Source organism: Microcebus murinus, chromosome 13 (genome assembly GCF_040939455.1).
Source record: "Microcebus murinus isolate Inina chromosome 13, M.murinus_Inina_mat1.0, whole genome shotgun sequence".
Classification (NCBI taxonomy): Eukaryota; Metazoa; Chordata; class Mammalia; order Primates; family Cheirogaleidae; genus Microcebus; species Microcebus murinus.
The window spans coordinates 65810080-65936276 of NC_134116.1; the positions used below are offsets into that span (position 1 = coordinate 65810080).

General features: G+C 38.9%; 1 protein-coding gene across 2 annotated transcripts; it reads left to right on the forward strand.

Annotated features, from left to right (window-relative positions):
• The first annotated feature begins 54353 nt into the window (after nucleotides 1-54353).
• On the forward strand, nucleotides 54354-112330 carry HTR2A (5-hydroxytryptamine receptor 2A). 2 transcript variants are annotated; one of them, XM_020290395.2, is made up of 4 exons: nucleotides 54950-55039; nucleotides 55485-56220; nucleotides 59065-59265; nucleotides 111206-112330. In XM_020290395.2, the coding sequence occupies exons 2-4, from the start codon at nucleotides 55809-55811 to the stop codon at nucleotides 112006-112008; spliced, it is 1416 nt and encodes a 471-aa protein (XP_020145984.2). In that variant the 5' UTR covers nucleotides 54950-55039; nucleotides 55485-55808; the 3' UTR covers nucleotides 112009-112330. The 2 variants fall into 2 exon arrangements, with proteins under 2 accessions (XP_020145985.1, XP_020145984.2); XM_020290396.2 differs by lacking the exon at nucleotides 55485-56220 and having other exon boundaries at nucleotides 54354-55039.
• Nucleotides 112331-126197: the final 13867 nt, after the last annotated feature.

Genomic DNA, 126197 nt, shown 5'->3' on the forward strand with positions numbered 1-126197 from the left:
GTGCACCATCTGGGGGATGGACACGCTTGAAGCTCTGACTTGCGTGGGACAAAGGCAGTATACGTAACCTAAACATTTGTACCCCTGTGGTATGCTGAAATAAAAAATAAATAATATTACAATGACAATAATCTCAGTGCACTTTCTGGAATAGGTGTGGGGTCAATAATATGCTCCTCACAGGACTGCTTTTCCATGGAAGGTGGGACTCACACTAGGAATTTCCCATTACTACACCCCAAAGGGCCCTCGCGGCCTGAAGGCCCTTCCAATGTACCTGCATGTCAAACCATCAAATAAAACTAAAAATACAGACAAGTTCCCCTCGGTGACTTAGACGTAGAAGTATTACAGGAGGGCAGAGGTATAGTGAGGAGGGGGCTGGACTCAGGATCTGGAAGATGGAAAGAAGGCATACAGGATCTGCCATAGGTCTGGACATTATCATAGAATGTTGGGCAAAACCTGGGAAAGAATTAATGACCAAAACAAGGGAGTAGGAAAGCATAGGAAAGCATCTTGCACGGTGCCTGTCTTAGAAGATGTGCTTGATAAGTGTTTGGTTTTTTAATGATGATTTTATAGTACATGGGGTCAGAGGTCCTATATTTTGGCACAATTCCATGCAGCATCCCTCTGCCCTGCTCATGGCTATAAGAAACATTCTGAAAGAAATCGGTATGATGACCTGCAGGGGGATCAATGAAAGGATACTAACAAATTATGCTTCAAACAAAACTCAGAAGACAGAAGTTCAAAATGGGAGAATCCTCTTTTACACGGACCCATTTGATCTTCCCCATAAAAGGCCACCCCTACTGCCTGCTGAATGGCATGCTGCAGCTCATCACAGCTCTGCTCTGTCCTTCTTCTGGCCGAACTTGCAATACAGGGATAACAACAAGGGGAAAGGGCTTCCTGGATTTTATAGAGATGACAAAAGACCAAAGACTCAGTCTGGGACAGACCTGAGAAGTCTGACTGCCAGATGTACAAAGCAAAAATCAGTGTGCTGTCTGAGAAGGGAACTGCAGACTTGGAATCAACAGACACTGTGGCAAAAAGTCCAGGAAATCAATCTAGACGTCAAATAAATTAATTTGCTCATTTTGCAGAAGAGGAAGCCAGGCTTAGGAATTGCTCCCATGTGGTTTAGCCAGCTGATCGAAGAGCACAGGACAGAATCCATGCTTCCCATGCCCCAGCGCTTACATCTGTTCTGCCACATGCTACTACTGGGACAAGGGTTGGTAAGCACTCCTGGTCAAGGATGCTAAGAGCCGAGGCAGGCTAGTGAAGCTCTTCCTGTACCTGCCCTTCCTGTCCCCAAACCAGTCACTTTTCCTCCATCTCCATCCAAGTAAAGGAGAAGGGCACCAACTTCTAATTGCAGACTCAGCTCTCTCTAGCTATTTTCCTTTGAGTTACCTTCTCCTGCTGCCCCAGGAAAACCTTGTATACTGCGTAGATGTAAAATGTAGTATGTGTGTATGTGTGTGTGTGTGTCCATATATGCACACACATATATAGTATATGGCATGCATTATACATCTATATATAATACTGCAATTAAAATTCTATGTATTTTAAAATGCAAAGATTGTTTGTCTCAAAAAGGCAAAACCATGGATACTAAAAATATCAGTGGTTACCAGAAGTTTAGGGGAAACTTCTGGTAGGGGAAATAAGCAAAGCACAAAGGATTTTTAGAGTTGTGAAAATACTCTATAGGATACTGTAACTGTGGATACATGACATTGTCCAAAGCCATAGAATGTACAACACCAAGAGTGAACCCTAATGTCAACTGAGGACTTTGGGTGATAATGATGTGTCAGTGTTATGACAAATGTACTACTCAGAGGGGGTGTTGCTAATGGGGGAGGCTAGGCATGTGTGGGGGCAGGCAGCATATGGCATATCTTTATACCTTCCTTTCAAATTTGCTGTAAATCTAAAACCTCTCTAAGAAACAAAGTCTTTAAAAAAAATTAATTACTAACATCATGAGCACTAATACCATGAGTCATTAAATTCATTACAGGTTTTCCTAAACCAGGGGCCACGATAAATCAGGTCAAGCCTAACATATCAATCTTCAGGCCCAAAAGTTAATATGTTTTTATTTTTATTTCCATTCGTTTTCTGATTTTCACAGGAATCTGGTATAGATAGGTGGGAGGGCCAAAAGAAGTATTGCTAAATTCGTGTACATTGTTAGACAGCAGATCTCTAGAACTTTCATCTTGCATGATCAAAACTCTGTATCCATTGATCAGCAATTCCTGATTGTCCCCACCCCCATCCCTGCAACCCACCTTTCTACTTTCTGCTCTATGAGCTTGACTAATTTAGAGACCTCCCCTAAGTAGAATTATGCAGTATTTGCCCTCTTGCGACTGGCTTACATCAATTAGCATAATGTCCTCAAGTTCATCCATGTTGTAACATATGACAGGATATCTTTTTTAAGGCTGAATAATATTTCATTGCATGTATATTCCACATTTTCTTAAGCCATTCATTCACTGATGGACATTTAGGTTGTTTCCACTTGTTGACTAATGTGAATAGTACTGCAATGAACGTGGGAGTGCAGATATCTCTTTGACATCCTGTTTTCAATTCTTCCGAATATACACCCAGCAGTGGGATTGCTGGATCATACAGTAGTCCTAATTTTTAATTTTTTTGAGGAACCTCCACATCATTTTCTATACAGGCTGCACCATTTTACATCCCTACCAACAGTGTACAAGGGTTTCACTTTCTCTATATCTTCACTGATCCTTATTTTCCATTTTTTCATAATGGCCATCTTAAGAAGTGTGAGGGATGGACACATGTGAAGCTCTGACTTTGGGGGGGAAGGGGGGTGAAGGCAATACACGTAACCTAAACATTTGTACCCCCATAATATGCTGAAATAAAAATAAATAAATAAAAAGAAGTGTGAGGTGATATCTCATTGTAGTTTTGATTTGAACTTCCCTGATGATTAGTGATGCTGAGCATTGAGTTAAAGAAATTCCTTTTATATTTTTGATATAAACCTCTTATCAGATATTTGGTTTGCAAATGTTTTCTTTCATTCCATAGGTTGCCTTTTTACTTGATTGTTTTCTTTGCTGTGCAAAAGCTTTTTAGTTTGATATAGTCTCATTTGTCTATTTTGGTGTTTTTTTTCTTGAGCTTTTGGTATCACATCCAAGAAATCCTTGCAAAGATTAATGTCATGAAATTTTTCTGCCTATGTTTTCTTCTAGGAGTTTTACAGTTTGGGGACTTATGTTTCAGTCTTTTTTTTTTTATTACTTATGTGAATCTATATATGTAAATTGGGTTTCTTACACTACATATAGTTGGGCCCTGGTTTTTCTTTATCCACACTGAAAATTTCTTTTTTTTAACTGGTGTATTTAGACCATTAATTATTTAAAGTGGCCATTTACATATTGGAATTCATATTAAATAACAATATTTATAATAGTTTAATATTTGGCACATTTGTTCTTTGTGTCTTACGTTTTTCCCTCTCTTTATACCCTCCATAGTTTTTTGGTTTCTTTTTCTTTCCAAATATTAAAGGGGTATGCGTTTTTGTTACATTGATACCTTTTACAATGTTTAAGTTGGGACTTTTAGTGTGCTCATTACTAGAATAGTGTTCATTGTACCTGATAGGTAGGTGTTTACCCCTCCCCTCTTCCCACAACCCCGCCCTTGGTTTCCAATGACTTTTACATCTCTTTGTGTCTGGGTGTGCCATTGATCAGCTGCCAATTATTAGAGATATATATAAGTGTTTGTTTTTCTGTTCCTGAAATATTTCACTTAGGATTATGGTCTCTAGTTCCACCCAAGTTGCTGCAAAAGACATTTTAAGTCTGAGTACATACATCCATTATACATACACGCCACATTTTCTTTATCCATTCATGAACTAATGGGCACTTAGGCTGATTCCATATCTTTGTGATTGTGTAACAATAGATGCCGGTGTAGATGCTGAGGAAAAGGAAAGCTTATACACCCTTGGTGGAACTGCAAATTTATGCAACCCCTGTGAAAAGCAGTGTGGAGATTTCTCAAAGAAACAAACGTAGACTTACCATTTGATCCAGCAATCCCACTACTGTATATCTACCCAAAGAAAGAGAAGTCATTTTATCAAAAAGACACCTGCACTTGAATGTTTATTGCAGCACAATTATGTTTCAGTGTTTAATTTATCTTGAGTTTATTTTCTTTTTGTGTATTGTACAAGGATCCAATTTCATTCATTCATTCTTTATGATTGACAATAGTCATGTATATTCTTTGTCAGTTAGTTCCTATACCTCCTTTAAGACTCCTTTATACCTCCTTTACCTTCCTTTAAGACTGGTTTCTGGAGATTTAATTTGGTCCCTTGATTGGACCATGTTTCCTTGTTTCTTTGTGTGGCTTGTAATTTTGTGTTGGGATACACATACTTGAAAAAACAGCAACCTCTTCCAGTCTTTATAAACTGGCTTCATACAGGGAAATACCTTCACCAATCAGCCTGGTTAGAGATTCTGAAGGCCTCTTAAAGATTTTCTGGAGATGTGCCTTCTAAGAACTTGTGCATATAAATTCCAAATTAGAGGGATTTGCCAGTTTCCTTTTTCAGGAAGTCATAATCTCTTACCTCCTCTTGTGTCTGTCTGTGGTACTGCAGATTTTTGGAAACTGCTGCAAGCTACCCAGCTGTCTTTTGTTGCCATAGTTCCCAGGCTTCTACAGTATGCCAGGTCCCATCAATACTCCAACTCAGATAAGACAGAAACCAGTCCCTAAGGCAGCCCCCTGAAAAGTCAGAACATTGTATGCATGTTCCAACTCTATCATTCCCCAGGGAGAAGCCAAGAGTTTGGGGGTTTCTCCTGCTTATTTATTCTGTACTAATCCAGAGGGAAGTACTATGGTGAATGAGTGTTTCAAACTATTGCCTTTGTTCTCAGTGGTCCCATCCTAATGCCCCTTTCTGTCAGCACTGAGAGTCAGGCAAGACAGAAACTAGTCCTTTGGGCAGCCTCCAGAAAACCTGAACATTGGATATATAATCAGTCTTCTCTTTTCTTCCCCAAGAAGCAGGGAGCTGAGAAGCAATTTCTCCCAATTGTGCCACACTGAGCCAGGGTAAAGGACTATGGCAAGTGAGTGCCATGAATTTTTCTACCAGCTTTGATGTGGCTGGTTGCATGCTCATCTGACGTACAGGAATCTCTTGTTTCTGGATTGCTCACATAGGGAATTGGTCTATGTATTATTATTCAGTTGGTGTCATCATACAGAAGGAAGATCTGGAGCTTCCTATTCCACAATCTTGCTGACATCACCTCTATGGTACATTCTCCTAATGGATATGTTGACATTACCCTACACCCTCCTCAAATTGCAATTTCTTCACCTCTGAAATGAGAGCCTACACTAGATGATCACAATGCCCTACAAAACTCCAGTAGCACACAAATTTAGAGATCAATGGTATGAGAAAAAATTAAAGAGCAGAGGCAAAAAGGTAATTGTTACAATGAAGAAGGTGTGAATGGGCTATTGCAAAATGCCATGCCAGATAGAATTTTATGGGTATGACAAACTCAAAAGATATCCCATAAGTCCACATCTTAGGATTGTACAAGCATTGGGGGGGGGAGGGAGGGAATACCTCTAACCCTCCATAGGAAAAGGCAAAGATATACAATGTAACCCAAAGGTCAAAACAAAAAAACCCCTTTTATCGGGTGGTGGGCAGATGGGAGGGGGAGGAGGGGAAGGATATACTTACAAAATAGGTGTGATGCACACCACCTGGGGGTAGGACACGCTTGATGTTTTGGTAAGGCGGGGGGGGGGCAGGGAGAGGAATGGCAAGGGTAATATATGTAACCCTAACAATATTTGTACCCCTATAATATGATAAAATAAAAGGAAAAATAAAAAATAAAAATAAACATTCTTTCCCTTTTTAAATGCCTTTTCAACCTTTATACACAAATTAAAATTTCTATTTTATACTTCAAAAATTTTTCTTAAAAAATCCCTTTCATGATAAAACAGAATTATTCTCACTTGAAGTGTAATAATTATATGACTAGTAATAATAATGGTAGTAACTGCTGCAATGTTGATTACAAAGGGACTGGCTCCGAATCTTACATAACATATGCCAAACTAAACTCTTTATTAGCAAATGCTACTGGATTCTGGATCAACTAGGACTACCTCCTAAAGAGCTAGGTTCCCAAAACAAGATCAATATAACAATGGCACAGATATTTAAGTTAAAAATATTCAACCAGAAATGATAATGTGAAAATATATCCATTATCTTTGGTCCAATTTCTATCATACTCACCAGTGTGACAGCTTCTTAGACAGGAGAGAACGTGTCTCAAATTCTTTCTGCTATAAGCTCATCAACCTGAAACTTCATTAGCTGCAGATACTTAATTTCTCTCTTCTTTACTATTATATACAGTCTGACCCCTTTTTGAACAGTTTAAACAAAGTCGAGTAGTAAATGAATGCTTGTGGACAAATACAACCACATTCTCAGAGACCAAATTATGTTTCTTACCCTCCAACTGTTCCTAAAATGAAAGGCCACAAAAGTAATTTATCAGAAAAAAATTGTATGAATACTTATCAAGCCAATGAGGAGAATGTTTTTTTTGCAATCTAACTTCTATATTTTTCCTGCTAAAATATATTTCATAACATTTGTCAGAATGTGAAGGGTCCTACATATAAAATGCCTACCAACCTTAACCAATGTAGAAATACCAACTAAATTTTAGCTGAAATCTGAAAAACAAGAAGGAGCCCATGAATGAAGGTGCTAAGGACCAAGCATTTCAGACAGGAGTGGTTTCGGATATACAACCAGAGGCAAGATAAGCTTAATATGCCTTCAGGAAGGAAAGCAGGGACAGCGGCTGAGGGGCCTTAGGTGCATGGGGAGAGTGGTGAAAGATGAGGTTATGGAGGAAGACAAGAGGCAGTTCAGACAGGCCACACAGACCCTGGCAAGGAGTTCAAATTTTACTCTGAGGAGAATAGAGAGCCACTGGTGAATTTTAAGCAGGAAAATGTTGGCTGTAGTAATGGCAACTATGTGTAGAATTGAGTGAGGTAATTAAATCCTAAACCCCAAGGATTTTTCTGATTGTTACTTGATCCCAGAAATATAAGAATCTAAAATATAGGAAATGTGCTTGTGATGGTTAGTTTTATGTGTCAACTTGGTGATGCTACAGAACCCAGTTAGTTCTTTAACCAAATACTAATCCAGGTGCTGCTGTGAAGGTATTTTGCAGATGTGGCTTATATCTACAATCACTTTACATTAAGTAAAAGAGATTACCTTTGTAATATAGGTGGGCCTCACCCATTCAGTTGAAGGACTTAAGAGCAAAAACTGAGGTTTCCAGGAGAAGAAGAAATTCTGACTCAAGAATACAGCATCAACCCATGCCTGAGTTTCCAGCATGCTGCTTTCAGATTTGCTAGCCTCCATGACCACCTGAGCCAATTTCTTAAAATAACTTTTTAAAAAATAGATATAGATAGAGCCTATTAGCTCTGCTTGTTGGAAGAATGCTGACTCCAAAAAGTACAGTGTTATTTTCAAGGTGGAGGGACAGTGCAACAATAATGTCATAACTACGATGAATAAATTAAGGAGCATGTACATTTGAAAGGAAAGAAGATGAGCTTATGTTTGGATTTGATTTTTTATTTTACTCTTTTTTCCATTTAAATTGCTTACTATTAAATTAGCATGACCACATTGAAAAAGTTGAAAAATTAAGGACACAGAGGTACTAAACATTGACAGAACTATTTCTACTTCAGTTTGTCTCCTTTAACATAATGTGTATTCAAATAAATATATACTGTATATATGGCGTTTAACTCAACAATGTATTATAAGCACCTATGTGTTATCACAAAGTCTTCATAACCACTATTTTAATAGCTGCATAATAGTTTATTGATTAAGTATAGAAAAACTTAAACATACCCTTACAGAATATATAGGTCATTCCCAGTTGTCTTATGATCTGTGAATTATCACAGTAACTATCACCATGCATATAGCCTTTTCAATATTTGGGCTCATTTCCTCTGAGAAAATCCTAGAGATAGAATTGTAGAACTAGAACTGATTACTATTCAGCCATAACACACTATTACTGTCATACTGGGTTATAATATATTGAGATATGCCTGTAACTTAGTAAATGACCACAGCCCATCGCCGTTAAGTATCCCCATTCCTCCTCCCTGAGAACAACCTTCACATCTCCAGCATCCCGCAACTAAAGGGTTAACAACACTTAACTGCATAAAGGAGCTTTGAGCCTGCTCCAGCACTATGACCAGGGCCCTGATTGGTCAGTGGCCAGACTTTACCTGTTGTTAAATATTTTGACACCCTAGGCTCAGAGGCATTTATACAAATTATGACATTTGTGTAAATTAACTCAGTTTTAACGGTTCATTTAATTTGTATTAATGTAATGGTGGTATGACATTTAAAGAGAGATAACTTGATTTCATCCAATTTATCCTTTTCTCATCTTTCCAGCCTCTTCTGAGGCTAGAAGTGTCACACGAAATTGCCCCCGACGCTCCCCGGGCCCTATCCTGTTTCTCCTTCACATTCTGCGTAGGCGCCCTTTCTTCCCTGGGATGTTGCAAACTGGCAGGGTCTCTCTCTTCCTTGCCGCTCCACTCCCGATCTCCTCTTCAGTAAATATTAGTCCTCACAAATAGCCATTCTTTCTTTTCTCCTGTGTAGGGAAAGAAGATTTATAAACATTTTTTGACTTGTTGATGGCACACAGTCTATATTTTTTACTGTTGTCATAGAGACATCAGGACACCAGAATATCATTTTTTTAAGAAGTACTGTCAGGCCTGCTGAGAGATCAGGCAACTCTGAACTCAGTGAAGAAGCTATTTTTCTCTCTCTGAAATAAATACTTTGAGGGTACCTAATCTTGACAAAAGAAAAAATAATCATTCTTTGCATTTGATGTGAAAATGCACATAGGCACTGTTTATACTGAACATATTGTTCCAAAACTATTGTTCAGCCAAAGCAATCAATCAGACAGTGTTACTGCGGAGTGGGATACCACTGCTTATGCAGTTATTACAACATACTCTCCAAATTCAGTGTGTATCCAAGTCAGTTTTGGAGTCCTTTCTACAGCTCTTCTCCTTTCCTTTCAGCCGTGCCAATTAGTTTCAGACTCACTCCTACAGCAACTATGATTTTTGCATAATTAATTAAATCATTAAAAGAATAAGTGAACCCAGTTCAGAATGACTGGAGATTTAACCCTCGCAGAAGATATGGGGAGAAAATTTAAGATGCTATGAGAAGGCTACCCTAAGAAGAACTCACATGCTATCAATAAAATCCACTAAATAAAAGGTCAAAAACTGTCTTGAGATACTCAAAGCAAATGAGATAGAATCTGTTTTTGTTTTTAAATGAAATTCAAATAAATAGGGTCATCTTATCTGAAACATTTCAAATATTATTGAAAGAAAAAAAGAAATCCACCCATTCATCAGTGAATGCATACTTCAGTAAGCCATGTGGTAAATAGCATGTGCAACTCACAGGAACTTTGCAACCGAGTTGCCCAAGCAGAGATGAGATGTCAAAACGTTATGTTAAGTGCCAGCTAGGAGGATAACTCAGCAAAGTGAGTTTTCATGATAGTTGGAGAAATATTCATGAAGTAACTGAGGCATGTGCTAGACCTGAGACAGTATTGAAAATCTGTGGACGTGAAAATAAGATGAGTGTGAAATTAAGTTCTAGATAATGTCATAATTAAATAAATTGAAGCAGAAATCTTTCAGGAATAATGAGAGGTTTCCCCTTGCTACCCTAAAGAGGAGCAGCCAGAAATGTGATTGCTTAATGGAGGACTCTGAATGTTCTGGTTTGGAGTTTGGAAACTTCCCTTAAAAACAATAGGAAATCAAGCATGCCCACTGACTTGGGCTGTGCAAAAGCGATATATATATAACCTAAACGTTTGTACCCCCGTAATATTCTGAAATAAAAAATAAATAAATAAACTGAAAAAAAATAAAAATTAAAAAAAAAATAAATCCCCCTCCGAAAAAAAATATAATAGGAAATCAACAAACAGAAGAGTGGCTGAAAGAGATGCTTGAGGAAGATGAAACCAGAGTTTGTGTGCAGCAAGTCTAGAAAAAAGTTAGCTGAGTGATACTGCAACAGTCCAAGAAAGCAATGACATGGCTATAACAATGCTTCTCGGGCCCCCAGAGTTCAAGAAAATCCAGATAATTTTTCTATATTTGTCATTAGGCAGGTGGGAAAGATAGTAAGACAACAGAAGTAAGGATAATAGTTTTCCTGGTAGAGAAAGTTTCTCTCACCTACTGTGACCTACCTGCTTGAGTTCTGCTCTTGGTACCTGGGCATCTAGCAACAATCATGTGCAGATTCACTCTCTACACTGATCATTACAAAAATCCTTATAAAATTTGATATTTTTTCAATTGCAAATAAAAAATTATAGAACTTATTTTAATGAACTTATAAGTGTTAAGAGAGGCAATCTGCTGTGGGCTTGCATACTTCTTCACACTCTTCCTGAGTGCCCTGAACTGCATGGCCTGACTATCCCCAGAGCATCTTCAATAGCTAGTCACACAGGCAATTAATAGGTGAAGGTGACCCCAGTGTGACTACTATGAGATCCTGAGCTCCCCATAGGAGGGAGACTGACTTGCTTGCTGCTTCTCACAAAAGGTGCTGAGATTTCAGCCGTGTTCCTCTTGCATCACAACCTACTTCATAGCCCTTGTCTGGACCCATCAATGTGGTTGTACCAGCTCCCTTGAATTAGAGACCAGAAAATTGGTTCAACCATGTTGATGCTCCTGCTGTTTACTGTACTGTGTGTGAGTAATAAGCTGTCTTGCTCTGATCCACAGTCTTGATTTGTACTTACAGAGTTATGGCATTACTATCCTCTATGAGGTTGGGACTCTTCTTAAACAGAAAGCTGGGTGCCAAGATACATAATGACATTCTGGAAAAGAAAAGCCAAGAGCCTTATAGGCCACATTCAGGAATATAAGAAAACTCCCAGGGAGCCAACAGCGAATGCTCTCATCCAAGTGATAGGCCAGAGTGTGGGGAGAAAAAATGATCCCTCACTTTTTTCTCTCTTAATGAACAGGAGTCAAGTCAATGAATAGAGGCTGAGTGCTAAGAGGTAGAATGGAGACAAGGTGCCCAATCAGTGCCGTGGGGTTCTCACTCTCCTGCAGAACAGAGGACCAGGAAAGCACCTTGGGCCCCTGCCAGGGAGGAAAGTTCAGCTGCAGTGTTTTAACCCACAACTAGAACCAGCCCTGGGATGTGGCATGCCCAAGCACAAAGTACCCAGGTATGCTGAGAAGAAGGGGAAGGAAATCCGGGGCCACCTTGGTTAATGGACTGAGGATCTGTAAGAGACACAGCTAGTGCATTTTTGCAGTGAGAGAATGATTATATTATAGGCCACTCGTGAAGACTTCCTCAAGACCAGTGAAATGGAAAGTCAATGAGATTCCTCCACGGAAGTCAATATCGCTATACTGGAGGAAGTAACAAGTGCAGCGGTTTCCTTGAACCAATTATTCCTTTTTAGGACCCCTGCTGCCTAACCCTGCACTCCTATATTCTGATTTGGCAGCCTTTAAAGAGAAGAGGGACTAAGAATAGGTCCAAGGTCTCTCTGTCCTGAAGGGACTCAGAAGTCTTATACCCTAGTAAGGGTACATAGTTCAAGACCCATGCCCACTCCTGGCAAATAGAATCATCAATCCTCTGCTGCTATCTCATTGCTACCACTGGTGTCTAATGGCCATTGACAATTATTCCATCTATGGCTGCACAATAGTAGCATTGGAGAATAAACTATACCATGATTTTGGATATCCAGCATATTCACAATAAGACAGTGGCACCCTACAGGCAGCAAAAGGTACGTAACGTAGGCAAATGGACATGGTATTCAATAGACATTTTAGACTCTTATCATCCTGAGGTTGTTGACATCATCTAGAGGTAGAATAGACATTTAAATACTTGAATAAAAAAATAGACTACTGGACAGAATATGTTGTCAACATTGTGAACTAACATCTTAGACAGTACGGGCATTAAATGCAGCTGTTCCCAACAAGGGAATATGCCCTTTGGAATTACTGGGTAGAGAAAATCAGGATAGAAGGGGAGGCAGGGAGTGGAATGGAAAGACTAGCTCTCTACATCTGTGATTCTTACAATCTGACAGTACCCTACCCCTTCCCTTTTATTTCCCCATTGACTCTAGTGTCTGGGAGGCCAACTAGGTTTATCTTAGGGTGGCAATTAGACAATAAGGCATGGGAACCTCCAACCTGTTGCTTGAATTACAACTAATTTCAGTTATTGGGTAGGACAGATCACAAACTATGACTATATTGAGCAGCCAATAGAGATTGTGAACCCTACAGAACCCCCACAGCGGCCCACTTGGGTCATTACAAGTCCTATCATTGTATCCCAGCCCCCATGACACCTGACCCACTGGGCTGAGCAAGGGGAGAAGTAGTAGCTATTAGATCCAGACAAGCTACATGACTGAGAAGGGAGAAAAACAACTCTGGCACCTAAGGAAGGAAGACCTTAGACACTGAGAAGTATTGGGATGGAGGAACAGTTATTGTGTCCCTTATCCCCCAGATCTGGCCCCACAGCTTGGCAAAACAATAACATGGTCTCCCTGAGTCAAGAAGCAGCTATGCTAGTAATCTGCCTCAGTGCTGGATTTATTGTCCTTGTCCACATGCTATGCGAATAGGAAAACTCATGTGGACATGTTTATCTATGAACTATTTTGCTGTGCTTGACGCTATTGTCAACAGCTCCCAACGTGGACCTCACTCACTCTATATGACAAACACATAGACTTCACAACTGCATTTCAATATGACTGATAAAAATTCATGTCTCTTGAGGCCCAAGCAACCTGGGGTTGTGCCATGTATGGCAATCAAGTCTGTGACTACCTGGTGACACTGCCACAAGTCTTAACCAAACCCACATAATGTGATTCAAGTAAGTTTAATGACAAATCCTGAACTGGAGTGACCTGTGCCATTTGAGTTATATGTTTGCATGTGAAGGAGAGTGGGCCACTGAATATATGCCACTGGGGACAGAGGTTTCTCTTTTGCCCATTTGTTTCCCTCTGTAACTATTGGGACTGACACTGCCCCTTGGTCTACAATCCCCTTGTGGGGACACAGGGTAAAGAGGGCTATTCTACCAGGAATACTCTGACTCCCAATTCCATACAGTGGTGTGACTACTGCTTCCTGGCTCGGAAGCCTAGAGAGACAATAATCAGAAACCCATCCTTCAACTTAGTTACTACAGCCCGTGAGACAGCACAAACCGGAGAAGATCAGCAGTTCAATCTAAACTCTCTTTCATGGATCACAGTGGATAACAGACTTGCCTTACACTGCATCCTGGCTGAATAGAGAAGGGTGTGTATAGTCACCTACGTCCCATGCTTGGATGAATGCTACCAGTCAGCTAGAACAATCCACCACATCATAGGAAAGAAACCTAAATGATTTTACCTGAAATAAGACCATCTAATGCCCTCTGGGACTTATTCAGGATGCAGGGATGCTGGGATACATAGCTAAGGCCAATACTGCAGAGTGGCATCATCTTGCTGATCAACATTCTGTTGGTAGTAGCTCTAATCAAGTGCTGCATGAGACAAATTGGATGAATTTGGTCCCAGCTCCTGTCAGTGCATCTTATTTGAGCTGCTGACGTCAATGAGTTTATATGACCAACAGGGTGCACAGTTCTGGTGCTTTATGTGACATTTGCCCACCTGTGAAAGGAGAAAATAGGGAGCTATAATTACAGTTCCCAAAGAAGCACATGGGTGAAACAGAGAAGAGAAAAGAGCTCTCCAAAAGAAGGGGCAAGAGGTGACAAAACAACAAATATCCATGATCACGATTTCAAAAGTATCATTTTATGCCCTTTTTTAATATGGATCATTATCTAAGATCCTATGGGCAAAGTACAGAACTGGAAGTTTGCAAATCTAATACTCAAAAAGATAATTCTGCTCCTGCACAACCAACTTATTTACTGTGCTTGATCTCCTCTGCTTCCATTTCAGCAATGACTGAAATATATTTAACCAAAGGATGGTGGTGAACACGATGATGAATCACAGTGCGGTGAGTCATAATGCTCGTTGACTGCTGCAGCTTCTTAAAGGCAGTGGGGAAAGAATTTGAAAGGCAAATTAAAGTTTTATATATGAGAGAACATTGGTTTCAAATTTAAAGTCTCCTTTTTAGAGAACCAATAACAATTATGACCAAGGAGTTTTTATTCAAGAGGAGGAATATACACTATCATGGTACCTAGCTTAATGCTCGATTTATTAAATTCATATATCCAAATAAAAACTTTAAAAATCAATTTTATTATAAATTTAATTAAATTCCTTCAAATAATTTTAACTGTAATTACAAATGTAGTATGGTTGCTGCTTTTGAATATATCAAGCATCTTAAACTGCAAACCATGTACAAATACAAGGATTACAGAACTTATAATACTTTTACATTAAAGCTAGCTATCAAAATTCTAAAATAGGTTTAACTGTTTCTTATTCTTACCCTTATTTTGACACATTGCCAGTGATCCCATTTTTAAATGTTCTTAGAATTTTTTTAATCTTACCAGACCCTCCATCCCCCCCCCCAAAAAAAATCACAGTATCATATAAGTCAAGGGTCTAGCTAGACTCTGAGTTGTTGGCTGCATGACCCGGGGTTTGCATCTTGGCTATGATTATAATGGCTATGGTGATTCAAACAGGTGATACTGAGCATCACAAGGTGAATCCCTCTAAATAATAAATGTTTAAAGTTTCAAGGTCTTAAAACTTGATGCCTTTTCTTAAAATTATGTATTTTTACAGTTTTGGATGTCCTGACCTAGTCCCTAGTCTATTGTCCTGTCATTGTGATATAAGGACCTAGTCTATTAATATTATTTGAAAAATATATTTCTTAGTAATTTCTTTAGCTTAAGTATGAGAGCTATCTAGGGCTTACTCTCTATGAATAGCTAACCATTTTAGAAAATTAGGCTAATTTATTTCATTGGAGAAAAATCTTTTGAAATATCCATTATTTTGACCAACAGGTCTAGCGAACTTTTGCACTCAATTTATTAGATTATTTTGTATGATCACTGATGTTAATCAGTACTTCCTGTTCTTGGTAGAGTTCCTGCTTTGTACAGGGTTTCTTTTCTGCTTACATGGATAGGAAATACACCTAATTAATAGAAGCAGCAAAATACCACATACAATAATACTTCCTACTGTAAAAGTAAAAATTTTCAAATATCCAAGTACATATTATCTTACTTTATATAATAGCTACACTTTGTATACTTAATAGTAACCTTTTTTACTTGATGTGTTATTATGAATTCATGGGTTTTTGAAGATGCAGATTTCTAAGTATTACTGTTAGTATCATTATTTGATGCTTATAGGAAGTCTCTTTAAGCAGATTAATTCACTTTTTTCTTACTACCCCTTACATCTTTGAAATCATTCTTGCCTTCTGATGACAACAGTATGTTTTAAACTGTAACTAAATATCCTGATTTGTTTTCCTGCCCTAAGGAGGGAAATCAATTACCTCCAATGAGGCCTGGTCCCTTTTATGTAGAAAACAAAGTTAGAGACCAAATAAAATCTGAATCCTAAGGGTACACTAAGATAAGGATGATGTATAAGCAAATTGGTATTAACTGATCAACACCTAAGTGGACATATAGGAATAACATTTGTCGGGTGTCAGGCAGAAGGGGCGGGGGAGGAGAGGATGGGTATATACATACATAATGGGTGCGATGCGCACCATCTGGGGGATGGACACGCTTGAAACTCTGACTTCGGTGGGGTGAAGGGAAGGAAAGGCAACACACATAAGCTAAACACTTGTACCCCCATAATATGCTGAAATAAAAAAAAACATAAAAAACTGGACTTTTTTTAGTAATGTGTGAGCTAGAAAAATAGATGTATATTTAAAGATATGGCTTTAAGCTAATTTTTCCAATTTACTATGTTTTTGCTCCTTTCTTATGTTTCACCAACCACTATGATTTTCTCCTACATTGACACTAAGATCTCGAAAGTTCAGCAAAGACACCTTCAAAGGGGAATAAAAATTTGTGATTCTATATTGTTTATACATGCAAAGAATATTTACTTATAGTAAACTAAAAGTAGTGTTGGAAAAGTTAAAAAAAAAAGAAAGAAAAGCAAAAATAGATCCTAGAAGTTAACAAAATTAGGAAATAGAGTATGGTTCATGATTTAGGAAAGGAGGATTACTATAATTGTAGGACATCCAGGTCTATGGTCCTAGACAGAGAATTGCTACACTTACCTCTCTGGAAAAAATGCAGGGCATCAGAAATTGAAAGACTGGAAAGAAAAACAAAAAAAATATTTCATGAAATAACTCAGTTTCATAAGAGTCTATAGATAATGGTGTTAGATAAAACAGTCTTACCTAAAGGAAATTTCTAAGTACTCACATATTATCAAAATATTTATTCCAAAACCATCTGTTTGTTGAAACTAGTTCCATGAATGACTCAACTATATGCTACTTTCATTACATATTCTTGAACATCATAAAATTTTATTTAGGGAATCTTAGTGGTAGTGGTAGCATAGTTTTCAAATCTCGTCAAATCCCACCATAATGAGCACACCCAGCGAATGGGTGTGGTGCGCACCGTGTGGGGATGGACACGCTTGAAGCTCTCACTCGGGTGGGGCAAAGGCAATATCTGTAACCTGAACATTTGTACCCCTGTAATATGCTGAAATAAAAAAAATAGTGTAATCCTAGCACTCTGGGAGGCTGAAGAGGGAGGATTGCTTGAGCTCGGGAGTTCAAAACCAGCCTGAGCAAGAGTGAGACCCCATTTCTCAAAAAAAAAAAAAAAATAGTGAAATAAAAACCTAGAAAAGCAAAGAAAAACAGATGATCATCTTCAACAAACTTAGATGACAAAATATCCTCATGTATCCCAAAATACAGGCAGATGTGGACAAACCTTGAATAGCTACAAGACATGTATAGCACCTGTAACAGAGAAAGCACTGGGTAGCAACTAGGTATCCTATATCCCTAAGAATCCTAAAATAGCCAACAGGAACTCATTGGAAATTTCAGGAGACCAATGTGATAGCAGCTGAAACTGCGGGGGGTTTTGCATAGTTCAGTAGTGGGTGAGTACAAGGACCCTGCAATAAGTTCTAAAGAGACTGGAGCATCTTTGCCTCCATGAACTCCCAAAACCAGTCTTCAAAGCTCCCTTCCAGGATGAAGCCCAACACTGAGGATAAAGTGCCAGGAATAAAATCCAAATTGAGAAGCACAAGGACAAAAAAGAAAAAGAAAAGGGGGTGTCCACATAAAGAAAATGGAGATTGGAACAGAGCAAGGAGATCCAAGAAAGTAAACTGCCATGTTTTTTAACACGATACAAAACAGTGGAAGAATTCGCTTTAGAGTGTAAAGTTAGGAAAGTTATCTTAACTCCTCCTTCTAAAAGTTTAAGAAAACAAACTTCATTAAAAAAATAACAGAAAAGGAGTGAGGTAAATGCCATTTTGAGCTAACATACAGAAAAGCAGAAAATGAGCAACATGTGTAATGTGTAGTGCTAGGGTCAACATGACTAGGTAGGAAGCAGGAGCTGAGGATTTGCCAGCTGAGCTGGAGAGAATGGTGATTACTTAGGAGACAGTCAATTGATAGACTTTTGAAATTCCATATTTAGAAATAATATCTCTGTAGGGTGCTTTGTACATCCACATAATTTTAAAATTTTGTTTGGAATTTGGAGTTGATCAGAAAAAGATTAGGAATTATTTTCCCCATTTTACAACTGGAAAAACTGAGGCTCATAGAGAGTGAGACTTTTTCAAGATCACAATGCTTGAATTGCTAAAATAAAGGCATGCCATAAAGGCATGCTGAAAAATATATGAAAATTAGAACCTAGTATTTCAAAATGAGCTAAATTCATTAGAAAAAAAAGATAAACAGCATGTAAGATCAACCTACGTCAGGGTAAAAAAAGCTCAGAAATGAGGTGATAGAATTCAGAGGAGAATTAGAAATAAAAGAATAATTTCAGAAAAGAACACTAAACTAGAAAGAATAAAAGAGTAAAAAGAAGTAGACATAAGTGATGGAGAAGGTGAAAGGGAGAGAAATTTTAAAGATCAATAAGATCTGAAGGGACGTGAGGGTGACATGGCTGAACATCTGTCAGCCCATTGATCATCCGGGTTGATGCGACTGATCTGGATGGCTGAGTGGGTGTGTCCCCTTCCTCCTTCACTTAATGTGACCTACCACCAATGCCATGCTATCAGCCAAAGAGGAAGACATCCCCCCTAGGAGAGGAACTTTCTGTGGTCAAGAGTAGTTGTGTTCCCCTGCTAGAACCTCCACACAAGCTCCAAATGCTGGCAAGGTTGTGGAATAACAAGGAATGCTGTTGGGAATGAAAAATGGTATAACCACTTTGGAAGAAAATTTGTTAGTTTCTTACAAAACTAAATATACTCGCCCTACAATCCAGCAATCATACTCCTTAGTATTTACCTGCATATGGTGTTTTTAGTAGCTTTATTCATCGTTGCCAAAACTTGGAAGCACCCAAGATGGTCCGAGGTGAATGAATAAACAAACTATGGTGCCCTGAGACAACAGAATATTATTCAGTCCTAAAAAGAAATGAGCTATTACACCATGAAAAGACATAGAGGAGACTTCCATGCATATCACTAAGGGAAAGAAGCCAATTTGAAAAGGCTACATATTGTATGATTCCAACAACATGGAAAAGGTAAAACTATGAAAACAGTAAAAAAAAAAAAAAATCAGAGGTTGCCAATGGATAGGGTGGGGAAGTCATGAATAGGCAGAGCACAGAGGATTTTTAGGGCAGTGAAACTACTCTGTATGATACTATAATGGTGGATACATGTCATTATACATTTGTTCAAATCCACCGAGTGTACAACACCAAGTGTAAACCCTAATGTAAACTATGATCTTTGAGTGAAAATGATATACCAATGTAAGTTCATCAGTTGTAGCAAATGCACCACCCTGGCAAGGGATATTGATAGTGGTGAGGTGGGAGGGGATGGATAGAGTGTACATAGGAACTCTATTTTTCACTCAATTTGCCATGAACCTAAACCTGCTCCAAGAAAGAAAATCTGTTTTTTAAAGAAAAGCATGAAGATAAAATTTAAAAGGATTTGAAAGAAAGGAACAAATATCAAAAGCAGATAGAGAAGACCCAACATACACAAATATGAATGCCCAAGTAAGAAAATCAAATTGAGAGGACAGGACAAAAATTAAAAATACGTGATTTAATACAATTTTTTCTTTAATTTAAAAAATTGAAACCGGACATTGAAACCAAACATTAAAAAGCACAGTATACCTAAAAAATTAGCACTAGAAACTATCAATACTAATAATTATTCTAGTAAAATTAGTAGAATTTAAGGGAAAACCCACTTTGGGTATCAAAGCAACAAAGCCACATCACTTACAAAGGAAAGAAATCAGATTTTTATCAGACTTTTCAAAAGCAATGTTTTATGTTGAAGGAAATAAAGTGTCATTTAAGATACCAAAGAAAGCAAATGCAGGAAAAGGATTTTATACTCAGACAAAGTGACTTGCAAATAAAATGACCACTTCAAACAAATATCAACACACAAGAACTCAGGGAATATTTTGCCATGATTTTCCTGCAGAATCACTAGAGAGCAACTTTCATATAACCAAAATGACTAGAGAAACACTAACAAAAGGATGGATGACGAACATTAAATATCAACTTACAAAACTAGCACTCAATGCTTATAAGTATGATAATATAGTATTCTATGCTACATGCTGTGACAAACAGATTGTGCAACTCTTTTTTTTTTAATGGAAAACAATGAGGAGAGCATGTTCATTAAAGAAATGTTAACTGTTTTTATACTGGTGGTGGTAGTACTGTGTAATTCTATTCCTGATTTGTAAGTAATGTAGAGTAAAACAAAAGAGTAATTACGTGATATTTTAATTTAATCATCCCATATTTGAGAGGCAGAATTTCTGATAGGGAAGAAAGAAAGTTCACATGTAAGATGAAAGCTATTAAAAAGCAGCCCTGCAGTCACAAATTTGACTTTTAAGTATCATTTTTCAGTATAAAATATTTTAGGCAAGACGCAGTGGCTCACGCCTATAATCCTAGCACTCTGGGAGGTCAAGGCAGGAGGATCACTTGAGGTCAAGAGTTTGAGACCAGCCTGAGTAAGAGCGAGACCCTATCTCTACTAAAAATAGAAAAAGTTAGCCAGGCATGGTGGCGTGAACCTGTAGTCCCAGCTACTCAGGAGGCTGAGGCAGGAGGATAGCTTGAACTCAGGAGTTTGAGGTTGCTGTGAGCTATGATGATGCCACTGCACTCTAGCCAAGGCGACACAACAAGACTGTCTAAAATATATATATATATATATATATATATATATATATATATGTGTGTGTATTTTTATTAGAATAACATTAACCCTAACTCTGTCCACTGAAGGCCGAAAAGTAATAAAAAAGCCCAGAAACAGTGACCAACTCAGTAGCAGTAAACACCCACAGCACCTGGAGTATGGTCTTCAGAAACCATTTTCCACTAAAAGACATCAATGGTCCTTGGAAAATGGCTGATTGCAGGAAAGGAAAATGTACAAACTGAGCCAGAACATATCCTACCAGAGAGCAAGGAAAATATCTAAGACTATTAGGGACATATGCAAAGGATCCAGGAGCCAGTTTAAGGAAGTCAAATGGAGTTTTAATAAAGATTATAACTAGAGTGTACTTAAACACAAACATGTTTAAACTTACAAGTTCATAATAATATTTGTTAAAAGGGAACCCTAATTAGTCAACTTTGTAAGATAATAATGAACCAACTCATTACTTTAAAAACTGGTAATTAGGAAAGAATAAAGTACATTGACCCTACCCTTCCAATTCCATTCAATACCTAAGAATAACCAAATAGTAGATGGGCCTAAGATTCTTCTCATAGAAGGCTTCAGCTAACAGATGGAGAAAGAATGATAGAATTATTAATAGAATATCATCACTTCAAAATCTTAATAAATTACTGGATCTGAACATTGAGCTGCAATGGCTGCTAACGTCAACAGTGAAGGACACACGCTACCCATGAAATAGTTTTGCAGAAAAATTCGTATCTGATGAAGTTTTTATATCCAGACACCAATACACAGGGAAAAAAAGGGGGGGGAAGGAACATCCTAAACCACATGTTGTGGATGCAATCAGCATAAGCCAGACTGGGGAGAAACTCTACAGATCAAAGATCTAGGTTTCTTCAACAAATAAATTGCCAGTGAGAGAAGGGGGATGGAAAACCTGAACATTAAAGAGTCTATAAAGGGCCTATTCTGTACTCTACTCTACTATAATGGCGTTATACATATAAGGAAGGGAAGAAGGGAAGGAGGAAACCAGAGTATTCAAGGTGCACGTTTTAGTGATAAAGTAATTTTAAAAAAAGTTTTAAAAGTCAGGACAGCAGTGAATGTCAGAGGAAATGGAAGACGCTATGCATGGAATGCGGAATTGCAAATATAAAGTTTCAGGGGTCTTCTAAAGTAACTGACAAAGTTCTATTTCTTCATTTGGGTGATAGTTACAAAGGCATTTGCCTTATAATAATTCATGTTATATATTTGGTTTATGCAATTGTTTACATGTGTTTTATTTTACATTAAGTGTTTTTTAAGTAAAATATATTTTCAATACCTTATATTTTAGGCCTTTTGCTTATTAATATGGTTTTGTGAAGACACTTAATTTAAACTCTCCTTTGTAAAGTCACCATTTCATCGGAAAAGTAACTATTTACAGTCTTATCGTGCTTATGAGATAGGAAACCCACAGGCACTGCTTAACACAGAGTCGAAAGCCCCTAAACACCCTGATCAAAAACAGGATGTGGTGACAGAACAAGTTAAGACCGGTTGAAAGCAAGATGGCAAGGACATCAGCCCCTGCTTGGCCTTGCAGCTCATTATACACTAAGTGATAATATATTAGCGTGCTGAAAGAAACTGCCACCCACACCGTGATAGTTCCAGGAGGGACCTTATAAAGTAAAAAAAAAGGGAAGAGTTCACAGTTTTAGGAAATCACCACTTGTTTCCAAGAAATAATATGAATATTCTGTGCCCACTTCCACCCCACATGATTAAGCCAGCACTTAAATAAAAAAAAAAAAAAATTAAAAACCAAAGGTGCTGTTCTCAGCTGGCAGAATTAGCTCTACTCTGTCTGTGCAGTATATCTTCCATATTTGCTAAATAAAACTTGCTTTCACTTTATACTGTTGGCTCACTCTTGAATTCTTTCTCGCACAAAGCCAAGGATCCACTTGGACTCCGAGTGATTCCCAGCATTGGGACTTACTTTCCTGTGCCAATTAGAACAGCAGAGCACATAGAACAGGGACTCAGGGTGTGGTTATGAAACACAGTAAGACTGCCCCCAATAAGAGTAAGAGATCTGGAAGTCTGTTCAACGAAGAGCAAAAAAGATATCCATGAAAAGATAAATAAATCAAACTAATTTTGGTTTGAGACACCACTCAGGAGAATGCGGTGGTGTTCTCCAAAAAGCTGGAAATGTTCATAGGACCGAAGTCAGAGGTAGTGCGACTATTCCAGCAAGACGGACACGATTGTCGCTAGAGCCCAAGAACGCACAGTATCTTCCAAAGCAGCTGCACAGAATGTAGTTTTTATTTCTGGAATAAATGGAGTGGAGTAGCTCTCCACTAGGCATAGAGATCTATCAGACTAATTTGGATGACAGTGAATCAATCCCCTGTAGACCAGAGACTTCCTCCCTAGTAGGCAGACCCCCTAACAGAGTTGGGCACGGGTTGATTTACAGTTATTTCAAGAGCTCTGTGAATCCACATGTTAGTAAGCAAAGCTTAGAGACCGAAAGGATGTGTCATGCACGCAAAATGTCCTATGACTGATCAAATATCATGAGTTCCTTTTGTATTTAATACAAGTCCAATTCATTTTAAAACATTATTGAACTCAGGGATTTTTCCTCACATATCTAGGGGATTTTAGATTCAATAGCCAAATTTTCTCCAAACATTTTATTTTGAACATTTTCAAAGCTACAGAGAAGTTGGCAGAATACCACATGAACACCCACAGGCCATTCATCTACATTCACCAAGTCTTTATGTTACTGGCAATATATTCTCATTATCTCTTGCTTGTTCTTTTGTGCACTCATTGGCAATGCTCTTTTGTTTTGCTGATTCCGTTATAAGTAAATCGCACACATCATGTCTCTTAACCCCTTAATACTTTAGCTAGGTATCTCCTGAGATTAAAATTAAGAACATTCTTCTACACAACCACAATATGATTGTCATGCCTATTAAAATTAACACTAATTTAATAATAACAGAAAGACAGAGAGAGAGGAACCAATCATATTTAAATTTCACCAACTGTCCTAAAAATATCTTTAAAAGCTAACGGTTTTTTTTTCTGATCTGGGATCTAACAAGATTCAAGGAAGATCTTTAGTTGTTTTTTCATTAGTCTCTTTTAATATAGAATAATCCCCTTTCACCTATTTTTATTTTTTATTGCATTGATTTTTTTGGAAGAGGCTAAGCCAATGGTATTGTAGAATACCATAGATTTGTCCGATGCTTCATTAATAGGTTCAGCTAAAACATTTTTTACAAGAATATTTCAGAGGCAATACTGTGTACTTCTTACTGCATTGAATCAGGGAACACATAATACCAGTCGTCCCACTACTCAGGATGCTAAGTTTGGTCTCTTGGGTAAGATGATCATTGGCAGACTGTCTCCATCTTAAAGGTTCATTATTCCCTTTGTAAATATTAAGTAATCAATGGAGTGACACTTCAAGACCATGTGACCAGTTTCCTGTTCCCCAACAAATTTTGCCCGCAAGTTTTATTGTCTAGGGATATTATTCTCCTGGGGATTGCAACACAGTGATTTTCTAACATTCTTTTTCTTTCTGCATTTATTAGCTGACACATCACAGTAATTTTTTCATTATGTATTTTTGCAACCAAAAGATACAAACACAACTAGTATCATGTAAGAGTGCAAACCTTCAATGAGGTTGAAAGCTACCAATCTAGGAAGACGCTGGAAAGTTGGCTAGAGAGCATGCAGGTGTTCAGCTTCCCACACACAGCCAGTTGCTCCACCACACAGGACAATTAGTTCTTCCTGAGAAAGCTCTACTGATTGACAGCACCACTGTCTGAATTATTTGCAAAGAATTTCATTATTCAATTTAACATGGATAAACACAATTTAGAAAAAAAATAGAACCTCATTACTCCTGATGCATAGTAATCTTGAAAGCTGCAGGAAATAACTAAAAGCAGGCTTACCCAGGCCACGGAAACACTAAGCAAATGACTCTACAACCGCTACCTCCATACATGCTGAGTGCAACAGAATTTTAATATTTGCTGTTTAATTTATCTTCATTTTCCTTAATTTCTTCTGTGTTTAATGCAAAGACTACATGGGGCCATGTTTTTAAACTTTTCTGCAAAGCATGTAACTCTATAATTTGTGATTCCCTGGGCCTTTTTTGAAAATCAGCCAGAAGTTGCTACAGGTGCAGAATTCAGCAGCTTGAAAAACTGCATTCAAAGAGAAGAGAGACAAATTTTATGAAGACATAGTATGTAGAGTCTTCAACAGGCCCAGACATAAAGGCCTGACCTACTATTATTTTATGTGAAACCAAGAATTTGGCTGAGCAGTTACAATCCTGCCCCTCTAATTTTAACAAAAGTGTCAATGAAAATGGAGGTTCCATCTCTTAGAAATGTATCCCTAGAGATGTACAAGATTTTGTAATTTTAAGAGTTAAAAATTTACTAAATAATCAAATCCACCTGTATACATAATGAGAATGCTTTTTTCTGATTTGGGGTCATCAGTCCCAAGGGAGATGGAAGGTAGAGAGTTGAAACACTTACAGAAACCAGAGATTTTTGTAGTCAGTAGGCTACCCCAACCTTCTGGAATATTCTGTGATTACATATTTTTGTTGTTGTTTCAGTCAAATTTAAAGGATAATATTGAAGCAAATATTTACTAATAAAAAAACACTTAGAGGAATTATGAAAAGAAGGTAGATGAAAACCATTAATCCTTGGATGAAACTTAGGAATGGGTGAAACATAGAAATGAATCCTGAAGAATGGCTAACTCCTAAAAGAAACAATACTTTGTCTTCTTTTCAGAAAATCAAAATGAATATTCTACCCTGATAATATACTGTACATCTTAAAATAAACTATGCATCATTGCTTTTCATCATCTCATTTTACTGAGGAGGAAGGGTAGTGGTAAAAGTGGGATATTCTGAGTAGAGACTTTGCTACCACAATGTACCCCATTAGGAATGGTTGGATTATGGCCTAGCTCAGTGCATCAAGTTGTTGGGTAGATAGCAAGGAACCTCGGACTCTCCTAGGGACAAATGTGGGTGCCTCACCTTGGTGCTCCCTTGAGCACTTACCCCACTTGGGGGAAGGAGGAACCCCTGCTAATCTGCAAAAGAATGCAAGGAATTCCCCAGCCCACAGGCCAGGCAGCCCAAGCACAATAGGATCTGAAAAGTGACCTAGAGTAACCCAGGCTAATTATCATGTCATTAACTGTCCATCAAAGTGGTTCAGTGGTGACATCTGAACCAAGAGGAGGGTCCAATCCAGACACTATAAAACAAGACCCCACCTAGCACTCTGGGAGACCGAGGAGGGAGGATTGCTTGAGCTCAGGAGTTTGAGACCAGCCTGAGCAAGAGCGAGACCCCGTCTCTACTAAAAATAGAAAAAATTAGCCAGCCATGGTTGCGCATGCCTGTGGTCCCAGCTACCAGGGAGGCTGAGGCAAGAGGATCGCTTGAGCCCAGGAGTTTGAGGTTGCTGTGAGCTAGGCTGATGCCACAGCACCCTAGCCCAGGCAAGGGTGCTTTGTCCTCTCTTAAACAAATTATCCATTTTTAAACTGCTGATTTGTTTGAGACTTTATCCCCTATAAACTTTTCATAAAACATCAATGATTTAACCCTTCTCCTACACAAAAGCAAGACTCTGCCTCAAAAAAAAAAAAAGTACTTCCCAGGTTCACCATTGTCCCAGAACTTCAATGTGTGCACCTACTTGGCATCCTCCCCAACCTTGTCTTTTAGAGGTTTTTTTTTGTGGAAGTTTCATTGTGTAGGCATGATTGATTAAAACATTGGCCACTGTAGATTGAACTCAATATCCAGCCCTTCTCCCTCCCTGGAGGTTAAGGGTAGGGTTGATAGTTTCAAGTTTATAATCAAGGCTTGATCTTTCTGGTGACCAGCCCCCATCCTGAAGCTATTTAGTAACCCACCAAGAGTCACTTCATTAGCATAAGCTCAGTCCCATTGAAACATGCTTATTACAAGTAACAAAAGATTTTCCTATCACCCTTATTACTCAGGAAATTCCAAGAGTTTTAGGAGCTTTGTAGAGACAGAGATCAAATTTTTTTATTATACCACACCATGGTTGTCACTTCTCATCTTCCTCTTACCTATGGCTATAGTGAAGAGGGAAATAAAATTCCCCATCTGGGTTGAAGTCCATTGTTAAGCTACAACATAGAGCATCCTTATGCTCCTGGGTGCCAACATGGCCCTAAGGCTATACACAGCTCATTAATATGGCTCATTAGAGCACCAATGTACCCTCAGCCCAGGAACCTGATATGATCTACCTGTTGGGAATTTCTCTGGAAAATAATTCAAGAGATTCTACATCATGTTTCACATTTTTCCCTTCAAATTCCCAGTGAGTGACAACAAACCAAATTTATACATCCTGACTTATCTGCCTTACAATAAACTCCTTCCCTATTCAAGCCTATCTTTCTCCTTGGTTGAAGCAACCCTGAGAGCTGCCCATGGTATCACAGGATAAAAATTTTTTCCAAAGTGGCTAAAACTTATATAGTGTCTACTACATGCCATGCTCTACATTGAGTGGTTTACTTATACTAATTCAACCTTTACAACTGAGAAATAAAATCCTAAGCCCTCAACTGACTGAATGAAGCCCCTCTTTACTGAGGGCACACCTTAAAAATTGAGTTCCCAGTCATGACAGGATGAGATGTCAGACACAGCTCTTATATCCCCTCCCTCACTAATCACCATTAGCTTTCACTTAAACAGAAACCACCCCTTTCAAAAGACTTATTCCACTGCTGATTTATACAATAACTAACCAGCATTTCTTCTTGATAAGAGACCAGGGTCTTAGGGACTGGCTCTGGTTGGTTTACAGAAGCTGCACATAGGATGCCCCTGGGTCCTGTATTTCACCTTATGATGTATACAGCCTAATTTTAATGCATTTAAATGTTAAGTCTCCACATCAAAGTAAACATGGGACATATGTAACATGCATGTTTGCTTACTGCACATGCACACATCCCTACTTTGTGAATATTCATAACTCCTCCTATAACCCATTGAATATGTATACTTAGCTAACCCATTCAGTGTAAATTCCTGCCTCACCCTTCCAGTCCTTGAAGTGCTTGCTTTCAATTTCTGCCAGAGGCTATGCTTACCAGCTTGCAGGTTGACTAATAAGCAGACGTTATCATTCTTTGGTCCTGCAAAAAGTGACCAAGCAAAATGCCTTGAGTATCCAAAAAAAAAAAAAAAAAAAAAAAAAAAAACTCTTGGCATGCCCTTTTCTCTTGACCCAGTTCATTTTTACTCTGACTGGACCACTTTCTCCTTTGGTAGCCATTGCTTTGATTGTGCTTTGTCTTCAGGATCATACAAGTAAAGTCATGTTTCATCTCCTATTACAATTCTTTGAAGAAATGTTTCAGGATCCTGATCCCATCTGTTTAAAATTTCCATTGAAAGTGCTGCTTTTATCTGCAGCTGATCTGAGTGCAACAGTTTTGGCACCCATCAAGTGGAAAGTTTACTCAACTTTAATTTTCAGTCAAAATTGTGTAAGCCGAATCAAATGAGATGTCTATGATGTTGGCTGTTGTTTCTTCTGTTAAAGGTCAGTCTTCTTCAATTAGGGCACAAACAGGATTAATTTTTTCCTCATAAGTTGATATGGCAAGTCTGCCACTGCAGGCTTCATCTTCAACAACACCTTGTCCTCTCTTAAACAAATTATCCATTTTTAAACTGCTGATTTGTTTGAGACTTTATCCCCTATAAACTTTTCATAAAACATCAATGATTTAACCCTTCTTCTACACAAAATTTTATGTTTGTTCTTGCTTCAATTTTAGCAGAATTCATTTTGCTCTGATAGGGGCTCTTTTCAAACTGATGTCTTATCCTCCTTAGTGCCTCAAACCAGATCCTGTTCAGACATGTTATAACAAGTTAGTATGAGTTTATTTTGGTGCAAAAGAATTTTGAAACTCATGTATGTTTTTTTCATAATATACATTTTCCATCACCCTTTTAAAGATTCCTTGTACACCTCATCCCTCACTATCCATCACCCTCAATTCTCTTTTCTTAATTTTTATTTTATTTTATTTCATTTTTAGAGACAGGGTCACTCTGTCACCCAGGCTGGAGTACAGAGGTGTGATCATAGCTCACTGCAGACTCAAACTTTTAGGCTCATGTGATCCTCCTGCCTCAGCCTCCAGAGTAGCTATGATTGCAGGTGCACACCACCACACCTGGCTAAATTTTTTCTTTTTAGTAGAGACAGCATCTCTCTATGTTGCCCAGGCTGATTCTGAGCTCCTGACCTCAAGCAATCCTCCTGCTTTGACTCCCTAAAGTACAGGTGTGAGCCACTGCACCAAGTACCCTCAATCCTTTTGCACTGCACCATTGTTCTTCTGAGTACTCACCATCACCTGGTTAAGTATTATATATTATCTTGTATATTTGTTTATGGTATGTCTTCCCAAATAGACTGGAAGCTCTGTAAGGGAGAAACATAATTCCACTCTACTCACGTCTGTATACCTAGAATCTAGAGCACTTCCTGGGTAATAATGGTAGGCACTTAATAAATAGTTAATGAATGAAGAAAATGCCAGAAGCTGTTTAAGAAAAACTGGGTAAAAAACGAGAAACTGTCAGGGTAACTAGAATTGGAAATAAGTTACAGAAAACATCCTTCTCTTCAATTAGAGAGTTTTTACCATAGACAGAACATCTCTAACCTAATTATGTTTGCAGGAATCTAACTGACTTTTAAATACTACTAAATGGCACAGCAAACACTGAAGAGAATGTCAAACTTCTGACAGGAAAATGACAGCTAAAATTTGTCAAGAATATGTAATGAACATCTTATGACTGAGTAGGCTATGATTTACAGATTGCATCTTGGAACTGATGTGTTTAAGTAATGCATATGGAATTTGATAATTTCTAGTTATCTTTGTAAATTCATGTTATGGGTATTTCTTCCTCATTTATTATTAAAGGCTATTATAAATACTATTTATTATTTAAAATTTATCTCATAAATTCTGAAAGAAATATCCATTCAATTTTCTCATCTCTTTTCATAGTTAATTTGTTCATTTACATACAGTTTTCAACTTGCCTGGGTATTTCTAAACTGAAAAATTTTCATCTTTTCTCATAAAAGGAACACACTCAGGAATAAAGTAATAGTTCTTTGAAACCTTAAGGATCTATATTGTAACCATCTCCTAGAATACCAGCTCATTCAAATTCCCTTTTTAAAGATTCTGTTTCAACCATTCCAGCTGAGTTGGTAGCAAGCAATGGCACTACTGTCCTCCTATAGGCAAATAGACATGGACAATTGAGCCCAAATGGGCTGTCTGGATGGTTTCTGCCCACAATTCTGAGATAATCTTCAAAAACTCCAGCAAAGGAACTTCCAATTCCAAGAATACAGAGTAGACAGATTTATCCTATTTCTCCCACTAAGTACAAGTAAAACCTGTGATATTATATATATTTAAAAAATAATAATAATAAAACAACTCTTAAAAGCAGAGAGAAGAAAGACCACCCAAATAAACAACACAGTGGTGATTTCCCTAGGTTTTCTTTTGACCTCATATATCCCAGACTGGGTCTTTCGGAAGATAGCAACTGGGAAACACCAAAGGAACAGATAAGAAAAGCCCAGATAAAAGGCTCTCTCTAGCCAAAGGATCAGAACAGTGGCAGCCTAGGAAGATAGAAAACTCTTAGATAATAACCACCCTATACAAATCAGGCACCACAGAATAAACTGCGGTCCCACCCAGTAAAGGCTTAGTGGAGAGCCTAGACTGTCACTCTTGCCATGCTGCACTGAAGCACCAACAGAGCCTCCAAGGTGGTGTCAGGGAAGCCTGAGTAGGTAGCCAGGACATTTATCCCTGCTGGGTGATAACAAGCTACCTTACCTCAGTGTCAGTGTAAACCATGTGGGGAACCTGGACTTTTACCCCCATCTGGCAGGAACAAGGCGTCTTTCCTCTCCCCTTACGGGGTGGCGTTAGAGGAGATATACCAAGATAGTCGAGATGTTCGCCACTGCCTGTAATGAGGCCACCTTTCCCCACCGTGACAGAGGAGGCCATGGGAGGAGCAGTAAGGAGGCACTCTATCTCTCCAGCCCAGGAGGAATCAGTGCAGACTTAGAGGGGAGCCAGAAATCCTACCCCCACTCACCAGTAATGAGGGATGCTTACCTGCAGTAATGAGGAGCAGATGTCAGTAGTGGCCAAGTAAGAAACCTGGATTTCAATTCCCACATAGCGGTGACAAACAGTGTTCCCCCTTCCCCTGCAAAAACAGCGTCAGAAAAAGCCAACTAAAACAGAATGTTCAAATAAGGTCCAGAATCTCATAAGAAAACACACAAATGTTAGAATTCAATTGAAGATCATCATACACAAAAACAAGATCTCAAACTGAATGAAAAGAGATAATCAATAGACATCAATGCTCTGATGACAGATATGTTAGAATTATCTGACAATGATTTTAAAACAGCCATCATAAAAAATACTCCAAGGAGCTAATACTGGCACAGGCACACTTCAAACAAATGAAAAATAGCCTTAGTAAAGAAGTAGACAATATGAAAAAGAACTAAGTGGAAATTTTAGAACTAAAAACTACAATAATCAAAATTAAAATTCAGAGAATGGGCTGAACCACAGAATGGAGAGGACAGAGGAAAGAATCATGAACTGGAGGATAGAAGAATAGAAGTCATCCAATCTGAACAGAGAAAAAATATACTAAAAAAAAAAATAATAACAGGGCCTCTGGGACCCATAGAACCAAAAGATCTAATAATATTCATGTCATTAGAGTCTAGGAAGTAGAGAAAAAGAGTAAGTCTGAAAAAGTATTCAAGAAAGATTAGCAGAAATTTTTTTGAATTTGGCAGAAGACATAAACCTGAAAGCTGAGTAAGCCTTAAAGAGGAAAAATCCAAAGATATCCCACACCAAGATAGCATAGCAAAGTTCTAAGAAAAATCAGAGAGAAGTAACACCGTATCTACAGGGAAAAACAATTCAAATGACAGTGGATTTCTCATCAGAAATCACAGATGCCAGAAGAAAATGGCACAACACTTTCAGAGTGCTGAAAGAAAAGAACTATCAACCCAGAATCTTTTGTGAAGCAAATATATTTTTAAAATATGAAGGAGAAACAAGACATTCTCAGAGGAAAGAAAACTAAGAATTTGTTGCTAGCAGATCCACCCTGAAAAAAAATAGTGAAAGGAAATCCTCTACAAATGGAAAAGATAGAAGGAACCCTGAAATAAGAGAAAGGGGAAAAAAACACAGTAAGCAAAAATATGGGCAAATACAACAGACTTCCTTCTTCTCTTGAGTTGTTATATTTGACAGTGAAAGCAAAAATTATAACACTGTCTGATAATGTGCTAAATGTATATAGAGGAAATATTTAAAACATGTATATTATAAATTGAAAGAATTTAAAAAAAGGAAGTTTTCTATACTTCACTAGAACTGGTAAAACAATGACACCAGCAGACTATGACAAGTTATGTATATATAATGTAATACCTACAGTAATTACAAAAAGCTATTCAAAGAGATATACTAAAAAGGCACTATAAATCTAAGTGGAATTATAAAAAATGTTCAAGTAAACCACAAGAAGGCAGGAAAACAAAATTAAGAAACAGAAAACAGAGAAAATACAAAGAAGGCAAAAAATAAAATAGAAAATGTAAGCCCTACAAATCAATAAATACATTAAATATAAATACCTAAATATACCAATTAAAATACATACATTGGCAGAGTAAATTTAAAAACATGACCCAACTATACTAGCTACAATAAATTCACTTCAAATATAAAGATATAGCTAAGTTAAAATAAAAAGGATGAAAAAAGATATGTCATGTAAGTATTAATCAAAGATAACAAGTGGCTATCTTTTATCATGTAAAATAGACTTCAGAGCAAAGAAAATTTCCAGATAGACACTATATAAGAAGAAAAGGGTCAATCCACCAAGAAGATATAGTAATCTACATATGTTTGCACTAACCAACAAGGATACAAATTATATGAAACAAAACTGATAGAACTGAAAGGAGAAATAAAGAAACCCACAATTACAGGTGGAGACTTCAACATTCCTTTCTCAACAATGGGTAGGACAATTAGAGAACATCAATAGCGATACAGAAAAATTCAACACCGTTAACCTACAGGCTCTGATACACATTTATAGACCACACCACTGAACAACATCAGACTACACATTATTTTCAAGTACCCTGGAACATTTAGCAAGACATACCACATCCTAGCCTGTAAAACAAACCTCAACAAATTTTTAAAACTTAAAATCATACAGAGTATACTCTCACAATCACAATGGAATCAAACTAGAAATCAATAACAGAAAGATAATAAGAAAATCTCCAAACTAAGCTGCTTACTTTTAAATAATCTATGGTCAAAGAGGAAGTCTCAAGGGATATAAAAAGATACATTAACTGAATTAAAATGAAAATAGGATATGTCAAAATTTGTGTGATGCAGCAAAAGCAATGCTGAGAGGGAAATTTATAGTATTAAAGGCATACATAAGAAATGAGGAAAAGTCTCAAGTCAATAATCAAAGCTTTCATGTCAAGAACCTAGAAAAAGAAGAGCAAAATAAATCCAAGCAAGCAGAAGGAATGAAATAATAAAGAGCAGAAATCAAAGGAATTGAATAGAAAAAAAAGACACAGAAATTCCATGAAAGAGCTGGTTCTTTAAAAGGATTTTTAAAAATTGACAAACTTCTACCAAGATGGACATTTAGAGAGAGAAAAGATACAAATTATCAACATCTTGAACTCAATCTAGGATATTATTAAAAGCTTGCAGACACCAAAAGGATAATAAGGAACTGCTATGAACAATTTTACACATATAAATTTGACAATTTAGGTGAAATTGACCAAGTCCTTGAAAAACACAAGTTACCACCCAATGTAAAATAGATAATTAATTTTATAGCCCTATAGCTACTAAGTAAATTGAATTCTTAATTTCAAAACTTCCCCAAATAGAAATCTTTAGCCCCAAGTGGCTTCACTACAGAATTCTACCAAATGTTTAAAGAATTAACATCAATACTATGCAATCTCTTTCAGAAAACAGAAGAGAAGGAAAACACTTCTCAATTCATTTTATAAAACTAGCATTACCCTGATACCAAAATCAGACAAAACAATGCCAAAAAAAACCCATTACAGACCAATATCCTTCATGAATATCAACACAAAAATTTTTAACCAAATATTAGTAAATAAAATTCAGCAATACAAAAAGAATTATACACCATGAATAAATTGCAATTACTCCAGGGATGCAAGGACTGAAGCTCAGACTTGTAGGGGAGGGGGGGGGGCAATGGCATTATTTGAAACCTTAAAATTTGTATCCCCATAATATGCTGAAATAAAAAAAAAATCAGTCAATCCACCTTACTAACAGGCTAAAGAAAAAAAATCACAAGATCATGTTAATTTATGCGGAGAAAGCATTTGACAAACTTCAATAGCCATCATGATAAAATCTCTCAAAAACAGAAAGAGAAAGGAACTCCCTTGACATGAATGTTTATAGCAGCTTCATTTGTAATAGCAAAAAGAGGGGAAACTATCCACATACCCTTCAACAAGTAAATGGTTAAACAAACTGTGCTATAGCCATAACACAGAATACTACTCAGCAATAAAAAGGAGCTATTGATACACGAAAAATCCTGTGTGAATCTCCAGAGAATTATGCTGAGTGAAAAAGCCAATTCCAGGAGGTTATAGTCTGTATGATTACATTTACACAACACTCTTGAAATGACAAAGTTATAATAATAGAGAACGGCTTCGCGGTTGCCAGGGACAAGGAAGGGGGAGAGAGAGAGAAACTGAGCGTGGCTATAAAAGGGCAACACGAGGGATTCTCGTGGTGATAAAACTGTTCTGTTTATTGGCAGTATCAATACCCTGATTATGATAATACACTACCATCAGTTTTGCAAGGTGTTACCAATGGGGAAGCTGGATGAAGGGTACATAGGATCTGTCTGTATTGTTTCCTACAACTGCATGTGAACAAATCTACAGTACTCTCAAAATAAAAAGTTTAATTTAAAAATTAAAAAAAAAAAACAGCAGATGTTTTTTGGGAGATTGAGCTGGAAGATGATTTAGAGTGGAGGCTTGGAAGGTGATGTTGGACCAGGCAAAGCAGTAGAAACCTTTTGTCATCAGTGATTGGAGAATGGAGCTAATGTGGCAAGTGAGATTAGAATACATAATTACCTCAAAGAGCTAAAAATAGAAATACCATTCGATCCAGCAATAGCATTATTAAGGATCAACCAAAAAGAGCATAAGATGTTCTATAATAAAGATATCTGCACCCAAATGTTTATGGCAGCAAAATTCACTACTGCAAGGATGTGGAAACCACCCAAGTGCCCATCAAATCATGAGTGGAAATTTGGTATATGTATACAATGGAATATTACTCAATTATAGGAAACAACAGTGATCTAGCACCACCAATATTTTCCTGGATTGAGCTTGAGCCCATTATCTGAAGTGAGGTGACACAAGATCAGAAAAATGGGCTTCACATGTACTCACCATCAAATTGGTACTGACTGATTAACACCATGGTGCTCAAATGGCGGTGGTGTTCACCAGGGATTCGGGGGTTGGGGCGGGTAGTCCCACACCTGAGGGATGCAGTGAGCATTGTGGAGAGGAAGGGCATACCTCTAACCTTTGCAAGGGAGAGGTAAAGATATAAAATGTAACCAAAATGTTTGTACTCTCGTATCTTCCTGAAATACAAAAAATAAAAATAAAAAAAGAATATGTAACTAAGGAAAAGGAGCCATCTGAAAAGAGGGTGGCCTGGACGCCTCCCGGCAGCTGTGTCCTAGATTCCACCCACTGAAAGGCAGAGCAGCACGGCCCACCCTTGAGATCTGTGAGACCCTGTGTCCTTCCAATTGACCTCCCTTTGGGCTTAAGCTAGTTTCGAGGAGTTCTATTTCTTGCTACCAAACAATTCCTAAACGAGATGGCCATGTTCACAATTACCTCAACTCTCAGAACAAAATGGAATATATATATATTAAAACTAAACATACTATATGCTCCAGCAATCGTGCTTGGAAACTTATGTCTACACCAAAACCCACACGTGGATGTTTAAAGCAGCTTAATTCATAATTGCCAAAACTAGGAAGCGACTAGGATGTCCTTCATTAGAGAGATAAATAAACTACAGCAAATAAATAAACTAATATGGCAGATCCAGACATTGGAATATTATTCACTGCTAAAAAGAAATAAGCTATCAAACCATGAGAAGACATGGAGGAACTTTAAATACATACTACTAAGTGAAAGAAGGCTACATACAAAAATGATTTTAATTGTGTGGCATCCTAGAGAAAGTAAAACTATGGAAACAATAAAAAGATAAGTGGTGGCCAGGGGTTGTAGGGGAGGGATGACTTTTAGAGCAGTTAAAATGCTCAGTATGGAACTACAATGAGGGATACATGTCATTACACATTTGTCCAAACCCATAGTACGTACAACACCAGGGCAAACCTAAATGTAAATTATGAACTTTGGATGATCATGATGCATCAAAGTAGATTCATAGATTATAACAAATGTTCCACTCTGGTAGGAGATGTTGACAGTGAGGAAGGGGCAGGAGGTATATGAGAAATTCCTGTACTTTCTTCTCAATTTTGCTATGAACCTAAAACTACTCTAAAAAATAAAAATCTTTTTACAAATGTATAGGATGCAGTACAGGCAGATTTCCTTTTGTTTTTGGTTCTACCAGAGCACTCATTTATTTTTAAGGATAATATAGTATGAGGTGGTTAATTTATGGAAATATTCATAGCGTTACCAGTATTGATTATAATTGTAAACAGTGCACCTGCTCAGATTGATTGTGTTTAACCTTTTGAATTGAAATTTCCCATTTTCAGTGGGAAAATCTCCTGAATTGTGTTCCCAGTAGTTGAACCAAGCTGTTTTAAGCCTCTCTCACTTTCCTTAAATTAGCTCACGTTCAATACTTAGAAAAACAAAAGAAGAATGTTTAAGATCCACAGGATTGTTTAGAGGACATCTGTTTCTCAAGCTGGACACCATGAGTGGTAATCAATTTCTATTACTGGACAACATGGACCGCAGAGGAAACCTAATTCTTTGGCTCCTCTGCTTATGCTTATTTTAGCTCTTAATGGTCGGACCACAATTAAATGTGAGAGTGATTCCCATCCCTTACAAAGCAGAGGAATGACTCCATTTAAAAAACAATCCTCTCAAAAGCATTTACCTCTCAGGTTTGCTTAAAATAGCAATTACCTTTCCGGCTCATAAAATTCAAATTTGTAAAAGTTAGCCACAACTGTTTCAGAACACAACTATTATACATAGTGAGGAGCACTCACCCACTTATTTAACCATTTATTCCATTCAACACAGGGCACTCACACTGTTACACATTGGGCTACATTTATTAAAATACAACCATGGACCTGGAGATCCTCACAGGCAGTGAGGGGACCGCAAGGGTAGTGGGTTTGTAAACTGCAGGCTACCTCCCAGTTGTAAATGAATGAGCATGTGTTGGGATATGCAAACTACAACAGAAGATATTATTCCGATTAAAGTAAAACTAGTGAAGTTATATTTATGGATTTTGTGTGTAAACCTAATCACCTCAATATGAAATTGAACAAGGAGCCTCAGAGAGAGAACTCACCCATAGCCTGTGGTGTGACAACTGAAAGTAAGTCCTTAGGAAAGTGTCAGGAATGAGTCCTATGGAAAATGAAAGGAACTAAAATGCAACACAATATTTTGCAAATCAGGGACCTTGTACTTATACCATGACACTGCAAAGCGCATTTGAGTGTGGACATACAAACAAAACTGCATTATGCCACACGAGCTATGAATATAGGAATGGAACTCTGTCATATCCCTGACAGTGAGAGATGTCTGGACTCCAGAAAATTTGCCTTCAGGCAGCAGGCAGCTTGGCATATTTGTAATTGAGCAAATTACAAAAACATAATCTCTGACATTCTCTGTGAATGGCACAAGCTTCCAACTGGCTTCTGCTTATGTGGAAATAGGATTAAAATGGAACAGACATATTATTAAGGTGAGCGACGCTGCCTGGAGGTGTCATACAAAGTACCTTCCTTTGTTCTGAAAGCAGGTGGTTAGCCAGTATCAGAATTATACTCCCAATTGCTCCGTTTATTAAGTGCCCATCACATGCCAGGTACTATACTTGGTACTTTCCAGAAGTTGTCACATTTAGTCCTCACAATATTCCTATGAGGTATTAGCACCGCATTTTCTAGAATAGGAAACTGAGGCTCAGAATGATTTGACAAGCCTAAGGCAATCTAGAGTGCCATATCACCAAACAGAAGTCCAACACCTCACATGTGCTTAGAAAATGGAGGAAGATGGTGTTTTCCTTCTGGGAGGTGAGCCTGAGAGGTTGGTTGTGGGTAAATAACAGAACTTTCATTTTTATTTTATGTATCTCTCTACAGCTTGCTATTTTTTAACGAAGAGTATAGATTACTTTTATAATAAAAACAATTGAATTCCTTGGTCTGATAAAACACCTGCTGTATGAAAACATCAAATTCCTTGGGAGCCAAACACACAGCAGGCACTAAAGTGAACACCGGATAGAACTGAATTGGGTTAATATATTTTATTCTTCTTTTTTAAAATGAGAGATAATAATAGGAAGTAGCTAAAATAAGTAGAAATAATGTTTGTACCGCCTTTGTAAAGTATCATTAGATTATCTCTCTCTCTCTCTCTCTATATATATATATATATACATATATATGTATGTGTACATATATATGTATAAACACCCTTTTATAAAATGTAGAAAATATATCTAAGGAATACTTAATATTGTTTGCCATGAATAAAATCAGTGAATCTCACCTGCTGTTGCACCACTGAATTTCCATGAAGCTTTTTTTTGTTTTTAATGAAGAAAACTTAGTCCTACTTCAGATGGACAACCTGAATCTAAATCTCCAAGATAGAATTCAGGCACACGCATTTAGAAAAATCTCCATAGATATACGTTGAATAAACCAGTGACCGAGTATCTGCTATAGTTTGGATATTTGACCCTCCAAACCTCATGGTGAAATCTGATCCCTCCCCAGTGCTGGAGGTGGGGCCTAATGGGAGCTGTTTGGGGCACGAGAGTAGATACCCCATGACTGGCTTGGTGCCTTCCTCCTGGTAATGAATGAGTTCTCACTCTTAGTTCCCAGGACAGCTGGTTGTTAAAAAGGACCTGACACCTCCCTTCTCTCTCTCTCTCTCTCTCTCTCTCTCTCTCTCTCTCTCTCTCTCTCTCTCTCTCTCTCTCTCTCTCTCTTTCTCTTTCATGTGTTTTGTATACACTGAGTCTCCTTTGCCTTTTGCCATAAGTAGAAGCTTCAATAAGGCCGTCATCTGAAGCAGATGTTGGCACAATGCTTCTGGTACAGCCTGCAGAACTGTGAGTCAAATAAACCCCTTTCCTTTATAATTTATCCAACCTTGGGTATTCCTTTATAGGAACACAAACTACTAAAATTGTTCTCTAAAAAACATAATAATCCAGCAATTCTACTCCTAAATATATACCCAACAGAAAAGAATATTTATGTTTACCAAAAGACACATACTGGTTTTATAACAGCACTATTCATAATGGCCCCAAACTACTAATAGAAACTAGCCAAAAGCCTAGGGAAGTTGGAAATGGATAAGTTGGGGTATATTCACACGATGGAACATTATAAAGCAATTTACAGCTACACGCAACAATAAAGATGAATCTTACAAATGAAATGTTGTGAAAAAGTAGCCAGACATAAAAGAGTACCTACTGTATGCTTCCATTAACGTAAAATTCAAGAACTAACACATCCATTTTTGTTGTTAGACGTCAGGATAGTGATTTCCTAGGGGGTGGGGAGGAAAGTGACTGAAAAGGAGAATAAAGAGGGTTTCTGAGATATTGAAATGGTTCTTTTTCTCAATCTGGGTGCTGATTACATGAATATGTTCAGTTGAGGAAAATTAGTTGAGCTGTACATTTCTGTGCGTTTCACTGTAGCATTTCTACAGCAACACAATAAAAGGTAAAACATACCTAAAGTTCCATCACAAAATCAATAGGAGTTATTAGGCAGTTTATAATTTTAAAACCAAGACATAATAAATTTGAAAATGCATAGTGAAGGAAAACATGATGCAATAGAGAGGGAAGGAGTAATGGACACAGGCACTGAGACCCCGGAACCCAGCATGACCCATGAGGCCACATCTCTTGACTTCTCTGAGGGGCGTCTGTCACGGATGCTATCTCACCTCCCTGGCAGAGTGGCTGCCAGGACTATGTAACACATGTAGCAAAGCATAATGCTTGGCACATGGCTCAATAAGAATTCATTCATCTCCCTTCCTTCCTCGACTCAAAGATATGAATAAAAGTTTAGTAGAAAACAGACTTCTATGTTCTCAAATGTAGTAAGAGTGTATCATCAGTGTATAACTCAATATCAGTGTGGACTAACATACCACAACAGAACATTCACACCAATTCAGTTAGACAATCCCAGAGGATTGTTAGATATGTCCAATTTCTCATGCTTTTCTGCAGCAGGAAAGCAAATGGCAGTCAGTGACCGGAGCTACCAAGCAGACAGACATCTTCTCTAGCAACCGTATCCACGGGCTGTATGATGTGATGTCTGAGAAAACACTGGCTGTGACATACTACTGTTTTCAACAACCTGGAGCTGTGGTCTTGACTCAGTGGGTGTCACTAAAATAAGTATCATTGAAGGAAGAAAGGGTGATCAAACTCCAACAGATAAATCCAAACACAACAGAAAAGGACATTTCTGGGTATGGAAGGATTTCAAGCAGAATGGGAGGCAGCACGAGTGTGTTTCCATCTAACAACAGGTCATTATCAGATGCTGCAAGAGGAGCTGGCATACTGTCAGTCGCAGAGCATGGGCTGAATGCCTACTGTGCACGGAGCCTCTGCCCTCACCCTCAGCTTCTCACCCCAGCTCCAGAGCCGACGGGATTCAGAAGAAGATAAAGAGGAGCAAAGTCTGAAATTTAAAACAAATAAGCAAAATTTAAACTTAACCAGCATCATTCACACAATAGAAGAAAAAAGTACATGCTCAACAAAATCAAATGCAGCAATCTACATTATTGCATGTTTTTAGAGCCCTGCCTATTGTTTCCATTACTGTTTTCTCAGGCAAGAATGATGCCTTCTTCACTAGCTTTATTTTGTTTTTAGAACAGTACATACAATCAGAATATAATCACTGTAATTTCTGATTACAGAAAGGGAAAAAATGCCTGGAATTAGAAGCAAAAAGCAGAATGGAAGAGAAAGAAGTAGTTGAGTGAATAGAATTGTTTTATAGTCCACAATCTTCCATTTTGTCACTGGCCACTAGGGTCAACTGGAAATGACTCTAAAAGTCATGGATCATGATCACCCCCAAAATAAATACTAACAAAATTTGGGGGCATTTATATAGCCATGAAAGATCAATATATTCCATAGCAGTCTTCTAAATATCAAAAAGGATGACTAAAGACAACAGTAAAATATCATAACTTTGCTCTTTATCATTAAATCTTCAAAAATTTAATTTTCTGGCATCTTCCAAAAAGTAAATTGATTGTGTACAAGAATGGGGTCAGGTCTGTGGCTAAGAAATAACGTTAAAAGTCTTTTTATATGCCAAACTTTCACATACTGCCTACAGAAATGGGAGATGGAGGTTTCTGATTTATTCTTAGAGTAACTATAGTGAAAAAAATAGAAATAGAGAATTTTAAGGTGACAGAGAATTCATTCTTCTAAAGGAAGGGATGGCAATTATTTTCTGTAAAGAGATAAATACCTTAGAATTCATAGGCCACATAATTTCTGTCACAACTACTCAATTCTGCCATTGTAGCAAGAAAGAAACCATAGATAATATACAAATAAATGAGTATCGGCCTGTTTCTAATAGAAAATTTATTTTAAAAACAGTAAGCCTTTAGTATTTGGCCTTAGGGCCATAGTTTGTGAACCCTATCTCTAGCAAGTATCATTAAAGCCACCTTCCTCATTGAGCGGAATACATCAACCAACCACTTTACTAAATCTAGACACGAGAAAATATCATGCCATATTGAAAGCTTGGGGCACTCATATCTTGTAAGATCCTGGCTTCTTCTTTTTTTAGTCTTCTTATACTTAAGAAAAAAAAAAAAAACAGAAAAAATTTCTTGATGTTTAATCATATATATCACCTGTTTTGATAAGCTTTGAAAGCATAATATCAAAACTTTAAAATGAATGGAAGATAAAGCCTTGGCACAAAATAGAACTCTTAAGGGAAGAAAATCCAGTCTACATGACTGCTTCAAACATGACTCATCCCAATGCAACCAAGAGACATTCGATCTAAAATACTCAGGCAAGACAATTTTGCTCCTTTCTGCTTTCAATGACGCCATAAAAAACTATAGAACAAATGTAGGCTCCATCTTCAACAAAACTGGTAGTCCATTGTAATGCTGAACCACCATATATGAGAAAGGGCTGCCACATTCAGGGGAGGTCACAGAGTGGTGTGGGAAGATGCCAAGAGAAGATGCCTGTGGCTACAGATCTCAGACAAAGCTGACCACATCCATTCTTCCAAGAAGTGGCAAATTATGAGAGAGAAAACCAATAATCCCTTTGTTCCTGCTGTTATTTTATTATTATTTCAGAATATTAAAGGGGTACAAATGCTCTAGGTGACATAGATCACTTTTGTAATGCTTGAGTCCTGACTAAAGATGTGCCTGTCACCCGGTGTTCATAGTACCTGTTAGGTAGGCTTTTCCCCTCCCCTGGACCCCCCTTGCCCCTGGTTGTTTCCACTGAGTTATATTTCCCTCTATGCACATGTGTGCTCACTGGTTAGTTTCAATTTAGTGGTGAGTTCATGTGGTGTTTGTTTTTCCATTCTTGAGACACTTTACTTAGGAGAATGGTCTCCAGTTCCATCCAGATTTCTGCAAAAGGTACTTTTTAAAAAAATTTCAGAATATTATGGGGGAACAAACATTTTGGTCACATATATTGCCTTTGTACAACCCACGTCAAAGATACAAGCGTGTGCATCCCCCAGCTACCATTCTTTCCCCACATGAGATTTGGAGCAGGACTGACCTCTCTGGTCTAAGACTCCAGAGTCCTTCTCTGAAGGGAGGTGGGTATAGTCATGGGCTGCAAAAGGAAGATTCTGGACTTCCTATTTTAAGAGCAGATAGGAACCCAAATGATTAATACTTACAAATAATATAGGTGACTATATTTTTTTACTCCAAAAGCATGGAGCAGGTCTTAACAGACATATTGAAATACATAGTTGAGCATAATTTGAGACAGAATATGGAACAAGAAGAATTATTTTATCTTAATATAGAGTGTGGCCTTTGGAAAAACTAAATTGAAGCGATGTTCTGGTCCATTCCGGTGGTTTCTAGGCCCCCATCTGAGATATTTATAAAAGGCCCTGAGGGCTTTAACTGCCTGAATCATCCATATCAGGTGCACAGAAGGAACAACAATTTGGTTTTAAAAAGCGGCCTGATGAGGGTGAGAGCTTGCCTTTTCTGATATGGAGCAAGACCCAATATGGGGCAAGACCAAGGACATAATTAGTCCATGCTGCTGAAAGATACAGCCTTCACCAATAGCAGCCAAGATGTTAGAAATCTGTCCTCCACGTAGTGAGCTCTCATTATTTTCCTTTTAGGGGTGTTTCTTTCCTCCATAGTCTGCCTTCTCATAGTGCTGGTTTGGTACAACTGATCCGAAGGAAAGTACCTCAACCATCAGTCTTCCCCATCCCCCATGGCCCCCACAGATTTAAGTGGGGACCAGCGAGGGGGTCAGAGGAGGGGCCCGCCTCTGACCAGACAAACAGAACTCTCAAAACCCAAGTGGCACCGTCCAGGTCACTACATGCCCTAGTTAGGAATAAGAAAGCCCATACATAATGAGTGAGATGTGCACCATCTGGGGGATGGTCATGCTGGAAACTCAGACTTGTGGGGGTAGGGGGGAAAGGGCATTCATTGAAACCTTAAAATTTGTACCCCCATAATATGCCGAAATAAAAAAAAAAAGAAAGAAAGCCCATACCACAGACACCTAACAGCCACTGTCAGAACAAAACTTGCAATCCTGGTCAAATAGCTTCCTTTAAGATTTAAACAACAGGCATCTGCAAAATTTTGTGAGGGTAATTCTTCAGGACTAGCAAAAAATAATCTAGCCTCAAATAGTTCTACGCTTTTCTCGCTCTGTAATGAGAATCTAAGTGATAATATATTCATTTCTCCCAAACCTGGGTCATGCCTGGTAGTAAATTAGATATTTCAGGAAACACACTTTTGCTTTTAGGTCACTGACTGACTGGAGTGCTATTTACCTCCAGAGCAAGAAGGTAGCAAATGGCCTCCCTGTGACCAGAAATAAATGAGATGCCTCTTGAAGCACCCGAGGATGACTCAGGCACCAGAGCCAATCTGGCTGAATAAAACCACTTGCAGCAAAAAACAGACAAGCCACGAAGTACCTTCCACTGACAGTAAAGAGTCATCATTTTACTGACCTTTAGACAGAAATCTGTATTTCGGAAAGTGGTCCATGCCACATAGTCCCAACAAAGCTGGTCAGTCGTGTTGCCTTGACCCTTCCCCACAGGGATGGGCAGGTGACTCAGACTGACCAACTCCAGTGCTCCCCTCCCGCAGCCACCACCATCTGATGTTCAGAGATGGGATGTGACCCCCACAGGGCTAACACCAAGGTGTTCCCTGCAAGCATAAATTAATACTGTAACACAAAGCTAAACCCTGTTCCACAGACTGCGATTATGTAAAATCAGAACTGCCAACTGCATCTCTCTTAGCTACATGAAGAAAACCATCTACTGTAGAAGAGAATCAGGTCAATGAGAGGGAGGCAGATGCCAGAGAGATAGAAATGTAGACCTAGTAAGATCCTTTAAGCCACTGGATGCAGCCATGCCTGAAGTTAGCCCCCACCCTGGACTTGTCCATTACATGAGAATCTCCTTTAATTTATTTATTTATTTAATTTATTTATTTATGTAAGACAGGGCCTTTCTTAGTGGGCTATGTTAGAATGCAGTGCCTTCATCCATAGCTCACTGCAACCTCAAACTCCTGGCCTCAAGTGATCCTCCAGCCTCAGCCTCCTAAGTAGCTGGGCCTACAGACATGTACCACAGCGCTGGGCTAATTTTTTTTCTTTAGAGATGGGGTCTCACCATATTGCCCAGTTTGGTCTCAAACTCTTGGCCTCAAGCAATCCTCCCACCTTGGTCTCCCAAAGTGCTAGGATTACAAGTGTGAGCCACCATCTCTGGCCTCCTTTGATGCTTTTTTGACTTGGATTTCTGCCATTTGTCAATAATAATCCTGAATGATACAACTGCTATGTCTAAAGAGAACAAGCTGTTTAAAAATCTCACCTTGAAGCCAGTGTATTCCAGTCATGGTAAAAATATAAGATTGTCTCTGGCCCTCTGCCTTTTACCTATAAGTATTTTAAATATTTTTAAAATAATAATTTTATGTTTATAAACATAACATATACCTGCTTCAGAAAATTTACAAAATCTAAAATAAACATTCAAAGAAAAAAAATCACAACTTCTTGATGTAGAAGAAATTTCTGTCACTATTTTAATGTATTTTTCCACTTTATTACCATGTAGACATATTTTTCTAAAGTTGACATCATATGCCGTAGAGCTTATTCTTATTTAACATTAGCTTGTGCATGATTTCCCACACAATGAAATGCTTTCCAAGTATATGATTCTTAACAGCTTCATGGTACTTCATTTGGTCTCTCTCCTTCTTGAAATATTTTTCTCTTGGCTTCCAGCACATCCACATTCTCTGCTTTTTCTTTTTCCTAGCCAACTGCACCAGAGTTCTTCCTTACCTCCCTCATCTCTAAATGTTAAAGAGCCTCCAGATTCAGGCCTTGGACTGTTTCCTTCTCTACTCACTTAGGAAATCTCCTTTTATCTCCTGGCCTTTCAAAAGTGTCTATATATTCACAATTTCCAAATTTATCTGATTTCTGGACTTTTCCACTCCATTCTAGACTCTTACATTCAACTGTCTTGTAGACATAATTCTTTGTCTTATAGCATCACAAGCTCAGCACGTCCAAGACTGATCTCATAAACACTCAAAATCAGCTTCCCCAAAGCCTTCCTCATTTCAGTTAAGGACGACTCTATTCTACCAGTTGCTCAGTTCTAAAACCTTCAGAGTCGCCCTTGTCTCCTCTTTTTCTCACATCCCACATCCTATCCCTATCCTTCACCAAGTTCCCATTGGCTCTGCCTTCAAAACATATACAAAATCCAACCATTTCTCACAAACCCACTGCCACTAGCATAATCCAAGCCACTACCACCTCCCCCCGAAACTAGGGTTCCTGCATCCATCCTCCCCTACCTATCCCTATCCCATCCTGTTCCCCCCAAAATGGCCAGAACAATCTATTTAAATGCATGTCTGAGCATGGCACACCTCTGCTGAAATCATCAAATACCTTCCCGTCTTGCTAAGAGTAAATGCCAAGCCTGTCTCTACGGCCTATGTAATGCAATGTGGACTCCCCACCAACCCACACCGCTCTAGCCACACTGCCATTCTTCTTGTTCTTCAAATGCCCCCATTTTGCCCCAACCTCAAGTCTGTGCACAGGAAGAGAAGCCTGCTCTTTTCTCTGCCTAGAACACTCTCCCCAGATACCTGCATGGCTCATGCCCTCTCCTACTTGAAGTCACTGGTAAAATGCTACCTTCTCAGGAAGGCTTTCCTGGCCATCCAATTTAACATGGCAAATCCTCTACAATCCCTATGCCCCCACACCATGCTTTATTTTTCTCCATGACACTTATCATCTGCATTACAATCTGTATAACTAGTTTATACCTCCCCCTTCCCCGGCCACCACGTTGCCCTTGCACACGTTAACATTTCCAGTGAAACTGCTCTTATCAAGGTCACCAACAAGGTTGCCAAATCCAGTGGCCCTTTCTTTGCCTTCATCTTAGCAAATTTCTCCATACTACTAGACTTCTCAGTTGGCCTCTCTCTTGAAACACTTTTTCTCTGTTGGGCTCCATGACATCAGACCCTCCTGGTTGTCCTATCACTTCTCAAAGAGATTTTTTGCTGGACCCTCCTCCTTAACCAGGCTTTTAAAATTTAGAGTCGAGTGTTGCCATGTTTTTTCCAGGCCCTCTGTTCTTTATTACATCCTTTGCTTCTTAGAGTACTATGGAATGGTGCAATATGGACCCTGAAGACATCCATGCCTTAATTCCCCAAATGTGTAACTACGTTACCTTAAATGGCAAGCTCAACTTTGTAGGCATGATTAAGTTTAAGGACCCCGAGATCAGGAGAGTAGCCTGGATTTTCCAGGTGGGCTTAATCTAATCGCATGAGTCCCTGAAAACAGAGAATGTTTCCCAGCTGCATAGAACCAGAGAGAAGGCAGTAGGAAGAGGACTCGATCTTCAGGCGCTGGACTTAGAGGTGAAAGAAGAGGCCATAAACCAAGGAACATAGATGTCCTCTAGAAGGTGGAAAAGAGAATTACATCTTAGATCCCCTAGAGTCTCCAAAAAAAGAACATAGTCCTGAAGACATCTTGAACTTAGCCCAGCCAAACCTATCTGGGACTTTCAACCTGTAATAAATTTGTGTTGTTTTAAGCAACTATGTGTATGGTAACTTGTTATGGCAGGAATAGAGAACTAACACATATAACTTTAAATACTACCTGTATAGGCTGATGACTCCGAAATGTATACCTCCTACCCCCACTGCTTCTCTATCACCTGATCCATACATTCTACTGCCTCCATACAACTACTCCTAAATGTCTGCAGCAGAGCTTGATAATTGTTTCTCCATTGTTTCTCCATTTCCATTCTTCCTTTATTACTTAGTCATAAAATTCCTGACGCATAACTGGACACACAGCCAGCTGAAATAAGACCACACTTCCAGATTCTTGCCCTTCTGCAGCAGCTACGATGACCACGTATCCACGTTCTGGCCAATGACAATAAGTGGAAGTGTCATGTATGACGCTGGGGGATGGGAAATACTTTATCTTTTCGTCCTCCTGCCAGCTGGAACGTAGACAAGATGGCCAGAGCACAAGCATCCACTTTGCATCACAAAGCGTCACTGTAAGGATGGCAGAGCAGTGAGACAGAAAAAAGTGCCTCATGATTGTGATGTCAGCCCTAGGTTGACTACCTGCAGGCTTCACTTATGTGAGATAGGAAAAACTGTCATTTAAAATACTGTTTTTTGCCACATGCAGCTAAACTCAATCTTAACTAGGACAATAAAATTAGAATATCTATGACAGCAGTATTGCTTTTGCCCCTAAAACCCAAGTCTGCCATCTTCCCCATTTCCATAAGTGACACTTTTGTCTACTCGGTTGCTCTACCCAAAACCCTAGAAAGTGATCCTTGATCCCTGCCCTTACTTCCTCACCTGCCCAACCTCCCATTCCCAATAAATCAGAAGTCCTGGTGCGTCTATGTCTAAAACACATCTGTCTATTTCTCTCTCCACTATCACAAACCTAGCCTGAGCTGCCACCATCTCTCCCTGCAGCAGCTGCAATGTCTGTTATCCTACTTCCTTACTTTCATACCAGTCACCCTCCACCCATTCTCCATATAGCAGCCACAATAATCTTTTTATAACCTAAAAGAAATGATCCTGTTTCAATCCCTAAAACTCTAAGTGGCTTCCCATGGCACTTGCAATAAAATCCAGACCATTTATCATGGCCCAGAAAGCCTTACCTGATGCTCAATAACTCTTCCCTACTTCACCACCACCAATGCTCCCTCCAACCTCCCACCAAATCCCAATCTAGCCTCAGGGCCAGCCCACAGGCCACTCCCTTTACTAGCAAAGCTCTCTCTCCAGCTTCTCCTCTTCCTGACCTTAGCTCCAATGCTACCTAAGTAGGAGATCCTCCCTGACCAGCGTATCAAAACGATACTCCAACCTCAGTATGCTTAATCACAACACCCTATTAACTCACTTCGCAGAATTTACATGATACATAAAAACATCAACCCCCAGCCTAGAATTCAAACCTCATGAAGGGCTGTGAACATCATCTGATACCACCACCTGCACCGGCACCCACACAGTCTGTCTTCTCTCTTGCCAGGATGGAGGACCCCTCTACCTGTGCCATTGGCACTTCCCTTCTCATCTGTTCAAGAACATCGTATCAGCAATTATCTCCTGCCTCTATTGTGTTATCAATTTCCTCCTCTTCCCTAGATCATTCCTATTAGCACTCAAACATGTTCTAATTTACCCAATCTTGAAAAAATCTCTTCGGCTCTTACCATTCTTCAACCGCCACTCCATTTCTCTGTTATTTTTTTTTTTTTTAATTCTCAAAGTAGTTGCTTATACTCATCATTGGTCCTTTCTCTCTTCCCATTTTCTCTTGAACCCATTCAGTTGGGCTTTCACTCCAACCATTCCACTGATACAGTTCTTATCAGAGCCAAAGACCTTACCAAAGACCACTGTTTTGGTACATTAAATGGTCATTTCTCAGTCCTCATTATCCCCAGCCTATGAAGAGGCATCTGTCCCAGTCGTGCACTCTCTTGCCTTGGAGTCTTTCATTCACCTGGCTTCAGGATCCACTCTTTCTTCACGTCCCTCTTTGCTCTCTGGGTACTCCTTCTCAATCTGCTTGGCTGGTTCTTCCACACCTCCCTGACCGAAAACACTGCAGTAATCCATGGCTCAGTCCTCAGACCGCCTCCCTTCTCTATCTCCACCCACTCTCTTAGCTGACCCCACCCAGTTTCACACTTCAAATGCCATTGATTAGTTTATATCTGTTCCCTAAACCCTATACTTACCTATGCTACTACCAACTATTTCTTGAGTGAACGAATTAAGGCAGGTCCTTTGTCCATCTTCCTGGTTATGCTCAGCACCTAAACAGTGCTCGGCACAGCACTCACCTATCTGTTAAAGTAATGAACCCTGTTCAACTAAACACCACTGTGAGAAACTTAGATAGATGACACTCATTAGCTAATTTCAAGCAGTTGTTTCTTCTGACACAAGCCAATGGCATAACAGAAGGCAATTCAAGACATGGTTTTCCAGGTATACAGTGGTCAGGTGGTCTGGCTTGTTTCAAACCTGAGAATTGAAGCATCTAAAGGAAGTGATGGATTATATGCCATTTAGGAAATCCTTCGTAAATATATTTTCTCATTCTCAGACTATTAATCAGATTTGGGTAGCAGAAATCTTTGGGACATATTCTTAACAGTCATAGAGTAAAAGAATTCTATGCTGCCAATTCAGAACAGAATCAGATATAATCAGCTGAGTGGAGGATAAAGTTGGCACTGTCTTGAAAAATTTAGAAGCTTAAAAAGGACAGACATAACAAGATCTAGTCTATGTTCCTTTGAACAAGAAAAAGAATGTGTTGATTCTTCAAATGTCCAGGTGATTTTTGTAGCTTCTCAAACTACATTCTATAAAAAAATAGTCTAATCACAGCAGTAAATGAATCTCGCAGACATATCAATGAGTAAGAGAAGCCAGACATAAAACAAGTATATACTAGATGTTTTCGTTTAAGTAAAGGTCAAAAAAGGGCAAGAAGAAACTTTCAGAAATGATAGAATGAGAGGTATCTTGATTTGGGTGATGGTTACATAGATGTATATAGTTGTCAAAATTCATTGAACTATATACTTAAGATCTTTATATTTTAATGAACGTAAAAACTCAATTTAAGCAAATAAAAGTGTCCTACATGAGTGTTCTAGATGAGGGGGAGTAGGGAGACAAATATAAACACATTTCTTTACTGCAAGATCTCTCACAGACTTTAATATTCTAATGTGCACTGTATATTTATAAGAGAAGCCTATAAGATGCAGTATGTTCCAGATTTAATTGCTCAAGGAACTTTTTTCCTCACATATATTAACATCTATAAGGTACTAAATGTTTCATAAACCCAATAACTTCAGCCTGGAAAAAAATTCAAGCAAAGGCTACAGATATCATACCAGTCACTAAAAACAAACAAACAAACAAACAAACAAAAAACCTAACATCTAATTTTAAGCAATCACTTTCCAGTGAACCTTCCAGAATAAACTAGTTGTAAAATGTGCTCCTATATAAGGCCCAATTAAGTCCTGGAGGAATTCTGTCCAAAATAATACATTTAGTTTTGGAGTTGTTGATCTTAAATTCATTCTGTCAGTAGTTAGACAGCAAAGCCAGCTGTCTACTGATGAACTCCAAGTTTATGGCAAGGAAGCCTTCATCATCAACATATACACAACACTTCTATTCCCTATAAGACATCCAACTCATCCAGAGGTAGTATCGAGGCATTGAAACGCAAGTTTAAAAATATAGGTCTTAGGTTGGGTTCTCCAGGAAGCTGACTCCGAGACAGACTTGTGCGTAGGAGATTTACTGGGGAGAGCTATCAGATCCACAGCTACAGGGTGGCAACAGAAGCAGGACTGGGCAGGGGGAGGCGTTTAGCTGTGAAGCAGTCACAACAAAGGCCTTGGCAGCTCCTATGGGGAGCTCTGGAACCAGGGTGGTCCAAAAGGCTTATCCAGCCTGAGGCAAAGAGGCCACGTCTTTATATCCTCATAACAGAGCAGTCATTGCAAGCTGGCTGCCCCAGGGAAGGGGTGTGACCATGGGCAAACTGGCTTCTTTGGCTGAAGGTAATTTTCACCAGAAGCATCAGCTGAGAGATGTCAGCCTCCAGCACTTCCAGCAGTGGGGGACCGAGTGCCTCAGTCCTGAAGGGAAGCAGGCAGCATATCATAGTGTCCACTGCGGCAGCCAATACACACCCATTTCACCAAACTCGAAAGGGCCGTCTGACCTGCAAGAAAACATTCCTACCTGATCCAACTCTCACGCTATGAATAAACTCTTTTTAAAACTCAGTAGCCAAGGGCTTACATTGTGCCCATATTGCTTTGCCCAAACTAAGTATTCATAAAACTGCAATCAAAACTGCAAAAATATTCTTAGATAGTTACCAAAAAATTTATTTCACAGTGCAAACCACATATCAAGAAACCCACTGACTAGTTTTGGCAGGACTAGAAGCCAAGCTGTTCGTCGTGAGGAACAATGGTCTGAGAACATCAGAATTCTCCAGAAAGAACTATAAAAAGAAAATCCATAAAACAAAATTTAACATCAAAAACCTTCCGAGTAACTTTCCAACACTGGAGTATTTGTTTAAATCACATTTCCCTTTGTCCTCTTTAAAAAAAATGAAATTAGTATCCCACTGGACAAAATGATCAAAAAGAGTTAGAGATGCTAGGTTTCTCCTTGATTCTCCTTTTTAATATATGCTCACAATCTATCTAAATTTATGCTAACAGTTCAATCAAAACACACCTACTGAGGACCTTCTATTATGAGACACCATGCTTAGTATTAAAAGCATAGAGATGACTAAGACATTCACCATCTAATACAGAAGACAGACATGTACACAAGTAATTATAAATCAGTCACATATTCACTCAACAAACATATCTAAGCACCAACTATGTGAACAACAAAGACACAGTTCTATGCATATATGGGGCCTATATGCAATGTGATGAGCGCTAAAAGGGAAGACTACCAAAGATGCTAGTCTCTGCCTCCACTGGGAAGGAGTGCCACAGAAAGCTTAGTAACAGTGAACTTAATATTATTAATAATAATAAAAATAATAGCAACTAACCTTTATTGAGTGCTTAAAAAGTGCCCGGCACATATATAAATGTATTATTAATATTTAGCTTTCAAATCAATCCTCTGAGGTCAGTATTATTAATATTCCCTAGATACAGACGAGGAAACTAAAACATGGAGGAATTAAGCTTAACCGAGGTCTCGCAGGTGGTGAGTGGTGGGCCTGGGATTCAGGGGACAGAACTTTGGAACTGAGCCTTGAAAACTAAGTAGGAATTCACCAGATGGACACCAAAGGGGGAAAAAAAAAAAAGAGTGGTGAGAACCCTCCAGACACAGGGAAGTGCAAGTGCAAAGACAGAAAAATGGTCGGAACACGCAAGTTCAGCCTGCACGTGGGCTGCCTGTGAGAGAGTAACCAGAGTCCAGGCCCAAAAAGTGGGGCGGCGGGGGACAGGCAGACTAAGAAATGAGTCGTGTGCCCCATGAGGAAGAGACTTCAGGGGAGTGATGTCAACTTTTGTTATTTAACAATATCAGAAAGAATGAAAATGGCTAACAATTCTTGAGAGAGTCCTATAAGAAGACAGGGGCTAAATATTCACACACGTGGTCGCATTTTAGCTTCGCTGCAATCTGATGAGGAAGGTACTGCTATTATCCCATTTTCCAAATGAGAAGACTGAGCTTTAAAGGGAGCAACCAGTTGGTTCAAGGTCCTACAGTTTATGAGCCGGATCCCCAACCAAGTAACTGAGACTTGAGAACCTGTGCTCTCAGCTGCCTTCCTACCAGCGCTGGGCTGGAAGAGAGGAGATGTACATGTGAGGACCATGTACACAGAGAGATGTGGCGGCAAGAAAGAAGGAAGAGTCGTGGGTAACAGCCGGCTGTCTAAAGAGACAGCAATTCCACTGACTAAGAGGACGAGTGGGACAGGCACGGGGAGCTGGGGAACGGAGAATGAGGGAAAGTGCTGTGGTCAAGGTCTCCTAGGAGACAAGAGAAGGAGCCAGTGGGCAGCCGGATATTTAGGTCTGGAACTAAGGACAATAATCCGCTACGAAGGTACAGATCAGCCACAGACAACACGTCTGAAGGCATGAGAGTGGCGGGCTCTGTCTAGGGAGAGTCTAAAGAAGAGGAAATAGTGATGAAAAGAAACCTAGAAAACCCCAACTATTCAGGAAAGAATCCATTGTCTTATCTGGAAAAATAGATATATCCATCTTTTTTAGAAACCTACTTGGGAAAGGGTTTCCTTTACAAGGCAGGTTGTCATTACTTTTACAGGAAAAAAAAAAAAAGTTGCTTTGCAAAACCAACTTCCTCTTTACCACACGTGAGGTTTTGAATTACACCCGGGGGGCATATTTCTGCTGAAGAGGATTAGCTAGTTGAACGGTGTATGTATCTAATAAATGACAACAGTACAGACAGTTTACCAGAGTTATCACCGCATTTGCTTGGCCACGCTGAGCCCGTGTGGCCGCTGTCAGTAATTCCACTCTGGGCACACACGCTGCTGGCTTTGCATGGCAAGGCTGTGTGCTCACGGCACTCCCAGGACACACTGTTTTCTAGCCTTATTTATGTTCTCTCTTCAGTCTTCACCCTTCAGCCTAAAAAAATTCCCACAGTACGGCTTACCTGCCTTCTCAGGAATCTGCGCAAAAAGCCATTTCTCCAGTTGGTCTCTCTTGAAAGCAAAGGAAAACTTCTCAGTGTTAACATGTAGCGAAAAGAGGGGGGGAAAAAGCCTATTTGGTCCGCCCTTCCTGGCTGTTGCTACCTTGCAGTTTATGACACACAGATAGAGGGAGGTCTGATGAAGCGAACCAGGCAGCCAGAGAGCTACTCGATTCCCGTGGAAACCAGGAGCCTCTTGGTGCGGTTCTTTTGTGTGACTTTGAGAGGCTCCTGAATGATTTCTAAACGTGCCCCTGCTGAGGCGAGCCGCACAGGGAGGGAGGAACCCAGCTAGCTGAGCAGTGCCCGAGGAAGCCAGCAAGAACCTCTCGCAGTGCTGGAGCTGGCTCGACTCTTGCATGCAGTTTTTGAAGTCAGCAAAACAGAAAGCAAATTACTATCCTATTATGCTGGTGGGAGCTCAAGGAGAGGGGACTCTACACCGCCTTCATTACTACGAGAGATGCAACGGGCCACAGAATAACAAGGGTACCTCATGTGTGCACCCCGAAGACAAATGTAAGTTCTCATGCTGCTATATTTTATATTGCTGTGTAATTTTCTTTCCGGGTTGAAATCATGCTTGGCCAAAATGTAATCGTTTCAATGAGAATTTCTGGTGTGGAAAGTTGTCTGCTAATCTTTACTTAAGACTTTTTTTTTTCCCCCTTTTGTTAACTAAGCAACATAATATGAGCTAAAATTCCCGACAGCAGCTGTGGCAGTTCAGCCTAAGACTGACTGAGAACTGTAACCCGAAGTACATCCAATTGCTATGGGATTAACGCTGGGTGTATTTTTAATTGACTTCCTTAATGTAGAATGCATACATTCCCCACTGTTTTGGATTGCATGCTATTTTAATATTGCTGTGGCTGAGCTAGTGTGATCGACATAGCCAACAGAATGAGATATAGCTAAAATGAGATTCCCGGTAGTTACAAAACTTTTCTTCTTTGGCCAGGACCACATTTGTCTCCCCGAAAGCTCAAAACTCTGCAACCTCTATGCTAAAAGTTCATTCTGCTTTTTTGCCCTTGGTTGGTGGAAAAAAAAATAAAACCAAACAGTGGACTCTCCTAAAATTACAAAGGAAGGAAACATAAAGAGCCATCGCAGTTCTTTAACTCTCATTCTAATAATGGGAGGCAAAAAGGCAGCCAAAGGAGCCCGGCACGTACAGCACCCTCAGTCTTACAGAGCGTGGGGACGTAAAGGTGAATGGTGAGCAGAGGCTGTAACTTGGGAGTCTTTCTACACCTCATCTGCTACAAGTTCTGGCTTAGAAATGGATATGCTCTGTGAAGAAAATGCTTCTCTGAGCTCCACCACCAACTCCTTAATGCAATTAAGTGATGACACCAGACTCTACAATAATGACTTTAACCCCGGAGAAGCTAACACTTCTGATGCATTTAACTGGACAGTAGACTCAGAAAATCGAACCAACCTCTCCTGTGAAGGGTGCCTCTCACCACCGTGTTTCTCCTTACTTCATCTACAGGAAAAAAACTGGTCTGCTTTATTGACAGCTGTAGTGATTATTCTAACCATTGCTGGAAACATACTCGTCATCATGGCAGTGTCCCTAGAGAAAAAGCTGCAGAACGCCACCAACTATTTCCTGATGTCACTTGCCATAGCTGATATGCTGCTGGGTTTCCTTGTCATGCCCGTGTCCATGCTAACCATCCTGTATGGTGAGTGGCATTAGCCTCCCAGCTGCACCCATACTGGTAATAAAGAGCATGTGCATGTCATCAGCAGATGAGATGGGGTTCAGGGGACAAACTGTCAATAGAAGGCTTTGTTTATAGGCTGGAGTCTGTTGTCATATGCTAGTTAACTTAAATTTTACTCTTAAAATGGGATTTCACACAAAAATCAGGCAACCTATTACCTGGGACCACTGGAGAGTCTGTGTGTTAAAACATGTACTTTTTTTTAATGTATGACATTCTAAAGACCCCAATACCAAAACAGTCATAAAGCAATAACTTACCGGTCATTCTGAATCCACTGGATTTGTATTCCTTTATTATGTTCCCAACCAAATATTCCAGCCTTCAGAACAGAACAGTTTTTTGGGTGTTTGTTTTTTTTTTTTTTGTCTTTGTCACACAGTTTTCAGCACTTCTAATGGAGTGGTAAAACCTTCCCAATTACCTTGGAACATTTGCAGGGAGAACATTAGTGATGCAGGGTTTAATGTTAAAATATGCAGAGCCTCCATTAGAATAAATGAATTACTCCAGTTTTAATTGTTCCCTGCCCAGAGAAGCTAATTTGGAAATGTGCCTTTGAATTATACCCTCAACTCTTTAAAAATGCATATGCATCAAACTCCTCCAGACTGGTTTGGAGGAGGGTGGGAAACAAACGGGAAGAGATTAATCTTGCTTTCTTCTCAACAGAGTTTGAAACAGTCAAACCTCTCAGCAAGTCAGCAAACACTGGGACGGCTCCGGCGGGGAGCAGAATGTGATATTCTTTCCAAATTATGAGTAACACAGCCAGATTTCTCCTTAAAAGAGAGAGGATATTGAGACTGCTGACAAAGGCACATGAGCAGTCACCAAGAGCTTGGAGACAGGTTATGAGAGCTATCTTTAAGAGATTTTTCTGTCCAAGTGTTAGAGGCTAAAATTAAAAAAAAAAAAAAAAAAAAAAACCCGACCCAGCCCTGAAGAGTGTGAAGGAGGAAGGCAGTGCGCTGGCCCGTTGGCACAGGGCTGGTAATGACCATTCCAAGTCCAGCCCTCGCTTGACCATTTAAATGCCACGCCGGAATGATTTCATTACATTCTCCTGTCATTTCCCAGACATCTGGGGAGGTTCCCGCTTCCTAACCCTTCCACCCCGCCCTGGGGGCGAACTCGGGCGGGAGATGGCGGGGGTGACTGAGCAGGAACCGCTGCAGGAGGGCGGGGGGACCGCGGCGCCACCCGCTCGGCGCGCACGCGCGCCCCCTGGCGGCGGCCGCTCTTTCCCGCCGGAGTAGTCCTGCCTGCCCCTCGCTGGGCTGGTGCTCCCGCCTCCCCCCCTCCCCCACAACGAAGTGCCCTCTGCTTATCCCCGCCGCGGAAACCCGGACGAAGGCCCCGGCTGCCTCCTTTGCAGAGAAAACCCCTCCGAGTGCCCGCATCAGTTCCGAGCAGGCGGAGCTTGGCTTCCCCCCTCGGGCGCTGCTAAAGAAAAAGCTTTCGTTTCAGCTCTAGCTCTTTGCAAACAATGCGAGTGAAAGTCTCTAAAGTAGGCTTGTGTCCTGCACCCTTCACTTGTCCAAGTAGCTCTCGTGGCATTTGGGTGGAGAGTGGTACGTTTGTGTATGGACAGTTTATTCAGCTTTGTGGATCTATAAATAGGAAAAATGGCCTTTATAATTTCCCTTTTTCACATGCAGGCAGGTCTAACACCACTGCTAATCCTGTTAGCAAAACTAATTAATGTTTATGTAACCATTTGGTCCCCTCCAAAACAAACAAAAACAGGGCCCTTATGTCCATAAGGCACAGTCTTCCTAATACAACGAATGACCTCCAGTGCTTCTTATATTGGAATGGTCTGGGAGATTTAAAAATATTTGGAGGTGAGAAGACTACCTCTACCCCTCCCTCACCTCCAGAGATGATAGTTTAATTGGGCTGGCTTGGCCTGGGCCATCTCTAAAGCTCTCCAGCTGATTCTAATGTGCAGCCAGGGGTGAAAACCGCTACCTTAAGCCGTGGTTCTCAAAGTGTGGTCCCTGGAACAGCGGCAGGAGCATCCTGTGGCCTCCCAGCCTAACTGCACTGGGACCTTCGGCGGTGGGTCCAGCTGTGTGTGTTTTAAGAACCCATCTGGGAGATTCTGATACTCGCTAAAGTTTAAGAACTATCACCCTGAAACAAAGCTCAAAACAAGGACACACACCCTGTTCTTCACCATTGTCTTCAATTTTCCCACATACACCCCAAATTTGAGTTTGACCCCCAAAACATTATTAGTTAATTATTTTCCATTTTTACAAATATAGTACCAACCTGTATTCTTAATCACCTAGTCATGTGCACTAATATCATTGATTGCCGTCACTGTGTGGGACTGGATGGCTGTAATAATAGCTAAGAGATGGGACCATCCTTAGGGGCCTACCATCTGGAGAAAGACACGTGAATAAATCATGACAGGACAATGTGAGAGGTGCTCCAATGGCCCAAAACACATCACAACTTCTGACATAAATCATTTTTTTAAAACGGTTTTGCTAAGAGGTAGGGGGAGAGAGAAAATCCCCAAAGAGAGACACTCCAAGTTCACTACACCACACTGATGTAATTCCAGACACTAGAAATTTTCAGACTTTGTGTCCAGCAGTCAATGCAATCTTATAGTAAAGTGTATTTGCTATTAAGCTTTTCTTCAAATGTGAAAAATATCATGTGTCACCCTTTGCCACCACCACCTGTGCCTGTCCCAGAGATGGAAACTGCTATCACAGGGCATAGTCTACATGCCCCAGGAGGCACAAGGCTACTTACTGATGCCATCCTTCTGCATCGCAGGGTACCGGTGGCCTCTGCCTAGCAAGCTCTGTGCGGTCTGGATTTACCTGGATGTGCTCTTCTCCACGGCCTCCATCATGCACCTGTGTGCCATCTCCCTGGACCGCTACGTTGCCATCCAGAATCCCATCCACCACAGCCGCTTCAACTCCAGAACGAAGGCGTTCCTGAAAATAATTGCTGTTTGGACCATCTCAGTAGGTAAGTGGGAACATATTTTGAAATGATAGTTCATGCTTTCTACAAAAGACTTGTTCTGTTTTGTTGCACGGAAACCTGACATCCTAAATCTATTGTCTCGTGTGGTGTAAGACATGTTACAACATAGTAATTACCAGATTCACATCAGGAAAGAAAAATCTATTCATGTCCCTGGCTGACAACATAAATTGGTATTGCTTTGCACAGGTAAGAATATAAACACCATTAGAGCCAAAGTCAGGAGTAACTGTGCTGGTTTACCGTTTCTCACTTTCAAGTTCACTACTCTAAATCTTAGGTTTCCAAGCGACCTCACCTTTTATAATCACTGGACTTGTGGCCAATATGAGGATACGTACCATGTTACTAGAGAGCAAAAAGCCTCTAGGGTCTGGAGAAAGGTACCAGGCACCGGAACTCAGGGGGAGAGGGTGAAGACACGAAAAAGTGGCAGAACTTGCTTATGGACAAGGCGTTTCAGACTGCCCAGGGCCTCTGAAGCCCTTCCTCCTGTTATGACTCCACACACCAAAGGATTTCAGTCCACTTCTGTTAGTTTAATTACACACATTCATCTCTTGCCAGTATTGATCTTCTGTCACACACCTAACCGTCAGGAAAGCCCAGATAATGGAAGCTACGGGGGCAGCTCCCAGGCAGAGAAGTCAGTTGTACCTGTCAACCTCAGCCCCCAGTTGAGCTTCTTAATAGTACCAGCAGCGAGGGTTTACAAATGCCAACTGCAGACTCAGTAGTGTACAATGCATCTTAAAGAAAATCAGCTGCAAAGAATTAAGCTGCACAGGGTGACATCGCTTATAACCAGGAGCCAATATGATGAGTCAATTGGACTCCAAAGTCCCTCCTCTTTCTACTCCCCAAAAGACAGCCTGCCTCTGGCTCTACCTGGCTATCACCACAGGACGAAAGCAGGCTGGGATGGCTGTGGTTGTCATTCATCCATTTGGCTAACAAATTTTTAATGCGTATCTACTGTGTACTGGGCACTGGATATACTAAGATGAATAAGGTCTGCATTCAAGGATTCTCACAGTGGTAGGAGAAGGCAGATAAGATAACATACCAGAAAAACAAGTTACATAGGATCTATGCTAGAAGTCTTTGAGGTGTGTGCCCCAAGGAGGAAGCAGGTGGGAAATATAAAAAAGAAAAAGTCAGTTCTAATGAAGGACTGACAGTGGCTCAACACAAACATTCTGAATTTTCTTCTAGTGTTTGTTTCTATGTTTGTTACTGTTGTAGTTTTCAGTTTGGTTTTCGTTTGTTTGCTTTTCATGTTTTTTTTTTTTTAATTTAAATCCTTAGCCTAGCTGGAATTTATTTTTTAGATGTTCTAGCTTGTTTACTTCTACCGATGATTAAAGCCTTTTGAGTATCTATTGATACAGTTTTTGCCTTTTATTGATATATTAAGTTTTCTTGATAAATTTCCAAATATGAAACTGCCCTTGCATTCCTGGAATATCAAAGATGGATGAGAAAGTTGGTTGGTTTATTATTATGACAAGATTTCTTTTTCCAGCTTTATTAAATTATTTTTAGGGGTTTCTATGATTTCCATAAGGTTTTGAACTATTTAAGTAGGAATTGTATATTTATGAAAGGTTATATGGAACTTAGGGTTAAATCTCTCATTTTGGGGCCTTTTTAAATGGTATTTTAAATTACATCTCTAACCTCTTCAATCATTATTCTGTTTCCATTTTCTACCTTTTTTGGGTTATTAGCTGCATACAAATATTATATTTTATATTGATTCGTTAATCACTATTAATGTCACATTTTATATCTAGTCATGATTCTTGCCTTAAAATCTACTTCATCTGATATTAGTATAGCTCTGCCAGTTTTCTTTTGATTATCTTTATTTTTGGATATATCTTTTCCATCCTATTGCTTTCAAACTTTTTGTTACTTTATATTTCAGGTGTATTGCCTGTACGCAACATATAAAACTTTGTTTTTATCTAGTCAATCTTTGTCTTTTAATTAGAGTAGTCCTTTTACATATAACGTAACTCAAATGTATTTGGGTTTACATCTATTCTCTTACAATTTGCTTTCTGTTGTCCCATTTGTTCTACATTCCAGGTTCTTGCTATTCTTGTCTTGTTTTGGACTAAGAATTAATTAACTCCTCAGTCGCCTATATAAGTGTTTTAGTTATCCATTCTTTTAAATTATTTTAGTGATTACATTTCCTTAGCAAATTGTTAGTCTAAAACAAATTATTATTTATACTTCTTAGAAAATGCAAAAACTTTAGAACATTTTTACTTCATTTACCTCTGTTGTCATTTGTGTTATTTTTTGTATTTTCTATGTGTCTTTTTAAAACTGGTATGACATCACAGCTATTCTATTCACTCAGCGTTTGTTCCCATATATTAACCCTTTTTGTTCCTGTTACTGCTTTCTTCATTTCCATGATTTTGCCAGGGTTCATATTCTTTATTCCTGAAGAATTCCCTTTAGAATTTCATGTAATAAATGTGTTAAAAAGTTGTGCTTCAGACTTTTTTCTTTGTCTTTGTATTTGAGCAGTTTTACTATGATGTGCTTAGGTTTGGGTTAGTTTTGTTTTTGTCCTGCATGGAGTTTGTATTAATTCTTAAATTTGTGACTCAACCTCTTTTGTTCTCTGGGAGGCCAAAGTGGAAGAATCACTTGAGGTCAGGAGTTCGAGACCAGCCTGTGCAAGACCAAGACTCCCATCTCTATTAAAAATAGGACAAAAATTATCCAGGCAACTAAAATCAGAAATAAAAAAAATTAGCTGGGCCTGGTGGCAAGCACCTGTAGTCCCAGCTACTTGGGAGGCTGAGGTAGGAGGATCCCTTGAGCCCAGGAGTTTGAGGTTGCTGTGAGCTAGGCTGATGTCATGGCACTCACTCTAGCCCAGGGAACAAAGTGAGACTCAGTCTTAAAAAAAAAAAAAAATCATTCTTCACTCTGAGAAAACTCACCATTATTTTTATCTTATAAAATATTGCTTCTGCCCCCATTTTCTCTCCCCCTGACTTCTGGGACTCCAATTTCATGTATAGTAGACCCTTTACCCATGTTTCTTATGACTCAAATACTTTTCTTCATTTTCTACCTTTTCTTTCTTCTTGCTTTAGCCTGGATAGTTTTACTGGTTTGTCTTCTTTTGGATTATTAATTCTCTCATCAGCTACTTCTAACCTGCTACTATACCCATCTGTTGTATTCTCAATTTCATTTAGTATATGTTTAGTTCTAGATTTTTCCATTTGATTCCTTTTTTATAGATTCCAGGTTTCTATTTTCTTAAATATTGCTCACAAGTAACTGGATATATGAATTACCTGGGGATTTCTATTTTCTGGGTTGTGTCTTTTTTTTCATCTTGATTCTATCCATTGGTATGCCTGGTAAGTTTTTTATTATAATTGAGTACTGGACACTGTGTAAGAAAATTTGCGGATGTTCTGTTGTTGTTATCTTTCTCTGCAGAGGAGTCCTTTAGCTTTGGCAGGCAATTAGAGTAAGCACAGGTCCCCTTAATCCAATCAGGGATTGAGTTTCTTTAAGGCCGGGTTTTTGTAAAACTGGTCTATTTCTAGGGTACTCTTGCACCTAGGGTGTATTTCTTCATTATCCCAGATGAAAGGTTGATGTGCACTCCATTTTGAAGAGCTATAACTCCAATTATGTATCCTCTGCACCGTAACACCACTGCTAAATCTCTTTAGCTACCCAGCCTCTCAGTCTGTTCCTCTGACCAACTGGCGAATGCTCTTCCCTTCACTCCAGAATCTTAATTCCTCCAATACTGGCTTCCTTGGTAACCGAACACCATTTTTGTTTTGTTTTTTGTGTTTTTTTTTTTTATTTCAGCATATTATGGGGGCACAGATTTTAAGGTCAATAAATGCCCATTTCCCCCCTTCCCCCAATGTTTTGTTTTTTGATAGCATTTTAAAATTTCAAAATATTAGGGGATGCAAATGTTTTTGTTATATGGATAGCTTTTATAAGGCCCTGGAAACAGGTTTGGGACTTTCAATTCTGCTTTATTTGATACTAATATTACCACGTCTCCTTCTTTCTGTTTGAATTTCTCCAGTGTATCTTTTCTTATCTCTTCATTTTTAATATATTTTTATTCCTTTGCTTTATGTGTGTTTTTATAAGTAATTTATAAATAGATTTTATTTTCTAACAAAATCTGACAGTCTTTGCCTTTTGATATTGAAATTCAGCCTGCCTACACTTACTGTGACAATCAAAAGACTCAGTTTTATTCCTTCCATTGTATATGTACCAATTTTTTTTTATAGTTCATCTTTTTACCCCATGTACTATGTTTACTGACTTGCACAGTGTCTTTATTTCCTTCGCCCCATCCCAGTTAGTTTGAATTTCTACTGGGCTCTTCCATTTATCTCATGATTACGGTCTCTTCCCAAATAATTATTGCATTGATATTTCTATTAATCAATCTAAAATAAATAGCAACCCCACTAACTTATAACATTTCTTCATTTACCCTGGGTCCCAATTCATAGGCTTTTCCATAATTTTTAAATAAACTTAGTGATAAGGGTAAATTTTTTAAAGCAAGTCAGAAATACAGAAACCACACATAGAAATATAGACATAGCCAATTATATGAAAAATAATAAGTTTGATGTGGCTAAAACCAATATAAGCAAAGTCAAAGTTAAAATATTTGTAATGTATTTGAATGACAGACCAAGGTTAATATCCTTAATATGCAGAGAGCACCTACATTTCGATTTTTTTAAGAAAAGGACAAATAATTTAATAGGGATAGAAATAGGTAAACCATATGAGCAGGAAATTTACAGAAACGTAACTTTAAACAAACAGTAAAGCTCATGAAAAAATGCTCAGCCTCTTTAGCAGTCATGGAAATATAATTTGAAACAACAATATAATATCATATTTCACCCAACCAATTGGCAAAATAAAGTGAGTGAAAACACCCAGTGCTATTCTGGATATGGCACCACGCTTCCTCTCAAATCCTGCTTGTACGAATGTGAATTGTTCGTTCTTGGACAATCTAGCAAAAGCTATTAAAATTTCACCTACCAATCCCTCTTGAGAGAATCTATTCTATAGAAAAACAAAAATACATGTAAGAATCTTAAAGGTAGCAATTTTTTTTTTATTTTGCAATGGCAGAAAAGTGGAAAGGTCACGTTATGTTTGGATATATTAGTTTCATCCAAAATACAGAATATAATGAAGGTCTTAAAAATATGTAGTTGGAACTACAATTGCCCCCCCCATTATTGATGGTTTTGCTTTCCATGGTTTCAGTTACCCCAGGCAACCACAGTCTGAAAATATTAAATGGAAAATTCAAGAAATAAACAATTCCTAAGTTTTAAATTGCCCCCCCATTCTGAGTTAGCGTGGTGAAATCTCAAGCTGTCCAGCTCTGGCCCCCAGGGATGTGCATCCTCCCTTTCTCTACACGATACACGCTGCCTGCCCACGCATGAGTCCCTCAGCTGCAGTAGCCCTCTTGGTTACCACAGCCCCGGTATTGCAGTTCTTGTGTTCAGATAACCCTGACGTTACTTAATATTCTACTAATGATGACCTAATTATTAGTTATCGTGACTCTCTTATTGTGCTTAATTTATAAACTAAACTTTATCATGGATATGCATGTATTGGGGAAAATAGCATATATTGGGCTAGGTACCATCATCAGTTTCAGGCACCCATTGAATGTCTTGGAACGTAACCTCCGTGGATAGGGGGTGACTACTACTTGAATTTGACATTCGAGTGAGGAATGTCCACGATGTTAAGTGCAAAAAGCAAGTTTTCAGGCGATATGCATGGTATGAGCCCATTCTGGTAAAAGTAACAAGAGTAACTGTTATAATACGTGGAGATATGTATGTATTGGCACCGAGAAACTATCAAAAATATTTCACACTTACCAAGAAAATGAATAGAAAGAAGGACGGGATTGTTATCTTTTCCTTTATACATTTCTGTGTAGTTTTATCTGTCACAAGTATTATTATTCCAAAGTGTTTTGGATACTCCAGAGTGAGACCCTTACGGTTGCATCATAAGTCAGAGAAGGCTTCCTGGAGGAGGTGGCCATCCTCCAAGGCTTGCCAGGATCTAACAAATTGCAACCTTGGTAACCATGTCACAGATTATTCAAGTTTTCCTCCACCAAGTGTCCCTGAGATTTGCCACTGCTTTTCTCTTGTTCACTGCCTCCAGTGTGGTTGCTTTGCTACTTTCCAAGTCTTCCATCTAATTCTGGGGGAAATAAACATAATTACAAATCAATTGTGTTTGCCATTTGTGAGCTTCTTTAAGTGAAGCAGCAAGGACAAAAGGTTGAACATTAAGTTAAGAATGACCCTGGGATTCTGTGTGGATTTCATTTTCCCTTTATATACCGAATTCCCATGATCAGAGGTAAGCATGACTTCACTGCAATCTATAGAATGAATGTGATGGATTCTCTTTCCTCATGATGGATTCTCTTCTCACATTGCATTAGCAATATGAGAACAGAAAATAGATGCTACTTTATTTCCTGACTGTCCTTAGCAAAGGTATATATCAGATACAAAAAGTGAAAATGACTGTTTTTCACAATGTCACATTCTGACAGGCAATGACACCACTTTAAATTCTTTTTCCAGAAATATTATTTCATTTCAGAAATATATTTGCAGTCCATAGGGTAGTTTGAGTTTTTTTCCCCTCAAGAATAAACAGGACCACATTCTTTCTTCACTATTATTCTGTAAAAGGAGGAAAAGCAAGCTGTGGCACATTTATTTGGGACCTTTCTTCTCACAAGCTGTGACACAATTCATAAAATCCTAAACTGAAAGCTTAGGACACTTGTCTTTAAGCAGGTCAAATATCTACTTTCCTAGACAGCTTTAAAGGGCAGTGAAAATTATGTCGCACTGTAGTTTTAATTTGTACTTATTTTATTACATAGGATTTTTAGCATCTTTTCATGTTTATGAGCAAATTTATATTTTGTTTTCTGTCGTTGGCTGGTCATGGTTTTTCCTGTAGAACTTGGTTATTATCAGAAAAAGGCTGATGTCACACTGTCCGGATTTGAATCCTTCCTCTGTCCCCTATAAACTATGTGACCTTGAGAAAGTCACTTCACTTCTCTGCATGTCAACTCAACTTCTCTGCATCTCCTGATAATAAAATGGAGATAATAGTACCTGTATAATGAGGTTGTTTTAAGGATTAAATGAGTAAATATAATGTGCGTTATTTAAGTTTTCAACATTATGTGAACTCTTTTCTATGAAGTTCCTGGTTTTTTCCTAACAGATAAATTAGAAAATTGGCTCTTTGTGTCATTCTCAATTTATCTATGTATTTGCAGTTTATCTATTTGTATTCCCAATTTGTCACTTGTCACTTGACATTGCTTATATTGTTTCCACATGGATTTTTTTTATTTTTATATAATCTCATTTATACTTTTTTTTCTCTTATGGCTCTGAATTTTAAATTATTACTAAAATATGACTTTCCCACTACAAAGTTACAAAGAAATTCTCCCATATCTTCTCCCATTACTTTTATGGTTTTGTTTTATACATTTAAGTCTTTGAAGCATTCAGAATTTAACCTGTGATCTGATTCTATCTTTTTCTGCATGGGGCCACCATTTATTTCCCTGTTGATTTTCTATGCCACCTTGCTGAATGTCCACGAATTTCCTACTACTATTCTATTCATTAACTCAGAGCAAACTTTTAATTATTGAGGTTATATATTGTTTTTATTGTCTCAGATCTGATACTTCTTCATTCTTTTTCTCAGACTTCTGACCACTTTCACTTGCTTATTTATGAGTTTTAGAAATCAGTTTCTATCTAGTTTCCCCAAAAAAACCTTCTACTTTTATTTGGAATTACATATAACTTTATAAATCAACTTTCTAGATCTTTTGGCTGACATACTTTTATAAATATTTTTGGTCCGGTTTTTCTATTTCTTTTTTTTTTTATGTATTTGTGAGAAACCTCAAATTCTAGACGAAATAACCCTATAAATGACCCTATATATGACTATATAAACAAATATAACTACATAAAACCTAAGCACTTAGGTTGAAAAAATTACATGTTTATTTAGGTCCAAGAGGAATGAAAGTGAAACATGTTTAATTTTCCTTTCATGTAGCCTCTGAAAAAAATGCCTGAAAAAATAAAAAATAAGTCAACTGAATAAAACAAGCTTGAAACCAGATGGTGTTCTGTCAGCCTTTATGCTGGGGGACATTCCCAGCTCCACTGCCTGAAACAAAATATCTGAGGAACCCACTTGGGATTGTCTCTTCTGGGACCGTTTATGCCCAACTCCCTATGGCTATGAGTCAGCCTGAGAAGTAGATTTCAGACACTCTTCAGGCCACCAGGGCAAGAAGGGCTTTGGGGTTCCCTCTCTTGCTCCCACTCCTGAAAGATCACATTGCAGGCCAGCACCTGCTAGAATACAAAAGGAGACTTGTGAAGGCTCAGTCTAACTCTCCCTTCCTCAGTGTGTCTACCCTCCCTATCCAACCTGGAGGCAAAAAGTGCAATTGCCTCCATTTCCTGAGTCTGTGATTTTGCCCCTGGCACACTGTGCTGTCCTCCCCAGAGGTCTCGGGAACCGGTCTGGACACTGCCCCGGCCTGCAGGCATGCGGGCCAGCATCGAAGAGCAGAGATACTCACAGCCTTGCTGAGAGACGGCACTGTCTGTCCCTAGAGTATTTCAGCACCAGAGAGCCACCAAATGCCCAGCTACGCTGTAGTGCCTTGAAACAAAGTCTCTACAAGGCCACCCCTTGGTCCACCTCCTCTTTTATCCCTGAGCACAGTGACCCTTCCCCTGCTCTGCCATGGATGCAGGACAATTTAGGGACATCTTTCCTGGCCAGTTCTTCTCATACTAAGGAACACAATATGGTAAAAGACACCACAGAAAACCTAGGCTCTTGGAAGACACATCCTTGATTGTCCTTCAGGACACGAGCCAATGGGTAAGAGGCCCTTTAATGACCCTGGAAGCTCAGAGCCTGCCAGCGTGGCAGCTGACTTCTCTCTGCATGGCAGACTCTAGCCACAGGTATGGGAAAACATGCCCCATAAGTAAGCACTTAGTAACATACACGGTCCATGGCCACTGGAAACCGGTGAGAAAAATTAAGAAATGATGAAGTAATGAAAAAATGCTTTATCCTTCCTTCATCTGTTGGTTTGGCTTGGCTTATGGGCTGTGGATTTCTCTGCTTTTTTGCTCATTGCTCTAATACAAGGAGGGACAGGGAGCTTTGTTGCTTCTGCTTCTGGCTGTTAAAAGCAGAGGAATAACATCTGTATGCTGCCCCTTCATGCTCACCTCCTGCCTTTGGCCTGTGTCAGGAACCTGTAAGGTTCTTGAGGCTTCCATTTCCTCTAATTCTATCAGAAGCTAGACATCTTCATCAAACCAGGAGCTGAGGTGCATCATCTGATCGATTTGTTATCACCAGTACCCTTTGTGTCCCAGGACCCTGCTCCTTCTTTGACCTAAGGAAATCCCAAACCTGGGTGGCTTTGCTATTGCTACACTCACGTAGCTAAGAGCTGCTGGAGAAAGTCCCTCACTGCAAATTGGACAGCACCACCTATCTGGGGTTTCCAATCTCAGCTAACTCCTCATCATCACTGTCAATCCTTTGATTTGTTCTTAGCAGATTTTTTTCAAATCTTTTTCCTATTTGGGTCCTCTTCACGGCCTTGGTTTTCCACCCTTGAAGCAGATAACCTTTGTCTCTTTCTTCTCTAAGAAAAGGCCATCAAGTATATAATTCCCTTTCTTTTTCTACTTCCACTTTCCGCTTGTACCCATGTCCTTCTGTATTTCCTATTTCTACCTCCTGTCCTTCCCAAAAGAATTTGGCTCCTCCCCATCCATCCTTTCCAACTGATGTTAGTTTCTCCCCAAGATTCTACCCTTGATTTTTCCATTTTGTCATCTCTCATTCATGCCTCCAAGCACCAGTGGCTGCAACATCCTTCCTTTTTACAGTTCTTGTCACGGTCACCAAGGCCTTCCAGATTTCCAGTTGAATCCAAAAGACTTTATTTCTATTTCAATAATGTACTCAACTAATCCATGAATACATTCTCAACATGAAAGAGTCAAACAGGTCGGGACTACAGAGAATACAAAGTGAAGTTATCCTCCCTCCCTCCCTCCCTGGGCTTCTAGACCAGCCCTCACAGTCATCCCATTAACCTTGAACTTGCTGCTGCCCCTGGGTACAGAGCAAAACAGGAGAGGTGGATTGCCAAGCAGTGCTCTCTCAGACTTCAGACCTTCGAGAATGCCCCTCCATCCCCTCCACTTGTATATTCTTTGAGTCTATGCTTGCATTTCAAGCAGTTCCCTCGAAACCCTGACATTTGCTGCAGTTTTTTTTTTTTTTCTTATATTTGTTTTGGTCTTGTCTTCAAGTTCTGTTTCCCTCTAAAGCAGATCCCATCTGCTGTCTGTCTCCCAGAGATTCCTCCATCATTTTTGAAATACTAATGGAATGACATTTTTCTTGTCATGGGTTACAATTCGTTCTGATGAATTCTTTTCATCTTTTTTATCATGAAATGGGATTTTAGGAGTGAGGTCGTAGAAACCAATGCTCAGATACCATCTTGATCCACATACACAAAAATATAATGTGTAGATATACACATGTACACACACCTATGTACACACTCTTTATCTCTTGTTTTTCTTTTATGCATTTGTTTAATTCTGTGGCTTGATCTCTCTTCACCCCTGACCTTCTTCCCTGGTGCTTTTGTACACTCCTTTTCCTTTTCTTCCTTAAATGGTAGTATTCTCCAGAGAATCATTCTCTACCTTCTCGCTTTTTATTCTCCTTGCTCTTGCTGGGTCCTTTCCATTTCCATGGATTCACATATTAGTAGAACACTGATGAACTGTCCGTCTGCATCCTCACCCATGGTGCTCCCCGGGCTCAGACCCCTGCATCCAACTACCCAAGGGACACCTCTACCCGGAAGTCCCACCGAAACCTCATTCTTCTCAGATCAGAAGCTGCAGTCTTCATCTGCCCACTTCTTCTCCTGAAGCCTCTGTCTTAGAATGCAGCATTAACATCTACTCAGTCATTAGACACGCAGGATTTCTCTCCCCTTCCTCACCTCCACTTCCAAGCAGTTGAGTGGCCCTTTCATTTTTACTTGCTCACTGTTTTCTAAATAGTTCATCTCCTTCCATTCAGCCCTCCTCCTCTCTCTCTTGCACTGCTACAACCATTTCCCTGTCCACAGATTTGTTGCTCTTGTTCTCCACCTTCCCAGTGAAGTGAACCATATGAGATACAGGTTTAACCATATCACTTTCCTGATTGAAGCCTTTGAGTGCCTCTCTATTGCCAGTAAAGTATAGATCCTTAAATGAAAGGTATGGTACTCATAGATATGGCCCCTGCCCACACCACTATTTCATCTCCCACACTCCTTTGCCTTATTCTTTATTCTCCAGTGACAATAAGTTGCCTATCGTTCCCATGTCCTCTCACACCTACATCTTCATTTTTTTTAATCTTCTGCTTGAAATGCTCTCCCATCCCCTTGCCTGGCTAACTTCTACTTTCTTTTGGTCTTGGCATCACCTCCTCCAGGAAGCCTTCTGCACTTCTCCCTTCTCTCCGTGGATTGGGTACTTGCCCTGGTTTGATTCTTCCATAACCCTTCCATATATCTATCTTTTCACATATTCAATTATATTATAATTATCTGTTTATTCCCCAGCTTCAAAAAGCAAGGAGTGGAAAGAAAAATGAAACGAAAAGAAAAAAAAACTGTACCTCATCTTAAGCCCAAACTGTATAACAGAAAATGCCTACCCAGGGATGCATGCGTGCAAAAATTAATTTCAGGGGTCTTACATGGAAGGCACCTTTAAAAGAAATGTTTATTTCTTTGTGCCCTTGGTTTCAAAAGCTATTTTTAGATTGCTTTCCCCATATAGTACTTTAAATGAAAGCCTAACATTTATATAAGGATAAGCTACTTTTATTTTTCTACTTTAATACCAACCATGTTGCAATTATTATAAATGCCTAATTAGTAAGGTCTGAACAAAAGAGCTGTTGATGTGTTTTGTTTTGGATTTTTTTCTCCCACAAACTGGTGAGCTTTAGTTTCAGATTTCAAGATTTCTTTGAAAAGTGTGAAAGAATCATTTGTTTTGTTTTGTTTCCTTTAAATTGGTTGCTGGAGGCCTCGTGGGTCTCACAGGTAGGATCCCACTATAGTGGCTACTTGTTAGTGGAGTCTCCACATTCCAGTCCAGGCATCCACTTTGCAAGCCCAGATTACTATTTTTTTCCCTTTATCTAAGCATGATTACACTCTGGGAAGTTGACTTACATGACTCAAATTCCAATAAACTCACTTATTTAAAATGTAAGTGTCCAGATACCCATTTTCCTGGATCCATTCATCTGCATAGGACATGCCTCCCTCATAAGGGAATTCTCTCGGAAGGTCATATTTATATTTATAGCAATGGCAAATTAGTGAGGGCCCCATGGACCAAGCATATGGGGGACACAGTGAGGATCAAATGAACATAAGAGCATCTAGCAGAGGGTTTGACATGTATGTTCTCATAAACTTTTTAAAATATGAATCAAAATACAAGCATGCAGCAAATAGCTTACAATCTAATGAGGAAACAGCTAGATATAACAGAAAGCAGAGTTAGCCATTGTAATAAAAATGCAGAGATCTCTGACAGGGCTGAGGACCAGAGAAGGCTGTGTCAAGAGGAAGATGTTGGAGTTGAACCTTGAAGGATGGGCAGAATTTCAATAGCAGAAATGGAGAATGGGCCAGAACTTTCCAAAAAGAGAATAACGTGGGGAAAAGACATTATGACATGGCTTGATAAGAAAAAGATCAAGATATATGAACTTTCTTAGATGTTCTTTAAATGATATTTTGTAGCTCTGTAACAGTGATGAAGAACCCCTTTCCACTCTAGGGATATTTGTGTTTAGATGAGCAAGACCAGTTGTCTGAAAATCAGAACACCTTTCTCCTGGAAAGAATGCTGAAGATTTCTTAGCTGGTGGATGCATCGTTTTCAACATCTCTTGTCAGTCATCAAAATAGTCTGTTATAACATGTATTACTGCTACGGTTCTGAGATTAGCACTTGCTTACACTGGTGGTGCTGTGGGTTAGCATTTGTTTCATGACTTTTGGAGAGGCACTTTGAAATCTCGGACGAACAGAGAGATATGTTTTTATCAGAAACATTTTCAAACCCTTTCCTCTGAAGAGTCAGTTCAGGAAGATTTCTGCCTGATGAACATTTTCATCTGTTTTATCACGACCCTCGTTGGTTTTTATTTCAGAAGGTGGCATTTTTCTGACCTTCCCCTGCATTCTCGGTCCCAGCTTAGGGGTCTGTAATGACTTTTGTTTTAACCATATGGAGTTGAGAAACATGAATTATACTGGCGCTTTAAAAAGTGGTATCTTCAAAGTCAATTAATTATCCACTCTGTCCTTATTTTTTATTAAGTTATTAATACCTAATTTCAAGAGTTAGGACCATTGTCTGTGGTGAGATGCGCAGATGGACAGAATTTTTTTGGTCAATTTATATTAGAATGTGCTGTAAGAGCCATTAGGGTCACAATCACTAATGCTTGCCATTCTCTTACCTTTTTAAGTCTTTAAAAATGAAAATGATTTGTCTCCTACATTTCCCTGTTTTCCATGGGGTGGATTCATCAAGATTCTTTTTCATATTCCTAATATTTTTTAAAATCCCAAGTGAACCGCTGTACATGTTTATGTGCCTGACCCTGTTTACTGGCTATGTTCCCATGGTTAATACATGGCCAAATTAATTCCTGCTGTGTATTTTATTCAAAGAAACACTCAGATTATACATTTGATGTAGAACTTTTGGAGACAATCCAGTCGATATAGAAATCAAAGGTCTGTCTCCTCAGGGGCACTCTTTATTTCTCTAATAGATCAATTAATCCATCTGTCTTTGGTAAGGGCAGTTACTTACTAAAATTCTGTTTCATCTGATGAAAGATATTCAGTCCTGTCTGGAATAAAGAGAGTTGATCCTCATTTATTGCCTGTACTTGAAGCACTGTGGTTTTATGTCTGTTGTTTCCATCTTATACACAGGCTTCTGAATTCGCCACTGCACACCTGTGGTTTCTCCACTTAAAGGGAAAAGGGATGTTCCTTTTATGTTTCTCAGCTACTCTGACTCTCCGGTACATTTCTATACCAGTTCCCAGAGTTCTAGTGTGGCTCCAACCATTCTACTCAGGCATTGCAAATCCTGAATGTATTTGAGCTATTATGTGTTGAATGCTAGTGCTGCAGAGACATCAACCCTGCCCTTCCGTTGTTATGTCTGCTTTAACAGACATGCTTCCTAGATATACTTAAAGATAGTATCTTTGTTGATTGGTTTTCCTCTTAAAGCCATGCATCAGTGTGTCTGACGTAAATAGGAGAAAATATAAATGTACTTATGTATTTAACCATAAATAGGAGCTCAATTATATTGGCTGAATGAATGAATGAGGAAAGAAGGGAGTGAAAAGGAGAAGAAAGGAAGGAGGGACAGGGCAGTTAAGGAAAGGAAGAAACATGGTTTCCTGAGCAGCAGTTATAGGCTTTCCCTAACAGCAAAGTCATTTTTAAAGTAGGATGTTCACCTGTGCTTGCCTTTTTTACATGTGGGACCTGACTTGGCAAAGTATAGCAAATGCGTTTGGATGAACATCCCTATAGTAGCTTTTCCAAAATTTTCACAGATTTGATGTCTGTTCCCATGGAAATAGTTTTGGCAAGGCTGGTTGTAGACAGAAGCTAAGAATGAGAGCCATATACCATGAGAATTTCATGTTCCAATTATCAGGCAAAAGCTAAAAGTCATACTTTTGTCTTTTCAACAACTTGGTGCTTTAAACTCAGCAGGAGAGAGCCTTATTAATTCAGGCGAGAAATATTTTCATTATATTAATGAGGTTTCATTTTTCACTGTTTACATTCCTCATAAAAGTGAAAGCAATTATGGGGACAGTGTCAATAGGGAATTTTCCTTGAGGGGATGGGAGAACTTTTAGATTCTGGTAATTGCTTTCAAAATCCCCACCTCCGTCCCTTTCTCAGTGAACTATCTCAGCCAGCACTTGCTCACCTGCCTATTTTGAGGCCTTTTCCTCATCAAGTTTGGACAAACCATTTATAAGAGTGTTAAAGAAACTGAATGAATGACTTGGTAAAAGAATGTGACCGAGCTGTGAAAGTGAAATATATCTGAGCATCCAGGCCAACCATTTTCAAATTAGTCTGAAGTGAAATAAATGCAAAAAATAATGGCTTGTAACTGAAGACCATTTTGCCTTTTAATGGGAACCTACTTTGTTTCTATGAAAGTAAACTTTCTGAGGAAAAGTCAAGAAACAATGGAGGCACAAAAGAATTACTTGGAAATGCATAATCTTAGGGCCCCCTTCCTAGAGAATTTGATTGAGTAGGAACCGATGGGAAGCCTAAAAATTGGTGTGCTCTGAGAAGCACTGCCTAGACTATCAGTTTAGGATTTGGGCATATTTTTAACATTTACTCATGAATTATACTGCATGTACACTTGTTTTTAAAATTCCAGGGTTTGGGCTGGGCACAGTGGCTCACACCTGTAATCCAAGCACTTTGGGAGGCCCAGGCAGGAGGATCACTTGAGCCCAAGAATTTGAGGCTGCAGTGAGCTATGTTCATGCCACCACACTCCAGCCTGGGTGACAAAATGAGACCTCGTCATAAAAACAAAAATTCCAGGGGGGTTTTGTACATTGCACATATGCTTATTTATGCAAGCACTTTCATTAGTAGTATACAAAGTGGTCAAATAAGCCATGCAATCGAGAAAACTAGATTTTTTAACCTCTCAAGGGCAAGGACTGTGTCTTATTTGTCTTTGAGTTCCTTACCACTAGTTCAAAAGGTGCTTAATAAATGCTAAAACCAGCCATCAGTGAGCAAATCCTGATTTCCTTAAGCAGGTATATTGCCTTGATTCATTATAATTTCCTCTTGCATTATCTTTGACTTAAAGTCTACATTTAAGAGTAGTTTTCATTCCAAGTTGGTCAGGATAAAAAAGTACCTTCTCACATCTCAAAGAACACATGATATTTTAAAGATTTCACTGCTCATTAATAAGATAGTATCAGAATGCTAGGGGAAAAGTAAAAGATACAGCTAAAGCAATTCCTCTGGTGCTCTTTGGAAATAGTTTAGAAAGTCATATGTTTTCCATGGGATTTGTCTAGAATTAAATTACATTTTGATAATCCTTTCCAGCTCTATAATTCCATTTTCTACTGTTAGGTTTTAACACCTAAAATTGTCAGCAAGCCTCTGAACAAAGATGCTTTTGTTCTGTTAGCAAGGGATTCTGCTTCTAAGTCTCCGCATGACCTTCAGAGTCATGCTCAGGGCCAGATGGGTGTTAAAATGCAGAGAAGGACACTAAAACCTCTTACTGGCCTGACCAATACATGTAGTGTTATCTGCAACTCATGTCTCTGCTTGCCTACCTGGAGAATTTACTAACATTTTGCAATTACTTTGAAATAAGGTTAGTCCTTGGTTTAATAAACTGAATCATAGACCCTATAGAACAAGTCATGCTAGTCTATTTTCAATATGATTTGCATGGTTTTTTTTTTCTTTTTCCATAATGATTGATTGCTAAGCAGGCAATTGATTATTTAGCAACCTACTCAGTGGCTCAGCAACCTGAAATAACAGGATGGTAATAGGATTAGACCAGGAGAGGACCAAAGGACCAGAAGGGGTTATTTTTTAATCCAGCCTACTGCTTCAAGTAGAATTGAAGAAATAGCAATCATAAAAGGAGGCAATGTTTTCTGATTGATTTCCATGTTTCAGGTCAAATTGCCCTGTTTAATTCATGGGCTTTGAATGGAGATTTTCACAAGGATAGAATAAGAAGTCTGAAGCAGGTTGCATTTATAGTTCCACATTGTACCAAAGTCTAATGACTGATGTGTTGAAATAATTCTCATAGTGTAAGAAAGGATGATGGGTTTGGTTAATTTAGCACAAATTAATAGCAATAAGCCAGCAACATTTTGAAGTTACGTCTTCCAACACCAAGCTCATTGAGGCACATGTCTATAACATACAGCAATGCAGTTTGACAAAGGATAAGAAGTTGTACTAGTATAATGGAATGAGCAGACGATTAAGAGCCAGGCAACCTGGGCCACTGTCTGGCTTTTGTCAATATGCAGCTATACTCCTTAGTTTTCATTTGTAAAAAGAAAAACTTAGACTACCAAATTCCTAAACTAATCCTGAACTCTGTTACCTTAGTTGCATAAACTGAACCTTGAAATCTTGGCATTAAATGAGAATATTTAGTGAGATTCCCAAGCAAACTCAATACGGGATTTCTTCAGCCTACAACTTCAAACCACTGGCTTAACTCTAATGTCACTAATTTTAGCCCAATTTAGACCTAACATAAATCTATAGAATAAAATTGGATATAATTGATACAACTCTAAGACAAAAAAGGAAGCTCTCCTAAAACTCCAAAGTTATTAATTTTGAACAATAGGAAATTACTAATAGAGATGGCTCAAGGTTTGAACCAACCAGTATTTTTTCATGTTTCCTTTTTTAAAAAATGGAATTAATAATAAGACACCAGTAGGAGAAATATTTTAATCCTAGCATAACTGATTCCATTTTTATATTTTGTCTGCCACATAAAATGTATCTTAGCAAAATTTGCCATAATCTCATATATGTTGTTCTATATTCAGATCCTTTCACATAACATTGTATTGTTAACATATTTCCATTTTTATACATGGGCTTCATAATGATCTTAGTGCCTGCAAGTTGTTCCATAATGTTGTTATACCATTATTTATTTATTAACAATATTCTTCCATTTCAATTTCTAGTTTTTGACTATTAAATATAAAGTAGCATATTCAAAATAGTAATTTGGCATTTGATCTGATTTGTTTTATTCTACCCCTATAGTAGTCTATAGTTGTCTTTTTAATTTTACTTGCCTATGATTATCTCAGGTGTATTTACTTAGACCCTAATAATTTCTTCACTTTTTTCCGGGTTTTTTTTTAAAGCTTTTATTTGACCAACATAGAATTTGCATTTTAAAAAATCACAAATAAATGCATATATATTTTTTTAAAAAATTTTATTATGGTAAAATATATAACTATAATATTTGTCCTTTTTCTATCTGGCTGATTTCACCTAGCATACTGTTTTCAAGGTTCATCTGTGTAATAGTGCATAGGAGAACTTTATTCCTCTTTGTGGCTGAATAATAGTCCATCATATGTATGTACTTCTTTTTGCTTATTGATTCTTCTGTTGATGGATACATGGGTTGTTATCATCTTTTGACTATTCTGAATAAATAATATTGCAATGAGCATTGGCATACAAATAACTGTTTGAGTCCCTATTTTAAAATCTTTGGGGTATATATCTAATAGTTGAATTTCTGGGTCATATGGTAATTCTATGTTCAGCTTTTTGAGGAACTGCCAAACTATTTTCCATAGCATCTGTACCATTTTACATTCCCACAAGCAACGTACAAGGGTTCCAATTTCTCTAAATCCTTGGCAATGCTTGCTATTTTCTGTTGTGTTTATTATAGCCATCATAGAACGTGTGAAGTGATATCTCATTGTGGTTTTGATTTGCATTTCACTAATGACTCATGATCATGAGCATCATTTCAGGTGCTTATTAGCCAATTATATATGTTGTTTGAAGAAATATCTATTCAAGTCCTTTGCTCATTTTTTTAATTGAGTATGTTTTATCTTTTTGTTGTTGAGTTTTAGGAATTCTTTATATATTCTGGATATCAAACTTTTATCAGATATATGATTTATAAATATTTTCTCTCATGCTGTAGGTTGTCTTTTCACATCTTGGTAATATCCTTTGATGCACAGCAGTTTTTAATTATGATGAAGTCCAATTTATCTATTTTTCTTTTGTACTTGTTTTTGGTGTCCTGTCTACTTCAATCACTTTGTATTCCTTTAACCTAATTTCCCTTTTTACTCTTCAGAACCTTTAAAGCTACTTTATCACCATGAGTTCAGTCATTGTTGGATTGCATATTATTTAATGATATGTCTGGGATTTTAAAAAGTAAAAACTTGAGTTTTATTTTTCCATAATTTCTTAATAAAAAATATTTTTTAAAGTATTGAATTTTGCCTGTGTGGCAATAGCAGCAATAAATAACTTCTTTGTTCAATATTTAGAAATGGCACTATTTTTGTGGCTGGTGAATGCAGATAGAGTTTATAAAGCACATCTGGATTCTTTAAGGATGAATAGATTTCCTAGACTTTCTTGGGGAAGTGCCCAAAGATAAATAGTGGAAATGCTGCATATGGGATAAAATAGGAACTGAGTTGAACATAGAGAATTTCAAATACACTCCCTGTAAGTAGGTTCTCTTAAAGAACTAGGTATATTCATTGTACATCTTTAAGGGTGCTATGAAAAATTCCCTAATTTTGTTTTTTTTTTCTTCTTCTTTTTTTTAAATAGTCAATCTGGCTTTTATTTTTTTTCCCTTTTATTTCATCATATTATGGAGGTACAAATATTGTTAGGGTTACAAATATTGCCCCTCTCCCCCTCCCCCTGATGTGTCTAATCCCCGGGTGGTGTGCACCACACACGTTATGTAAGCATACACCCCTTTCCTCCTCCCCACTCTTGCCTGCCCACCACCCGATAAAAAGTTTTTTTCTTTTTCCTTTTTTGTTTGTTTGTTTGTTTGACATTTTGGTTACATTGTATATCTTTGCCTCTCCCTAAGAAGGGTTAGAGTTATACCCTTCCAAAATACCCTTCCAGTTATACCCTCCAAAATGCTCACTACATCCCTAAGATTGAGTCCACCACCACCCCCAATCCCTGTGAGCATTGCCACCATTTGAAAACCATAGTTTTAATCAGTCAGTACCAATTTGATGGTGAGTAGATGTGGGGCCCATTTTCCATGTCTTGTGTCGTCTCACTTTGGATAACGGGCTTAAGCTTAATCCAGGGTAGCATAAACGGTGCTAGCTCACAGTCATTTCTTAGGATTAATATTCCATTGTGAGCATATACCACAAAAAAAATCCTTAATTTTGAAGGAAAAAATCAGCAATGATATTTTAGGGAAATGTTAGGTAGGTATTATGTAATTCCTTGGGTTGCAGTTTGCTTTTTGGTTATATGGGTGACTCCTCCAAATCTATGATCTTCTGAATCATCTTATTTGTTCTTGGCAATGCCTTTACCCTCAAGAACTTTGTACAAATGTTAAATCTTGATACCATGCTGTCAGAGCTTAGCTTTCCATTTTATCTGAAGATTTTTATTTCCAGCTGTAGAGCAGCCTTCAGTAATTCCGTTCAGCTTGACCCTCCAACCAAGCTCTGGCAGCTTTGCACATCTAAGGATGCTGAGCTTTCAGATTATTCAAATGTTGTGTGCTTCCTGAAGTCTGACCTCTCTAAGGAAAAGACATCCCCATAACTTTAGAAAGATGGAAAATATATGTGAAAGTGAAAACATAATGTCCAGTAATGGCCTGTGAGATTCATAAAATTATCATCTGGGTTTCCAATTGCTTGAGGAAACCAACTACTTAAGAATGGACTATGTCTTTGCAGTGGGGCTGGAACAATTGATGAACCATCCTTTTTATTTTTTGCTTTGTAATCTAGGGATTTTCTACTTGAACCAGGACAAAATGTTAATTTGGATTTCAGGAAATCCCTCAATAACTTATGCTTATATGGCTTACTATTAATATTACTTCTCAAATTTCTCTAAATATTCTCCTAGGAAAATCCCTAACTGAACAGTAAAGGTCAAGACTGAGGAGAGGGTCTTGAATTTTATTCTACTTGCAAGCTAACACATTACCCTGCCACAATTTCATGGACGCTGGCAGAAGACATGGGGCTCTTGGGTCAGAGATTCATCACAATAACAATAGCCACAGTATCATCACTGTCTTGCACAGGTCACCTGAGTCCCAACTTCTACCAGGTGATGAAAAGAGGGCCACGTGACAACTGCAGACACGGTGGATTGCATTACAGGAAAGGAACCTGAACATTACTCACCCAAATCTTTTATAATGAGCAGTAAGCAAATCTGCCCTTTGCTCCAGATGGAGGCACTATCTTTATCCTCCAAGATGATTCACTATTTAAATATCTTTGAAAAGATATTCTGGAGGAATAACAACTCAGGGTCCCATGGAGAATGGCTCCTGATGATTTTGTACATTAAATACACATATGCACCAGCCTATATCATAATATTGGTATAAATTGATAATAGTAAATGGTGGAACAAAATCAATTCAAGGTGAATACGATCCCTTTCCCAAGACTGATAATTTGTCAAGGTATTGGAGTCAGCCTTCATTTTCCAGGATGAAGATCAGTCAGCATCAGCCTATAGATAGAAAGTATTTGGCACCTAGCATGTAGCAGGCATTTTGAGGGTACTTGTTATTATTTCCATGTGAGGATCACCCACTAGTTTTTATTTTCAGGTTTCTTTGCCCTATTTCTGGACTCAGACTTACATTGCTTGGAAAGCTCTCCGCAGATATGTGCATGCCCCTTTCCTTCAAGCCTTTGCTCAAATGTCTATTTCCCAATGAGGCCTAACATGATTCCCCACAGAAGTTATTAATATATCATACTCCCTCCTGACTATTCCCCCACCCACTGTACCCAGCTTTATTTTTCCCCCTAAGCTTACCTTCTAACGTGTTATGTAATATGTGTATCGTGTTTTATTTTCAGTTCCCCCCACTGAAAATGTAAGCTCCATGAGGGTAGAGGTTTTTAGTCTAGTTTACTGATGAATCTCCTGTCCTTAACACAATACCTGGCCCATACGCAGTGCTCAAAAAATATTCAGTGAATGAGAGAACTAAGCCTTAAAGAGATAACGTACCTAGCTGGGGTTTCATAACTAACAAACCAAGACTGGGACTCAAAAGTAGGTCTTCTGAATTCAAATCCATTACTGTTTCCACTATGCAACTCTTACCTTCCTCAGCCTCTCTCCACCCTAAGGCTTGAGCTAATGGCCCAGCCCCTCAGACAGGTGTAGGCCAGCTCTGCCCAGAGGCTGAGAGACCCCAGGACTAAGAGTAGGCAGAGAAGGGAGGAACTGTGAGGCCGGGCTGAAGCCAAAGGGCAGGGCCAGCTTTACAGGTAGGTGTATTGGTAAGCCGATCCCCTGACCTGACTATATCTGTGTGAGCCTCCCTCCTGGGTTAATAACTCATATGCATTGCTCCAAACCCTATAAATGGGAACTGTCAGAGTCTAATCTCACCAAGTCAGGACTGCCTATAGTAATAGATGCTTTGTAGGGAATTTTAATCTACAAAGCAATTTATAAAACTCTCACAAATGAATCCTCTTAGGAGCCCCAGGATTTCGGCAAAATAAAGATAGCAGAGCTTGAAAATAATGAAATATGTGAAAGAAAGACAGCAAAAAGGTCTCATGAGATGGCTGAAGGGAGCCCAGAGCAAGCAGCTTACCTCATCCCAAGCGCCCAGATGTTCTCATCACTCCAGTGACTTTTGGGGGCATGTCAACTGCAGTCTCTGCACATCCCCCATCAGTGATAAACACTGAGCAGCAGCCCACGCATGGGATTTATATTTCCCCCAGTAACACAGGCATTATGACATTTAAGAAGTAAATGACCCAGAAGCCTTTCTCCCTGGAACCACATAGTCCTGTGCTGTCCAGTAGAGCAGTCACTAGACATATATATCGCTATTTAAATTTAAGTCGATTAAATCAAATCGAATTAAACATTTGACACTTCCCCTCCCATCACACCAGCCACATTTTCAGTGGTCAGTAGACACATGTGGCTGGTGGCGAGTGCATTGGGCAGTGCAGACATGGAACATTTCCATTGCTGAAGGTCCCGTGGGCAGCGCCACCCCAGGTACACTCCAAGTGATAACAGAGCCAGCTTCTGTCTGCAGCTCAACCTGGTAGAGCCAGGATTGTTCTGTGTCACAGTCTGTTGCTAGAACTTGAGCCTAATATCTCTTCTATGCTCTTTTCCTCTTGATGATCTCTGAACCATTGTTTCATTTTGTCTTGCCCTTTGAGGTCATGGGATGTTTTATTTTCTGTCATACACTATCACCAGCGTAGGCCTCTCTCCTTCCCGCCAGGCTAGTCGCCTTTTTCTCAGCTAGCTGACAGTTCCCTGCCACACGAGAAGTTTAAGACAATCCACTCACCATTATCTCATTCTTTGAAATATAAAATTAATCATCTATATACAAATTAAAGTTGCAGGGCATTATTAGAGATAATGCCAGGAAGGGGGTGGTGAAGGGTGGCAGAACATATTCTAGGGTAACTTGGTAAGACCTGGAGGCAGGAGCATTAGGTCTGACCTTGATGGCTAACCCATGCGCAGGAAAACCAAATGTTAATTAACATCTGCTGGGGGCTTGGGTACATATTTTAAAAGTATATGAAATATATCTGTTTATATAATCAACATGAGGTCATGTTGGGGACATTTTAAAACAAAATCATCTTCCAAAAAAAAAAAAAAGTCTCCACAAAGATAGTAGAGAAAGAAAAACAGCTTTGCTATTGAATAAGCATAAATCAGGATGTGATATACACCACAGGGAGTTCACAGAGGGATTGATTGCAAAGACAAAAAGAAATCTCACTCATTTATAAAGCCAAATGGCTGTGACCTTTTACATACGTATTGTCAAGATAAACAATAGCTAGCCGGGTCCTCAAATAAGAGGACTTGACAGCACTGTTTGTCACACAGAGTTTATCCTAAAATTACCTGGTAATTGGGGTGGCCATCTGTGTTAGCTAATTGGCTTCATACAAAAAAAAAAAAAATCTTCTGGTATCTTATGACAGGAGGTAGTTTTGTAACTAGGAGGGAGGTACCCCTAGGAAGTTTAGGCTCCTACCTTCCCACTGAAGCTGGGAGATAGAGACATTGTCTCCTTTGATTACATTTCAAAGAGATGGCTTCTAGGTCCTAGAAAAAGACACTTCTGGGATATAAGACCTGCAGGGGGCTTTTAAAAATATTTACATCTCAAAGGGGAAGAGAAACAATTTGTAATTACAAGATTACAAAGGAAATCTTCTAAGAGAAAGAAGACCATCTCTTCCCCTGCTTTTGAAAGTAAGAATTAAGCCTCTTTTCATTTGTATTTGCCCTTACAGTCTTCATAAGAAACATGTTGATTCAAAATTTTGTGTAACCATTTATAATGTCACCATATTTGACTAATGGTTGAGAAAATAAGTCTCAATTAAAGACTCCAAATTGCAGAAAAAGAGGAATTTTTACTCTCAAATACACATAGTAACTATGATTATAGTAAAGAGAATCTCAGTGAGTGCAGGTCCTGGAGTTATCTTCTTTGATGATTAAATTGAAATGTTTTATAATCAGTGATTTAAGTCATGTACACGGAAACAACTGGCAAGTGCCTGAAAACAATCTAAACATTTTCATATATCCTCCAATAATTTATTTTATACTACCTGTAGAACAAATACCATTTTATAGGTAGTGCAAACGTAATATTTTTCTACATGTTCTGAAATGGTGACATTCAAATCAAGTTTTATCATATGAACCAAGCATACTCCTGGAGCTGTTCATTACCAATTAGAGGACACTTCTAGAGTAACTGACCCAATGCCAGTGATAAATTATCTCAGAAATAGTTAATTTATAGGAACCACTAACAATTATTATCTCCCAAGTGAAGGTCACTTACCAATATTTGTTTTTCTGTTTCTCATTCCTATTTCTGGAGTTTCTTACTGAAGGTGGGGGAATCTATGTTCCCCAAAATTACCTTTTATTTACCCCAAAATGGATTATACAATGCTTTTTTCCCCTAGCTATTTTTTTTTTGTTTGTACTTTCTTACACTTGATAGTACAATTCAGCATAGCTTCCCTAATAATAATGCATCCATTTGCATAGAGCATGTTCACATCTTATTAGGGGCTTACTTTTGTACTCTTGGATTGTGGTACCTACCAGACAGTAGGTCCATTATTTCAGTAATGGAATTTGTCAAGGTCACACTGAAGTGATGTATAGAAAACATTTTTAAAGGAGCTACTTGCTTTGAGTCTATCTCCTCTAATGTGCAATGTACTTAAACTGATTGGTTTGAAACTGCATATGCATTTGCTATGTGCTGTGCACTGATTGTTGGTTAAGTACACTTACAGAGGGTACAATCATATGCTTCATTATAATAGATCAGATCTGGTAAAGAGATTACTCATATCTGGTTTTCTATTTTGCAAACTTAGAGGTAGTTTTGAGGTCCACAGCTAATTTCTCACATAAGAAATTATTGGGATCCTGGACCACTGACCCAGAAATCAAAGGACAGACAATTGCAAGACAGAATGTATTCTCTCTTACAAATAAACAAGGAGGTTGGCCTGTTTGTGATTCATGAAGTTTTGGCACTAGCGATCCGTTAAGCCAGAGAAGGGCCCTCCTCTTGAGAACTGTAAAATAAGCCCAAAAGAGCTCTTCCAACTCTTAGGAGTGCCAACTGTCATTTTCTCTCTTCCAAATGCTAATTTCTCCAAAATAATCCACTTCGCATGCTTTAGTCCCCACAGGACTTCTATCTGGGCTAAGGTATTGATTGAAAACAGCTAATGGGCTCGAAGTTATTATTAATACTTCACCCAGAAATGTTTGTACTTTAAACAGAAAATCCAGAAAGATCAAAAAGTTTGATGGTTCCAAGGAAACAAATTGGTGATGGGAAAACTTCAGGAAGTTGAGGGAGATAATCTGAGATAAAACGGGGGCTTTTCCAATGCCTCCCAAACTACATCACAGAAGCAAATTTATTCCTTTGCACACAGCTCATTTTGGCCAAGAAAAAAAAAAGAATTGGGTTGGTGTTTCTTGTTGCCAAGTCATGTGTCTGAAGGTGATGGAAATTAATAATGGTTTTGAGGATAAGGGAAGGAAAATTTTTACAATCTAAAAATATGTCAGTGAGAAGAAAGCTGCTAACCAATGAGTCCTTAGAAGAGAAGAAAAAAAAAATCCCTTCTTTTGCACATCAGCCCAAGCTTCCAAATTTCAGAAACACTCACACAATAGAATTTCATCTTATTTGTTCTCCTTTTCTTGTGTCTGAGCTTCTCTCCTCCATTCCCCTGTGAACCTGGTTGCTTTCATTTTATCATTTCAGTTCAATTTCCTACCAGCTATTATGAGGTAACTAGGACCTTTTAAAAGAATAAATTCATATTTTCCCACTTAGTCAGCTTTCCATCCCTGCCTACAACACAAACATCTGGTGAGTCTAATTTTAAGTAATCAACCTTTTCGGGATGGTGATTAAGAGATATATATCTGCATTCGCATTTCCTTTGTGGAAGTTCTGCCTCGGAGCCATTCATTTTTCATCAGGCTCCCTGTGCTTTTCATTACTCCCTTCCACACCTTTTCCCTGTGGTCAACCTGTCTGAGTAAGCGGCTCTATTTCGCTCCAGTCTCCTGCTCTGCAATGTAAAACCATTAGCAAATGCTAATAATAGTAGCCCATCAGACCTCATTATTTCAGTAATGGAATCTGTCAAGGTCAGCCACTGATAGCTGTTAATGGCCACTTTGTTGATAAATAGGGGGTAACTGCAATAATATTCATTTTAAGCAAATAAAATAGGTTCTGATTAAGAATTCATTCTGCCCAGTTGGAGTCCAATTAAGCCAGCTTCTGGAGGGAGGCTCACTCAGGCTCTCTCCACGTAAGAATATATTCGCAGAATCAACACAGTTGAAGTTTGGCTGTTTTCAATAAAACTCTTATCTCTTTTTGGAAGGGATAAAACTTTGCCTTTAATCCGGAAGAAAATTAAAAGTGACTGTTCTGTAACCCTGCCTTGCCACGGACTTCCCTACTTCCTGACCCTCACACAAATGCTCATCCATTTACCATAACTCATGCTATGGTTTTGCTCTAATGTGAACCTAACTTGCTCATGATTGGCATGAGGGATCTTTCTTTATATTAATGTATGTAATTATTATGGAAGTTTCCATGTATTATATAGCAACGTACAGTAGATTCTGGCTTTGGATTAGAGGTCCAGCCAGAATCTAGACCTCCAATGACCTTCAACATATTTACCAACCTGTACAGCACAGACACCAACCAAGCTGAACAAATACAGGTCTTAGCACCAGTATTTGTTAGGCCTTAAGTTGTGGAGAATTTTGAGGAATCTCAACAGATGGTAGATAAAAGGATGAACAGGGCTGGGGGACTTCCAGGGCTCTGAGTAGTGGCTGTTGATTAATGAGTACAGATGGAGTTTGAACGTTAACAACCATTATGGCCATCAAAGTGAAACTAGCTGAAAAGAGCCTTGAGAGCAGCCTTGACTCTTCTTTAATTGTGAACTTAACCAGTATTTATAGAATGGTGATTATGTGTTGGACGTAATGCTGCCATTGGTTATGCCCAGGTAAAAGAAGCAGGTGCCATCTTCACCATCAGGGATCTTACAGTACAGTGGGAGACAAAGGCAACATGTATATACATAAAAATATAATTTTAAGCTGATGGAGTGATATGAATGACAGGACATAGTGCCATGAAGGTAATGATGAGACCTATTTAGAGAAGGTATTCAAGGAAGGCTTTTCTGACCATTTTTAATCTCATCTGGAACTTGAAAAATATGAAGAAATAGACCATATGATAGCATCTTGAGGGCTTGGACAAATTATTTAATAGCTTCTTTTGCAAAGAAGTTCCTATCTGATTATTTGGGAAAGAATGATACCCCACAAATAGTAAGTTACAGTAGTATTTTGTCAATTTTTAACATGTTGAGTATTGCTGTCTCTTTAAAGAAAAGATAAAGTAGTTTTACAAAGAGTGAACAAATTCCTGAGTCTTAATATTAATAAAAAGGGTAAAGTGGCATCAAATTCTTTAATGCAGTGTAATTAAAATTGTAATTATAATGTAAAATAGTAATTAAAATTGCTGTTTCTTGTAAAAAGGAACACAAATTCTAATATTTTAGTGACTCATGACTTTTTAGTAAATTGTAAAATCCAGGTTTACAGCCTATCTGACCTGCTTTTCTAATCCTGACACCTTGCCACCATTCCCAATTGGCATTGCCCATCTTAACACATGGGCCATCATCATCCAAGCTGGAGCCCTAGGTACCATCCTTGCTATCTTCCTCGCCTCCCATACTTAGTCTGTGGTTACCCCTAGCATTTCTGCCGCCTCATTATCTCACAAATGCATTCTTTCCTCGTCATCCCCTCTGGCTCAGCCATAATTTGGGACTTGCTCTTTTGATAGGAATAGTGCTAGATTCTCTTAACTGGTCTGTATTATTCCCATTCCCAGTTCACACATTCTCATGCCAGTCTAATTTCTAAAACACAGATATAATCAGGTCTCCCTGCTGTCTGAAGTCTTTTATTGGCTCCATCGTACTTCTTTGTGTAAAAATAACATACAAGGCCCATCAAGAATTATTTCCTGCCTTCCGTCTGCTCCCCTCTATACTACTTGCATAGTTCCTCATGCCATTTTGGTCTCTTTCACCAACCTGCGTCCTCTCCCCAGGCCATCTCCCCTTCTCCATCATCTAACCACTGTTCTTCATCCTTCCACACTCAGGTCAGTACTCCTTCCTGGAGTCCCCTACCCACCCAACAGCTGTCTGAGTGAGAGGCCCAATTTGGGAGGCACCCCTAGCACCTTCCTTCTCCAGACCCAGGTATCTGTTTGCTAAGCATTTCTGTCTGCTTGGATATACTTTACCTCCAAACCAATATGTCCAAGATTGAATCTTTACCTTCCCCTAAAAATTTGCATCATACCCCAGGAGTTCTCAAACTCCATGAGAGGCACCACTCTGCAAAGCTAAAGGCTTCAGGCTTTATGTTCTCCCTTGCACCTGCACCCAAACAGTCACTGAGTTCTGCCAACTCTATCCTCCAATGTCTTAGGAATGCTCCCACTTCCTTCCCTGCTGTCGTTTCTCACCTTGTTTACTGCGGCAGCCTCTTTACTGGTCTAGTTCCCTCCTGCTCCATCCTCCACACAGCCAGGCTGTCATCTGAACGTTTCCATTCTCTGCCTAAAATCATTTAGTAGCTGTTCATTGCCCTCAGGATAAAGGTAAGACTTCTCCAAATGGCTCACAAAGCCATCAAGATGTAGCTATTACATAACCTCTCAGGCTCCTCTCTCTCTCTCTTTCTCTCTCTGATCCTTACCTCATATTAAATTACTTCCAGTTCTTGTTATGTGCTGTGCTTTCTGGCCTCTGGGGCATTTATCCCATTCATCTAGATGAACCCTTAATGTTTCTGAGGAGTCAGCTGTCACTTTCTACAGAAAGCTTTCTTGATTAGTTTCCAAATCCAAGCCTAGTGCCCCTCCCTAGTTGCTATGATCTGAATGTTTGAGTCCCTCCAAAATTCATGTATGGAAACCCAGTCACCAACGTGATGGACTTTGGAGTTAAGGCCTTTGAGAGATGGTTAAATCATGAGAACAGAGCCCTCATGAATGGGACTAGAGCCCTTATAAAAGAGGCCCCAGAGAGCTGTCTTGGCCCTTCCATCATGTGAGGATGCAGCAAGAAGGCGCCATCTGCAAACTGGCTCTTACCAAATATTGACTCTGCTGGTACCTTTCGTCTGAACTTCCAGCCTCTAGAACTGTGAGAAATAAGTTTCTATTGTTTATAAGCTCCCCAGTGTGTGGTAATTTGTTATAGCAGCTGAACAGACCAAGATGCTAGCGTTCCTCTGAGCACCCCGCACTGCCCTCATCCTCGTGTTTAATCACACTGAGTTATAATTCCCTCCTACTCAACTATAAGCACCATCATGACAGCAACTGTGGCTGTTTTGGACAAGGTTATACCCTCAGTACTTAGCATCATGACTGACACTTAGTCATGACATTCAGTATTTCCTGGCTGGATGGATTAGTTATGTAAGTAGATAATGATATCCCTTTTAACCTAAGACAAACCCTTCAGTAAGGACTCTTATCCTTGCTTGTCTTGTCTTCACATCTACAGACTTTAAGTTATATTCAAGAAATATATCCACTTAAATCACCCCATCCGATAAATTATAGGGATAACCAGCCTTATATCCATTTATTTTCATTTTTATGTTATTTGGTTTTTTTAGAGGCAGGATCTCACTCTGTTGCCCAGGCTGGAGTGCAGTGGAGTGGTCATAGCTTACTGCAGCCTCAAACTCCTGGGCTCAAGGGATCCTCCCACCTCGGCTTCCCAAAGTGCCAAGATTACAGGCACGAGCCACCATATCTGGCCCTCACATCAATTTAAAAGGCTCTTCTCCTATTCAAAACCCTGCTGTATTTTCTGCCTCTTGAATCTCATAAACTTACAGTGTATAAAATAACACTTTAAATAAATAATACTTTATAGCACATAAAATAACACTTCCCTGCCTTGTTCCTTCCTAACTACCTTTGTTGGGAAAAATAAAAGTTAAGTAATTAGATTTATTGATGTTTCATTGGAAAGAGAACACTGTATGTAGGCATTTGCATTTATTTCAAGTATTTTCTAAATGGTATATTACTTTGATTATAAATCTATAGGGAATTAATGTTTTGCTTTTCATTTTAATGACTTTTTATAGAGAAAGATTATTCAAATTGGATGCTCTTACAAGAGATGAGATAGATTCGTCAGAGACCAAAAAGTGCCCAAATATCATCTTCTACCCACTGTCTACAATACCCTGTTTTCAAAGATAAATGTATGAGCAGAGATGAGGCAGGGTAAAGGATTGCTTTATTCTACCCATTCTCTCCTAAACCTGCACTGAGTCTGTAGTCTTCCCATTTTGGAATGTCAACATGCACACCAGTCAGGAAGAAGGTATAACTACAGGACAGTGGTGGCCAAAGGAAAGACCGTTTGCTCCAATGCCCAAGGCTGTTTCCGCCCTAGGGGTTCTCTTTCTTTTGGAGACCATACGCACATCATATCTCACACATCAATATGCCACACTACATATAACTTATATACTCAACTGTCAGAGTTGATCTGGCTAATGGACTTAATGTTATACTTTATAGGTATCTAAGCTAAATGTTTATTAATTTTGATATTTAATTTTTGTATCTTGGATCAATACTTCTCATAGGCCCTTCAGAACACCAAAGGCCTGCACCTGCCTTCCAGCCATCCTACCTCAGGTCTTTTAAGTTAGGGAAAGTTTTTGGGCTCAGCCTCCAGTTACATCTCCCCTGGATACCCAGAACTCCAAAAGCACAAGGGAAAGCCATGCCCTTCTCTTAGCTTCTGTTGGTATGTTAGTAATCTTTGGTGTCCCTTGACTTATAGACACATCACCCGATCTCAACTATCATCTTCACGTAGTGTTATCTCTGTGTATACATCACATTGCTTCTGTTCAAATTTTCCTTTTTTTTTTTTTTTTACAATCATAGTGGATTAGGGCCTACCCTGATGACCTTATTTTAACTTAATCATCTGCAAAGAACCTATTTCCAAATAAGATCACATTCACAGCTACTGGAATTTAGGAATTTAATATCTTTGGGAGGCCACACTTCAACTCATAACAAGTGTCGGGGGACTGGATCTATGACCCCCTGACCAAAGGCACTGTTCTTGCCTTGAATGCCATCAAAATGTTAATTCTCATATCCTTGTGCCTACAAGTCTCTGCTGACTTATTGTTAGTTGTATAGATCTTAAAACTCCAGGGTAAATTTCAGTCTGGGAAGAGCTGAAGTCAGATAGGGCCAGACCTGTAATATTTTATTTCAATATAGGCTGAAAGTCACTTTTGGAAGTCCTGGCCATAAAAATCAGTCCTGGCAGCTTCAACCTCAGCTATATAATATCCTCCTGCTAACACCAGCTAATGTTCTCATACTATTCAACCTGAAAGGGTTCAAATTCAGCTAATGTGTACAGGCATCTCCTGAAAGCCCATCACTGCTGGGTACCTTTCCATTTTATCTCATCTAGTCCTCACAACACTCAGTGAAGGATGAAACTTGCTTTGTTTGCCAAGAATCAAATCCTAGACTTGACACTTTGAGTCCACAGTCCTCCCAGTTCCCCCACTATTTGATAATGTTCCAAAGCAAAATACATATATATACATGCTACCAATGACTGGGACCCCCAGCTCGGTCACTCAGGCCAGTTTTCCGTGTAGTCCTTCAGGATTAGAAGAAAGGAGGGACTTTCAGGTCCCTGTTATGAAGGCAGATGAATTGGGACTGCAGACTTCTTTCTCGAAACCTAACAGAAGCAGAAGGGAGATTGGTGAATCTGAGAACTAGCAAATAGCTGTGAAAAACCTCCAGAAAAACAGAAGATCGTAAAGTCCATATATGGGAGAGAAATGTAGCTCAGAGAGGAGGAGAACTGAGAGCCACAGACAGAGTGGATGGTGCCTCTGTACAGTGTCCAGCTGCCCTGGGCAGGGGCCTGGCCACCTACTGGCCATGGCAAAGCAGAAAAAGAGCAACGTCAGCCCGAAATCTTCCCCAGCCGGCATAGTGGTTTCAGGATAAGACTGCAGATCTCAACCTTAGCAGTACATTAGAATCACCGGGGGAGTTTGAAAACATCCTGATGCCCTTGACCTCACCTGGAACCCCAAATCAGAATCTCTATGGGCTCAGCCCAGCTATCAGTATTTTTAAGGCTCACAGGTGGTTCCAATGCATTGTTGTCAAAAGCTACTGAGAACACAGCGAGGGAAGAGAACTACTAGCTGGCCTCTGAGCTTTCTCTCCTCCTGATACCCCCAGCCCAAGGGTTAGGGGATTGTGAGCCAGAGCAGTGGCCCAGGCAGATGTCTATGGAGGTGGCCAGGCAGTATGTGGGCACGTGGAGCTCACATTTTGGTGCCAGAAGTCCTCTGCCCTAAGGCCCAGCATCCTCCCTAATCAAGAGGAGGGGCACAGGCTAGGCCTAAGCTATAACCCCTCCTCCTGGCTTACAATATTGGTCTTGAAAGCTTATATCCCCCCAGGGGAAGATAAATCTACTTAGGAAGTTGAAGCAGGAGTTCAAGGCTGCAGTGAATTATCAGTGTACCATTGCACTCCTGCCTGGGTGACATGGTGAGACTCCATTTCTGTAAAGAAGAAAGAAAGAAAGTGTTCTTTCGGTCTGACTTATGCTAGTAAGTTCTTCAATGTTAACATGTGTGCATATAACCCAGCAAATTAACTTCTCTCCAGGATATTAAAGTTAATGTGTTTTGTGGTGTGTGTATCTGTGCATGTGTGTGTTTTAACCAGAATGCATAATTCATCAAGGAGCTCATCCTTTATCCTTTTTCTGCATTTTCTTATAAACTATTAAATAGCTATCTGGCTCATTAGATTTTGACGGCAACTTTTGTTTCTTAATGTCTTTAAAATTTTTTAATTGTTGCCATACCCTCAGAAAAGTACTATCTCATAGAAATGGAATTATGAAGCTATGAGTTTACTGAGAAACACACAAACACATAAACACACACACACTCTAAACAAAGCCTTTGTACACACAGGTTCAGTGATCTAGAATCTTTTTTTGTCACAGAGTATTGAGGGAATTACCTCTCTCCTGAAAAATGTACAAAGTCACAAGAACATAAACATTTCATTCATTTTCAGAGGGTTTCTTCTCCACCCTTACCCCTACCCCCAAAATCATCTATAAGTTAAGTCGGAGGGAAAACATTCAACATCAGCACAGATATAGGACACCAATTAGCTGGAAACCCTGGAAAGAAAATAAACATTATAAGAAACAGTGGAGGAAATTGTATTTTAACAAAATGTTGACCTAGGAGTTGCATTAAAGACTTACACTAAAAGATAATGGCTTCTTAGCTTTAAGCTACTGAAAGTTTTTATATCTTATTCATTTTCATATCTTTCCTTTGGGAAGCTATGACCAGTCTTCCCATGGATAGCACCAAAATGGCTCTAAATGTGAAATTTATAGTCCCTGTGACACAAGCACAGATAAAAGGAGGCCTGTACTCATACAAAGATTTCATAGGTAGGGGACAGCATGAAGTACAGGCTCCAGATAAAGAGCCATCCCTGAGCAGTATGACTTATTGTGACTTCAATGACTTATATGACTTCAGTGACTTTTCTGAAATGAGGTAGCTTGAGCCCCAACTCTGCATACCTGATGGCAAAACTGTGCTGAGGCCACGGAGCGTAGAAGACTATGGAGCCAGACTGACTGGGTCAAAATCCTAGTTCCACCACTCACTGTGTAACCTTAGGCAAGTTACTTAACCTCTCTGTGCCACAGTTTGCTCATCAGCAAATGGACATAATAACAGTACTACTTCACAGGGCTGTTGTGAAGAGTGAGCTAATTTGTATAAAGCACTTAGGACAGCGCCTGGAACACAGTAATTTATAAGTATTTCATGCTATCATCACTTTATTGTTATTATCATTACTGTTACTACCACCACTACATAGTCTTCCCTGATGCAGTGTTAGGTTATAAGGATAAAGAATCATTATTAACTAGGATATTGGAGAAAGAGCATGTCTAATATCCTCCTGTCTATGGAGAGTCTTCAAATTAACTAGCTTTACCTTCATCTTCTATAAAGCCCTAATTTGTCACAAATGTTAGTCTCCCAAATGACCTATATGTGGGCAATCTCTTGCCCTTGCCGCTGTAACTAGAGTAATGAGGAAGTCTATCATTTAGTCAGAATTGTTTTCTTCTCTCCTTTTCATGTTGCATGTGTTCCCAAGGGTATTTGCATGCCCTTGCTCATTTATTCCAGAAATCTTTATTTAGTGTTTAATATTTAAACACTATGTGCCAGGCACTTCCCCAGTTTTATGGAGCTCACCTTCATGTAAAGAGACAGATAGCAAGCAAGTAAGTAGAACATGAAAATAATCTCATACAGTGGCAAATGCTAAAGCAGAAAGCAAATCGGGGAAATGCACTATGGAGTGACTCGGGCAAGGTGAGGACAACCAGTTTAGGCTGAGTAGTCAGGAAGGGGCTCACGGAGAAGAGGGCATTTATTTATTTTTTTCCCTTTTTATTGATATAGAATAAATTACATATTTATGGGGTATATGTGAGATGCATATAATATGTAATGATCAAGTCAGGGTATTTAGGGTACCTATCACCTTAAGTGTGCATCATTTTGATGTGTTGATATCATTTCAAGTCCTTTCCTCTGGCTACTTTGTAATATACATACTATTATAACTAAGTAGAGTCATCCTAATCTACTAACATTAGAGCTTATTTCTTCTATGTAACTATATATTTGTACCCCTAACCAGTCTCAAGGAGTGACCATTTAAATTGATGCTAAATAAGAAGAGAGAACCAAGCAAGGGAATATCGGTGGAGAGAGTGTCCCTGGCAGTGGGAACAGCAAATCCTAAGGCCTTTATGGGGTGACCAGCTCACCAGGTTAAAGGGCCAGAAAGTAGCACTTCAACTAGTGCAGCTCCAGCACAGTAAGAAAGAGTGAGGGACAGGAGAGGAGGAAGTAGAGGCAGCAGGCCCATGTCACAGAGAGCCTGTAACCAAGGCAAGGAATTTGGATGGTATTCAAAGTGCTATGGGGTGTCTCTGAGGGCACATAGGTAAGGGTGGAAGTTGTGAGGGCAATGGGAAGGTCTTGTGATAATTCAAGCATGAGTCCAAGTGGCTTGGAAAACAGAGATGGCAGTGGAGAAAGAGAGATAGGCAGATTTGGTCATAAAATATATTTCGGAGGTAGAATTGGTATGGATGATTCAGTAGGATTATTAAGATGCTAGCGAGCTTTTTGCAAAGGTAGGATAATGGAAAAGATGACTCCTAAGTTTTGAGCTGTGCACCCAGACGGATGGTAGTACCATTTATGGGAGAAGGAGTGCAACCTGGGGTGAGGGAGTTCCACCCAGAACCCCACTATGGCTTTGTAAGGTTAGGGGTGCCTGTTAGAGACATCCAAGTTGAGAGGCCAAGTAGGTAGCTAGATATTTAAGTTGTTTATTACTTACTAAGACAATATACAGCCCTTGGGGTGGACGTTCTGTTTGTTTTCCATTTCTTACCTCCTATTTATATTTCTAACGCCCATGTATAAGTAATATGACATCTCATATAATTTTCATATGTGTCTCAAAGCTCTTTTTGGGGTAAAATTTTGATTTCTTTTTTATTTGTATACATTTATGGGGTACAAGTGTAATTTTGTTACATGCATAGAGTGTGTAGTAGTTAAGTCAGGGGTTTTCCGAGTATCCATCACTCAAATAATGTACATTGTACCTATTAAGTAATCTCTCATCAACCCACCCCTTCCCATCCACTCACCCTTCCAAGACTCAATTGTTCTATCATCCCACACTCGACGTCCATGTGTACACATTATTTAGCTCCCACTTGGAGGTGAGAACATGCAGTATTTGTCTTTCTGTATCTGACTCTTTTCACTTAAGATAATGGCCTCCAGTTCCATCCATGTTGCTGCAAAAGACATGATTTCATTCTTTTATAGCTGAATAATATTCCATTGCATATACTTACCACATTCCCTTTATCCATTCATTCGTTAATGGATGCTTAGGTTGATTCCATATCTTTGCTATTGTGAATAGTGCTGCAATAAACATGGGGATGCAGGGGTTCTTTAATATAATTATTTCTTTTCCTTTGGGCAGATACCTAGTAGTGGGATTGCTGGATCAAATGATAGTTCTATTTTTAGTTCTTTAAGATATCTCTATACTGTTTTTCATAGAGGTTGTATTAATTTACATTTCCATCAACAATGTATTAGCATTCCCTTTTCTCCACATCCTAACCAACATCTGCTATTTTTTGTCTTTTTAGTAATAGCCATTCTTACCGATGTAAAAAGATGTCTCATTGTGGTTTTAATATGCATTTCTCTAATGAGTAGTGATGTTGAGCATTTTTTCATATGCCTGTTGGCTATTAGTATGCTTTCTTTGGAAAAATGTCCATTTATGTCCTTTGCCCACTTTTAATGGGATTATTTGTTTTTTGATGTTTTCCTTGTTGAGTTCCTTTTACATTCTGGTTATTAATCCCCTGTTGGATGCACAGTTTGTAAATATTGCCTCTCATTCTGCAGGTTGTCTTTTTACTCTTTTAATTATTTTGTTTGCCATGGAGAAGCTTTTTAGTTTAATTAAGTCCCATTTGTCTATTTTTGTTGCCTGGGCTCTTGAGGTCTTAGTCATGAATTCTTTGTCTAGTCCAATGTCCAGAAGAGTTTTCCCTAGGTTTTCTTCTAATATTTTTATAGTTTCAAGTCTTACATTTAAGTCTTTAATCCATCCTGAGTTGATTTTTGTGTATGGATAGAAATAGGGGTCCAGTGTCATTCTTCTGTATATGGCAATCCAATTTTTCCAGCACCAAAACTCTTTATAAGGAAACACTTAATCCTTAAAACCCAAAAAAGTATTAGCTATAAAATGAAAGCAATGAAAAGCTAACTAAACACTCTGATGTAGTTTAAAGAACTCTAGACAGGATTCATGAAATCAAGGTTCTAACCAAAAAGTGAAGTAGAGAAGAAAACAAGCCAGGCCTATGTTTGAATCCTAGCTCACTCATTTATTAATTGTAAGGCCTAGAGCAAGTTATACAATATCTTAAGCCTCAGTTTTCTTCATCTGTAAAATGGGAACAATAATTCCTGCTTCATCAGTTCCTCGTGAGGATGAAATTTGCTGATATCTGTGAAGACCTACACCAAGGGTCCTCAAACTTTTTAAACAGGGGGCCAATTCACTGTCCCTCAGAACCATTGGAGGGCCGGACTATAGTTTAAAAAAAAAAAACTATGAATAAATTCCTATGCACACTGCACATATCTTATTTGGAAGTAAAAAAACAAACGGGCAAAAGCACCTGCATGTGGCCCGTGGGCCATAGTTTGAGGATGGCAGGCCTACACAGTGTTTGACACATTGTGGACACCTGTGACTATGAGCAGTCTTTTCCTGCCATTTACCTCTCAGTGTAAACTTGCACAAAGCATTTAATCTGTCTACTTTGTTTCATCAACTATAAAAGGAAGCCACGTCACTAGACAATCACTAAGCTCTATTTCAGCCCTTCCAAAAAAAAAAAAATCTATAAATTATCCTCTTGATAACAACCAGATAAACTTCTTGAGTAAAGTGACTCTTAAACCTGAAATTTTAACACTATTTGCAAACTAAAGGCATACTTAGGCTGGGGAAGATAGAGCATTCACAAGCAGAAATTAGACAGCAGAAATGTCTCTCCAATGTCTCAAAAAAAAAATTCTCCCTCCAAATCATTCATGTTTCAGGGTGCACACAACTTTGTAGAAGATGAAATAAATGAAATGTCATTGAGTAGCGTCTTTAGTATTGCTAGCTGCAAATACAGTCTGAGAGAAATCAAAACCAAAATCCAAAAGATGAGATTTGGAAGGGATAAATATCTAAACTATATCACCGTATGGCAACAATTATTATCTGAATGCAAGAGCCATGTATCTGAAACCCAAGCTGAGAAAGACCCTGCCTGATCTCAAGTTTTGGGACCCAAAACAAAAATGTTATATAAGCCACGTGGCAGGAATAGTGTCAGTTTATCAGGACAGGAACAGGGACAGTGACCCCCAAGAGCAAGACAAAGGTGAGTAGCCTATAAAGGATGAGAATAAATAAGAACCCAAAAGAAATGTTGTAAAGCTCTAAACCTGTGCCAAGCGAATTAAATAATGAAAATTTTATCTAGCCTACAGATATGTTTTGTTTGCCTTGCACAATGTGGTTTTTTTTTTAATTTTATTGAACTTGATTGCCCTCAGACACTAGCCAGTTTACCAAGTGCCATTCTCCCCACCATCTTATACTCTACCACATAACTCAATTATATTACTACACTGGCCCCATAAGTATTTGAGTTCATGGCTGTTGGTATGTGGTTTATATTTTCAGATCGACTCATTTTTAAGTATTAAACACTTGAACATGTACTGACTGCAGAGATCACAGAAAAAGAGAGGAAAATTGCAGGAAAAAGGAGTTAGTAAGCAGAGGGCAGAAATTCTAGCAGCACTCGCTTTGGAAGACAGCCCCTCCTCCACCTCAACTAGAGCAACTACAAATCATTCCAGAGGTCAAGCCAAATGGGTGTCTGACATATTCCTGGCTGCCAGTCTCTTTCAACTAACCCTTCAATGTTTGGGGAAATTTCCAAGAGTCAGAGCTCAAATTCTCACTCTTCCTTACAGCTAGGACCTTGGCTTGTAGCCCAGCTTCCACCAAAGAGCAGCACCCTGACAAAACTGTGATTTGGCAGAGAGTGAATAGCAAACAGGATAAGCAGTTGCCCCTGTATTTGCCAGCCTGGTTGAGGCATCAGGTTTCCAGGGGTGGTATGACTGAGTCTCTGGAGCAGAAGTGACACTGGCAGCACCATGGCAGGTCCTTCTGTTGTCCTGTCTAATGCTCGGTGGGCAAGGAAAACAGCAGTTTCCCCATCTGACCGTTGCATCTGCATGCAGCTTTACCCTTGGGATTTAGTCTATAGCCCTGCCCTCTCAATAATTCTTTGAAGTACTCAGTATCATTTTATTAAACTCAGTTTTTCCTAAATCCACCAGGATCAGCTTCTATTGCTTAAAACCAAAGAACCTTGACTGATAAAACAAGCAATGGCAGGCCCATCTTGGAGAGCCCTTCATGGGGCTGACTTGGGAGAGACAGCCATTCATTCACTCTACCCCTGTACCCCAAGACCTATGAAAGAAGCTGTGGATTTCATAAGACCACCTTTGTTCCCACAGAGGGTACGCAGTGGAAATCTCTCTCTTGTCTTTGTTCTGTAAATCCTAATGTGTACTTTTAAGGCAAATATCCCATTTAACATTCATCATTCAGCACTCTTGGTGCGTTGACTTCATTGTCACCATCCACAGAAGGGGTCATTCAGTTTTCACTGAGGAGTCCACTATCAGCCATGCCGGGAGACATTCTTGTTCTGCAAGGCCTATCTTAGATGATGAACCAGTTCCACATTAACACAGACCTATGCACAAAAGTGGCAAGCAGTGCACAGATTTTTAAACTAAAATATAAGGATGATAGCAAACTAGTTTTTATTTCGGTTAGAGGCAAATTAGAGTGGCTGGAGGTTGCAGCTACAGCAGGGATTTCTAGACAGAATGAAGAATTCTGAGCATTAAGGATGGCTGTGGAACATTCTTCTCTATAATTGCCAGCTGTTAGATAATACTATATTTAGTTCTAAGGGTGCAGAAATTCTCATTTATATTCCTCATGATAATCCTTTAAAGGGGATACTATTAAATTATCTTCATTTTACAGGAGAAAAGACTCAGAGAGATTAAGTGGCTTGCCTAAAGTCATAGGAGATCCAAACTCAGGTTTTCTCACTCCAAGCTAATGGCCTTTCTCTCCCATCTCAGTGGCTTTCAAAGTGTATTCTGCAGGTCCCTGGGGATCCCTGAGATCCTTTCAGGAAGCCCAGGGAGTCGATTCTATTTTCAAAATACAGTCATGAGTCGCTTAATGGTGGGGATACATTCTGAGAAATGCATCGTTAGGTGATTTCGTTGTTGTGTGAACTTACGCAAACCTAGATGGTGCAGCCTACACATACCTAGGCTATGTAGCCTATTGTTCCTAGGCCACTCACCTGTACAGCATGTTACTATAGGCAATTGTAACAAAATAGTAAGTATTTATGTATCTAAATAGATATAGACATAGAAGAGGTACAAGAAAAATACAGTATTATAATCTTATGGGAGCATAGTCGTATACGGTCTGTTTGACCGAAACATCGTTATGTGGTACATGACTCTGACATATCTTATTTTCCTTTCTCCTTCTCATCCTTTTATGAGGATAGAAAGGAATTTTCCAGAGGATATATGGTATGTGATATCACAACAGACTGAAGCAGAAGCAGATATGTGAATCCAGCTGTTTTCTATTAAGCCAGACATTAACAATATTTTCAATCATAAATCAGTGCCATTTTGTTTTTGTTCTGGAAAATATAGTCATTTTTATAAAAATGTACTACTTGTGTTAATATTTAATGGGTTTATTACTACTATTTTGAATGAATTGAAAAATAATTATTTTTAAACGTTCTGTTTTAATTTCTAATACAATAAATGTGTACAGCTACAACCCACAGAAACAAAAACTCTTTGTATTTCTCAATAATTTTTAAATATGTAAAGGAGTCCTGATACCAGAATATCTTAGTACTTCTATATTATACCACCCTTGGGGAAAAAAAAAATCTAAGCTAAGTACAGATTTACTTTGAATGCATTATTTTTTGACAATTCGCTGCCAGTGGTAAGTCCAGCTTTTCTGCTTCCATCCCTGTATTCTCTGCCTCCCTAGTCTTTTTTGGGGGTGATGAGTTAATGAATGGCAGTAGAAGGTCTTGGATTGTTAAGTAACTAATTATAGACTCAACCACCTTTTTCCACTCCAAGTCCTACAGTACCTAGTTTAGTGTCAGCTCAATTAATGTTTGATTGATGGGTGAATAACCATGCTGATTGCCCCATGACAGAGGACCTGCTGGATCCTGGTTCCTGGCCTTTGTTCCTGACCTGGTCCAGATGCAATTCAGCCACAGCTCTAGCTCAGCTCCCATCCCTTCCCCAGAGACACTAACCCACAGTGGGCATCACACTCTGACACAATGTAGAAGTATTTATCCATGTCGTCTAGTTTGCCTATTGATCTATCTCGTTCTGTCCTGCACTACTGCCTTACTAAATCATGAGTGTATATTTTGTTTCTCCTATAAGATCTTAGGCTTCATGAGGCTCCTCAAAGTTCTCTTATATTACCTACGGAGTCACACCTAGTGCTAAGTAAATTTTAATTGCTTTCATCTAAATAAAGTCTTAAGACTTTAGAAAGTAATTCAGATTCCTTAAGTCCCCGTTATTTCACCAAAAGCCTGCATGTAAATTAAGGGAGGCCTCTCTTCATATTATCTGCACTTTACAGGTGGAGGCTTTAAGGGTAAACAGCCTGAGGTCACGCAGCTAGTGATTAACAGAGTCAGGAGATAAACTTGTGTCTTGTTATTCTAAATTATGCACTTTCCCCACCATCTCATGCTCTACTTTCCTATTACATACTTGTTTAATTTACCTGAAAATAAGCTTTGAGAAAAATAAAAAATAACAGGTCCAGATCCAGGTTATGAGTCAGAACAGACAGGAACAAACCCTGGTCTCCTGATTCTCACTGGACACCACGTTTGACAGCGATCTTTTGCCTTGTGATTTTAGCTGTTGAAGTGGTCAGTGCCTGTATGTGGCTCTCTCAGAAGAATATTCAAATTATGTACCATATTAATGTCCATTTTCCTTTTTTCTGCCCTATGTGGCTAATTGGCGCCCTCATTACTGTATTCCCAACAAAAATAAGAAGAGTCATTATGAAATTATTCAGTAATTTCAAGCTCTGTCCATAAAATGTATTATAATTCCCAACCCTCTCATTTTAATCTCCTTCTCATTTGTTTACCCATCAATCCCTTAAGCGTTTTCTAAGCCCCTAATATAAACAGAACAATATCCCGTGTTGGAGTGGGTGACAATAAACAAGATATTCCTGCTATTCATGAGATTATCATCTCATGAGTGTAATGACATTTCTGGAGAAAAACTCTAAGGTATTGGAAGTGTGAACTAGCACAGTATAAATTATTTTATGAAGGTGATGAAGGAATATAGAGCAAGGAAAAGAGCTCTCATTATAGAAAGAAATCATTTGGGGGAGGCTTTATATAGGGGATGTACCTTGAGATGTCTTGAAAGCAATGTAGGCTATGGTTTCAAAACACAATCTCCATCTGCATCTTCCCAAACCGCCCCCAAATGATCATACTATTAAAATTAAATGTGTCCTTTATTTTTATTTATTTATTAGAGAGAGGGTTTCACTCTCTCACCTAGGCTGGAGTGAAGTGGCACCATAACAGCTCACTGCAACCTCCAACTCCTAGGCTCAAGCGATCCTCCTGCCTCAGCCTCCCCAGTAGCGGAGATTACAGGTGTGTGCCGCCATGCTCAGCTAATGATTTTTATTTCTTGTAGAGACAGGGTCTCACCGTGTTGCTCAGGCTGGTCTTGAACTGGCCTCAAGCGATCCCCCTCAGCTTCCCAATGTGCTAGGAATACAGGCATGAGCCACCACAGCCAGCCAAAACAGTGTGTTTTCTATGCATATGTAGCCATGAGGCAGGCTGCCTCACTGCCACACGCCCACTAGCTGCCTCGCTAAGCCCCTCCTACATAGAAATCCTGGAGTCCCTACCAGGTGGTAGAGCATTTCAGGGAAGAAGAAAGCATCAAAACCGGTCCAGAGCAAAAATGAGAAGCGAGTCTCTGTGCCTTTCTGTAACTGTTTTCATCGCCCCTTCCCACATGGTGCTCCTGGCTTTCAGGAACAACCCAGCGTGCCACAGCCCCACGTCCCTCTCAGACCTGCATCCTGAACTATCCTCTATGTCTTCCGTCCTATAACAGCCTTCCTTTCCAAGGCCCGTGCGTTCAGGAGTCTTCCCCGCTGTGCATCTCTGCGCCACTGCAACTTGAATTCGGGTAACCTCCCAAAGTATTATAGGTACACAAAATGGGACCTCTCGCTCTAACAGTGGGACATCGCAGTACAGTTGTGCACCCTTATCCTTAGGGAATACATTCCAAGACCCCAGGTGGATCCCAGAAACTGCTAATAGTAACTGAACCCTATATACACTATGTTTTTTTCCCTACACATATGTACCTATGATAAAGTTTAATTTATAAATTAGGCATAATAGGATATTAACAACAATGCCTCGTGATAAAATAGAACAATTATAACAATACGCCAGCATTACTACCCTTGCACCTTGGAGCCATTCGTAAGTAAGATAAGGTGTCTTGAACCCAAGCACTGTGATCCCATGGCAGTCAGTGTGATAACCCAGAAGGCTACTAAGTGACTCACAAGCAAGGAGCCCCTACAGTACAGAGTGGACTCGCTGGCCCAAGGGAAGGTTCACATCCGGGGGGGACAGGGAGAGTCTGGGTAAGATTTCATTGTGCTACTCAGATCAGTGCGCACTTTAAAACTTATGAACTGTTTATTTTTGGAATTTTCCAGTTATCCACAGTTGACTGTGGATAACTGAAATTTTGGAAAATGAAACCAAGCATAAGAGGGGGACTACTTTATACCAAGAAAGCCATTGGGAAGAGACACAGGAGAGAGGAGGAGGCAGGTCTCCAATCACACCATGAGACTAGCTGAAAAATCAAGCTATGTTCAATATCCTCCTGAATAGTTCAAGACATAAAGGATGGGGGGAGGGAGGGAGAGAGAGAGAGAGAACACTACATGACTATGTTAAAAATTGATAAACTTGAATAATTATATTAAGACCAAATTATAAAAGCCCTATGGTAAGCTGAGTAGATAATAATTGCTCAAGCATTAGAGACACTTAAGGTTCTTCATAGTGTAATCTGATAAATGTGGTGTTTTAGGAGGCTGTGTATAAGACAGACTGGAGGAAGAACTGACTACCTGTACTACCTGTGGGCCAGGATCATGTGAGCACCTGCTGCAACCTGCCTTTCCAGCCATCATGACTGTTCCTCCCCACACCCTCTAGACCAGAGTCTCTGAAATGAGACATGCCACATGTAAGACTCATTCTCCAAGCTTGCAAAAAGAAATCACTCCAAAATCTGTCCCCTTGATACAAATGGGAGAAAGGATTTAATACTTTCAAGATGAGGTTGAATAATGTGGGGCAGAGAAGAATTTTTTCCTAAATAAATCTTTGCTCATGAGCATGCTGCTAAATCTGTAGTCTGGAAAACAACACTTGTTTTTGATATATAATCTGACATCCACTCATTAAAAAAGAAAGGGGCGAATTAAAGAGATTCTTAAATAAAAGAAATGACAAGCGAATTAAAGAGTTTTCTTTTATTATTAATATTGTTTTATTGACGAATCATAACTGTCTACATTTATGGGGTACAATGTGATGTTTAGATATAGATATGCAATACAGAATGATTAAATCAAGCTAATGAACACATCCAGCACCAAAAGTTGCTTTATTGTGATTCCAACAACAAAACAAGGATGTGATAATTTATTCAAATTAGATCATATGGTTCAGATTCAATTTGGGTTTTGTATTATAACATATTGTCAGGTGAAAACAATGACGGATGGAAGTAGATTTGCCCTGGGACAAGAGAGACATAGATGGGCTTCCAGGAGTTACAGCGATGACTGCCAGGCCACATCTTTAAGTCAGAATTCAATCTCTTTTACATCTCTCTCTTACATCTTCCATGTAAGATCTGCATATTAAGAGCACAACCTCTGAGCTATGAAACAGAAAGGAAAATGAATGAGAGCCAGAAGAGCCAGAGACCACTTGACTAAGAATGTATGAGGAGGGCAGTCAGGACCACCTGCTGCTGCAGTGCACAGCTGCCTAGGCTCCAGGGACCACTAGGGTGTCTTTTGTATGTAGGGACCTGGGCATTTGTATTTTTTGAAGTACTAATATCCGAACCTCTGGGAATGAGGCCCAGGCAGTGTAATTTCGAAAGGCTCCCCAGCTGGTTCTAATGTGTAGCCACAGTTGAAAATCACTGCTATAGTTATTTGAAAGAAATTAAGTGTTGATTATAAAGGATTTGATTTTTGAAAATATTTGGCCTCAAAGTATAATGTCTCACATGAGGAAATCTTGACTTTGAGATTAAAGAATGATAAAAGAAAGAAAAAAAAAAATCAAGGGACGGAGAACGACTGGGGAGTGGTACGTGTGTTCCACACATGCAACGTCAATGTAAATCAGACGTCATTAACCACACTGGGCGCTGGAACTTTCCTGATATTCTGATGAAAGCTCTATCTTTCTCCGAGGAAATATACCTATATGCAAATTTTGTGTATTTTGGGACTACTTTAGATTTCTTCAAACCAATGTTAAAAACTCAGATGTAGGCCGGGCATGGTGGCTCACGCCTGTAATCCTAGCACTCTGGGAGGCCGAGGCGGGCGGATTGCTCGAAGTCAGGAGTTTGAAACCAGCCTGAGCAAGAGTGAGACCCCGTCTCTACTATAAATATAGAAAGAAATTAACTGGCCAACTAATATATATAGAAAAAAATTAGCCGGGCATGGTGTCGCATGCCTGTAGTCCCAGCTACTAGGGAGGCTGAGGCAGGAGGATTGCTTGAGCCCAAGAGTTTGAGGTTGCTGTGATCTATGCTGATGCTACGGCATTCACTCTAGCCTGTGCAACAAAGCGAGACTCTGTCTCAAAAAAAAAAAAAAAAAAAAAACTCAGATGTAGTCGTAGACTTTCATAACTACCACAAAAGGAGCAAATAAGCAGTTTTTTTTAAGTCAACCCTAAGAATTAAGAAACCCAAAGTAGAAGTCTTGATTTTTGCCCCTATATTTCTGTGTGATTCTAAATAAATTACTTAAGCTCTCTAGGCCCCAGTTTTCATATCTGTAAGGTGAAATCTGCCCCATCACACAGTGTGGGTAATGTTTTTACGCTTTTGTAAAAAAATCAATTTAGAGTGAATGAATATGCATGAAAATATCTTGAAAGGTTGCAATTTATTGTTAGAGCTATTCAGAATTAATATAAGAAGCAGAAACATACAACTTCTTGGGTAACCAACATTTCTGCCTAGCTCTCAGTTTTATGTACATCAGCCTTATCAATAGGACCATAGATTATAAGGAATTTAGCAACTCTTTATGAGAAGGACAGCAAGTCTCAGTCCTAGTTGCCCTGGATCTTCAACCCTGCTTTCCCTACAGTATAAGGATTATCCTGCAATGTTTACTTGTGATGCTTTCTATCAAACTGCTAGTAAATCCATTCTTATAACTTGAAAAATTCAGCATGCATTAAAATGCTAAGAAGAGGTAGCAGTTTTAGGGGAACAGAAACCTGTGAATCCAAATTCTATCTTTTTCACAAGAGCCCTGAAATATTTTTTTCTGTCCTCTTCCACCCAAGACCCCAAGGAACTCCCACTGTCCTTTTCCCTATAAGATGACTGCTACCTAGAAAGGCAACCTTCTTGTTTCCCAGGAAAAGTATGATGTCTCCAAAAGTCTAGGATTAAGCATAAAGGCCCTCTGTCATGGCCAATGGTTCAAAGTTAAGGCGATTTGTCTTAACTTTGGAAAGATGTTAACTAGAGGTGCAAACTTTATGTGCAGAGAGCAAGCAGAGCTATGCTGGAGAAAAGACACCAACCAACACTTTTGTGTGCTTAGGTGTCAATGTTTCCTTTTCATTTCATAGTCTGAGTTTTAATGGAAAGAATGAAAATATGCATAGAGGACCCAATACTGATATTGAATTTTGATTGCTATTTTCCACTCCTTAGAAAATATATTAAACAAAATGCAAAGTCATGTAGTTCAAGCTACTGTCTGTTTTGTTCATAAAGGAAAATGCTTTATATGCAGAAATTTCAAGTGAGAGGAGATGTCAGGTTTCCAAAAGCAGCTATTAGCAAACAAAGCAGCCAGAGAATTAATGCCCTGGAGATGGCTGTGCCCCCAATCTTGATACCAGCCCATGTCTTCATCCCTCTTGGTAGGAGTACACACTTTTGAACTGCCTATTGTACCCACAAAGCCTATCTCAGTGTTCTAGTTCTATGACGTGAAATTTCTCTCCTTCTTTATGGAATAGTGCTTTAACTTTCTGGTTATTCTTTCTACAAATCCTTGCTGACCACTTACTATGAGTGAGGCCCTGAAAAAGAATGGCATGTAATAGTATTCAGGATATTTTTGTTATATGTAAAAAGGAATGGGCCATTTCAAGACCTTGCCACCTTGATTCTCCCCCTCCAAATCAAGGTGGCCCTTCCAGACACAGGGCAACCCTGCCTGTAATCTCTTACCATGTCCTCTTTTAGAAAGGCTTTTTGTCCCAGGCAGCTAAGAGGGGGAATCTCTATTTTAGCAAGAATGGCTCCATCACCCCTTCCGTCTCTGCCTGCAAACATTGGTCAATCTGGAGGGGGATGTGTGTGTGTGTGTGTGTGTGTGTGTGTGTGTGTGTGTGTTCTCCCTAACCAAAGACACTATTACAAATGATTGAAGAGTTTGGCATTTTAGGTAATCCCATATTCTCGTTAATTGAGAATTGCCACTTATATACATTACCAAGTCACAGATAGAGCAAAAGGCTCTCAAAATAGTAACTTCCTTTGTATTAACCAGGAAAATGAACATCCAAGAATTTAATAATAAAATCATACCCCTTTTTTGGACAGTTGATATTTGTTTATGTGTACCATGACAGTAATGGCTGTAATTCATCACATTAGGAAAGTAATCAACAATTCTAGATATACAAAATTAAAATTGATTGTGACCCTATGTCACCCTGGAAGAAGCTAATAATTACATTATTATTAAATATATAAGTCAGGCATCCTGAAACTGCGGCCTGTGGGCCACATGCGGCCAGCCGAGGACATTTATCCGGCCCACTGGGTGTTTTTGCAGCCGCTGCCTGTCCTGCTTAGCAGCCAACTTGTCCCGGGTCCACAGGGCGCATGTGTGGAATGTGTGCCGCACTCTCCAATGGCCCTCCAACGGTCTGAGGGACAGTGAACTGGCCCCCTGTTTAAAAAGTTTGAGGACCCCTGATATAACCAATAACCAAAACTTTTTTTTGGTCTATTTTGGTTCAAAAATATTTATTATATGAAATCTAGTGTATACTATTTAAGCAAATAGAACAAAATAATGTTGATGTATTTAATCTGTATAATTCTCCAGAGAAAGCTACTCTCATGTTATCTATTCATTGGCAGAACGTCACTCCAGACTAGGCACTGTCCTCTGGGCTCTGCGTATTCGACCCATTTTATCCTCACCACATCCATGTGGGCATGTTGGTGCCAGTCTCATATTATAGATGAAGAACTGAGGACCGCAGGGATGATGTAGCCAATCCAGGACCCCAGAACCACAGCTAGGACTCAGATCCAGGACTGTCTCAAGTGGATGTCCAAGGCATCCTGTCTAATCAGTGAGCAACTACACTAACAACCCTGTAGATGAATATAGGAATTATCTTACACAAATCTATGTGCAAATGTAGGAAGAAAAAAACACTCTTCTTAGAAACCATGTCTTAACTTTTATGATCAAGAGTTTACTGAAGGATAAGCAAAAGTGGTGAGTATCCAGGGCCTCAGAGGACGTTCCCCCTTGGAGCCACAGCTCGTTCGTTTCTTCTTGGCTCCCAGAATGTTACCAACAGCGGGTCGGGGACAAGAGAGGGATGAAGGAAATGAAAAGTCATTAACCGCAAAGTGTCCTTGAGAACAGCTCTGATGTCATTTATCTCCACCTTCTAAGAATACCGGATGGCCTTGCATAGGCAAGTGACACATATTGCCCAGTAAGTCTGTGAAGATAACGGCAAATGTCACTAAGAAAGATTTTATGTTAAACATCACACCAGCTCACCTTCCTTGCCGTGATGGCCAGGGTGAGGTGACGTGAGGTCAGGGCAGTCACGTCTGTGTCGGATGGAGCTGAATTCGGTTCTGAGTTTGCAGCAGTTACATTATAGATCCTCAAACACACTTTCTCCAGAGGGATGGCAAGAGTCAAGCAGTGCCCGCCCACACACACACTCTGGAATTAACCAGTGTTCTTGGCTGGCTCGAGACCACATAGTAGACCCTGAAGAGTAGCCAGAAGCAGTCACCAGGGCACTGTTGTGCGGCTCCGAGGGAGCTGAAAATACGCACAGTAGGTAAAAAGGAAACTTTTTTTTCTGGCTCCTTCTCCTGGGGTGTCCCTGTGGTGTCTACCCTTTAATGAAAGCAGTAACCTTAAACCAGGTTATTCAGAGTATTAATTCATGGTTTTCCTCCTTCCCATCACCCTGATTCTTCCTTTGAGGCAGAGAGAACAAACTGTGTCCTAACTGCCTTGGCCTGGCCAGTCCCAGGCCTGCAGAAGATGACACCCCAACTTTCCCAGGCCCCACGGGAGGTGAAACTGCACACCATGGCCAGCTGAATCTCTCTTTAGTGAGGTCCTATCATCATGGGGAGAAAGGAGCATGATTAGAGGCCAAACGTTACCTTTGCTCACTTCTGCTCCCTCCTCTGCCTAAATCCTGGGCCTGAGGGAGCTTCACAGAGCCCCAAAATCTTGGTGACAGAGAGATGGACCATAGCCCCGCATGCCCAGGTATTATCTCCCCATGTACCTAACTCATATTTGTCAAGAAAAGAAAAGTTTATGGATGCCTTATTTTTTGTAATCCACCCTTATGCTTATGAATGCTCTACTACTAAAAAAATAGAACAACCTTTATGGGACACTTGGAAATTTGAACACTGACTGTCTACTTAATATTAAGGAAATATTAAATTTCTATTTAGGAGAGAGAATGGCATTACAATAATAGTAGATTTTTCTAAAGGTACATAACTTTTAGATCTATACAATAAACTACTTACAGATTGAATGATATGACATCTGGGGTTTGCTTCAAAATGACATGGGAGGGACAGCAGCCAGTGGGAGCATGGGTGAAACAAGATCGGTCTTGAGCTGATAACTGTTGAAGCTGGTTGATAGCTTCACTGTGCTGGGGTTGGTTTTACGTTCTTTTGGGTTTTATGTGTATGCTAACTTTTTTTCCATAATGAAAGCTTTTTTAAAAAGAATAAAAATGGATTGCTTTAAATTAATATTAGAAAATCATATTTTTTAAAAATACCTTAAGATATGTGAAATTTGTATGATTTAATGTTAAATGGAATGGGAAGATCTAAAACTACACACAAAGTAGTGCACATATATGTATATTTTATATGTACATGTAAATGGAAGAAGAAACTATACAAATATAAATTATAATTGCTCCTGGCTGGTGAGAATACATATGATTTTTCTTTATTCAATTGTTACATTTTTGTATTTTCCAAATTTCTAGAGAAAATGTACTATGTTTATGCCTTTATAAAGTTGTTTTTCTATATAAGCCATGCTCATGATATAATGTTAGATGAAACGTCTTATAGAACTGGATGTGAAATAGAACCCTAATTCTGTTTTAAAATGTGTGCGCACAGTGTGTGTGTATGTGTGTGTGTTTATCTAAAATGAACAGCATCAAGCTATTAATGGTGGTCATCTCTGAAGGGTGGCATTATTGGTCATTTTCATTATTGTTTCTTTGCCTCTGGGTCTGTTTTCTTCATTAGTAAGTATAATGTTATAATCAGAAAAATACGACATGAAAATTTCAAGCTAGATTTATTATAGTTCTTTATAAGTAAAGCACTATCTATCTAGGGCAACATGATGTATAAGGGACTATATAAAATATACTTCTAAAATAGATAAGTAAGTTCTAAGGAATTTTAAATTCTCAATGAAAGTATGTATATCAAGCTTTTAAACAATGTTAATATGAAATTCTCTGAACAGCCACTACTGTGCTCTTGACTTCAGATACTCAATTCCTTAATAACCATGTTTCATTTTCTTTCCAACTCCAGGTATCTCTATGCCAATACCAGTCTTTGGGCTACAGGATGATTCCAAGGTCTTTAAGGAGGGGAGTTGCTTGCTCGCCGATGACAACTTTGTCCTGATCGGCTCTTTCGTGTCATTTTTCATTCCCTTAACCATCATGGTGATCACCTACTTTCTAACTATCAAGTCACTCCAGAAAGAAGCTACTTTGTGTGTGAGCGATGTTGGCACTCGGGCCAAATTAGCTTCTTTCAGCTTCCTCCCTCAGAGTTCCCTGTCTTCGGAAAAGCTCTTCCAGAGGTCCATCCACAGGGAGCCAGGGGCCTACGCCGGCAGGAGGACTATGCAGTCCATCAGCAACGAGCAAAAAGCATGCAAGGTGCTGGGCATCGTCTTCTTTCTGTTTGTGGTGATGTGGTGTCCCTTCTTCATCACGAACATAATGGCCGTGATCTGCAAAGAGTCCTGCAACGAGGATGTCATCGGAGCCTTGCTTAACGTGTTCGTTTGGATCGGTTACCTCTCCTCGGCGGTCAACCCACTAGTCTACACACTGTTCAATAAGACCTACAGGTCGGCGTTTTCGCGGTATATTCAGTGTCAGTACAAGGAAAACAAAAAACCATTGCAGCTCATTTTAGTGAACACTATACCGGCTTTGGCCTACAAGTCTAGTCAACTCCAAATGGGCCAAAAAAAGAATTCAAAGAAAGATGCCAAGACCGCAGATAATGACTGCTCTATGGTTGCTCTAGGAAAGCAACATGCGGAAGATGCCTCTACAGACAATATCAACACGGTGAATGAAAAGGTTAGCTGCGTGTGATAGGCTGGTTGCCATGACAACTGTGGAGGGCACACGGAATGAGTTTTCACCTATCTGGAAAAAAATAAAATAAGGAGACTGGAAGAAATTAGGCCAGTCTAATGGAACCAACAGTAGTGTCTGTATGCCTCATTTTATTCTGTCAATGAAAAGCAGGGTTAAATGCCACACTATGTGCACTTCGAAAATGTTCTGCCAGCATTTCAGCTGTGAGCTTTATGATAATTATTTTTCACATTGTAAATGATATGTCTTTAAAATGATTAGCTTTTATTGTATAATTATGCGGCCCTAAATAAATCTCAATTAATTTCTATTTTCGAATGGACTTTCGAACTTTGCCTTGCTTCTGTGTTGCTAATTGACAGCATGAGATTGAGTTGGTTACCTATTGCTGTACATAAAAATAGCTATAAATAGTAAAAAATTTGTTGACTATAATGAGCTTTAAAATAAAGAATTCTCTTTAAAACATACCATGATACATATTTTGAAAGAAAAAAAAAGACACTAAGAACAGTGCTATAAAATCTGTATTGCTAAGATAATTAAATGAAATACTTGACAATATTTTTCATTGCTGCTTTTCCATAGATGTCATTTTGAAATATTCACAAGGTTGCTGGCCTCTGCTGTATTTCAAGTTAATTCTCAGAAGCAAAAAAGATTTTAAACGTTATTGAATAACTAACTGTTGCTGCTTTCTCTTCTACTTCCTATGCTTTACTCTGAATTTCCAGTGTGGTCTTGTTTAATATTTGTTCTTCTAGATTAAACTATCAAAAGGATAATTTAACATTGCCAAGTACATGCTTCTCTAAAAGAATACCATAGAAGTATTTGGTAACTCTCTGTGAAATGGCTGCATCATGCATGCGCTCCTCTGAGCAGTAAACAATGTATGTTGATGTTGCTGTCAGGATTGAGGATGAACTCAGGTTTCTGGCTATTAATGGTAATACAGTCTCAGGACATCTCTGTAAAAAGCAGGTGTCTTTCCTATTGACACCATCATGTAAATTGATGCTTTCAGATCAATCAACCTATATTATTTATTAAAACTGTTTGGCTTGGTTCCACACTCATCTATTGAGTGTACACTTAAGTGTGAAGCAATTTTCTAAGTATGAGGGGTATAAAAGTACTTAAAACAAGACCCTTTGCCTCTGAAGAAAATGACTAAACAGAAATGGTCAAAAAATATAAACAGACTTATTTTGAGAATCAGTTCAATTTATTTCCTTCTTACCTGGTTCAGAAACAGGTTTGTTCCAACTCTGAGAGTAATTTTCTCAGTAAGTCTTCCTGATTGGTTACCAATGAATGCCAACCAAACAAAGGAGCAAGGGAAGAAAATCACTTGAGGTTAAACATTGCAATTAATTTAGAAACATGCACCTCAATCTGGACCCAATTAATGACTACCAAAGTTTTGAGCAAAATTTTTGTTCCATTTCTCTAAAAACTCATTCATTTTAGTACTACTCACTGACACTGGGTTCCCTAATTTAAAAAAAAATCAGAAAATATTTTGTAGAAACAGTTGCTGAAGAGAGAAATAGATTAGCAGTAGTTAATCCACCTTGGCATTGTAATACTCAAGGTTAAATTACACATAGTTATTGGAACAGATGTTAAATATATGATTACAATGCTGAAGCATTTTTATTAAATGAGAAATCGTTTGGGGCCTAAGCCTTTGGAAGAAACTACCGATTTGAAAACTAAAGAATGTGAGAAGTGCCGTTGTGTAATCTGGAAATGTGTTGGGAAATGCAGAAAATCCTAATTATGTCGTTCTAGATACATTGAGAGATGATTCACCATTTCAAAGCTAGAATTTATAATATGCCACTAGTACCAAGGCTGCATTTGAACTGAACTACTCTTTAATGATTATACCATATTAACTGAAGAAAATATACATGTTGAAAAGTCTCTGTTCTAATGTATTTTGCCTTAGTTTATAACTCTGCACATTTCATTATGTATCAGAGAAAAGATTGCAGGTTCTAACCCCTTCTACTCAATCTTGATTAGAACGGACATTAATACCGCCTGACAGATGTCTTTTGACTAAATATATATTCCCAATGTGTATGTGTTTTTTTCTTCCATAAGTATTCAAATGTATACTGTATAGACGAATGTGTATCTGTATATATGTACAGACATGTTCCCATGCACTTTATTCAATATTTATATATTTATATGGAGAAAAAGCAAGTCAATGAAAACAATCAGTATATACACATGTGTGCATGTTTGTATCATGTTGATTTAAATGTGAATTCATGTTCTGATACACTTGTGACTTTCCATTGCTGTCAAAGCAGATTAAAGTGTAACAAAAATATCAGCTTTTTAAATAAACCGTCAGTTGATCTAATTTTGTGGAAAGACTTTAACACAATTCTATGAGGGTGGTGAAAACAATGGTCCATACATATACTTCAATGATCTTAAACAAATGGTACCTTTGGGTCCTTGTTTAGTCCGAGGATTTTCAGACTACTGTGGCTTTAAATACACTCCCCACCCGGGTAAAACAGTCGCCAAATGACTTATGGATCCATGATTAAAGGATTCACTCCTGGTCAATGCTATTAAAATAGAGTAGCAAACCTAACTCAACTTTAAGTTGAATGATAGATTCTTCTATATTTAAAGAAAGGAATTAAATACCGTAACTAGAGAAGGCAAAGTATACTTCATCTTCATCTACTTGGCTACAGCGCCATCTCATGGTCATTTTTTAAAGTGCTACCATAGCTCAATTGAACTGTTGCTGTACAGCTTTTAGCAAAGGGTGCTTCTCCCATTTGTGCATCAGTGAAACATATTTATAAAGTGTTAAATTATTTTGTGCCATATGTAACAAATACAGTGAAGATTATTTTATGTACTGATTTTAATTAAGGTGGTTCTAAAATATTTTAAGAAAGAATGAATAACTGTAAATAAAGTATACTCAAAATTGAATGCAATTTTATGTGAGTCCATGGCTGTGTCTACTGAAGGGAATTGCCCCAAACTTTCCAGATCATCAGGATGGGAACTCAAGGTATCATCCTGACATTTTTGAGAATAAAACCTGTGCCCGTGGAACTCAGCTATGTCGCTGAGCTAGAACCCACCTGATTGAATTACCTTTATGGCGATGGTCCAGTTTCCAGTTATCTGCAGTAGACAAAGTCTCCATGTTTTATTGCTGTCTGGTTCCACAAAGCCTAGAACCACTGCTGTGCCTAAGACATGTACACAGGTTCATATGGCTACATGCATACAGGTATACTACATGCATACAGGTATACTACATGCATACAGGTATACACAGGTGTGCATATACACAGATGCATTAACAGATGCACACACACAAACTCTTTCACAGGAGATAGTGTTAGGAATTAAAGGAAACCAAGGATACTGGTTTCCTTTAATAAACTAGAAATTCTCTCTGATTCATCATTTCTCCTTTAAGGGTAGGAAAAGTATATGAAATGGAGATAGTAGATATCTTTTCCAGGTGGTTATAGCTCCATGTATTGAGTACCTACCACATGCCAGGCATTAAACTGGTTGCTTTGCCTGATTTGTCTAATGAAATTTCCACAACAAATCCTACAAGGTAGGATTATTCCCCTTTTTTCACAGATGAAGAAACTGAGATTCAGAGCGGTTGGCAATATGTCCAAAGTCACACAGCTGGAAAGAAAAGTAGTGCATTCAAGCCTGTGTTATCTGACTCCAAACCGTAATATCTTTCCCCAACCTTATGCAGTACAGGGAAAAATTAGAACTTGGGGGTTTCCATGTTAGCTTCCTTACCCACTGGCTATGTGAGTTTGAACCCTTAACAACCCTGTGCCTTGATTTCATTGTCTCTAAAAAAGGAGCTACTAGCACTTGTCCCGGCTGACCTACAGAGCAGCTTAGATGAGATCAGACATGCCTCCAGCTGTCCGCCATGTTCATAATCCAAAAGGCAGAAATCTTAGGCACCAAAGAGACAAGTGAGCAAGAAATATGGGAACAGAAAATGTCCTCCTGGGATTCCACAAATGACCCACAGAAAAGTGCCTTCAGACACTTCATTTATACAAAGTCTTATAACTTAACATGGAATTTTAATCCACAATAATAATGATGATTTTGAAAGAAACACTCATGACTTTTAATATTTCATTCTGATATATCCGTCCCAGTAAATATGCAATAAGACAAAACGTTTTTGTAACATTTCTGATTATTTTGGCACGTGGCTTGCAAAAACAAATGGTTTCTTTCTTTTTCCTTTTATGGCATATACACCCATCTTAGCTCTGTTTTTCCTTTTTAATATTAACCCCACTGTGTCCACCTCAGCCAACACATAATGGGAAGTCTTCATACCCAGTGGGAGCCTCTTTTCATGTGGCCCAATGGCAACCAAAGACAGACAGGAAGCCTAGATCCAGTCTGCTGCCATTGCCTGGTCCTGGGCAAATCCCAGCTTCTCTTCCCTCAAGCATATAAAAAAAAAAAACTTAGAATCAAGGATCCCATTGGCCTGAAGCTCTGACTCAGTGTGACAAGGGCAATATACGTAACCTAAACATTTTTACCCCTATAATATGCTGAAAGAAAAAAAAGAATCAAGGATCCCAACAGGGAGTCTGTTCTGGGTCTATGCTTATCTAAAGGATAGAGAGTCCAGTCAACACTTTGATGAACCAAGGCATAGCCTTATGTGCAAAGAATATCCTGGAATTCACAACTCTCACATTCTCTTAAATTCTCCAAATAAATTTCAAATGAATGGCAACTCTATCTTATATATGGGGATCTTATGAGATAAATTGTTAATGATCTAAGATATGAGAGCAAGAGTCAGATATCAACATAAATGATTCTTACTGCAGCATTTTCCCCCAGTCAGCCTCTCTCCTGCAGATTCATAGCTACTACAAGGCCTCAGGTTGCTTTTTTTAATAGCCCCCAGGCTTCCTGAAGAACAAGTGCTCCTGCTATTCGAGTTCAATTTCCTTCAAGGGTTAAAATTAAAAGCCCAAATAGATTTAGAATTCATGGTGCAGAGAAGATCTCTTTTTATTAAGAACTAGATTTTTGTTGAAAGTGAGCCCAGGTCACTTAAGTTTTTATTTATAATCAATATTATGAGCTCTTAAAAGGATATTTATTCTGTCTTCAAGAGAACAGCACAATTTGTACTCCCCATCCATATTTATTTTAGATATTGAAAAGTAATATGTGTTGTTATTCAGATAATCTTGTCTTAGCTGAGGCAACCCCAAGGGCAGAGTCAAGACTTGGGGGCAGGTTATTTATGTGGGAGATGATTCCAGGAAGTAGATAGAATGAGATAGGGAAGAAGTACAAGTCCATTTAAGTGTGTGGTATCAAGGGTCTTGGCCACATAACCAAAAATATATTTAAATTGGGTTCAGCAGTGGTGCTGCAAACTCAGCTATTCTCTCCACAAGTTTGTTAATGAGGGTCTTCTATGTGTATGTTTTACATAAGATATCATTAAGTGTGGGAAGTCTAGGGAGAGAAATTAACTCTTTTAAAAAACTTGAATAAGATATTGGGTGGGGAGATTATCCTATCCTATTTAAAAAATTCATGTGTATTTTGTTGAGCCCACCACCTTTGCCACAAATTAGCCTAATTACTATGTGGATAACTTAACACTCCTACCTGAGAGATGTAAATAAGATGCTCCTTGGGGCAATGCCACCATCCTGATGCTGATGTTTCAGCCACTTTGGACACAGGTGAAAAGCAGAATTGTGTGGCCCAATGGCAAAAGTGTTCAAAATATAGAGTTTAGAAATTAGTTTGAAGGGGTAAAATGAAAATTGGAAAGAATGTTCACTATTCCTACCTGCAGGATTCTCTATAAAAGTTCTGCATCCTAAGACCCGGGTTCATGATGGGTTATATATAAAAGATGGAAATTAAGTCAACATAGAAAAGCAAACCAAGAAGAATTTTTAAAAAGAAGAGAAAAGGAAATGCAAAAGAAACAAACAATGGTACAAATAAAAACTTAATTTGTTCAGCATGTACACCTTTAATAATTTGTCTCTCTGACACTCTGAAAATGGGATATATTTACAACTACTTAACTTATAGAAATGATATGGTGGGCTTTTTTATGAATTAGCAGGATAATAGGAGATGCTGGTTATTCACAAGTGATTGTGAGTGTGACAAAATTAAGACAACTAAACACTTTCAAGACTGAAGAGCCAAAATGATTTGTATGAAAATGTCATGCTATACTCAGCCTTATAAAATAATTACCAGAGAACTTGGCTATGATTAATTCATGTTTGTAAAATAGAATATGGAAGCTATGACTCACATTTGGTCCTGTACCCATCCACCAGATAGACTTGACCAAGACCATAAATTTAGGGCCACTCAAAAAGAGTAAATCTTGTCTAAATTAAAATTATACTTGAGACACACATTATAATTCTATTTATACACTGTCATAATGCAAATATCATTACTTCAATTTATACTAAGCTTAATAAATAAAACATTAACACTTATAAAATATTATGCTTTGGAAAATTTGCCTTAATGACTATAAAAGACAAATTAAATTATCTCCACCTAGGATAAGAATATTTGTTATTTGAATTAAGTAACTGCTTCTGTTGCTAATGCCTTGAGTGGTCCGGCTTGGTTCTAAGAATTCCAGTAAAGGACAGCTAGCCACTTGTAAATAGGTAATAATGTGTATATAAAGCATAAATTAGCAATGTTTTAACATTTTTTTGAAATAGTGAAATTAAACTCAGAACCATCCAGTCTATTTTCCTCACTATAAGAGGAAAACCTGAAAGAAGGTATATAAAAGGAAGACACTGATGTTAATATTTATGGAGAAACTATTTTGTACTGAGGGCGTATGTACTTTAATACATGTAATCACAATAACATGTCTATCTATGTTGCATTGCAACCAGTGAGGAAACTGAGTCTCAGAGGGAAATTTGACCAACTTCATCAAGCAAAGGAGTAGAATCAAAATTCAAGTACAGCTCTATGTGACTGTTAGACTTTTGCTATTTCCTTTCCACTGTGCTAAAAGTGAGAAAATACTTTCTATAAAGAACCAAATAGTATATATTTTAGGTTTTGTGTGCCATTCAGTCAGCCACAATCACTCGACCCTACTGTTGTAGTATGAAAGCAGCCATAGCCAATAAGCAAATGAGAGGACATGACTGTGTTCCAATAAAACTTTATTTGCAAAAACAGATTATGGGCCAGATTTGGCCCACAGACCATATCCAACAACAATAACAATAATAATAATTACAATGAATACAACAAGTACAACATATACTACTATTAATACAATCATAGCTATTTGTTTGAGCCCTCATTGAATGCTAACTACTATGTTAGGCACTTAAATATATATCACTTTATTTAATTTTTACAACTCCAACACTACATACTTGATATTATTATCATCTCCATTTTGCATATAAGAAAACTAGAGATTAAGTAACTTGCCCAAGCTAATGCATAATAAGTGGTAGAGCTGGGTATTGAATCAATATCCATATTCTTGGCCACTTGCTCTATTTTTCCTCTCTACCCCGGAAACATGAGAGCACATTGCCATCATGCCTGCATTACGCCCGTGATGGCCTTGCCTAAGACTGACGTGTGAAGCTCAACAGAGCTCTAATCTTGGGAAGGATTAGAGAAGGATTCTTCTTAAAGTCTCTAACTTACTATGCAGGGTAAATTAGACTTTACAGAATAAAGATAATTTCAACCCATAAGTATAAGTGTCAGTAAGTGTTGATCATCAACATAGTTAATTCTTGAAACGATCATTCCCCATCTGACAAGAAGGAATCATGATATATCGGTCGCTGTCCCTTCTCTTGGCTCACCTTTACGCACAGAGAATGTATCCAACATTAATTCTTCCTAAATGTAGGGGAATGCATAAACTCTATGTCCTTTATATCAGTAGAATTATGTTCAAAAGTATGTTTCTGATATAATCTTTCTTATAATCAATAAAAGAATGAACCTTGACTGAAAAAAAATACTCTTAATATTTTAAATGAGTATTAGATGTGCTAGTTAGGGAGATTAAAAAATCTCCAAATTGCTTCAGAGAACAGGGAGCTTATTTGTCAGGAAACACATGAGAAAGAGAAAGCAGGAATCACTAATGTCAAACAGGCCTCACAGAAGCCCAGGGACACACAACCCACTTCATTCCAAATCTAAGGCCGCCTGAGGGATGCAGACACAAGTTCATCCACGTTCATCAAAGGCCTCAGTCATTCATAGGACTCAGATACTCTCTCTCAACCCGTTCCTCTCTGTGGCTCTTTTACATCCTCCCCCTATCAGTTGGTTTCCTTCTGGCTTCTTCTTACTCAGAGCATGTGCTCACGCATGGTCCACCATAACCTGGTCTCTATCTCATGAACTTTTGTCTTCCAGAGCTGCCATTGAGTACATGATCTTCTCTATCCTCCCTTGAGCAGATTTCTAAGAGGAAGCTGATCCGGTTGGTCCATGTTCTCTCTATATAGGCAGAGATTTTCCTCTGAGCTCCCCCTCTAGTCTGCTGATCATACTATATCGAGATGAGCTTCCCAATCCAATCAGCTGTGGTGAGCTATGTAGAATGTTCCCTCTGATGAATCCCTTGACAGAAGAAGAGTTTTCACACAGAGACATAGGAGACCACTGGGTCTAAATGCTAATCAATACCTTATCTGAAAAGGGAGAGAATCTATCGACATACTCTTAAGGTAAGGGCACCCACCTCTTTCAACCAGCACTCCCATTTCTTACTTTACATTTTTTTCCTTTTAGTACAACTACGTCCAATTTCCTGTCCATACCCAATCTGCAAAACAAAACTTTTTCACAGCAGTTGACACTTTAAGGAATATTACCAAGAAGTGAGTCAGCCAATTTTCTTTTATGGGGCAATCTGCAAAATAGTTATTGCTAGAAAATACAGAAGCTCGAATATGAAACCCTAGGAAAACACGGGATGGGAGATGAACCAAACACAATGATGCTTTTCCAATGCTTGCCCTGGGAATTGTGATTTGATGACTTCAACAAGCAATCATGGTGCATTATGATTAAAATAGCCACATTATAATATAAAGGAAATTGAACAATCTAGAGAGAAAAATCTCCCAAGCCTCAGTAGGGGAGAAAAAATTTAGTAGCTGAATTAGAAACATTTATGTCATTGGGCCAATGCAGTCCTCTATCAGACCTGTAGGTTTATATGTTTAAATTCATACCTAGGAGAGGAAAAATACAGATGATTCCTGCACCTCCAGCCCTCAAGATGATGCCCAGATTACACCTGTGAGCAGAGAAGAGAATGGATTTAATTCTCTACAAACCAGCACTCTAAGAATAAATGGGGAAATTGGACAGTAAAAAAATAAGGTCATGAAATATTCCCCCCATAGCTCAGTTGGAATTGTTTGAATTCCAACTCAAACAATGGGATTGTTTGAGTTATTCTATATTCTTTAGGTTCACAAGAAGAAGGAAAAAATACACAGTAGAGCTTGAGCACTTTATTTTTAGAGAATATCTCAATGACTAAAAGTTCACAGGAAGGACATTATGTGGAGGTTGTATTTTAAATCTAATGCTAAAAGATTTAGAAAGATAATACAACGAGCAGGGGCTTAGGAGTTACATAGATAATACCTCAAATTCTGCCTCTAGTAATTACCGGCTGTGTGAGAAAATTACTTAAACTCTATGAGCTACATCTGTTAAATGGAGATAATCATATGGAGTTGCAAGAATTAGAGGTAATTTATGAAAAGCTTCTTTGAACAGGATCTGGCCTATAACAGAACATAATCTGTGACGATTGTTAACAAGACTAGCTAGAGAGCAAAGAAGTAACTCTGCCCCATGAGGGACCCTCCCGACCATATCCCTCAGAAAGGAGGACGAAAATGAGGGCAAAGGGACCTCTAAAGATAAGGATCCCAACGCAAAAGTTACACACAGGGTCTGGCAAAGCTCTCCAACTAGTCTATCTCTATCTTGTTTTCCCCTTGGTGTTTTATATAATACGGTGAGTATCAAGGGAAAAAGCAATCGACAAAGGCAAATTCTATCTGATCTTACTTATGTGCGGAATCTAAAGAAGCTGAACTCACGGAAGCAGAGAGTAGAATGGTGGTTTTCAGGGGCTGGAGGAAGTGGGGGAAGTGGGGAAATGTTGGTCCAAGGGTATAAGCTTTCAGTTATGAAACAAATAAGTTCAGGGGATCTAATGTCCAGCATGGCGACTATACTTAATGATACTGGATTGTTCACTTGAAATTTGCTAAGAGAGTAGATCTTAAGTGTCTTAATCTCTCTCTCAAATGCACACACACACACACACACACACAAATGGTAACTATGTGTGGTGATTGATATGTTAATTAATTTGATTGTGGTAATCATTACACAATGTGTATGTATATCAAATTATCATGTTGTACACCTTGAATATATACAATGTTTATTTGTCACTTATACCTCAGTAAGGCTGGAAAAAAAATGGAATATGTATTTTGTCATATGTATGGAAGATTTGCAATATATTTTAATATCACAAATCCCTGGAAGTCCTACAATAAAGAAACCAATTTAACTCAAAAAAATCAACCATTGTTTTAGAACCTTTTCCAAGTATTGGCATAAAAGGAAGCATCTCCTTTCGCTACCTGCTCCTGCTTCTAAAGTTCTAAGGGCTCCTTCCCACGGGGGTGCTGGTCAACAGCTCTTTCAGGCCCATTGGGGTTCTATCATCTCAGAAGCAGAGAGGATGGGCACCAATGCCTTAACTGAAGTTGAGGGTGACGGCCTGATCTCCAAGTTACCCTGAAACTAGTAAACGTATGGGGTGAGCACTTCCACAAGTAAGAAAGATCTGCACTCTGCCCCATCCAAGATCCTGAGGGTTTATAAGGCCTCTATCAGGCTGCCAATAATGGCAGAGAACAGAAAACAAAACACTGTGGCAAAAGAGCTCCAGGCCTGAATCTGACCTGGAGGGAGTGAGCCTCCCAGCCTCCCACACAGTACAAACACGAGCATCACAAGACTTCTGGACTAGGACTTTTGGACCCTTATAAAGTAAGAGGGCAGGCCCTCTGGCAACAGTGACCAAAACGGGACTTTGACCAATCTTTGGAAGGAAAGGGGAAATCAGGCCCAGACATCTTTTTATTTAGAAAAATATATATATTTTTCTCAAGTGTCATGGTACAGAGTAGTATTAAAAAGGAAGGATCAGGGAAAGTTACATTTCCATTTCAAATCTATCTTTTGATTACATAATAGATTATCAGTCCTGTCTGCCCGTGCAGAAGGAGGTCTCATTCCATCTCACTTAAGCCATCCCTGGGCAGAACGACCCCCTTCTAACAGAGGAAGCTTTAAAACCCTGGCTGGCACTTTCTGGACATCAGTTATCAAGCAACCTCAGCCATCCAGAACAGAGCTCTGAAAAGTAGTAAATAAAATGAGCTTCTGAGGAGCCAAGATCATTTTCAAGGCCCATAGACTCAAGTCTGCCTTTCATTCCAGAGAAGACACCCTCAAACCCTGAAGCAGAGTCCATGGAAGTAATAAGCAACATTATGTTACACACAACTTATAAATTTAAGTCTCACGGACCTCAGGATTGTTGTGAGGATGAGGGATGAGGTGCTGTTAAATTACTGTTGTCTGGTTTGTCGTTGCAAAATAGATTAGAAACAGAACATTGGAAAATAGAGAGGAATTGGGAGATAAAGAAGAGCTGAGTAAATGACCACCCCTGTCAAGGGGTAGGCAGAAAAACTACAAAGTGGGTGCTGGAAAAAATCACCTTAGGTCTAACAGTCTCATTTGGCTCAACAAACCCCACATGCTCCAAAGGCCCCCAAAGCAATGTTTCCTAACCTTCAGGACATCTGCAGAACTTATTTTAAATGCGCATTTTATAAGGCCCTTATGTTTCTGCAACTGTTAGTCCTTGGACTGCTTTTCAGGAAACATTGGCCTAAAGGTAGAACTGCACCCCAGTTATTCATTCCTTCAATTAATATTTATTTAAAACACACCCAGGTACTGAATGGCATACTGGGAATTATAGAGATAACAAAGGCAAAGTCATCTTCCTGCTATCAGGAAGCCCACAGCCTAGTTGCAAATACAAACAGGTAAATAAAATTTGCAGTAGTGTGATCAATGCTACACACACACACATCCCACATGAAGTAACGTGAAGAAGAAAAAAAAATGATAAACTCTACTTCAGCAGGTCTGAGAAGCTATTGCGGATAAGGATGTGTTTGAGCTGTATCATTAATGAGTACAAATTCACCAAGCTGACAGGAGGGAAACAGCATTTAAATAACAGGTAAGTCCAGAGGTTGAAAAAGTGAGGACATTCAGTGAACAGTCTTACATTGAAAGTAAAGAAGGAGAGAGAGATGGGACCGGCAGAAGACAAGGTAGAACCATACAGGTAGGTGCCAGATCAAAGACAACCCTTAGCTGCAAACTTTCATCTTAGGAATCTCTCCTATGGGCAGTAGTGAGTCATTGATAGAATTACTAATAAAAGAAACAGAAAAAAACGTGTAATCATATTTGTACCCTTGATCACTTGAGCCATGGTGAGCACACTGTTGAAGGTAAAGGTGATAGAAGTTGCAAATGTGCAGGCTAGGTAGGGCCTTATCTAAAGTAATGGAGGCAGGGGTAGAGAATACCTAATGCTAAAATTGTTTAGAAATATAAAGAATGAATTGGAGATGGGAGAACTGCTCCCTGACACTGGAAACTATTATACTGCAGGCCCACAATCTTTTAACCTCAATTCGAAAATCCTTTATCTTCAATTCCAAACCTAAACAGCTCTGAAAACTAAAAAATTTTAGTAACTGATTTGGTAGCAAAATTTGACCTGACCTAAAGTCATTTCTGGCAAAACCTTCCCTGAAGTGATAGGAGATTATGCATAATTTTCAATTATCCCAGTTGATATAATTATTCATTATTCATTAGTTTTCATAAGGTTATTCAACTAACATTAGTGCATGATGGCAAATTTATTGCTACTTTTTCCAAAAAGCTTATTTCACAAAATCAAGTTTGACAGCTGAAGGGAGTAAGTAATCTTTGAAACACTTTTTTTTCAGCCACAATTTCGTTTCATTAAAGAATTTAAATAATTGTCACTATCCTATTGGACATTGCAATGCAGTGACCTATATGTTTATTTTACCAGTACAAGGTTCACTCATGTGGACAACTCTATTATCACAGTATCAATTACCTCCCTTAAGCAGTCTCCTTGATCCCTTTCTCTTGATCCATTTCTGACTTTAAACCATTTAAGTATGGTTTAAAGGGAAAGGAAACCAAGGACAAGAAGAAGAGAACTCCCAACCAGTCCATTTGTTACTCATGTATTATCCTGGTAAGGAATAGATGGAAGGGGAGGTGAGACAACTGACTGATTTAAAAAGTTACTTTGTGCTTTGAATGATTCATACCAACTTTATATTCCACTACTATTGATGATTTGTGCTAGGGGTAGAGCTTTCAATAATAGAAGCCCTTTATTTTAAATAGTTCAGTCAACAGTTACAATCTTAATTTGAAATACATTCTAATTAAAATCTCTATATGAGACATGTGACTAAAGTTTCCTTTGCCTTTTCTTAATGTCTTACCATACATACTCTTAGAAGCACAACTTTGCTTACACCAGGTCTTGGATGTTGTTAGCTGAACTTCAACATGTCATTTCAGATGCCTGGAATGATGCCAAAGGAACACAAACATGCTATTGAGTGGGCATGAGCAGCTGGGAGAGAGACCAGCTTCGGAGTCAGAGGGCTCATGAGCTGGCACCCACCAGCCACATGCTTCACTTGACTTCTCTGAGGCTCATTTTTCCCATTAGTAAATTTGGAATAAAAATCGTTGCTCTGCCTACCATGATTGTTATAATGATCAAACTAAATAATGTATATGGCAGTTCTTTACACAATTTTATATAAATCAAAATATGAAGTTCTTAGAAAATCATCAAGATGGTTGGAAATTAAACTTTGAGAAGCCATCAGAATAGACTGATGAAGTGAATGGACTTAATTAAA

Coding starts and splice junctions, on each gene's coding strand:
- HTR2A (XM_020290395.2), top strand. CDS start 55,809: ATGGATATGCTCTGTGAAGAAAATGCTTCTCTGAGCTCCACCACCAAC. Junction 56,221..59,064: donor CATGCTAACCATCCTGTATG/GTGAGTGGCATT, acceptor TCTGCATCGCAG/GGTACCGGTGGCCTCTGCCT. Junction 59,266..111,205: donor TGTTTGGACCATCTCAGTAG/GTAAGTGGGAAC, acceptor TTCCAACTCCAG/GTATCTCTATGCCAATACCA.